General features: G+C 35.6%; 1 protein-coding gene across 2 annotated transcripts; it reads left to right on the forward strand.

The window, feature by feature from the left end:
• Nucleotides 1-50,141: 50,141 nt before the first annotated feature.
• On the forward strand, nt 50,142-116,116 carry LOC149078859 (adenylate cyclase type 5-like). 2 transcript variants are annotated; one of them, XM_089241026.1, is made up of 18 exons: nt 50,142-50,252; nt 100,240-101,057; nt 104,111-104,260; nt 104,440-104,561; nt 106,973-107,212; nt 107,740-107,898; nt 108,018-108,272; nt 108,508-108,649; nt 109,146-109,243; nt 109,508-109,592; nt 110,230-110,358; nt 110,512-110,625; nt 111,012-111,175; nt 111,426-111,678; nt 111,991-112,137; nt 112,520-112,724; nt 113,589-113,713; nt 114,188-116,116. In XM_089241026.1, exons 2-18 carry the CDS (start codon nt 100,455-100,457, stop codon nt 114,335-114,337), a joined length of 3,141 nt encoding a protein of 1,046 aa, XP_089097152.1. In that variant the 5' UTR covers nt 50,142-50,252; nt 100,240-100,454; the 3' UTR covers nt 114,338-116,116. The 2 variants fall into 2 exon arrangements, with proteins under 2 accessions (XP_089097152.1, XP_089097151.1); XM_089241025.1 differs by lacking the exon at nt 50,142-50,252 and adding an exon at nt 92,868-93,031.
• Nucleotides 116,117-127,991: the final 11,875 nt, after the last annotated feature.

Consider the following 127,991-nt stretch of genomic DNA (forward strand, 5'->3'; position numbering starts at 1 on the left):
AAATGTCCTGCGGCACATTTTCAAATCACCTGAGTGGCATCAGGCACATTTCCAGGTAACTCAAGTGACCCGCGGCACAATTTCAGACCACCTGAGTGAGTTGCAGCGCATTTCCAGATAACTCAAGTGCCCTACGGCACATTTTCAAATCACCAGAGTGGCATGAGGCACCTCTTCAGATCATCTGAGTTGGTGTGAGGCACATTTCCAGATAACTCGAGTGGCCCGCGACAGGTTTTCTACCAATGAAGCGACCCCCCCCCCCCCCAACTATCTAGAAGGTTCAGCATCCATTGAGCTTTAGCGCAATACATTCCTTGATATTACAGTATTTGCATTTCAAAGTCTATGACAAATTAACTAAAACACAGATGGCAATTAACATAATTTTTTTTTAAATATTTATTCCGAGATAATTGATACATTCATATTCCAAATATTTGCATAAATTATAGCGTTAACTTGAAATAAATCACACAAAAAATATCTCGATCAAGTACTGACTGCACTGAACAATTACTCATATAAGCTTTATCATATTTTACCTGCATTTATATATTTTTTTAGAATTTCTGAAGCTGTAATGAACATGAAGCGCAACAGCTGGGGAACAAATCAATTTTGATAAATGAATATTCATTAAAAACGCTCTTTTCGGAACAAAATTGTCTAATTTGTTTCAGGAAAATGGTGGATTAAGAAACAAAAAAATTGGCACGAATTTCTCTCTACAGCGATGCATTCAAATATTATCACGAATAAACAAGAAATGTTGAACAATGCATTAAAACCAATTAAAATATAGCAGATAAAATTTTGAAATCCCGACATACGTTTCGCCACACAATGTCGGCGTTGTTTTCAGAGGAACAAATAGATAACTAACGATCGATTATATGATCTTGGCAGAGCTGCCCTTATGTGTGGTCACACCGGGCCCTGCACTTACGGTAACAAAAATTTCTTTCATTTATTCTGAAACTGTTTCTTTCATTTATTCTGAGTTTTCATCGATTCTGAAATTCTATGAATTTTCATCGATTCTGAAATTCTATGAATTTTCACCAATTATAGAATTCTGAATTCTGTGAATTTTCATCAATTATAGAATTCTGAATTCTGTGAATTTTCATCAATTATAGAATTCTGAATTCTGTGAATTTTCATCAATTATAGAATTCTGAATTCTGTGAATTTTCATCAATTATAGAATTCTGCATTCTGTGAATTTTCATCAATTATAGAATTCTGAATTCTGTGAATTTTCATCAATTATAGAATTCTGAATTCTGTGAATTTTCATCAATTATAGAATTCTGAATTCTGTGAATTTTCATCAATTATAGAATTCTGAATTCTGTGAATTTTCATCAATTATAGAATTCTGAATTCTGTGAATTTTTATCAGTTCTGGAATTCTGTGAATTTATATTAATTCTAGAATTCTGAATTCTGTGAATTTATATCAATTCTGAAATTCTGAATTTTGTGCATTTTTATCAATTCTGGAATTCAAAATTCTGTGCATTTTTATCGATTCCGGAATTCTGAATTCTGTGAATTTATATCAATTCTGAAATTCTGAATTTTGTGCATTTTTATCAATTCTGGAATTCAAAATTCTGTGCATTTTTATCGATTCCGGAATTCTGAATTCTGTGAATTTATATCAATTCTGGAATTCTGTGAATTTTTATCTGGAATTCTGTGAATTTTTATCTGGAATTCTATGAATTTTTATCAATTCTGGAATTCTGAATTCTGCGAATTTATATCAATTCTGAAATTATTTCTATCATATATTCTGAATTTTCATGGGAACTGGAATTATTTCTTGCCATTATTCTGAATTCACATGATTTACGTTTTCTGAATTTTCGATTCCCCTCTGTCACAAAAGAAAAAGAATCAAGGCTAAGAGGCCGCGAAATATTATTTTATTTCAAAACGCTTGTGGCTCCGATATTACTTTCGCACCGGGCCCTGGAAATTGGTGAGTAGGGCGTTTCCTTCAGAACTAACCTCTGACCCTTTTCTTCAGGTTGGAATTCTCCAATGGAAAGAATGACATCACATCTGATCAAATCAGATGCTATCCCAATTAAACGAAGATTGACCTCAGGTGCATTCCACACTGGACCGATACTACAAGCAATGCAACCTGCGGATTGGTTAAAAATCTGAATTGCATGGCTTTTAACCAATCCGAGTCAAATACCACAGCACCCACCTTTTTAGTCATTTATAAATGTTTCGCGGATCCAATGATCTGGAAATGTGTCCGGGCCACTTAAGTGCTCTGGAACTAGACCACTTGTTATATGCCGCGGATCACTTAAATAATCTGAGAATGTGCCGTGGATCACTTAAATAATCTGAGAATGTGCCGCGGGTAACTTGAGTGATTTAGAACCGCACTGGGGGCCACTTAAGTGCTCTAAAACTACGTCACATGTCACTCAAGGGATCTCTAAATGTGTCACGGATCGCATAAGTGTTCTGGAACTGTGTCTCGGTTCATTTAAGTGATCTGAATATGTGCCATTGCCGCTTCAATGCTCTGGAATTGTACCACGGGACACTTAAGCGATGTGTAAATGTGCCGCTTAGTTCATGTTTACAAAATTAGGTTTGAAGAGGGCAGGTCGCATCAAATAATCCCTGGGGCCATATTTGATCCGCGGGCCAAGGGCGTTTATGCGATTTATCATTATATGGCTTAGAGGGTGGGTCGCAATGAATTTATTAAACATAAATTTTGAGTTCATAGCCTTCAAATAACATTGAAATTAACAGAAATAATAATTATTATAATAACATATATAGGTATTTTCTACCGAAATTTCAATTAAAATAAATGTTTTCTTGCATTAAAAAAATAAACTTGTAATCGTGGGGAGGGGGGCACGAGCCCCCCTATGCCCCCCCCCCATATACGTCTCTGATCCCACCAATATGCGTTAGGATTCAGAGGGGCGGAGCTGAAAAAGGGGGGGGGCGAGGGGAGGGTCAGAGTTTTGCTGACTTTTGCTGACAGGGGAGAAGGGGGTCAAAAATGGATAAAAATTTGCTTACGTTATACTTGAACGGCCCCTTACCATACACAGAAAAATAATCACAGGAAGAAGAAAAACACAAAAAAAAATGTTGCTCGAAATAAGAAAAGTTTTACTTCAGGGTATCTTCTGCCACCTATAGAAATAAAAGCGAAACTATCTGTTTCGAGATTCTTAAAATAAGATGATTGTTGGTTTTGAATCAACGTGCAGAATGAAAATGAACAACGTGTGGAAACAATTTATAAAGTTTACATTTTTACGCTACATATAGGTGTAAATTTTGTGTTCCAAAATACCGGTTACTGTGTGTTTTTTGGTAATTGCAGAATGTTGCTCAGCGAGAAACATATTAACCGATATTTTTGAGCGTAAAATTTATACCGATATGTAGCATAAAAAAATATATGTTTTATAATACAAGTAGTTCATTTTCATTCTGCACATCGATTTAAATCAAACAACTATTTAATTTTGAAAATTATGATCGATAGTTTTGTTTTTATTCAATAGCTGGTAAAAGGGGCTCCAGTTTAACGCAGTTTTTCGTATTTATAATAGCAAAATATAAACATGGGGGAAGTGTATTATCCGGTGGAACCCTGGGAGTGTGCACTTTTCCCAGGGGCTCGAGGAAAATAAAATGAATAAGTAAATTCGATAAATAAATTTTAAAATGACGGGGCCCCGCCACAGAAATTATCTGATTGGAAGGCTCCGCGAGTCAAAAAATATCGAGAACCGCTTGAGACTAGATCAGTAGTTCCCTAATGAGAGTGCTTGCGGCCCACTTGTAGAAACATAAAATAAATTAATGGTAAGTTGAAAACACAAATAAATAAATTGCTTAAAAAGAAAAGTTTTAATTAAATTTAAGCGCAAAAGCACTGCTACAGTGCTTTGTAGGAGTGCAGCGGTAACATATTTATGATTTAACAAAAATTTTTCTTACGGGGCAACTCTGGATAGGGTTTTATACGTTGTTTTAGTTCTTTTGCAGTCCAGTAGATTGCATTGCTATCGCATCATATTTACTAGTACTGGATAAAATGTCTTCCATTGTTCGAGAACATTCTCGCTGGTAGATGGCTGTAGTCTCTGCTGCTATAAATGGGATTCCGTGACAGGCACCAAGATTTCTGGGGATCCATGACTGAAAGTATTTAAGAACCGTTGGACTAGATATTCGCACCGCTTACCTTACCAAGCTTACTTAAAAAGTATCATGTGATACTCACTGAACGAAATTTGTTGATCTCGGAATTCATGAAAACTCGGATGATAATTACTGTAATTACCATCACTTGTTTACCCCATTTTCGGTTCTATATGTTTTCGTGGTAGGTACATATTGGATTACACGTGTCCTTAGAAAAGGCTAAAATGTTCATAATCATATAACTTCAATCCGAGTAATACGCATGATGGTAAACAATTTTCGGAAAACGTCTTCTTCATGTTCTAATTGCGCTACCATTCATAGCCAAGGGGTCGACATCCAGACAGGAAAAACATCTAACTCATTCCACAAATGATGTTTGTGGAATCCGATTCCTTGCGAGGAAAAGTAACAATTTTAACAACTTATCTCGCTGCGGGAAATTTCTTGGAAATCATAGAAACCATTCGAAGATTGCTTAAGCCTGAGTCAAGAAAAAAAAAAGAAAACTGTAACACAACCACAGTCGTTTGCTGTCGGTATAACAGGTATATAAAATTACACTAATTTCGGTATATGAGAATTACGTTATTGTACCCGAGAGACATAACGATTCGTATCAGAAAACCTAATTTCTATAAAAGCTTTGCATGGCCGTTGCCCCTTGAGAAAACGATTCTGTTTTGTGTCTCTCCCTCTCTCTCTATATATATAGCTTGTAAAACGATATCATTAAAGAAATCGAAGAATAAATAAGGAAAACAGAATTAGAATAAAAATACGCATTGTAGAATCCGATATAGCTACCATCGAACAATTCAATTACGTTTATGCGCATTTGGAAAGGAAATTGCGAAAAAATATAGTTCTTTTCCGGTTGCTTTGCCTCAAAAACAATCAATTCATTTAAAATTGATGATCAGTTGCTATCAAAAATTATGAATATATTTTGTCGTCCATAAAGACCTGAGCCTTTTTTTTGTAAAAAAATGCTCGGAAAAATTAACTTCAGGTGAATTTTGTGAATCTTTTCTACCTCCACGGTCATCGGACGCAACAGATCATATCCCCCCCCCCCTCCTCTTCCTCTAGATAATTTTTTTAAGATAGATATTTCCTTTATTTAAATTTTTTTAACACAGTTATAAAAAATTTAGGGGCTAAGCAAGCTTGTTAGCCCCTTCGGCTGTAAATGACAACCTTACTTGCATTTGACAATTTTTTCGATTGTGATTGGCAACTTTATGAGATTCGATACCTTTTTAGCTGTATCCCGTATTTTTATAAAAGAAAAATGGTCAGCGTAGGTATTTATCGTGTTATGTACAATGATACTTTCTACTGGAACAGCTTCCTCGAGTTGCATTTGGCCCGCGGGAAGGAGGTTGTGCATCCCTGCTGCACAGTATAAGTACGATAAAAAAAGACATTGGAACAGCTGAAATATGTACCCAACAAAAATGCTGAGAAACTTCTTGACCCCCTGATAATCATTACGGAAATAATTGGAAAATTGAATTATAATCAAAAATAAATGTGCAACATTGTGCGATATGACCAAAGAGGCCACTTACTTGTGTCTTCCCTCAGAAAGAAATGTGTGACTCTTCTTTAACAAAAAAAAAAAAATATATAAAAACTGTCAACGTAGCATATTCAAGACACTATTCAGAGGAATTCACCCGTTTTAATTACCTAAATATCAACGATTCGGTATTGTTACAACATGTCAACTAACCGCGAAACTTTGTCGCACGAGACACTAGAAGCGTTTTCCCTCAGCTACCGCGTCTCTCTGTCTTCTACCTTATACAGCGCCTGTTCTGGTAACGCATCGTAACGTCGACCCACTTCGGCTCCAGAACAATGTTTGCGAAGTTAGAATGACGTTACATGGTCGTTAAACAGGAGAAACGCCCTAATGTGAAGGCGGAAGAACATGGTGATGAGAAAATAGGAACCCGTAGTAATTATAATATACCTTTATGGCGATAGCCAACATTCTAATAGTGCGCTTGACTTGGAAATTCGAGTGACGCCTACGCTGTTTTCATGGAATGGGAAATTTCAAACAGAATCATGGTGTCGTTGATGGTGCCATGGTGCCCCCCCCCCCCACAAACGAAAAGCACTGTAATTAAGCGCTACCAAGCATTATTTGCGGGGGAAGGGGGTATAGAGCATAACTTTTATTAGCATCAAGTATATGAAAAGCTCATCATAAATTATTATTAGTCATACACTGCCTTACCAAGTGTCCATGTCCCGTATTTTGTCGTATATAAGAGCCGAATTTGTTTTTGTAAATAGAATATGGTCACTTTCTCATAATGAACATTTCCCTAATCCCGGTGCAATAGATTTTCGTTTGCTGTGATTTCTAGTGGGGTCAGGACTGGACAAATCTATTTACAAACATGCCCGTGGAATGTAAAAATTTTGATCAAGCATGTAAATTTTTTTTCAACCACGTGCCCGACGCGGGCATATAAAAAAAAGTAGGGCTGGGAATCGATTAAAATTTTTAACTAGTTCATCAAAAAAATTTAATCGATCAATCGAATTTTAATCGAATATTTTCAAATGCTGTTCATTCACAGCAAACGTAATGTTGGTAACTATATAATATCAACTGAAAAATATATTCTATTCATTTCACTCATCTATCCCCTAAATGGATGTAAACAAATACAGAAATAGATTGAAAAATGAACGCCGCTCCCGGTTGAAGCTATTTAATATCGTCTCCCTCTGCCAGAAACGTGACTGCGCAAATTTCTAGAACTTGGAAAACGACTTTTGAATGTTTACTCTACCCATGCTATTCTATGGAAGTTGTTCTCGTAAAATATTTTGTAAAATGTTTCAATGGGGGATGTACATTTGAGTTTCTGGAGAAACTTAGAAAAATAAGTGATATTTTATATCGCTTCTTTTGATAAGCCACAGCTGATAAGTGAAGATTCATGTCTCTCGCATAAGGCGGTACAATATGCTGAACATTGCTGTCATATCCTGGGATTTCTTATCTTGGATGTTGTCGTTTTTTTTTTTTATTTCTTAATCGGTAATTTTAGACGTCATCATTCGTTTTCGTTGAACCGGCCCTGTGTTTCCTCATGTCGAAAAATTTGAACAAAATATTGATTCAAATATTTTTAAATACTGGCACTTATATGAAATGTTATGTGGAGGAACGTAATTAAAGACATTTAATCGGTTTAGTCAAATAAATCAAGTTAAATTATAAACTTTTAATAAAAACTTTAATCGAATTTTTTTTGATCGAATTGATCGAGCCGATTAACTCAACTAAAATTTTTAACTGCGATTAACAATTGGTCGATTAACCGACTCGATTAATCGAACCAGCCCTAAAAAAAATGAAACAAAAAAAGAAATTAAACACTTTGTTTTCTTCTTTCATCGACGATTATGTAAGTTTTCCCACACACATGCGTACCATTCCACAGAAACATTTCCTTTAGTAGGCAACCCGTGATCTGTGGTCAGTGTATTTTGATCTATTTTTACGACCCTAATATTTAGCAGCCCGGTGTGGTCATGGTCCCTCATATACTGAAACTACGCACATAGGTTGGAATTTTTAATGGGTCCCCATTCAAGAGTTTTACGGGTCTTTCCATAACATTTCTCGGTTAATTTTAATTTTTAAATTTAATTCTTTCGGTGAAAATAATAATGAGATTCGTCCTAGGCTTTGTGGTCAGCTATCCAAGTTTCCATGGAGAATTTCACTGTCCCGAAATTAAATTTCAGGACAGCTGTTTGTTCCAGTTTTTTCTCACTAATCGAAGATTCAATAAAATCAAACTATTTTTAAGGAAAAAAAAGTGGAAATGGTGCTGAATATTGGGGAAAGGGGGTTACGCTTGTCCGTAACTATAATTTTTGTATAGAAAAGAAATGTACATAAATAATACTTGAATGCTGGGAGTTCTGCTGCCATCTATTGGATAAAGACAGAACTATATCTGTTATAATTCTTAAAATGAAATGGTTGTTGGTTTTAAACAAATGTACAGAATGAAGAATAAATGTGGTACAAACTATGAATTTTTTATTTTTATGCAGCATATTGGAGTAGATTTCATGCGCCAAAATATACTAATGTTCACCGCTCGAATTGCTTTTGTGGAAAACTTGAAAATATAGTGACCGATATTATGGCGCATAGAATTTATACCAGTACTGAGCATAAAAAATATAGTTTCTTAATGCATGTTGTTTATTTTTATGCTGCATATGAGTATTGGTTCAAAACCAACAACCATTTTATTTCGAAGATCAAAACAGATAGTTTAGTTTTCGTTCAATAGGTGATAGCAAATATCCTAACATAGCGCTGTTTCTCGTATTTATAATAGCAAAGTATAAATATGAAATATAATCAATCAGAAGGTTAGGAAATTTTCTTCCTAATGTTTTTTGCCGGGGAGGTTCGCCAATTATTTCTCTATTTATGCCGGTTTACGAAAATGTGTTCACTCAATTTCAGCATTCTGCAATGAGAAAAGTGTTGAAGAACACTGGACTAAACAGTACAAGGCTTTAGTACCAATAGGCAGCTTTGCCTTACAATTCGATACTGTAATACCCCCTCAGAAAGTTTATTTTTATTTTTTTCCCCCAAGATGTCCTGGTTTTGATCATTGGATTTGCGTTATGTCTCGGTCTTTATCAGAATTTGTCCCGGTTTCTCAGGGGGCCACCCTATCCTGAATCCACATTGCCTAATTCCGTTCTTGTACCGTAAATCCGCTGTTTCTATACCGAAGTGAATTGTAACTTGAATAGCGTTCTTTTACAACGCCAACAGCGAGGAATATTATAATTAGCACCTTGACTAATTTTAGATTTTTAATTGTTGACCACATTCCGTTCGAATTTTCGCAAATTTCGATTTAAAAAACATCATATCACTTTCGGGCATCAAGTTATATACCCGACCGGGCATGTGAATTTTCTGAGAATTGTCCATTTTTTCAAGTAGAAGATCTGTCGGAAATCGCATATTATAGCTGTATAATTAGCGTATTTTGATTTAAGATCTTCCGTAATTTTCTTCATGAGGTATGTCTACCCTGAGTATGAAGGTCGAATTTTTGATTTGAACTCATAGGGATATTACAAACATCAATTAATATACTAATTATACAGCAATACATCACTTCATTCTATCTCTCTCTCAATTATATAATCATTAAATCATTTGTGATTACGGACCACCTGTGCTATCGTCACAAAGCATAGATAGTCTTTGACCATAGGTGGAGAAACACTGAGCTACTGTCTATACAACGGTTACCAAATATTCTTTGTAATGAACCAGCCCAGAAATCTTGGTGTCTGCCATGGATTCCCCCCCCCCTCCCATTTACAGCAATAGAAACTACAGCCATCTATCAGCGAGAATTTTCTCGAACAATAGAGGGAAATCTATCTAGTACCAGTAAATGCGATGCAATAGCAATATTATCTAATGGACTGCAAAAAAAAACCTAAAACAACGTTTTATATACGCCAATCGTTAAATGTCGCCACAAGTATATTTTTTTGTCAAATCAGAACAATATTACCACTGCAATCTACCAACGTTGCAGCGGCGCTTTTGCGCTTTAATTCAATTACAACTTTTTTAAGTAATTTATTTAAATTATTATTTTTTCAACTTAGCATCAATCTTATTTTAATGATCCGACAATTGGGCCGTGGACTTCTGGGGATCCAGGCACCCTCAAATAGGAACCGCTGGTCTATACTTTCCAAATGATTAAATTTTTACTTTTCTGTAACTTTTGGATCACATCTCGAAATTCATTCCACTATAAAAATATTCCCTCAATGTTACACCCATTTTGACCATACAAAAAAGCTACATCGAAACGAATTTATTCTCTGAAAAATGTTCAGAAAACTGTAACTTAATTAGCATTAATTTGCATAAACTTCCAGAACTTTTTTTATATATATTATTCAGCAATATATATATATATTCATCTCTCCACAGAATCTTTTGGATCCACGAATATTATAAACCACGTGACTTTTGAGGGAGAAAGTATCGACGCGTTTATTAACAACATGCAATAGAAATATGGAAAAATCTTCAGTGAAACCTCATTTGAATAGTTCTTGTAGGATAGATACAAACTATTGTTATTTTTTTTCCGGCACACGTATGGAATATAAATCAATTAAGGTGCGTGAGACTGAAATGAACTGAATTCCTGGAAGAAAATATTTCTCTTCAAAGTTCTTTGTTATGAAAACTTAACAAGCTTTAAGAATATTTTTCCAACTTATAGCACATATGCCGTTATTTTTCTAATTCAAGATTCATCTTCAATACATAACTAATATAGTTTTATAGTTTCTTATATCTTCTGTATACATTTTACGATTGTTCCACCTTTCTAATGAAAAAAATCAAAAACAAAAATGCAGGATACATGTTTCTAGGGAAGTTGCTAGCTTCAAAGAATCACAAAATGGCAGTCCCAACTCACATGCATAATCACGCACATCAGTCATGAAAAAGTCACAAAATTCGCTCTCTCTCTAAAACACTCTGGCACTTCTTGGAAATACGGACGTCTGAGAACAAGGCAGCCTGAATGCACAGGACCCACTCGGGCCAGGCCATGGGGGCCTCACGAAATCTGGTACTATGGTTTTTCCGTATTTTCCAGTGTATAACGTATATATGTTACAGCCAAACAACGAAGTTGGCCACTTCGCGATCTGGCCGGCCCCTATATATTGATCCCTCTATATCCCTATATATCGATCCCTATGATTCGCTGTGGTGGTTGGGTGGTCATAGTGATGAACTCGCATCTCGTGAGCACCCGGGTTAAAATCCCATCGCCGCACAATGGTTCAAATCGGGAAATTAGGCAGAAAAAATTAAAAAAACGAAGTTCTTGCTTCGGTGAAAAAAACCATATGGGTGTATAGAGAAATGGCTGGTGCGCATCTTGGGGTGATATTTGTTTACATCGAGGGGGGGTCGCGGGGGTTTCAAAGGAGGGTAATGACTCACTCAGATGGAACTCTCGCCACAATGTGATGAAAAGCGTAACTTTCTTAGGTTGTTACTTGGTTGCGTTTGAATGGAACCACGAAATTCTTTTTGATATATTCATTTTTAGTTATCTGTCCTTTTCGGTTCGTTATTTTCCAAGTTCCGAGTAGAGGAAATAAATTTCGTAATTCGTCCTTAAGGTTTGGCTTATTTTTGAGTGATTTTGAGTACAGAAAGTGAGATATAAAAAAAGTTTAATTTTGTTCAATCGTGAAATGTTTTTCGGATGTTCTACACATTGTCGGTGAACGTTTTGCATTATGCGTAGCCACCCCCAGCTGCCCTTTATCAAAAAAGTGGAGATCTAATAACAAGACCCTGGCACGTTTCAGCATGGCGATTTTAAATGTTGAATCGGTAATCAAGCCCACAAATCATAGATTTTGTTTATTTGCACTGTTTATTTTTAATGTTTTGGGCTATAAGAGAATAATTTATTATTTTTTGAGTAAAAATCTTGATTTCTTACATATTAAACTTCAATTAAGTGTTCCCCCAAGTTTTCACGGCAATATTTTGTTTAGAATGTGCTTTGGTATTATTATAATTTTTTTAAACATTATTCGTAATAAATATGAAATATGAGTGACGCATTATTATTTTGCACACAGTCAATCAAAGCAGTAGGAAACATCAGTAAAAGCTGGAAAGATTAAGTAGAAATAAGTAATTATTTCATTGAAATGGAAAGAATTTCAAAAATGTAGAAAACGTAGTAATCATGCCAAAGTAGTTTTAAAATTACCAAACGTTATTATTATTCAATTGTACGTCTCAGCCTGTGTGGATGCCTTATTTTTGATGTGAAGCAAAAAGAATTTTTCAAAAATATTCATTAGTTTTCGAGAAAACATTTTTTTCCTCTTAAATTCGCTATATTGACCACTGTGTGCCGCCACAGTGGAGGTCGGCTGAAATTGGTTTTTTCTGGTTCTCAACTTTAAGGCGTGAATGCGAGTCGACCTTCCCACTGAAAAGTCTCGCCACGGAGAGTAACAGGTCTACAACGGCACGATCATTACACTTCATACACATTTGTAATATAGATATGGCAGCACTAAAAATTCACAAACAACACTACGTCCGCATTCAGTCTGTTAGGTACACACACACACACGCTCACATTTCCAGCACAACTCAACCGGTAGTAAAATGCCCGGTGGTGATAGACTGAAGTTGTAGAAAGATTCTGGGTCATCGCCCCATCGGCGTATTTTTTTGTGATAATTATGGCCATTTATAGTTAGCCATAGCTAACCATGATTATTATGATTAGCTATCTGAATATCGATATCTTAGTGTTCCATATATAGGGGACGGCAGAAGCCGAGCGAAAACCCGAAATTCGGACACTGGCCGGATCAACTGGGCCGGCCAGTTCGCAAAGTGGCCAATTTCAGGATTTGGCAGTAAAATTTATATAATCCACAGATTGTATGTTAAAAGCAAATGAATGTCTGTATGTTGTGTGACGTTCCCGTAGTTTGATCGCCTCAATTTGTTTTTAAAAATGTCTTTTTATTTTCAAAGAGGCTTATTTGAATTTTTAAAATCAAGAATAAAGATTATTTTCATAGCCTGTTAATTATATTATGATAATTATGGCTCAAATTATCATAATTGATTTTCATTAATTATGTTCAGAATTAATCATAGTTATAATAATTAATTAAATACTCATAATTAATTAAATACTCATAATTAATTAAAATTTATTATGGTTATTATTAATTTTATTCAATTATCATAATTACTTACATTCACTTTAATATATTCATCTCACATATTTATCAAACATATACATTTTTTTTTTGACGAATTGCATTTGCACTCGCAGTACCCTCTATTTTCCGCAACTGTCAATTTTGCAGGAATTTTAGCAATAGTTGGAACTTTACTTGCCTTCGGCAATTGCTATTGTTTGGAAATGACATTTCTGCTGTAAATGACAACTTCACTTGCCTTTGCAGTTTTTTTTTAGCTGCAACTGTCAACATTACTAGCCTTTGACAATTTTCCTGGCTTTAAATGACAACTTTACTTGCTTGGATAACTTTTTTGCAAAATCCCGTATTTGTATGAAAGAAATATGGCCAGCGTAGGTATTTATCGTGTTGTGTGTTCCAGTGCTTTTCGAACTGGGACAACTTTCGCGGGCCTGGATGGAATCCTTGTCACCCAAGTCCTCATTTCAACTAGTCACCTTAACTTCACCTACAGTCATCGGACATACTGCAAAAAGAAAAGGTAAAGATTTCGCACATACGTCGGCCTGCTTTAAACAATAGCTGCATTTGAAATGGACGACTTCAGTGACGTCAAAGCTTCGCGGGGAGGCTTTCTGACATGGAAGGTGTTTATTTGGCCAGCGGGTCAGAGGTTGTTCACCCTGATCTATGGCATTTGTACTGAAAGTTTGGAACGGAAATGAAACATTTTCAAAAATGAATTCGTAAAAAATAATTTTCTAACTGTTTCATAGATGGCGTATTCATGAGAGTAGAATTTTCTACAAAGCATGGCCACCGTTCCCATTTTTTTCCTTGAGATTTCATTTTCGATTAATGGAATTATACCTTGGTGTCATTTTCGACAAGCTTTTGGGGTGAGCGGGCAATCATCAAAGCTAAAAAAGTGGTACACAAATTGTACACAATGGCGATCCGACCCATTTTGCTTTATGCTGCTCTGGTCTGGATGTATTCGAGTAAAACCCACTCTTATCAAATTGGAAAGATTTCAAAATGTCGCACTCCGTCACTTTCCTCAGTGCTCCGAGGTTCATTAGAAATAAAGGTATAAGAAAAGATACTCCCGTATCAAAACAATCGCACGTTATGCTCAAAAACTTGCTAGAAATTTTTACCAATCATTGGATGTAACAAAGTATCAAAGTTTCAACATTTGAGGGGGAAAATCGCCCCATATCCATGTGCACAAAGACTCAGATTTGCTAGACCTAAACATTTTCTGACGGTCATTACAACTGACATAAAGGGATTATAATGTATAAATAATTCATATATTCATTTCATTTCACCATATTAGCATAATACCAGTGTTTCACATGCAAGTATTTATCATGATAATACGGTATGTTTCAAAAAAAATCATCTGATTTAAAAAGAAATCATAACTATTCAGCTTTTAATACGTTTTGATCGAATAATGTATAGGTAGAAAGAAGGAAATCTCGAGTTTCATGCAGTTGCCGACAGGTAGCGCTAACTCTTCCTTCGTTCACCACTTCAGTGTTTATCAAGATGGCGACTGCACCACAAAAATCGTTTTGTGTTCTAAGCTTCGCAAAGTGTAAATCCATAACAACTGTTCATCGTGATTTTCGACGGCAATGCCCTGGTGTTGAACTTCCTACCGCTCGGAGCATTAGGCAGTTAGGCGGGTTGTCTGTGTAAAGGGAAATATCTACTGGCCGTTCTCGCATGCCAGACGAAAATGTGCAGCGCATCCGACAGAGTTTCGCACGTAGTCCACAGAAATCCGCTCGCATTGGATGCAAACATGCTCGCAAAAGTTTGTGACGAATTTGACTACCGTATAGACATATACTGTGCATTCCAATATGGATATATTGAGCACCTTTAATTCGTTTTGGTTTGTAAAAAAACTATGATTAGCCATGTAATATAAAATTAATCCAAAGTGTGTCTATGTTCAATATTTCTCGTAATATACGCATTTCAAATCGGGTGATTCTTTTCGAAACACCCTGTGTTTTAGCCATCATCATCATCATCAACCATTTTCAATCCACTGCTGGATGAAGGTCTCCTCTAAATTTTTCCATTCCGCTCTGTCTGATGCTTCAGCCATTCAGTTGACTCCTGCCACTTTCCTGATCTCGTCAATCCATCTTGCGTGGGGACGCCTTCTCGGACGTTTAACACCACGGGGGTACCTACCAATCTAGAATACTTGTGGTCCATCTGTTGTCCTGTCTTCTTGCAATATGCCCAGCCTATTTCCATTCCAAACGTTTAATTCTTTCCATGATATCATACACCTTTGTGTGTTCCTATACTGACAATAGAGTCAACATACTGACAATGAGTGTGTATATATACTTATTTACTTATTTCAAATTCATACCTCATTTTCACAATATTTTTAAGATTATTCACCTTGATCATCATATATAATATCTTCACACTTCTTATTTTGTAAAACCTATGACAATATTATACCTTGTAGGGGCATGGTCCTCTCCCACCGTCTAACTTGATTTCGCTGGATTCATTGTATTTTTCTAGCTCAGAAATTGCCCCAGGAAATTTAAAGTATTTTCTATTATACCCTATTAAAGTCATTTACTTAGTGCACTAATGTTTTCGAATCGGCACAGATATGATAGAGAGGATATTAGCTGAGTCTACACTCAGCGAGGGGACTCTTGTTCCACCATTCAAGATAATTTTTCTCACGTATTTCTGGTCCCGTAAATGACTCCGGAGCGTCACTTTGCCCGAGGCTCCCTATGCTGTTAAAACTGTCCTGTCTGGGAACCATAATATTACAAAATGGAGAGATTTAATTCAATAAATGTGATAAGTTGTGAGAAATTGGTTATTTTTCTTGATATAACATATCTCTTTCTTATAACGATGAATCTTTTGAAAATATGGGAATGTTCATCAAGAACGCCGGAGCCAGGAAGGCAAAGGAGCAGCAACTGCCCTTCCCCTTTTGTCTTTTTACGACTAGTCAGCAAAAACGAGACAATATATAGAAGTGATCCCGAGAATCGCTATTTTCTGAATTTTCGCCGCACTTGCTATTTTTCGATTCTCGCGGCCCCCGACGTAAACTAATTAGTTTCGGTCCCGGTTTAATCAATCACAAAAATTGTTGATGACTGCGAAGCAATTAAAATGTCTCCAAACCGAGTCAAAAGAGGGTTGTAAATACGCAAAATATTAGAGAAATGTATATACACGGTATTTCATAAATTCTTAAATACACTCGTGTGCAAAATTAAGAGTATTAGCACATTATGCCGTATTTCTGAGAAACTAATGGACAGATTTTAATGAAATTTGGTACGAATACACAATTATAACAGAGAAAGAGATGTATTATACAAAAGTTATAGTACGCACGCATGATTGTAAGTAAAGTTCATCATCATTGCAGGAATGTCAAAAATCTACGTTGCGAGATCGAACGGAAAATGAGTCTAATATGGGGTATGGTTCCCTCTGTCAGACAGGTCGCACGCACATCGCGACGGCATACTAGACAAGAGTCAGTTGAGGAGTCCCTGAGGCAATCTGTCCCACTCCTGCAGCAATGCAGTTTTCAGCTCCGGGATAGTTCTCCGAGGAGGATGGCGAGATGCAATTGCCCTCCCTAGAGCACCCCAGACATGTTCTATAGGTTTAGGTCAGATCTGGCTGGCCTGCTCCTGTGATCATACGCTGAATATTATCCCTTCCCAGGTAATCGTTGACCAGGTGAGCCCGATGTTGACGAGCGTTGGCATCCATGAACAGGATCCGAAGGCCAACTGCGCCTCTGAAAAGTGGAACATAGGGCTCTAAGATCTCTCTATACCTCCTAGCAGTCAGGAACCCTGTCAAACACATGGAGGGGTGTGGTGTGCGGCCGTACAACATGTTGCCTCAAATAGACACAATAAGCAAATTCTCTTAACTTTGCACACGAGTGTAGTTTAAAAATCCATGAAAAATAGAAAGAATTCGTATATTCGAATACGGTTTGCGAAAAAGTTATTGTCGCGAAGGGAGATATGATTTGGGACAGAGGAAAAAAAAACAGTTCACGTTTTGGTCGATAGAGGGAGCTTCATGGAAGCAAATCACGGAATTTTTAACCTGAACATGTCTTCAATCTTTTACGTGCCCGAAACATTCGTAAAGCTTTAGCCAGCGGATCTGGGCTAAGGTAAAACAACTTTAGCAACTGTGCTTTATTAACCAATGTCAACATTACAGTGATTGACATCAAATATCAACTCACACATGTTCATGCCAGTGACAAAAAAAATAATACAGAAGTAAGCTGTTAATCACACACCCAGTATTTTATAAGACTATGATTTGCATATTTCTCGTGATTTGCTTTCACGCCCTCTATCGACAAAAAATCAACTTTTTGTTCTGTGGAGAAAAAAAAAAAAAACTCCCTCCGTGAGAACAACTTTTTCCTCAAACCGCACACACACACACATACACCAATTCCTTCATTCTTTATGAATTTTTCAACTATTTACGAATTTATGAGGACACCCTACATTTTCTGGAATAAATTATTCACACAAGTTCAAAAAGGGGGTTTCATCTCCTACGGGAGGGGCAGGGGGGAAAGCAATGAGGGGAAACTTCCATTATAGAATGATGGAGGCCATTTTCTCACTCACGCCACTGACTTCTCTCTACTGCCAGAGAAAATGTTTTTTTTTAATGGCACAAAACTAAAAAAGAATACTCAACAGCCAAACAGACATAAGCAACTTCAAGCATTTTTTTTTAAAAAAACATCTTCTCTGGTGTTTTTTTTAATATGAACGGACACGTGAGGAATAACTTCCACACGTCGTTTTTGTACCGTTGAAAATTCTTTTGATCTTTTCGAGCAAAAGTTATAAAAATTTCCGGAGCGGGAAAATAGGAGATAGATATATCATCATCCCTGGAGAGAGATGAGATTTCAACACCGACGTAACCATGACTAGGTACCTATACCTATCTTCTTGCCATTATTTCCTCACGGCCATAAAGTAAAAGTCGTATTATTATTTTATATAGAAATACCATTCGTATCTTTGCATCGGGTATGTTCGCCGATGCATCGCCGTTGGAAATATTTTCAAAGCGACTGACTTCACATTCCATCGCCATAATCAGTTTCTTGTTCTGTTCTGATAAACGTATAAAGACGGAAACTCATCCTGACAGAGAAGAACTCGTAAAATTCTTGGAATAGAAACCCGTCGGGTGAAAGAGTTTCTTTTTAATGGCATCACGTACTTGCGTTTTACAACAGGTACGTCGAATACAAATGAATGTTTCTGAGAGAGATGCACGCGCCGCAGGTTGATTTGAATGTGCTCGGGTATATCTACAGCTTCTGTGTGTCCCATTTTTCTTTCGTACTCTGATCTCGGCTTAGTAATTTAATACCGTATTTTTTTTCCTACGTACAATCCGCGGATTATACGTTTTTCGAAAAAAGTGTATGAATTTCTTGGTGTGGATTATACGGGGTGCTGCATAGCAAAGGGGGGGGGGTGTGTATGGCATTTTACTAGTGAACCGTTGATCTTAGAGGCGTACTTCCAATTAGGAAAAGTTACCAAATAACGTGTAGGACTCAAATATGTCATTCATGTTGCAAGGAATCGTATAGTTATTAAAATATTTAAAAAAGATTAACGTTTTATACCGTCCCCGTGTGCCTAAAAAGCCAGCCAGAAAGTTATTGCCCTGTCTCTCCTGATGCCAAATCCATATTTCTAAGTGCAATATTCACTGAGGTGGTATTCGAATTGAAGAAACGGAGGAAAGTTGGGGGAAAAACAGCTCTAAATGAGGAAAAAAACCGTTTTTACCCCACATTTAAAGTTTTTTTTTTTTTCTCCAAATTTCCTCCGTTTTTCGAATTCGAATGTCTCAATGAATATTGCGTTTAGAAAACATGGAGTTTTTTTTTTGTTGGCATCAGGAGAGACAAGGCAGCAACTTTTAATCGGATATAAAAGGTTAATTTTTTTTATTTTAATAACTATACGACCTCTTGCAGCATGAATGATATATTTGAGTTCTACACGTTATGTGGTAGCTTTTTCTAACTAGAAGTATGCCTCTAGGATTAACGGTTCGAGAGTAACGTGTATGTAGTGTTGTGCTTGATTTTTCAGTGCTGCCCTCTATATTTCAGAAGTGAAGTGAGTGATGTGTTACGATTGAATTACATTTGTATGGGGCCGTTCAAGTATTACGTAAGCAAATTTTTAGCCATTTTTGACCCCTCCCCCCCCCTTTGTCAGCAAAATTTCGTCATCAGCTCTGCCCCTCTGAATCCTAACTCATATTTTCATAAAGGGTGGTTGATGACGTAAGCATTATCCAAATCCCCCCCCTCCCCCTTGTCATCAAAAGTCAGTAAATCGGAAACCCCCTCCCCTCCCCATCGATGATGACGTAATACTTGAACGGCCCCTACTGTTTTTAGGTCTGTTGCTCTCTGTGGCGAGAGCACAGAGATTACACCCTATATACTGCTGCGTCTTATCTATTACTACTACTTGACCGTACATGCAAATCATACACGCATTCTTTACGGAATTTCTAATGAATTGGTAGATGCTGTTTGTGAGTGTTCTGAATGTTTGTATGGTTCTAACGTATTTATATGTTGTCAGAATCGCTCTTGTTTCGTGTTCTTGATGGTGCTGCCATATTTAAGTGAAGATAGTAACACTTGACTTTGCATGTTATGTTAGTACCGTGTTGTAGGTCTTCCTGCTCTTTCTCCGGAGAGACGTTTTCCAAATGGCAGACCATCTCGCATTCACGTCTCAAAGATGGTAAACCGCAGAGAACCACCTTCAGACGACCACCACAGTGCGTCAACGGGGCTCGAACCTTTATCCTCACGACGAAAGTCCAACGCGATGCCCACACGACCGCACGGCGGATCCATCTTATTTGAAAATTTTTCTTTCCCCGGAATAGAAATAAATATTTTCTTAAATATTTTCCCAAAGATATTTAATAGAGATTGTGAACAGATGAGAGTAGAAAATTAACTATTTTTCTCACATAACATTGTAAACAGTACCTTCCAATCGTTGAGGATCTCATTATTGAATGAATGCAATGTTAAGTAAAATAATTTATACATTTATGCGGACTACGCTACGGAATTTTTTTTCCTGAAAGTAATGAAATTTGCCTGTGTGGATTCCATAGATTTCAGAAGAGGAAACTATCTCACACATTATATTCAGATATTAGATGTTTTTCATTTGGATGTATGTTGAATCTCAAAGAAAAGATGACTTCTTTCTCCTAAAAATATGAGATTTTAACACATCATACTCTATAAACGAAAGAAATCTAGATATATTATATCTATTAACTGATTGGATATAGGCATATATAAATATAATTCCACAGCAGAAGCTATGGCTAATTCGTATTTAGAAGTGCTTTGTTTGCGACGACCCACGTAAATAAATGATATTTTTCTGAGATTGTCTTCAATTAACACACCCTCTTATCGAAACCTCGACATTTTGAAATGCGAGTAACTTTTATGGGAGAAAAAAAAAATTCTTGAAAAAGGTACACAGACCCAAATTAATTAATTTCCTCTCTTTCAAATGATGAAGTTTGCAAAAGTGTTGTTATACGGTATTTGCGTGACTGTTTTCTCTCAAGATAGAGTAATGATAATTATAATTGTTCAGATTAATCGCTGCCGGAAAAGCTCGAAATTTATCTCAAAGAAAGATACGGATGGAACAAATGACACTGATTGCAGAGAAAGAAATAGAGCAGAAAATTACAAAATATAATAAAGAAAGACTGTGCAACAGATTAAATGATTAAGATTGGAGAGTGTTTTACGAATCGAAGTCCAAATGAGGAAGATAATACAAGGTCTCAGTTTTTAAGGTATCTGATGCCTTACGGAGGATTCTTTCTGTGCTTTTTCGACTGCTTTTGAAAATGGCCAGCAAAGAAAATTTGCGGTAGAGACGCAGGGCCATATAACAAGGATTGTCTCATGAGGCGCTGTGGCAAAACCATCCATAGCAGAAGGCCTTACTTACCTAGTGAGTTGTGTCGAAAGTGTAACTGTGTGTGTGTGTGTGTCTAACAGTCTGAGTGCGTATGTAGTGTTGTGTTTGATTTTTCAGTGCTGCCATCTATATTTCAGAAGTGAAGTGAGTGATGTGTTATGATTGAATTTTTACTGTTTGTAGCTCTGCTGCTCACTGCGGCGAGACTTTTTGAAGGGGAGATCGGCTCGCATTCGCGCCTTGAAGTTGGGAACCACAGAAAACCAACTTCAGCCGACCACCACTGTGGTGAGGGCGGGGTTCGAACCTGGGACCTCGAGACGCAAGTCCGTCACTATGACCACTCGACCACCACAGAGGCCACCTATAGTCATTGGATATACTGCATGAAAAAGTAAAAAAGTGCATCAGCTCGCTGTATTTACTGGCTACCGGTGAAATAACTTCAATAGTTTTATTGGCTCTCGTTTTGGAGACATTACCATGTTAAGGATTTATGAGCGGTACCATTGAAAACCAATGAAACTGTGTTAGACAATGGAAATACACTCATGTCCATAAATTAAGGATAATGCCAGCTCCGGCAAATAAAGGTTCAGCAACAAAACAAACGTTACTTATTCATAAAGCCCATTTATTAAACAAAAGATAAAGAACAAAAACGATGGTGTATGTATGATACCATTCATAAAAACTACGATTTTTGCTCCCTGGAGCAATTGTAAAAAATATCTCCTTTACAAAAACTTACTATTACATGGTTGGTATGCTGGTTGTATGTCTCCCATGCGATGAAATACAGTCCGTACAACGCCTAGGCACGCTGAGTACCAAATTATCGATCTGATCTTGGGGAAGATCACTCCACTCAGCAAGCAATGCCCTCCGAAGTTCCGGTACACATGTAGGAGGTGGATGACGGGCTGCAACTCGTCGGCCAAGCATGTCCCACACATGCTCTATCGGATTCAAGTCAGGTGAGAATGCTGGCCATTCCATACGGGTTATATCCTCAGATTCAAGGCATTCGTTTACGAAGTTTGCTCGGTGAGGACGGGCGTTGTCATCCATAAATACAAATTCTGTGCCCATGGCACCCCTAAACAAACGTACATGTTGTTCCAGAATGATGTCCCGATAAATTTGGGCTTTCATGGTTCCGGTTTGAACATGCAGATCTGTTCTGGAACCCAGTATAATTCCACCCCAAACGAGCAATGCTGCACCACCGTAACGGTGTCGTTCAATGATGTTGTCTCGGTGGTAACGGGTACCTGGCGTTCTCCATATGAAAGTCCGACGTGAATCAGACTGCAAGCTAAACCTGGACTAGTCGGAAAACATCACACAAGCCCACTGTGACGATGTCCACATTGCATGTTCTCTACTCCAGGCTAATTGCTGCCGACAGTGAGTTGCCGTGAGCGGAACACATCTGACAGGCCTGCGAGCATATAGACCAATATCTCCTAAACGTTTGTACACGGTTTGCCTTGAAACTGTGGTACCCGTGGCTGCAGATAGCTGACGAGACAGGTCGGATGCTGTGCTCCGTCTGCTTCTTTTGGCAGTTACTGCCAAATACCGGTCTTCATTCGGCGTTGTAACTCGGGGGCGACCTGTACTCTAACGTCTACTGACATTTCCGTTATCTTGGAATCGTTGCCAAAGCCTAGAGATGACACTTTGGGCAATTTCAAGTTCCTCGTACGTTCCTGAGTACGTCCACATTCCAGGTGGCCGATAATTCTACCACGTAAAAAATCATCCACATGCGTCCTCTGTGTCATAACTATTCGCTTATGGCACTGAGCGCCTTACAGAACTCTTGTGAACAATTTTACTTCTTTGCCACCATTCCTTATATAATCCCCTCTTACACTCTCGCCATTGTGACGTACTATCGGCGTCATCTGGTGGCTTCCTGAAATTTGCATATCATTCTTGCAGATGTGTGTGATAATTCTACAGGTGAAATTTTTATTTTAGATTTCGATTTCCGTGTGATTCTGAATTATCCTTAATTTATGGACATGAGTGTATATGATCCCGAATTATTTTGCCCGGCAGAACGCGAATATCACTACGAAAAAGTTTTATTGGTTCTTGTTTTTTGGGATAACACAATGTTAACAGATAAAAAGTGCTTTGCGAGCGTTGCTATATGGTCAAAAAGTGAGAAGGACATTCCACATAGAAGAACGTTGCCGGGGAAAATGGAAAATATTCAACCTTGATGCTGAATGACTACTGCTGGACAATTGCAAGTAAAAGCTGCTCTGCGCAAGTACAAGCACAATGCAAAACGAAGTAGTCAGACACCGATAAATGAACTATATGCTGTATTATGCTATTATTACGCAGTATTATACTATTATTACGCAGTATTATACTATTATTATTACGCAGTATTATAATATTATTATGCAGTAATGCACTTATTTATGTATGTGCGTGGTGCTTTTATGTATATTAATGTTGTCTTTTATTATATTGGTGAAGTTTCTATGCATTTGTGTTGTTTTTTTCCTGAAAACTTATTTGTTTTCTATATAGCTTATGTTGTGTTTTAATGTATTGTATTGTGTTATTATTACGTATGTATACTAACCCTTAAGGCGCTCCCATGATCCATAGATGATGAGCGTAGTAGCATGCTAAATCATTCTATGATGATTTGAAATTCTTTTCTTTAAGGTTAAATTTTTAAAATAACATAGATGGCGTATGCATATATATGTTGTTGTTTTTTTCAAATTCAATTTATTTTATTTGTTTCCAAAGTTAAATAATGCATGAAACAGTCAAATCTCAATGTTTGTCGTCTAGAGGCCTGAGCCTGTGCAGATCAACTAATTAAATGTAGTTTACAAGCAAGGTAGTAAAAATGTTTGCGAAATATTTCTTTTCTAAATGAGGATATGCAGTAAATTTCGTTTGGTCTTCTCAGTGATATGGACTCTCTTTGATTGCATATTGATTTATTACGATGTATGTAGAGTATGATTCGGTAGATGGCGTTATGTCTTATGGGGAGTAGATTTAGATTTCTATAAATTAAGATTTGAGAACGAGCACTGTAAATAGTTTTGAAACATCTGTTTTGAATAGAACAAATAGGCTGTAGATTTGTCTTGTAATCACCACCCCAGATGATGATACCATAATTGACAATTAAATAAAACCATGTTCTAGTTTTATTATTATTATTTCTCTACTATAAAAGAAATTATAGCTATAATACCTGGCGCTGCCCGTGTTTTCTTCAAAAAGGCTATTTGGATCACATGATATCTCCCTCTCTCATTGAGGGGTATACAAACTGTGTCTAAGTTTTGCACTAAATTTGCAACGCCTGAGTTTGATTGTCATCTGTCTTTCACAAAATTGTCATCTATCTTTTTTTTTTTTTTTTTGCTCTCATGCAGAGGAAAGCCTTTCTCCGACACTATTCCCGCAGCCAAAGGAAAAATGTGCAATTCCAGAGAAAACCGTAACCAATACAGATTTTTTATGGTCACATTCGTGTTCAAGCAGTTCCAATTACATAAGGATTTACTATATTTTTTCGGACGCACAGAAACATTATCAAAATTTGTTGTGCGTTCAGTGTAATCTTTATTATACTTATTTGTGCATTGGTTTCAAGCACCATTGGCAAGAGTGACAACACAAAACAGACGTCGGTTGATAATATAGAGAAACAGTGATGACAAAACACAGAAAAGAAAAATTAATATAACGTTGATATATCCGATATAATTAATTATTCTTTTCTTCCCTTTATCCACGTATCTAAGAGTAAATGCTCTATCCTGAACAGATTTAAATACAAATACAACGCCACAACAGGCAAAATGCCCAACGAGGTGGCTGAGAAAAAGATGCCCATAAAAATATGGATGTCATATATTTCAAAAATACAGCAACCCAATTGAAATTCAATTAACAAAAATTATAAACAATATATATAAATCTGTAGAAGGAGTATAGTTCCGTGTAATCACGATATATATATAGGCAATAATTACATAATGAGTTATAATAGTTAATTGCACGATACGTTATATATGATACTATCAGAATACAGGTGCTCCTCGCTTTACGCGATTAACCGGTAAAGTAATCACTTAGGACGAAATCGCGTAAAGTGAGTTAAATTTAACGTGGGTATAAGATACGAGGGTGTCCTTCAGAAGGATAAGAAAAAATAATAATGAATCTTCAGCAATAGGAAGAAATTTTTTGAATGAAAAAAAAATTTCGGCAAACTCTCTACATATGTTGGCCATATGTCCCGGAAAACCGGCACATTCTGATTTTTTGCCTATAAATGCGTTGTCCCGAAAGTATTCTTCTGAATGCCTGTTTCGGCCGTAACTAAACGATATACTGGTGGGCAAAAAGTATTTTTGTAAAAAATTTCAAAAAAATTTCCGTAGAGAAAGAAACTTTAAAATTTCATAAAAAACAGGAAAAATAACCGAAATAAAAACGGTTTGCAGGGTTAGCATCGTTAGGTGTTTTTAAAACGGGGGTAAAAACTAACCGGTAGGTGCCGCTGACGTACACAAGTCAAAGAAAAGATACGCAAATAAGGAATAGAATGCCCCCAAATCGTTTATTACAGCAGTATGTGATCCACATGACTACCACCACCACAGTGGATAACGCATGGCAGGTGAGTCACAAATCCAGCAATCGCCCTCAGCATTCTTGTTCACATACGCGGTTTACAACGGTGAACTGATTGTGGATTAGGAGCGCAACCGTCTCATTTGCATATTTGCACTGAAGTCGTTCGTACTAGCGTCACCTGTCGAATATTTTTTTAATTATTTTTTCCTCTTCTTAAAAAAATTCCCGTGACTTCTAGCGATGCTAACCAGCAAACAGTTTTTTATTTCTGCTATTTTTCCCTGTTTTTATTTATTTTAAAGTTTTTACGGATTTTTGCCCACCCTGTATTGAGTTTTAACGTTTTTTTGAATTTTTTTTTAATATTATATATATAAACCTCGCTTGGTAGGCTAATGGTTTTTTTGAAATAGTGTTATTTCGAATCGTCAGTATAATGACGTGTGTTTTCGCCTAGGAGTTACGAGATTTTTCGCATCGACACGGATCGGTTGTTTTCCAAGTTTCCGAAACTTTTTCCCGTATCATTCTTTATGCAAAGTGGGAGTGTAGTGAGGTGTATGCTTTTCGATTTTCGTATTCAGGGTCGTTGAGAAAAAATCATCCGGTTTTAAAATGATTCTGTTCTTGAAGTCGACCATTAAAAAAATGTTCATAAAACGTGATATCATCTATAACCATTATATTCATTTTTTTTACTTACCATTCTGTGTTCTTAATTTTTGAGAAATATACAATTTTGAAATCGGGTGATTCTGTTTGAATCACCCTGTATAAGTATTAATTTGATATATTAATTATTGAACAAATAGAATTCCATAAAATAATATTGCATGGTACATGGTAATTAGCTCAGCTGTGTAAAGGCATTTTTAGTTTGCAGTCGAACCCCGTTGTAGCGCCAACCCCCGCTTACCGCCACAAATTTTCAGTGAACAAATCTTCCATATAGGGATTATAATGTAGAAAACTCGTTATAGCGCCAATCCGTTATAACGCCAACTGTTATTTGGATGTATATAAAGTCAATGGGCCGTATTCACCGACATGGTTTAAACTGTAGTTACAATTTTTGGATAAGAGATCAATATAGATTGGTTAAAAACGTGAATTTAACCAATCCGTGTCGATCTCTTATTCAACATTGTCGGTGAATACGACCCTAGTGTCATTTTCTAAGAGAATTTCCATACATTTTTCTTCTCCCATCAATTTTTTTTTTCTAAAAAGAAGTTGAAAATTCACCGTTTTTTCATAAGATGGAGGAAATTCTCCATCATAAAGAATTTTACAGTCAGGGGTTCTTGCATATTGAATACTCGAATGCGTGTAGGAACCAAAACAACCAACGTATTCAACGTTTCGTTGGTTGAACAGATTTATTGGTAGGGAAGTGAAAAAATTAGCATATTACACAAGTTTTTCCAAGGTAGCCAAAAGTTTTTCAACAAAGTGCATGTTTTTACTCGCTGGCAATTACATTTCGAGTATTATCACGATGTTCCCCGACGAGGGCTGGGCTGACAGGGCTGTAGCCCTGGGGCCCGGGACAAGTCTCAACTTTTTTTGCTTTTTCACGATATAAATTGACTATAGAAGGGTCCGTTGAAGTCTGACCGGGGGCCCCTGTAAAAGATCCCAGCCTAGAGGCGCTGCTGAAGGATGTGGGGGCCGGGACTATTATCTCCCTTGATTTGCTCCATTCAAATTATGTCGAAAGGTGTTCTTTCAATATCTGAGAAACTCAGTCAGCTGGGGAGGGGGCATGCATTCTGATACCCCCCCCCCGTAATGTTAAAAGTCAAGTTAAAGGGTGAAATTTGAGCTTCCCTCTGGTCCGGCGCCTGACCCACCTTGTTTCCCCCAGTTGCAGCCCTGGTCGCGGTATGTAAGTGGAGAAACCCAGGCTGTTAGGTTGATTTGAATATGTCGGAAGACCTTGCGAGTCAAGTTTGAATCGTGACCGGTAGCTCAAGAATCTTTGGCAGTAAGAGAATTTCTACGACCCATATGGAAGCCGCGCGACGACCCGAAGGTTGAGAAACCTTGGCGTAGGTATGTTGAAGCCCATCTCAGTTTTTTCCTGTGTTTAGAAATCAAACAACAAGCTATGAAGTTTCATTGTTAAAGCTTTTGGAACGAATTTCTTAAACAATGTAAAAATTCCACTGTTTTGATTGGAAACATGTTTTCAGATTGCTTCATTCTTATCCATCCCCTCTGAGGAGCGCTCCGCGGCTTTTGCCCGTCCCATCTTCGGAGACGACGAGTTTGGATGACCAATCCCCAGTTTACCCCGTGTGCAGCTGGTCGGTCGCCATTTCACTCGCGCGCGAGTTGGTCGACTGTCAAGGAAGCCGGGGCAGAGGAAGCAGCCCATGTCGAAAGGCTTCTTTCCATCGTTGGGCCGAGCCATACGATCTTAACCGGATCCGGGGCTCGGCCGAAACGTGGTGTACGGGCGAGGTCTCTACCAGGGCACCCAACCAACTTACGGTTGCTGCTCTGGGGCCCGTCGAGGGAAGATCTTCGATGGGTTGCGCAGGATGAAGACGGAAATATGCCTACGTGGGAACCCGCCGTACACAAAGGGGTAACGCGCCTGGCACCATACCTCTTGGGTGGTGTGGAAAATGGTGCATTTTTTTCCTATTCTCGCGACCTGGTGAGTATTCTTTTCATTTAACAACTTCGCGTACAAGGTTTTGGCAAGAAATTTGGATTACCTTTATTTGACGAATCGGTGATAAATATTTTTACCTTGGGCGAACCTAATCGCACGTTAGAAAAGGTGGAAAAACATATTATAAAAGAGAAAAAGTATTTTATAAGTAAACGTATACTATTGGTGTTCGAACGTAATATTAACGTCAGTGATCGCAAAGAGGTTAAAGGCACCCATACCTATGAATCCGACGTTGACTAGGTATCATGGAATGTCGACCCCTGATTGCTTGCACAACGGCTCTGGGCGTGAGCGGTGATCAATCAATCAATCAATAACTGAGGACAAAGTAAAACAGTGGTTCTCATTCTGGGGCCATATGGCACCCCTTGCAGTCCTTGCATAGTCTAAGAGGGCCACGAAAGAAAAATCAAATGAAAGAGTAGCCACGACAGGCATTTAAGCGCGGGGGGGAGGGGGCACAGATAACTGTGAAAAAAAAATTCGGCTGTGAGGTTTTCGGTGAAATGTGACTACTTGCAGACTCCGGCAAAGCCTGGACCCAGGAAGGTCTTAACAGCATCATGGGGGGGGGGGCATGGTTAAAATGATCTGAGGGACTGCCCGAGTAGAAATGCTTCTGCCAACCAATTTACGAGCTCAATCTGGGAAATCTTATAATCATAATTCATCGTTACGGGGCCTCCCTCTGCATTAGAGGCAACCGGGAGGACCCGGATTGGCACCATGCACTCAGATAGCACTGTTTGAACCATCTTAGTACTGGGCCCCATCTGTATATCATACTGAGGGCCTCATGTCCATAGAAGATGTCCATGATGAGACCACGGATTTTCGCGAGAAAGTATACAAATATGTAAACTGTTACTTCCTTCAGTATGGGATCCCACAAAATCACTTTGTTCTAGAACACATGATGTTGCGACGGCCCTGCATAGTCTGAATGCCTGCAATCTCTTCACGTAAGAGGGAAGCTCACTTAACTCCAGCCCATGGCTGGCGCCGATCAGGGTGGTATGTCAGGAGGGGAAGATTGAAAGTTCGTTGGTTCCGTATTTTATGAGACAGACAATTCTTTCCATATGATTGATTTACATGGGAGGGATGATTGCCCGCTCTTTCTGGATCCACGCCTGGCTCCAGGGGTCCAGATGTCAACCTTATTTATAAAATATGTATTTATTATGAATTTAGTGCTGGCTAAACTCAATTCAATTCAAAAAAGTCGCACTCCTGAATGAGATTGGGGCCTGGATAAGACAAAGAGGATCACGATAAGAAAATATTGTCCGGGGGGGCATGGGCTAAAAAAGGTTAGGAACACTTAACTAGAAGACACCAACTAGTCTACACAGTTGCCGAATCATCTCTCTCCTTCACTGGTGGAAGTTCCATATTTCCCATTTGAAGATGAAAGTGGATCCGACAATTGGATTTGTCGAGGATATGAGACTCGACAACCTCAGGGATAGGGTAGCAGCGTCATCTTAATGCATGGGCCCAATCGGGCACTGTCCGGGAGGGGGGGGGTCAAGGGCTCAAAATCTTGTTGAAATTTTTGGGAATCAGCTGTAAATTGGTAGTCCGGAAATTTTTAGTCAGATAGGCGGACAAATCGCTTTGCCCGAGGACCCACGATGCTCTTAAGACTGCCCTGTCTGGAAACTATTTACCAGAAAATTACCAATTATGCCCTATCCAAAATTTCATTTCGATTCCACCGGCCGAACACATAATGCAGCGGCGAGATGAGAGGTAGAGGCGAGCGGCAAAAACAGTTGTTTTGGTCGAACAGCGAGACAAAGAAGAGAAAGAGGCGACTCAACGAGGTAAGAGAGTCGAACAAAAAATCCTGTTTTTACCGCGAGGTAGGGCATTTCGCTCATTTGGTGATCGGAGGATCATCATCATCACACACTTCTATTTCAGAACGCCTCCGCTCACTTTTGCTCTCCCCCGGCTCCTCTAGTATGTGCGGGCACCTCTACCAACAGCCCCGATGCATTTTCTCGAAACTAGCCGGCCTCTTATCACGCCGCTTCACTATGTATTCGGCCTTAAGCCGGATTTTCCTAGGAAAAGGTTTTCTACGGTGCGTTCAGCGTGGAATCGCTGATTGGTTAAAAACCTGAAATTGACGTTTTTAACCAATCAGCGTTTTCACGCTGCACAAGGTGCAGCTAACCTGCTCCTAGGAAAACACGGCTTTAGAGAAAATTTGGCAGCATCCAATGCCACGACGCACACTCTGAGAAACAATTGCTTACAATCAGGACCGGAACTAGGGAGGGGACGCGAATGCCACGGGCGGCAAAATTTAAGGGGAAGACAGTTTTAGATGGGAACAAAGAACGACGTTCAAAAATTATCAAATTTTAAAGTTGTTGGGGGGGGGCGGCAAAAATCCTAGATACGGCCCTGTCTTATTTATCCACGACACGCATTTTTCCATAATCCATTTCGTAAATTGAATGACAATAATTTTTTCGTGAAAATAGAAACGAATTAATGTAATTATATTCACGTGATAGAAAACCATTCCTCAATGAATCAAACGCTGAATTCGAGTTGAAATTTAATAAAAATTATTAAAATCGTAACAGAATAATCAACTGAAAAAAATCTCCTCTAAATTATGTAAATCCTAAAATTTATGAGCGAGTATTTATTTGTCATTTTTTATAATGGTTTCATTTCCAGCCGAATTTATTTGTGCCGCTAATTGATCGACCCTAAATCGTGTGGAAAAAAAAAACAGATCTCGAAATGTTCGCAAGTCGTTGAGATTCAATACAAATGGTTAACATCGTGAGAGAAATCTAATTCTAAACGAAAATAAGAATTATTCCAATTCACGTTAGTCTTACTTCTTTCATTTCATTTGCTTTGTTGACTCAACAATTGGACAGATTTCCTATCAAGAGAAATTTCCGTTTGCGTGATTCTTTCCTCTCGTTGTTCAATGAGTGGATGAACTCTATCGAAAGAATCAATTCGTGCATAAATATTAACTCAATTAACATCGTTATGCTGAATCAGTTGAATTCATTCGAATGAAATGAAACTTTTGTGAGGAAAACTTGTTTACGTACTTGTCAAGAATATGATCAAAATGCCTGTTTTTTTTTTGTTTTGTTTTTTTTCGCATTTTCAACGTGGAATTCGATTCAACCTACGTAATACAAAAGAAGGATTACAAATTACGTTGATGTTGTTACACAACGAATACATTAATCAAGTTCTTCAACGCTCAAATCCTCGGTACAGATTAAAATTATAGTTATAAGATCGAAAAAATTGTGGACAATAGTTATTTTTCTAGAAGTATTCACAAATCAGTGTTGGATCCGATCGTAACAGAAAAAAAAAGGTTAAGCGCCAATTTTTTTTTTTTTTACTCTAATTGCAGCGGTTCTTAACCAGAGGTCCTTGGAGAGATTTCCAGGGGTTTTTTGTTGCTTAGATGAAAAACAATTAAGTCATTGAGAAATTGAATTTTCTGGATGTTATGCCGAAACGAATATTTGGAAAGAAAATTTATTTGTCCCCTTGCATACCGTGCAAGTGCGTTAACCAATACACCAGAGAGATACTTTTCAATTCCTTATAACACGCATTAGTAGCGTGAAGCGCTGAGTGGAGTCGTAGCGGCCTCCCTTAACTACAGCAATTTTCGCCCCAGTGGCGTTTTGTGTTAATAGAAGGTATTTTTCGGCTCGAAATATACTGAAAAATATATTCGTTTCGACATTAACATCCAGAAAATTCTCTTAATTAAGTCATTGTACGTTGCTACACCGGATGCTCAGGCAAGTACGTTTATCCTGGAATAACTCTCGAACCGTTGATCCCAACCACAAGTGGAAAAATGATCCAAATAACATGTAGGCTTCAGATACGTCATTCATGTTGCACAAAAGGGGTTGTTACTAGTTATTAAAACTGTTTAATTGACTTTTTATTTGATCGCTCTGATCCTATAAAACCCAATCAGAAAGTTTTTGCCCCGTCTTGAGCCCAACAAGAAGCATTCCATGTTTTTAAGTGCAATATTCGCATGGAAAGGAAAGAGTCGCATAAACTAACGGACAAACTCCTTCTACGTTTGATATTCTGTTCTTGCTCTCATTTCCAACGATTTTTGAATTCAAATATCTCAGCGAATATTGCTGTTAAAAACATTATAGTAATTACATTATATGGAATTGTGTTTTCAGTTGGAGTATGAATGACGTATCTTAGGTCTACACGTACTTGGATCCTTTTTTCAATCCGAAGTTTGCTTGTAGGATCAACAGTTCGCGAGATATTCCTGACACATATATAAAGGGACTTTCCTATGCTTCCTTTATACCGAGTATTACTTTGTTGAGGGGTACGTGGCCTTCATTCTATTGGCATAACGAGTCCACACAAACACAAATCCCATATCCTGTATGTATAGAAGGAAAGCCTGGAAATATGAAAGGAAAGGGTGGTAAAAAATGGTATATTACTGTGTATGCCATTGGTTAAAATTACTTCACGGAGTAACAGCTCACGAGGAGCATGTGCGAGGATGAGTGATAATAATCCTCTTTCAAGCATTGAAAAAAAACAAAGAAAAAGAAAGATTAGAACTTTTTTTGGAGAATTTTTTTAACGTCGTAGTGAAATTTTCATAAGTTTGAACACGTTATAACCGAACATCTTTGGTATCTTTAATTAGCTCTTTGACAATCACTCATTGTTGCGAGGTTCTCGTTACAAGCCGTACTCGTCATATCGAATTTTTACTGTATGTGCATTACATTGATTTATATTGAATTTCGTGTGTTTCCTCCATTACCATTATACTTATTTGAACATTATCTTCAATTCCGAGAGCTTTTTAAAATCAAATTTCACAATTAAGGAATTTTCTTTTATCGAATCTTCAATAAATTCGTTCAAATATCAGTGAATAAAGGAATCGCGTTGAATAAGAATGAGACTCGAGTTTTCAGCGAAATAAAACGCATTTTCCTTAATTGATCTTCTTGGAGGCATTGATCGATTTTTTTTAAGTAATTTCATTCATCGATCATCACGATTCGAAATAAAAATCGAATTTTTGTTTTAAAATAAGTCACTGTTGAATATTTCTGAATTCCTTTAAGAGAAACGCACTTTGTTAAAGACTCTATTAAGTTACAGCACATGTGGCTATAACTTTACAGTAACTCGTTAATCATCTCACGGTAGTTTGTTGTAATAGACAATCATGGCACTCTGAAGATTAATTTTCTCTCTTTTAAGATAGAAGAAACCCGGAAGAAAAGAAAAAGAGGCTGTTTCGGAGCTGTGTTATAGTGCGATGGAATAATTCATCCGACTGTAAAGTTCCAGTATAGTCTTGCGAGTACGTTTAAAGGAGCCATTCATTATAAAAGGGCTTCGCTGTGTTTGTGGTAGATCATCTCTCTCTCTCTCTCTCTCTAGAGACACCTTAGGTACGCATGTTGTTGTCGTCAAGGAGAAGACAAGCCCGACTGTTTGTGAATAATGATATGAAGCCGCAAACGATGTCATCGCGATTCTCACGGCGCTGTTGCTTGAATAATTGCATTCTTCCTTTCGTGCGCGTTGTCAAATATACCAGAGCTGTGTGTGTGTCGCATTCTACCGGTGTGTTATCGTGACTGAAATTATTGCCTTAATAGGCTTCCTGTTAGGAGTCTACTTTGCTGTTTGAGACATAATTTTTATTTCGCTATTAGGGTATTGACCTATGAAATTTTGCTCTTAAAAACTCGAGAAGAAATGTCTGTAATATTATAGAGCAGTGCTGCACAATCTTTTGAGTTCGAGGACTAAATATTTGGCGTTTCTGTCTGCAGCGGGCCAGAAACTGGATTGTGAAACAATGGTGACCCATGTGACCCGTATTTTACGATGCATTCCCGACTTTTCTATGAAATGCCACGATTTTTTCAGATTTATCTTCAGCGAATTTCATTCGAATTTCTAATCTTTACTGAGATCAAGGATTGAGATTATAAATTATATGATGGTAATCATCACTCTGATTACCATGATTATTTATGGTCAGATAAATATATTAAATTCACAGCACACACAACTTTGCTTTCCCCTTGATAATATATTTTACATAATTAGCACCTGTACTTCCCCTTCATAATTTTTTTTCTCTGAAATTAGCAAGCTGACCTCCATTTGACAATTTCTGTTACTATAATTGTCAACTTCACTCACCTTTGACAAATTTTTGACTGTAACTGGCAACTGTACTTATCTTTGACAACTTAATTTGGCTGTAATTGGCAACTTCACTTACCTTTGATAATGTTTTATCAGTAATTGGCAAGTTCACTTACCGGTGACAATTTTTTTGGCTGTAATTGGAAACTTCAGTTACCTTTGGCAATTTTTTGGTGATAATTGGCTATACCGATTCCTCGTATTTCCCACAAAGGAAATATGAACAGCCTTTCACTACTGGTAAGTTTTTACCAGAACATCTTTCTCGGGCCAGATGAAACCCCTTGCCGAGCCGCGTTTGGCCCGTGGGCAACAGGTTGTGCTTCTCTGTTATAGCGAGTGTCCTGGAAGTCCTGATTCGGCCTTTATCTCATCAACCGTTCGTCGTAGATGTACGGTTCTGATTTTTTTTTTAAAAATGCTTGAAATATGTTCATTAATCCCACTGTGACATTTTCGAAAGTGAAAATACAATGTGTCATAAAATAAAAAAAAATCTAAATTTTAAGACGCTTCCCTCCTCCCGTCCTCAAACTTCCAATTAGAAAGCTATTTCCCTGCCTCTCCTTAAACCAATAAAAGAAAATTTACTTTTCGAGATTAAGAGATTAAGTTCGAGAATCAGAGAGAAAACGTGGGAAAAGAACAGCATAATGAGCTTGCCCGTTAGTTTATGACGTTCTCTCATTTTTTCTCTTGGTTTTTGAATTCGAATATCTCAGTGAATATTACACTGAAAAACATGGGATTTTTATTCTTGGTCTCAGAAGAGACAGGACAATAACGCTTTGTAATTGGAATTTAGAAGACAGGGGAACACCGTATAAAAATTTGGATTTATTTTATTTTATTTTATGACACACTGTATTTTCGCTCCCGAAACTGGTACAGAGCGATTCCTGAAAATAGTTTGAGCATTTTTTCAAATTAGAACCATACCTCTACGACGAACGGTTGATGAAATAAAGGCCGAATCAGGACTTACAGGATATCGCACGACACAATCGAATTAAATAGTTTTCGAAATTTGATCATCCGAATGATAGAATTCCATTATTCTTGTTTTGCAGCAGTTTTCATCATATCACAGTTCCTTTACTATTTTTGAGGTAAACTGGAGTATTTATCAATCTTGCATTCTTCTCATCATTTTGATGATTGCTGGGGGAGAATGATGATGATGATGCCAATTTATACATACGCATAGAGTCTACTATCGACGCTGTGCCCCTCCCCCTCCGTATCTCCACCTATGTTCTTTAGAAAGGGACGATGGAGCAAAAAGTTTTGGGAAACTAAGGTACATACAATGAAATTTGTATTCCAATACATATACAGAGGTATGATTTAACTTCTAGAGAATCAACAGGTTTCATACACACCCAAAAATAACGAGTTTCCTCTCTTCCGGATGGTCGAGAGTTCGGAAGAGAAGCGTGTGTTTTTTGAATTTGTGTTTCCAATACAATATGAAATTAATATTTGTCTATAGTCCGTTTCAGGTTAACTTTGCAGTGCAGAGAAAGGTAGAGAGTGTATTCCTTCGCCGCAAAATATAGTTCCCATATATCGGAGGCTTACGATGATCATTTATGCAGAATATTTCAATTTTTTGAATGATTGAAAATGAATACTGAAAAAATAGTGTTCTGAATCGATCTTTATTCGTTTAAGAATTTTAAAATAGAAAAAAAAAAATGATCACCATTATGCGTAAAAAAAAGTGAGATTGGCGAGAATCAGCTATACCTTACCGCGACTGCGCATCGATACATTGGTTGAAAGGCTTTCGTTGTCATAGCAACGTGTGATGCGGTTCCCTCGTAGCTTCCCTTTCACTGCAAAGTTAACCTGAAACGAACTATAGTATACACTCGTCGCCAAAAGCCGAAATTTCTCTCAGAAAGATACGAACGGAATTACATTGGTTCGAGATACGGCAAAGTGTTTGGCATGACAGAAAAGTATAACAGAAAGACTTGACTATTCCAACGAATTACAAGGGATTAGAGTAGAAGTTCTGGAGGACTCTTCTTACGAGTGCTGCAAGTAGATGTCCCAGTTGGAAAAAATATAATGCTTCTCAAAGGCTTCTTTCTATTTCTTGGTTACGAGGGACTGAGAAAGCGCTCAATATTATCAAAATGAAAAGGACTTTCCCCCGTCGAGACAGTTGCCAAAGGTATTTATTGCCAATAAAAAAGCCAACCTGATTCTACCTCGACAGATATTGTGGTTCGGCTTCCTATTGATAAGAAACGCAAGATAGCAAGTAATAAGAAAATTCTTTTCTGCGAAGAATCACATCGAGATTGGATCACAATGGAAATTGGCTATCGAGTCAGAACATGACCCTGTAACGGAGGATCATTCTGAATTGAATCATAAAAGTAGGAAATTATTGGTTTGTAGAAATGAATAATGAATTGTCGTGAAAGCGTTTTCCCCCCCATATAAGTATTTTTAATTCCTTTTTTAATGAATCATACAATTGATCATTTCTTTTTTCTTTATTCTCTTTTGCTGAGGCCTGCCTTTACCTCTTCGGCGAAAGTCTTTAGAACAGTCTTTCCCAACAGGTGTGTCTCGGCACACTAGGGTGCCGTGAAATATTATGGAGAAAATGATGTCTTGAGAAATAATACATTGAATAAACAAAAAAATACTGCGGTCCACTCCAGGTGTTAAAATGAATCAAGTCGAATTACTTACTCTCGTGCATGACAGACTTTTCGGATAAGTCGCCATCTGGTGGCAGTGTCAGCAATGTGTCAGGGCTGACTGTCCACGTACGGCTCGGGGACATATACTAGGGTGCTCATTCGGCAAGTGAGAGGACATGGTTCAACCACGATAAGCGGAACGATCTCATTTTTCAAGATTGCAAGAAATAGATGGATATGAAAAAACAGGAACGCAACCGACGAATGAGGTGCGACCATGGCGCAAGAAGATGACGTCACAGGAGTTGATCACTTTTCCTCCGAAATATTAACAAGTAATATAACTAATAAGCTCGTTCCAGACATGTCTAATTTAAAAATTCCTGGTTAATTAAATGAAAACTTTAATTAACAGTGGGCTTCCCACTTAGACATTTTCTCCCTATTTCGGACCAACTTACATGCACTTTCACTGAAACACACAAACTAGCTCTCTTGCCCTTCTTCTTCACATTGGCCCCCCGCGGGCCTGTTTGGTGGGCAGCTTATGCTCTCAAACGAGTAGGCACTGCCAAAAATTGGGATACATGTTCTCATGTTCCCTAGTTCAAGTTCGAGATGGATATGTACTTTGAATCTATTTCCACAGAGAATCTCGATTGAGTTGCCTCACCATTTGATTTCGCAAACAGTGCGGTGAAAATATATTTCACTGCTTGCGAATGAGATGAATTTATTGATCTTTAATAAAATTCAAAGCACGAAATAGACTGCAAGACCTTGCGGACAATATGCGTGTTTTGTTGTCAACCGTAAGGACTGATATCAAGTGTAAGCATCAACCAAAAGTTTCACATTAATTGTTAATCGAACAAAACTCTATTGATGTATTTTCACTTAGTGCTTTTTGTTGTAGTAAACTTTATTCTGTATTCAAGGCAGGGTGCCCAAAATCGTTAATATAATTCTCAAGGATGCCACGGGCATCAAAAGTTTGGGAAACACTGCTTTCGAAATTCATATACTGTTGCATTTTTTGGCACTTGGTGACTGCCTTCACATTATAAACATTCTATGTTCTTTCTCGTTCCCTCGTTTTGATGAAATTCCAGAATTAACACATGAGCCCCCACTATTGACCAATCAGAAAGTAGTATCTGTGAGATTGCTCGAAATCTAGGTGTGTCCCACAATTCCTGTCGAAAACTTTTAATGTAGGGAGGTTCGGGCTTTTCCCCGGCCGGACCAACCTGGATTGCTTTGAAATTCAGTTTAAAAATGTAATAAGATAGAATGTAAGAGTTTTCCTGCCGCGGGGTACTTCCAAGAGCAGAGGATGATGGTGGGTGAGTGTTGCGCTCCCTTTTGTATTTTGAGTGGTTTGTGGTGAGATTTTCCCAGCTTTTATTGTAATTTCTATTTCAGCGGCTTCTAATCCGATTCTTTCCGTAATGCTTTTCATTTTAATTGAATTCTTATATAACGACCGAAGTCGCAAGTTAAGTGTTTAAAATGATATGTTTATATTTTGACTTGGATTAATTGTTTTTGAGAACTTAATAAATAATTAAATTTTAATTGCGGAACAACGGAACAACGAAATGCCGCCTCAGTTTCTGAATGAGCATATTTATGTTCATTTAGTTTAAAATATGTTCGTGTCTCGATGGCGCAACATTACCAGTGTTTATGGGATCTCCAACAATCCATAATCCCGACAAGTCAAAAATCCCCACACACAAAAATCTTGGCAATACCACAATTCCGGCGCGTTTCAAATTAGATTTTGCAAAAAAAAATTCAATTTACTCACTTCGTTAATTTATAATCAAGATATTTTGCGACGCAAACTGAAATACAAATACAACGCCACAACAGGCAAAATGCTCAACGAGGTGGCTGATGCATCTCTATCAAATAAATTTTGCAAATTTTGCTTTAAACAGATAATCTGTGCTCTCTCACCTCAGTATTATATGTTGCACACGAATTGTCCCACTTTTATTGTACATTTATGTCTTGTATGTCCTAACACAGCCTATATCTCATTAACAGTTCGTCGTAGAGGAATGGTTCCAATTTTTTTTAAAAATTCTCAAAATGTGTTCAAAAACCACCCCGTACCAGTTTTGAAAGTGAAAATGCAGAGTGTCATAAAATAAAATAATACAAACTTTTATATGGACACTCTGTCCTAAACACCCAATTAGAGAAAGTAGCCGACCTGTCTCTCCTGATGCCAACAAAAATAAATTAATGTTTTGAAATACAGTATTTGCTGAAATATTTGAACTCAAAAAAAGGGGGGGGGAAAGTTGGGGAAAAAAACAGCATAAAAACTAACTTACAACGCTTCTTTGCTTCGTTTATGCTGTTCTTTTGCAACTTTATAATCCGACTTTGAATTCAAATATCTTGAGACAGAACGACAACTTTCTACTTGGGTTTTTCAGGACAGGGTGTCCATATAAAAATTTAGATTTTTTTTCTTTTGTGACACACTGTATTTTCTCTCTCGATGATAAAGGGTAGATTTTGAACACATTTTGAACATTTTTCAAACTGGAACCATTTCTCTACGACGAACAGTTGGTGAGATAAAGATAGAGTTAGGACTTACAAGAACCCGATATAATTATTGAAGATCATCAATTTTACGGTTGAGAGGGTCAATGAATGGTTATCGGTGGAGTTGTTGAGAATGCATTTTAAACCTAGATTTTAGCGTTCGCCCAAAGAGCTTTCGGCCTCTTAGGTCTCATCACGTGTTTGGCGATGTTATAAAGTACCGACTTTCCCTCGAGATTTCGCCAAAGGAAGACTAAAATATGAGTTTCATTTAACATTAGCACAACTATCTTCAAAGGTAAATCACTCGTAGTGCCATTAGCAAGAGCTTCTATTGGGGGAAACTCAAAATCGTCTGAATCTTCATTTGAATTCGATTCTTGACTAGTGTTAGGTGCATAAGCGAATACAGGGTCCTCGAACGGTAGGGAGAATCACCGAAAAGGTGAAAAGTGAACGGGTAGGGAGAATATTTCCCCCTGCCACCTATGTCACTAATACCATTTTTTCACTGAACAGGGAAATCTGCAGTACGAGTATATTGATTAGTGCGTTTGCATAGTGCGCTATTGCCGCTGTGGTGGTCGAGTGGTCATAACGACGGACTTGCATCACGAAGTGCCGGGTTCAAACCCCACTGGTACAACAGTGGTAGACGGCTGAAGTTGGTTTTCTGGGGTTCCCAACTTCGAAGTGAGAATGCGAACCAATCTTCCCGTTACAAAGTCTCGCCACAGAGAGCAACAGGCCTACAAATACAAATACAACGCCACAACAGACAAAATGCCCAACGAGGTGGCTACAAAGTGTACAAATATCCAATCATTACACTTCCCTTCTGACATATAGATAGCAGCACTGAAAAATCAGACACAACACTAGATACGCACTCAGACTGCTAGGTACACTCACTTACACTTCCGGCTTAACTCTAGGTAGTAAATTGCCCTTGGTTTACAGAAAATTCACCGCCGGAAAATTAATCGGCGCGAGTCAGAAGGCGATGCGAGTCAGAAGGCGAGGGAGTGAGCGATTCAGTTACTGAGTCAGTGAGTGAGGGATTGGGTGAGCCAGCGAGCTACTGAGTCCATGAGCGAGCGAGTGAGGGAGTGAATCAATCATTTGTGACACTACTAGGTTAAAACTAACTAATTCACTCGCTCAATCACTTTATCACTCACTCATTCAATTACTAGGTCACATACTCAGTAGATCACTCACTCACATACTCAGTAGATCACTCACTGACTCAGTATCTCAATCGCTCACTCCCACGCTAACTGACTCGCATCGAACTATTGTCGGTGAATTTTCCAGACACGATTGCCCTTGACAATAGACCTGAGTGGCGCTCGATTTGGAAGAAAAGAAAAGAAAAGTGCGCTTGCGTGGATTACAAGAAGACCAAGGTCCGATTCCCGATGGAAACAACAAATTGTTCTTTCCAAAGTTATCTCGGCATAAATATCCAGAAAATCTGAGAGATAGACGGCTTTTTTCGCACGCCGTCTTAACATGCTTGCCCAGTTTGCCAAAGGGCCTGTGTTCGAGTCCCTGAGGAGACTAGATGACGTTTCTTTTCCGAGTTCACCTCGGCATAATATCTGTTTCCTTGATCCAGAAAGTCTCTTTCCTTGATGTGATGTAATGTAATTGTAAAATTTAGCCTCTTGTTCACTACGAGGAAACCTTTTGAAGTGGAAATCATCAGCTCGCAGAATCGAGATACGCTAAAGTACGCAAAAAAAAAAAGATTCGTTTCTAAAAAAAAGCTCCTTTTTTCCCGTATTTTTTCCTGAAATTAAGTTCGCGAATTATAATCCCAATATATCCTTATAAATTACGGCTAATCGAAGTGCTAATCCTTGAAACAGCTCAAAATCGGTATCCATATCAGCCGTATATCAAACAAACGTCAGTGTTCATTCGACTTGATCCTGAGATACGTATACGGGACCATCCTCATACATAAAATGCATGTTTAAAGCATGTTCTTTTCTTATTATACGTGATGCTTCTACAAAAAAAATGGATAAAGGTCTCTCCCGGTGGTTTCGGATTCAAAAATTTCAACTTTTTTTCCCCTCGTCTTTATACTTTTATCAGAAGAGAACAAAAAAACCGATTATGGCGATGTAATGTGAAAAGTCAATTTTGAAGATATTTCCAATGATGATGCATCAGCGAACTTACCTGATGAAATTTTTATATTTTATATGTACAGTTCTTTAATATGACTTTTACTTTCTTGGAATGAGAGTGATATCACGGTGGTGAAATCTCATCTCTAGGAATGATACGTCCCATTTTCTGCTCAGCAATTTAATAACCTTTGCTCCAAACCCATAAAAAGAATTCAACGCTGCAAAACGAAGTATGAAGGCATTCCTCGCGTGTGTTCATATTAAAAATACTTGAGGAAAAGAATTTTCTTTAAAAAATTCCTTGAAATTGCTCTTATGTCTGTTTACCGGCCGTGAATTTTTAGTTCAGATCTACGAAAACTAACGTCATCGGTAGAAAAATCAGTGGCGTGAGAAAATCGCCTCGTCTTGGTGGAAACAGTTTCCATTAAATTCTTCTTTCTTTCTTTCTTTCTCTTATAAGAAATGAAGCGGATCTTGTGGAATTCCTTTAGAAGTATGTCCGTGTCCCTTACATTGTAACGAGGAATCAAGACGTTTCAGTTGTTGAGCTTATAAAAAAGAAGTTTTTGTTCTCTCCCGCTTTATGTATCAGATTAGAGATAGTTGCCGCTGTGAGAGATGGTCGAGTGGCCATTAATGACGGACTCGCGTCGCGAGGTCCCGGGTTCGAACCCCACCGTCGCCACAGCAGTGGTCGGCTGAAGTTGGTTTTCTGTGGTTCCCAACTTCAAGGCGCTGATCTCCCCTTTAAAAAGTCTCGCCACAGAGAGCAACAGACCTACAAACAGTACAAATGTATTTCAATCATAACACATCACTCCCTTCACTTCTGAAACATAGATGACAGCAATGAAAAATAACACAACACTACATACGCACTCAAAAAGACTGTTTGGTACACACACACACAGTTACACTTCCGGCACAACTCACTAGGTAGTAAATCACCCATAGATGGTGATAAACCTGAGTTGTGTTCAGTTTGAAAGAAAGAAAGATAGTTACTCAATAACAACCGTATTCACCTACAGAGTTTAACTGCAACCGCAGGTTAAAGGGTTAGAGATCGACACGAACTGGTTAAAGTCCCGAAATTAACCAATCCGTTTCGATCTCTAGTCCTTTAACCTGCGATTGCAGTTAAGCTCTGTCGGTGAATACAGCCGTTAGTATTTCCGAAAATGAATGAAGTCATAAAAATATAAAAAAAGTTATTGCTAAATATCTAAATAAGTAAATTAATTTACACAATGGCCCCAGATACTACAGTGGTGAAAGAGATACAAAATATCGCGATAGCTTAAAGCAGTGTTTCTCAACCGCCGGGCCGCGGCCCAGTACCAGGCCCTGACATTCATACCGGGCCGAGAGTGATTAGCCGTTTCCTTCTCCTTCATTCATTTTGTGTTGGGCGTGTGTTTGATTGGGCTTTCAACTCACAAAAATGAATGAAACCGGGCCGCGGACTCGCAAAGGTTGAGAACCACTGGCTTAAAGCGCCGCTCAAAAAATGCGCAATTTTACTTTTCAGAATTTTTTTTTCACTCATCATTACAAATGATATCATGCAAATGAAAAACCATAAGATCACACTCCCCACCTTCTTCCCCCTTGTTCGCGTCACTTACCTTATTTGCATATCCTTATGGCTAGGCATCATTCTAGGCATCATACAACACTTGTGATGCATAATTATGCCTAGTTTAAAATTATTAGGTACTCTTCTAATAATCAATAAAAACTTTTTTAAACTTGCCTGAGCAAGTTTCTAGAAATGGTAAACCAAGTCTGATGGTGACAACCGAGATGCACTCATTGTGGAACATGATGAGCGCATTTCGAAGTTGTTTATCACTGTTCCACTCGATGTCCATACCTTGACGCTGCGCAAACCCAGTATTCCATATATTATCCGACAATTCCGTAATCCTCACATTTCCTATATATTCATATCTAATTCTATATCTATAGTATATAGGCTTAGAGATTTGTTGGAAATTTTTCCAAGACTGACGCTCTAAAACAGTGTTCCTCAAAGTGGGCAATATCGCCCTCTGGTGGGCGATGGGATGGTCAGGGGGCGATAGAAGCCACGGGTGTAACGTAGGATCTTATGGGTTTACTTGAGTTGGGGAAGATGAGAGAAAAAGGTTTGGGAAACTGTGCTCTAAAATATGATTAATTATTTATAAATGATCACATCTTCCGGAGGCAGTGTTTTTATATATTATCCAGACACAACAGAACATCTCGGAGCAAGCGGCAAAAGATACTCAACAGTGGATGCTTCCAATTGCATCTGTCAGTTTTCTGGATTTTTTGAATGTCTTGGATGATTCGGATGCATAGACTAAAGATATAAATCTTAGAAGATATGCATTAACTAATAACTTTGTTTCACTTCTAAGGCCTAATCGTGTGTTGTTTTAATGTGGTCACTCTAAAATACTCTGGGGTTGCGCGATTTTTGAACCATAGGAGGAGATGTCTTGGAAGTCTGGGGGGGGGGGCAAGGTCATTATTTCTGGGAGGGCACGATGATGATGATGTCAATTCATATGTGCATATATACATTAGATCAGTGAACTTCACTTTTGAAGGTGGGGGGCAATGCCCCCCACTGCCTCCCCCGTATCTCCGCCCATGTTTTGAATTCATTCTTGACCTGTATTACCGTTCAAAATATTACAACAATATACTTAAATTTTTTTAGTGCCCCGTATAATTTCGCCGGGTTTGATATATATATATTATATATATATATATATATATATATTATATATTATATATATATATATATATATATATATTATATATTATATATATATATATATATATATATATATTATATATATATTATATATACATATACAGTATATTGCGCGTATTTAAATATATATATGTAGAATCAGTGGTGATTTTTCCATAACTTTGTGGAGGCATCACCTTGAGACCCTTTTCCCGTTAGAAACATTTTTCTATATGACGCGACGTGAAAAGCCTTCAAGCTTTGTTCATAATGCGTCTAATTGAGAAAAATCATTTTCAGGACGAGAAGACACACACACACACACACAAATGTGGGGTGACGTAAATCGAGGGTACGTAAGTCGGGGTGTTAAAGTAAACAGCTACTTCAGACGGCAGTTTCTACCAAGGACGACCAAGTAGCGAACAAGACACATTCGGACGAATCCTCAAGTCTTTATATCCTCTATCCGTACTTCTTATAAACGATGTCCGTTCACTCGTTGTATTATTAACCGCTAGGTGGCATTACATACTGCGAACGTTTTGGGTGCAGCCGCTACCGCTATTTCGGAACGGAAAACATAATAGAGTAAATGCTGCTACTGTATTACTTGTCCTCGAGAAGAAAAACGGGATATTTGTAGGCGGGGAAAAAAAATAACCCACAGTTTTTTATTGTGTCTTTCTTCTTTTTTTTTATCGTTTTGCGATGCATAAAGTGCGCGAAAATAGTCGTCATCAGCATGAAAATAAGTTTACGACCTTCTCCGCCATCGAATTCTGGCGGCAGAATCCATGAAACACGTGGTAACGGGATAAAAATTCGCGATTGTCCGGAAATCATACCTCTGTATATGTATTTGGAATACAAATTTCATCTGTATGTACCTTATTTTTCCAAACTTTTTGCTCCATCGTCCCTTTCTACAGAACATAGGTGGAGATACGGAGTGGGGCACAGTGTCGATAGTAGACTGTTCTAATGTATATGCGTATTTTATAAATTGTCATATATCATCATCATCATCACGCTCCCCCAGCAATCATCATCGTGCCCAGCCCCCAGACTTTCAAGTCCATCTCCGCCTTATTCTAATAAGTTGGCTAGAGGCAGGAACGTGTTGTGTGAGTAATATATGCATGGTCGTAACGTCTTTATTATGTTGTCATCCTTATGATTGTTTCGTGTTATACTGGTGCTGCCACCTTTTCCCCATATTTTGAAGTTAAAATTACAAATATTGAATTTTACTTGAATTCCCATGTTATATACGTATCGTGTTGAAGTACTGCCTGCTCTCTTCTGGGAGACTTCTTCAAAAAGGAAACGAGCTCGCGTCCTCTTTTTTAAGTTGCAAAACCATAGAAAACTTCAATCAACTACCACCGTGCCTTCAACTGGGTTCGAACCTGGATCCTTATGATCCTTACGATAAGAGCATGAATCCTCGTTAACGGCTATCAATTTGCGTTCAAATCTCACGTGAAAGTACAGCCGTCACTAGCTATAACAGCGTCCCTTCGTTTCATGGAAAACGGACATTGTATTGGGAGGTCGTTACATTGAATGTTTGAAAAAAAATCATGAAGTTTAGCTTCTCCGGAAAATTGTATATTGTATTGACGGAATAAAAAATAATTCTTTCATCTTTTTTGTTATAATGTTGCAATGAAAATGTACCTGGTTGAGGTACATAATACTGTATGTACCTTTTACTTACGAAAATACTGTATTTGGCAAAAAGTTACATTTATTTTTATAATGCATGCAGCAAAAATGATAAGCTCACTTGCCTGTATGTTCTACCATCGAGAAATTAAGCGAAATTGCGTAATAAAATTTAGAATGGATAAAGGTAAAAAATCAACCACGTGGGAAGTGGGTGGGAGGTGCATGTGAGAAAATAAAACAGAATGGTAAGCAAAATGTTTTCAGTGATGGCACTAATTAACCACCGGTTTTTTTTTTTGTTAAAAGTGGCAACGCTTTATCATCACTCGTCACTCTTTTTTTTCTCCAAGCATCAAATGTCAATGTTAAATTCACTCAACCATGGATTTTGTTCATTTCTATTAAAACAAAAAAATGGGGGTGCTGAATTGACTTCGGCCTCTGTAATGGATTAAATGATATTTACTGGTCGTTACGTTGGATAAAATAACACTGCAGAAATAGCAAAATATTTGGGACCTGTCTTACCGGTCGTTGTAATGGAATTGTCGCTATAACTCGCGTCTCTCGACTATATAAAGAACTAACATTTAATCTCAAACTGTACTTATCTCAGGGTTTATAGGTCTTAAACATACGGGATATTTATTCAGCCTCGTCTCTCTATAGCCTTTCCGCTAAAAAAAAAAGAATTCCTTCACTGAAATATATGTGCTGAAATATGTAAAATTCTTGGATTTTAAATTGAAATATATCAGCGAATATTTCCCTTTGAAACAGTGGTACCCAACCGGGGGTGCGCACACCCCTAGGAGTGCGGGAGATAATTTTTGGGGGGGTGCGAGATGATGGAAAAATTATATGTTGATTGAGATTATTCCAGAAAATTAAACTGATCATTGAAATTGAATTTTTCAAATCCTAAAAAAATATGAATCATACCGATATTTTGACCCCTGCTCCTAGAAATGCATCCTACGAATTTTGCTTTGTAAAAGTTTCTTCTTCGATTAGCGATCGTACTTGTTTTCTATTTCGTTGAGAAATATCATTATTTACTTGAACTATTTCGTGGTTTATTTTACATCGGTACCTCGTGTTATTAGATTGTCGTGCTTAGATTTGAGACTGTCGTGAACACACGTAACTTAGGAAAAACGTCAATAAACGCAGTCAAGTGTCAAAAAACCATTATTTTTAGTTACTGAGGCTGGAATCGAAAAAAAGCGAAGAACTATTCAATGAATCTTTTTCTGTTCTTCTAAATCTCAAAAATATTGAAATGTTTTCTTTAGTTTCGTTTTTGAATTAATTTTAAAGCTAAAATTAAATATTAGTCATAGCCGAAAAGACATTTAAACAATAAGTAAAAGAATTCACTGAATTTAGTTATCGGGTAATTAATGTGATCAATTACCTGAAGAAAAACCTGAATTTTCTAACAGATAAAAAACGTATTGTACAAGGGGATGCGGGGAGGCAAGTCTGTGGGGGTGTGGGAAGGAAAAAAGGGTGGGAACCACTGCTATAAAACATGAAGATTTTTTATGTTTGAATAATCAAACACAGTGTAAAAATCTTCTAAACATAAGTTATAGGTAAAGTGTACGGTTTAAAAAAAAATTGTATGTATTTTTATAGGTATAGAGCCTCTTATAAAATAAATCACAGACCTATGTTAAACAAAATAATTGAAATTTTTTTCTAAATGGAAGCCTACTTGTATGTACAACATTTAAAACTTAAAAAAGTGTATGAGGACTTTGCATCGTGTATATTAATTTGAAAATCATATACTCTTATAATTAAAAATTTTCTCTTCAATCCACATTATATCACCGGGATTCTTTATATAAAACTTTATAGTTTAATTTTTTTTTAAATAAATGATGAAAATCTGGAAAATTCCCACGAATCGTACTCACTCCTTGGTTCCAAAATTAAAAACAAATGAAAAGAATCTACATGTATATTCCAGAGAAAATTATCATGACTATGTAAATATTTGAAGTGTTTAGCTATAAAAGAACTTTACTTTCCTGTTGATTCGGTTGTACGAATTGAAACATGTACACGGATTATTACACTATAATTGCTATACGAAGAACTGTATGTTCGGAATATTAATAAATTCTGATGTGTAATAAAATCCGATTTTAGATGATATGTTAGAAAAAAAAACTTTTAATTATAACTAACTACGTATGTCAATTATCACGTACGGAAAATTCATCGCAAACAACACAGCCGCGCAGTTTACCTAAAGAGAAATTTACTATCAATTTAAATTTACTAAAAATTTAAACAATTCATCGATAAAGTGACATAGCGAGTGAGTGTATGAGCAGGTGAGGAAGAAACAGAGAGTGATTGATCAAGTGTGAGCAAATGAGTGTGAGTCACTTATTACTCACTAACTCACTCACTCGGTAACTTACCCACTCCATCGCTCACTCACTTAGTCAGTCATCCCCTCACCCGGCTATTCATATTATCAGTCACCCACTCATTCGGTCACTCATACAATCACTGACTCGCTCAGTCATTCACCCATTCCCTGGTTCACTCGCACTATCACCCAATCATTCACTTTGTCACTCATTAACACCCAAATTTGTTTGCTAGCTCCTTCACCAACTCATTAGATAGCTTAATCGCTAACTCACTCTGTCGCTCATACGATCATTCATTCACACACTAGCTATTTGCTAGCTCATTCACTAACTTATACGATAAATAAATCGCTTATGCTCACTCGGTCACTCACTGAATCCCTCATTCATCCGGTCACTCACTGAATCCCTCATTCATCCGGTCACTCACTGAATCCCTCATTCATCCGGTCACTCACTGATTCCCTCACTTATCCGGTCGGTCACTCACTCGCTCACCAGTTTATTCACTAACTCATTCGCAAAATCATTCGGTCACTCACACATTCACTCACTTCCTCCATCATTCAGTCTCACTCACTTGTGCTGAACTGTTGCCGGAGAATTTTCCCAGCGATGAGTTTTCCCTCTATGAATTTTCCGTAAATCATCAATTACAGTGAATCCTCGTTACAACGATATTAAATATAACGATAAATCTCTCTACAACGATATTTTCTCCAAGTCTTGTTTGGAAATGTCCGTACTCTAATGTTAAGCTGATGCCTCTCAATATAAGGATAATCCCTCTACAACGATATTTTTTAAGTTATTTCGGGAACTTAGAAGATAATTCTTTCACTATCTCACAAAAGAAAATCATATTTTCAGGGATAAGAAAGATAAGTATCAAATTAAATTTCGAATGTTTTTCTATGGATATAAAGATGGTTATCTCTCTCAAATCAACTCACTTATTATAGAATGAAAAGTATCCACATTCATCATAAAATGGCGGGTACGTACAGAAAGAGCAATCTGTTGCTTTCTTCAACAACCCCCTAGAAAAAAAAAATATATATAAATAAATGAAATACAAGATAAATGTGCATACATACATTGTATAAATTTTCCTCTCGACTCCTCTCTTAACTTATTTTTTGGTATTTGGCGGCCCATTTTGGCGCCAGTATGAGGAATCACGCACAACACAAGCAAGTATCGTTACGAAATTCTTACCTTTTTCCCAGTGATAATAATTCTTTCATCTAAAACAGAAGTGGCCGCTGCCTCGGGTTCTCTTCGGTTCCAAATGTTGTTGGTGCCGGAATCTAATTTAAGTCTCTCATCCGGGTTATATTTAATTTCTAATTGAGTTTCCACTTACATGGAAAGATGTGAATACGTGAGTAATTATCAAATATTTTTTAGATAATGTTCCTTGATTATTTGCATTATATATTGAAATTTATTTTATCCAAAATTTGCCTAAGTTATATCTTTTATTTTGTTAGATAAATTATATCTTAATTTAACGGTATAAAATGCTGGAATTAAGATTTTATCGTATTTTTGATGGAGTTATAAATTGGGTTTTTTTTTTTTTATTTTGGGTCCTGTGTAAAATTGATGATAAGTAGAATGCGATATATTATGTGGAGTTGAAATCAGGAAAAATCTCATATCTTTAGATATTATTTGTTATTTATCCGATGGTTATGAGATAAAAGATAAGATGTATCACTTCATCAAAGATAATAAGATCTTAGTTATCTTTGATGAAGTGAAGAACTATGATCACGTCAGAAGTTATGGGCAGGATGTTATTATGAAAATACCTTCCGGGATTCATCGCAAAATACAGTGATTCTCTGCAGTATAATACGGTGATAAATAATTAAATGTGTGGTAAGTTTTTACAAGTAAAAAAATAATATAATTCCATAGTATTTTCCGTGAATATTGAATCCATAATATCGTGTTGATTAATATAATGATGGCGTATCTTTTCTATTGTCTCTCCGTAAATTTTTACAATTTTCGTAAATTTCCTAGTTTTTGTGAATTTTTTTTCTCGGCAATGTCTCTTGAAGAAATGTTTTATATACATGTTTGAGGAAAATATGATGAGACTCTCCATGGGAAGGGGGGGGGGGTCTTGAATTTATTTTATTTTTGTAATTATAAAATATTTTTTTAAGATAGAAATATCTATATCTTGGACACCTTTCCGCATTAGAAGTTTTGATTTTAAACTCAGAAACTCCTGTATCGCATGTCTTAATATCCTGCATATATTTAATACCTTTCTACTATGAACAATGTGGGGAACTTCTCTCAACCTGATTTCACAATCAACATAGCTATTATTTTAGAATGGAAATAATTAGCGATGGTCCGATTAATTAATTAATCAGGTCGGTTAATCGCAGTTAAAAATTTTAATTGACAACTCCATCGATCCGATTAAAATTTTCTTAAAAAGTTTGTAAGTTAACTTGATTTGTGTTTAACGAAATCGATTAGATGTCTTAAATTATGTATTTATATATAATATAAATGACCATGTTTAAAATTATTTGAATTAATACTTTGATCAAATTTTTCGGCACAGTGGAATGCAAGTCGACTCAGTCGAATTCAGCGAATTCTCTGATGACGAATCATCATTGATGACTGCAGGTTCAAATTAAGCTTGATGGGAGTCTTAGAAAACAAGACCAAAATTTATTGTCTCCACTATGAGCAGTATTTTTACGTTATTTTGGAAACACGAGCTCATCTCCCCATATGCACCATTTGGGAAGAGTTTCTAGGAAAACGAGCAAACCGTATGATCTAAAGTAGTTTCGAAATCAGTGACTATCCTAAAATAAACGATTTCAAAGGAAAAAAATGACAAGATCCAAGTGAAGAAATTCCAGGTTTTGACAAAATATATATATACGTGTGTGTGTTCGGCATATTAAATTACTTCAAGAGGAATTGGCGAACCCTTCCCCCCCCCCCGAGCCAAGATTATAGTGTTATTTTGAAAGAAAAAACGTAACCCCCCCCCCCAGAAGGAAAAAAAATCTGAAACCCCCCTCGAGAAAATTTTGCGTTCGCCTATGTCAAAGGCCAGGCTTAATTTCTCGATCTATTCTTATATTTCTTTATATCTAGAGAATAGGTGCGTGAAATGGATAAAAATATTTTTATAGTATTAATTAATATTAAAATAACATAAACCATATGGTAACAATTTAAAAAAATTGTGATTAAAGTTCGATTGATCGATTAAATTTTTTAATTAATCAGTGGAAAATTTTTATCGATTCCCAGTCCTAGAAATAATTTCACTATAATAATTACAGTGTACTAGCCCTACATATATTACTTAATACCCCAGCCCTAATAATGTTTCTTTTGTAATGGAGAACCATAGGTATTTAGTTTAACAAGCTTTTGCAGTGTAAAAAAAGCAGTTAAAATTTCATTCCCGTTAAATATGCAGACCTTTGATTTCATCAGCTACAAAAAAAAAAATTGTAAAAATATTATTAAAATGAGAAAGAATTGAATCGAACTCACGGAAATTGGTCCAACAAAGATAGACAGCATGATTATACTTGGAAAAACTTCAGCGACAATCAAAAATACAGCCATGGGGGATGCAGAATGGCACTGAAATTCTCAAGTGATGTATTTTTTTATAAAAAAAACATACCATACTTTTTATGAGGTGTGCGGTTAAAGCGTCGATGACTGTGATCATTCCCTCCTAAAATGAACCAAAATATGTAAAATAGATGCTCTCTACAACCGTGTTAATTTTTGAAATGGTTAGATCATGATTAGCTCATCAAACTTCAAAGAAAAATTATCTAGAACAGTTACCATTTTCAGCATATAGCTGTCCGAAATCGACTCGAAAGAATTTGGTGTCCGTCAAAGTAGCCGCCGAGTGCACGGCACTACGAAATAACTCATCCAAATACTGCACGTAATCACAAACGGAATAGGAGACGGCCTGTTGCTTAAACATTCAGAATGTCACACACGTTTCATCTGGCTCAAAATATTAAACCGTGAACGCGATAGAGTCTACACTCGTTACAGCGAACCCCATCGTTGTACGAAAAACGTACGTTATATTGGGAAGTCATTAAACCGAAAGTTAAAAGAAAATATTGGTTTCTTTGGAGAATTCCATACTTGGACGACAGAATAAAAAAGTTATTTAAATAATTTTCTTTATAATGTAGACAGCTGCCGTGAAAATGTATCAGGTTAGAAAATAACAATAATATTGTAATAATTGCAATCACCACTCAAGTACTTGAAATTTAACCCTTTGATTAGAGCAGGCATTGAAATATCCAGTGAAGAAAATTTTTCATGGGTTAAATAAAGAAAATGGGGTACCCTGAATGCTATCACATGACGAAAAATTAAAATTAAATGTCAATATTTAAAAAAAAAATATGGGATGTTGCACTTCAGGGAACACACTTTATCGATATGATACAGTGTGTTCCCTGAAGTGTACCATACTGTGTCAATATGATTTACATAGATGTGAATAGCATAAAAATGGAATTTATTGTTTGCCAAATTACTTCTACTTCATTGTTGAAGAATACACAGCAATATATGTCTCTTCCACACATGGTTGTTTCCCTCCAAAATTCAAGAGTTAGAAATCATTTTTGCTTGGCTTGATATGAAGTAGGAGAATCGCGCGTATATCTTTCAGCCATTTTCTGCTGGTAATTATAAAAACTTCATAAATATCTCAGAAGACTAGACCTTAACGGGAGAATATTGTTTTCACACGGAGAGACAATTTAGCGCGATTGTTGATTGGCACAATTGGAGATCAACTTGTCATTAATTTTTTTTTTCTTCTTACGTTATTGGATATATTGGCTTGGATTTTTCGATGTTGACACACAGTTCTAAAAACCCGTGTGCTAAACTAAAATTCTAATGCGCACCAGCGTAAATAATGGTATTGCCATGTAACAAATGCATCGGCTTACCGCCAAGAAAATGTTTCATTTCCTAGTGAATCTACTTTCATTATGAACTAAGAACCAAGAATGAGTCTCTTCCCTCAACACCCCCGTCTCGCCACATTCACAGATTGAGAACAAACCCCCCTTAACCCCTCGCTATTGGCGGTGAATATATAATGAAAAAATTTCATTATAAAAAAATTATGATAAAAAAACCGATAAAAGTTATCAACTGTGGTAAAATTTAAAAAGAAAAATAAAGTTCATGAAAGAAAAAAAACATCCCGCTACGCACGCAGGGTTCGAAGACCATTGATCTTCGGATTGCCACGCCAACATCCTAAGAATGCTGAGGGAAGGCCTAATTTAAAATTTTAATACTTTAACATCCACTTGCTGCTGATGCGCATTGGCTTTCAGAATGGACACGGGACAATCTAAGTAGTTAAGGTTCTAGAAGATTAACGTCTACTCTTACAAGTAAATATCAAATGTGTTTAGAATTTGCTTAGAAGCATCGATGCCGAAACTCGCTCAAAATATACAATGGCTTTATTTGACAAATGTAAGAAAATCATGTTGTGCGCTCGAGAGCAACAAATTGCCAAATAACGGGTTTAAGTTCAAAAGTATTGTGTTACGCACGTTTCAGCAGCTATGTTGAATGAATTAAAACTTAATATTTTGTTTACGCAAACGGATTTTGTCCATTCTTTTTCCAAAAAAAATTGGGGGGTGGGCAGAGCTGAGTTCGGACGTTGTATTGAATCGAATGGTTTTTGCAGGTCGTTGTATTGGATTTGAAATAACATTTGATGAATTGGAATACATTTGAGACTTATAGTATATGTCTTTAAAATGGAACGATCGAATAACTCGTGTTCGTTATAACGAGTGTCACCGTTCCTATACCGTTCTAGCAATCTTTCATAAATGTAGATCTTCGACAGATCATCATTAAAATTCAACGATCCTACTTTCTTCTTCAATTTCAGTGATGTATAATCACAATATTAATCATTTAAATGATACATAACTAAATAAATAACGCTTTTGTATTTAAAAATATTTTCAACCACGCGTATTTAAAATGATTCAATCTAACTCTTGTAGGTGTAAGGGGGGCAAGGAAAATGATAGATAGGCACACTCATAAGTTCATACTACACATCCTGAACAACAAAAGAACCCATTTCATTAAATTTATGGAATGTAAATTTCCGATTAGATGAGGAAAATGTTCAAATTTACATCCACGTGATATGTAAAGTGCCTAGCAGTTGAATTATGTCTCGGATATCTATCAGAAATGTTAACTCTCTCTCATTTTCAGATGCGGTATAGCGTTTCTCCGTTTCTGTATCTCAGAAGAGCTACTTTGTAATACGCAACTTTAATTATGAAAATTATCATCTTCAACGCATACCATTAACATGATACGGGTATGTAAATGGATGTTTGAAGCACCTGTCTCTACTTTCTCTACTTTTACAACTGGTACATTTAATGTGGTGAACTTTTCTCACCCTGATTCCCTTCACTATTTTAGATTGGAAATAATTTCATTCGCATTCAAATATGATTTTACACACGGAATACCATTAATTATATAATACATTATACTCTTAATATATGATAATATAATACGTTAATCTGATTCAGTATTCTTTTTATGTGAAATATTCGTATTTATCCGTTCATTTGAAAATTTTCTTTTTTTTGTTTCCAAATTACCGAAGTTCCCGTTACATTTTAGTTTTTATACTAATTTTTGTAATATTAATCTTGAAAAAATGTTTTCAGTTTTCTTATTATTTCTTGATAAAAATTAATTAATTTTTTTTTCGTCCAAAAAATAGTTATAATTACTAAAAACTGCATTAATTAACAGTTTCGCAATTCCATAAGCACGAAAAGCATCTATTAAAAGAACATGAAGCGGAAATTGTATTTTAATGATGTTTTTTTTTTTGTTGGGGCGTTCTTGATAATCTATAAATAAATGTGTGAAAGTTGTTTTTATTTCATTCGGGATGGAGTATTCTATAGTGTTAAGGGAATAAACTGTGAATGGGTGTGTTTTATTCGCGTTAAAAAAAATGGATTTTCTTAGAATACATTATGTGGTATATCTTCGAAATTCCATTATATGTATTCCATGAGTTAATTTACATAACGTCAACGAAAAATAATAATTCCAAAATATCCCAACTTGAGATAACATGAATTATATTGTATGCTCAAAATATATATGAACGAGACGGTGAAATATTCTTTTCTATATCACGAAACATTTATATGTATATCGAGATTTCGCTTTATTATAAAGGAACATAAAATTCAAATGAATAGAATAATGTTAAACGAAATACAGATTCATACAGCTATATTATTTAAAAAAAATTCACGAATAGATATATTATATTTTTTCACAAATAAATATCGTTCAACCCGAAATGCATATTACTACATGAAATAGAACGAACTTATGGAGCTTGGAATATGGATTTAAATAACACTGGATCTCATTCGCAAGGGTAATGAATTCTATACAAATATTTTCTATTCTATAGCCTTCTCTTTTATTAATCAATAATCTCGAGATTTGTATGAATTAAATTCAAATTAGAACTCGTAAATGGAAAAACATATATTTATGTTGGTTGGTATAAAAATTCATTTGAAAAATTAATGTAAAAAAATTGAAATAAAAATTTATTAAAAATTTAAATCGGAAAACTCAGATGGAAAGATTCATTTATCAAACAAATTGACACATAAACCTCTCACACACATTTATGAGAAAAAATTAGCACAAGAACTCATTTATGAAAAAAATCTATACAAGAAAATCTATTTATGAAAAAATATCAACATGAGAAACTCATTTTTATGAAAATATTTTTTATGAAGCTCATTTTTATTATTGTTTAGCATTTATTTATAAACTTCATTCACATAAAAATATTTTTTTATATTATAAAGTTAATTCATAAACATATTTATTTGTATTATTAAGTTCATTTATGAAAAAAAAAATTCCTATTGGAAAGTTCATTTACAAAATTCATGAACAAAATTTCATTTAGAACATTCATATAGAAAATTTCATTTAGAGCATTCATATAGAAAATTCATTAAAAAAATCCATATAGAAAAATTCATTAAAAAAATCCATATAGAAAAATTCATTCAGAAAACTTATGTAGAAAAGATCATTTATGGAAAAAAATTCATATATAAAAGATCATTTATGGAACAAAATTCATATATAAAAGATCATTTATGGAACAAAATTTCAAAAGAAAAATTCATTTATGAAAAAGATTGACAAAAAAAATAAATCTATGGAAAAAATTTCAGAAGAAAAATTCGTTTTGGAAAAAGATCAACGTAAAAAATTAATTTATGAAAAAAAATCATAGGAATCTCATCTTTCATCAAAAGTTTTATTTTATAACGAATTTAAACTGTAAGAGCACCAACAATTTTCATCACAATAAACAAAACCGTGAAATTCAACCACATAGTAGAAAACTATTAAAAACAATAAAAAATTGTCAATACATTACAAGTGTTTTAGTTGTATAAATATGTTTGTGAATGCAAAAAATGAGAGAATTTTCCCGAGGAAAATAAAACCAAGACTGTAAGGAATGATAAAGATGAGAGCCAAGAGACATCATCATATAAAGCTGCAAATCGTTATTCGAATGCTCGTTATCCGTGAGAATCCGTGGAATTCTTATTTATAGGGTCGTATCAAATGCCGTGCAAATTTGACTCGAGTGGGTGTTATTGCAAGCTAAATATTTATAGTGGCATTGGTTTAACTACCCACACGTGAAAACAGTGATTCCATTCAATAAATTCTTCGCTGCCTTTTCCCTTCGAGGCAAATTTCTTTTATCCTGTTTTACCTTTAGTTTAACATCGATTTAAATGCAGTTGTAGACGATTGTGGGCTGCGCGAATGTTTTGAGATTATTTTTAAAATGTATATATAATAAATTAATAGCAATAAATCTCTCACTCAATCTATTTTATTAAAATATTTTATTTGTTAGATTTAATAAATTAATGACGTATAATTTTAGGATTCATATTATAGAAGTAAAATTACAGTCAAACTCGGCTATTACGACTTAGAGAATATTACGAGACATACAGAGTATGTAAGCATAGGAGTGACCTAGAGAATATTTGAGCATGAGAGTGACCTATAGAGGGAGGAAGGGAAGATCCAATCAGTGGACAACTAAAAGAGTGACAAAAAATGGCCAAGAAAGTGTTCAAGCATGGGAGTGACCAAAAGAGTAACTTGGAGACAAATGCGTATTTACAGGGGCTGAAGTCAAGCGAGCTGTAGCCTGGGGTGGCAAATTTCAAGAATTTTTCAAGTATCGAGAAAATTCAAGTTTTACTGTATTTGAATTTTGTCACGCATAAAATTTTTTTCTCGAAGGAATGAGAAGTAATTTTCTTGAAGATTATCATGTGGAAAGACTATTTTAGTGTAAAACTATAAAGTTGATTTCTGTTGAAAGAAAACTTTTAATTAAATTAACACGCAAAAACACAGCTACAAATTTGGTAGACTTGCTTACTTTCAAACCGATTACAACTCCGGTCTATCGCTATTATCAATGCACTACCGAATGAGTCGCAAGTCGGAAGTGAGCATGAGTTCCTAACAGTCTGATTGCGTATATAGTGTTGTGCGTGCATGAATTTTTAGCGCTGTCATCTCTTTTTCAAACTATGAGTGAAGTGTAATGATTGACTATTTGTACCTAGATCTGTTGCTCTTTTTTGACGCTTTTGTGCTCACTTTTTTGACGGGGAGATAGTCTCGCATTCACGCCTCGAAATTGGAGAACCAACTTCAGCCGTCGACCACTGGGGGCGTCAGCGGGGCTCGAATCCGGGTCTCTGCAATGCACGTCCATCACTATGACTATACATCCACCCAGCGGCCACGTTGGTAGATTGTAGTAGTAATATTATTGCGATTTGACAAATAATTGTACTTGTGATGACATGTCTCGATTTGGATTTTTTGGCGCAAGGACCATCTAGTTCAAGCTGCGCCAAGACATCTCTCGATGGAAGCGTGAAACGTTGTTTTTGTTTATTTCAGTTTAGGCAGTCCAGCATTGCTATCGTATCACATTTACTAGTACTGGATAAAATTTCCTCCATTGCTCGATAATATTCTCGCTGTTAGCAGTTTCTACTGCTATAAATGGGGGTCCATGGCGGTCACCAAAATTTCCGAGAGTCCACGACCAGATGCGGGGGGATGCATGAAAGACAACAAGATTTCCGGGGGTCCCCAACTAAAAGTATTTGGGAACCGCTGCTGTAAGCGAACCTTGCTCGACATCAACAAAATGTTATAACCTCGGAATAACGAAATATTTTTCAGCGTTTTTTTACTGCGCTTTTTTTTCTGAGAAATTCTAAGAATTTAAGCATAATATACATTAATGAAATGCTTGTCGGTCTTTTCTATTGATAATTATGGCCAAGAATTAATGCTTGTTGCTCTCATTATTCAGTTTCCCGTCCATTTTTCTTCGGAGTATCAATCAGCAGATTTTCCAGCAGCCATGGGTCATTATTGATATGTTTTCGTCAGCATGAACAGCAAATTACAAGTATCGTTCTAGGAATTGGGATCAATGACTCTGTTTATAATCTATGCATTCGTTACATCTTTACGATTAGTCTTGTCTTTGAACGATCTCCTTCAGAGTCTACTTCAAGGGACAGGGTTACTCACATTTGCATTTTCGTCATTAATGCAGACTTCAAAGGTGTGCTTTGCGTCTCTGTATTCTCGAAGACCATCTACAGGGAAATGATCCTAACTTTGTTTATTTCGGCATTGTTTGTGTGAGGGTGAAATTGCCGCTTCATGACATCTGATAGAACACAGGCTGTCCCAAATTGTTTGCACAGCGGATATCTCTGTAACCATCGACTTTAGACACATACTTTCAATTATCAAAAGTTTTCTAATGGCGTGTGGTTACTCAAAATGTTTTAAATTTTCCAAGGGGTCGTATAGGTAAAGAAATAGAAAAATTAACTTTTTATGTAGACCTTTTGTGCTGAAACTTCCAATCAATGTAATGTAAATGCTGATCTGAGAAGCCATTTATGAAGAATTGCATAATTTTAAATTCTTCATTAACGGAATCATTTCACGAAGTTTTCATTTGTAAGTTTTCAGTATTTGTCACCAATAATTGAGGGTGTTATTCACAAATTGCGAAACGCAAATTAAATTAAAATGTGAGAAGACTGAGTATAACTTCAATAAAAGGTACCTCCTTCTGATTCCCATGTTGAATGATGTTAATGAATCTTGCTCAACGCCAACAAAATTCTATAACCTCGGATCTAACGAAATATTTTTCAGCGTTTTTTCACGCAATGGAAAAAAAACCTTTTCTCTAATAAGGTTGTTAATAATTGCAATAGCTTACCTCCGGGGGTAGCGAATTCTAAGAAAATTCACATGTTTAAGAAGACGAACAATAAACGTATTGGGATAAATCGAGAAGTCGATCCATACTCCACTTAGACAACCATAATCTTTTTCATGGGCGGTATTTTCTTTCGTGATACATACTTTTATTCGGGTTACTGTATTTTGGTTGTATTATATCAAATCCATAGTTTTTGTGGGTATCTTTTTTCAGCCACCTCGTTGGGCAATTTGCCTGTGTGGCCTTTGTGTTTGTATTTGTATTTGTAAATGTAATTGCTATTTATTTGTGAGTAAAAAATAAAATGGTTGAGTTCGTTGTATTTTTGTACAGTCCCTAAAAATGGCAATTTTTGAGGCAATGAAAACTTGCCAACACAAGTGACAAGGTGCAAAAAAATAACGATTTTATCTCGATAAATATTGCATTTGAACATATGGATTTTTTTGAAAATAACTTTTCAAGAGCGGGATCTATATATCAGTAATTTAAATTTCAGCAGTCGTTAAAAGTTATAACATTAATTTCTTTATTTTTTTATGTGTTGGACCAACTCAAGCAAATTTGCAAACTTTGAGATTTTAAGTAACTGCACGTCATTTAAAACCTTTTCGTATTCGAAAGTATGTTTCCCAAGTCAGCGATTGCAGTGACATCTGCTGTGCAAACAATTTGGGCAGCCTGAATTTAAAACCAGTATCATAAAAACCTCGAACTCGGTTTTAATGACACAATTTACATTAAAACCGAATTTCGGTCATTATAACCGAATCCACATTTATTCTTCTTGGAATTCATTATATACATGTATAACTACAATTGAACTATAAGTATTCAGGTCAATCTGCATACTGTTCCAGCTTTTCGACACCAAAAAATACTCTTACATCAAAAGCGTTAAATTACGTTCTAAAAACACATTAGAACGAGTGAAAGAAAAATATTTTTTAAAGTATTTTTGCGAGATGGGGAATACATAAATAATGTAAACGGGAGAGGAAAAAAATTCGAACTGTATAAAAAAACAGCGTTTAACGGTCGATGTTAAGAGCAGTTTTCAGACACAGCGCAGTACACTTCTGTATTTCAGACTTTGAAGAGCGTGACTTTGAAGTTACTTAATTGAATTAGCTCGAGTCAGCGTTCGTGCTTTGACTGTGAATACATGTGCTATGTACATTTGCTTCCCTTTCTCAAAAAGCATATGTAGCCTATACGATATATCTATATGTAAAGACGTGTAGTTCAACAAAACTTGCGTTTGTTAGAAACAAACGCAAAGCTGATAAAGTAACGACAGCTGTAGTCATTTTCTGCTACAACAACAAGAAAAACGTTCCGATATGTAAGATAGGCATAAAATAAGTTGACATGTTTCAATCATTCTGAGATCCATGTATGGGATGGAAATTAAAATTTTTACAAACACTATTCAAATCGTGATTGTTCTGCAATGAAAAACTTAGCTCATAAAAATTAGTCAAAATAAAGCAGTAAAAAATGAGTGAAAGAAGTCGATTCAAATGATTTAATGCTGCAATGAAAAAATTAGTTTAAAATATCTCGATGAAAAATGATCTTCTACAGCCACATGCATGGAAAAATCGAAATAGAATGATAAAAAGAATCATTATTTTACATTTTAGTACCATGCGTTTCAGTGAGTCATGTGAAATTATTGTTAACGTGAATTTGTGCTGTATGAATGTGATCAATTGAAGTCAATCCATATGAAGTGAGATAACGGAAATCACTGATAGCTGGTAGTGCATGTAGCTTGACATGGCCTTTCAGTTCAGCCGATGTGACAATGGTTCCACGACATGCAAATCATTGAGATATCCTAACGAATAAAAATAACATAGACCAGATCTGAAAAATATTACGAACATGCGACTCGATCATTGTTGAAATGTTGACAAGTGTAAAAAAATCCAATATATGAGAAAGGATGTCATCTTTTTTATGGAAACATTTTTGAAAAATATTTGAAACATGATGCAGCTGCGGGTAAGCACGTTCCGAAGCATGTCTTGATATTCACTTGCTGTCACAGAACATGTCTAACGACCACTGACAGAGATTTGTTCGAAGAAAAAAAAAATAGATTCCAGGTGAAACATCGATGTGAACTCATACGACACTAGCACAAAACGTCTTCTACCGGATGATTTACGAACTATTTTTCACCACAGAATCATGAAAGGCATGCTTTAGTCATCTTCAAATTTTAGTACTGATCCAACTATTGGTTGAAAATGCAGCAGGTTCTGACTTATTTTATGCCGACTTTTTACTGTATATTTCCACGTTATACAATATACTGGTTCCCAGACTGCATTCCACGGAGCACTAAATGCTCCGTCAAAGACGTTTTTGGTGCTCCGTGAAGATATTAGTGCTCCGTTAAGATATTAGTGCTCCGTGAAGATAGTGCTCCGTGAAGATATTAGTGCTCCGTGAAGATATTAGTGCTCCGTGAAGATATTAGTGCTTGAATGGCAGAACCTTTTTCAAACCTCAATGAAGCACAGGGCAAATACGAAATAGACTCATTCGCGTAAAACACTTGATGGTGCTTCTCCGAAAACACAGACAACTTTTGTTTTCTAATGTTTTTAATTTTTGTGTATGCATTCAGGAGAAGTTTCAAATTTTTTCAAAGTGCCCTTACTAGCATCAATGCAATTTTTGCAAACCGGGTACCTGGTATGTAATAGGACCTGGGTTCGAGTCCCGGTGGAGACATGATGCCTTTTCTTTGCCGAGTTCACCTCATCATAATATCCAGAAAATATGTTTCCTTGATTTTTATTCAAAGTTTGTGAATTAACTTGATTTGTTTGAAAATACCGATCAGACACATGTTCTATACAGAACATTTTTGATAAGTGGCTATATTAAAAAATATTTGAATCAATATCAAATTCGATTCAATGAGAACTGATGGTTTCGATATCAAATTAAGTTTGATTTCAGTTTTCGGAGACGAGACCAAAATTTATTGTCTTCAGTATGAACAGTAGTTTTTCGTATCCTTGGAAATATCAGTTCATCTCCTCACAAGCATCTCATTCGACAGAAGTTTCTAGGAAAACAAGCAAAACAGTATAATCAAAAGTAGTTTCGAAATCAGTGAATAATAACCAAAAACAACGACAAGATTCAAGGGGGGGGGGAATTACGAGTTTCGGCAATTACATATTATGTTCAGAATATTAAATAAAATGCCTGAAGCGGGCAACCTTAATTTCTCTGGTCTACTGAAATTTGTTTTTTGTGGTTCCCAACTTCCAAGCGCAAATGCGAGCCGATCTCCCCGTTAAAAAGTCTCGCCACAAAGAGCAACAGGCCTACAGCGGTACCGCAGCTGTGCTTCCGGTATCACTGCACTTCATTACACCTCATTCATAGTTAGAAAAATGGATGGCAGTACTATACATAACAAGCATTACACAGAAAAAAAACTTCACATTTGGTTCAAACACGTGTGTCCATATTCCGGCAAGCTACAATTTGTTAAAAATTCCGTAAAGGAATGTGTACGAGGTGCATGTACGGTCATGTTGTAGTAGTAGCCTTAATTTATTAACCAATTCTTATATTTGTTTACATCTACCAAATATGAGTGAAATGAATAAATTATATTTTATAATTATATATTATTAATATTTTATGGTCACAAAAAATATGCGATTAAAATTTGATTAATCGGTCAATTAATCGATAAAAAATAATTGATTAATCGGTAAATTAATCGGTAAATTAATCGATTAAAAATTGATTAATCGGTCAATTAATCGATTAAAAAAAATTTGATCAACCAGTTAAAAATTGCAATCGATTCACAGCCCTATTTATTTCCACGGAACCCCATCCCCCGCAAACAACAGGTAGACCTACAACGTGATACTTCATTTACATAACAACAACTTACAAAGGCTTAATAATTCATGAATAAGCATCAAAACAGTAAATAAAGATTTTACTAACTTGGGTACACTAATTTTTTCAATGTCTTCATATACACCATTCATAGTCAAGTATGTTTTTCATAAAAAAACCAAACTCGCTTCGTCCTGGTTCTTGAAATATTTTTTGTCCACCCCTTCGATAATATTTCAAGATAACACGGAAACTTCCTATATTTTCCACCAGGTTGCGTTCTAAACTTTATCATTTTGTGCGTACTCGTATATATACTACTGGGCTCGTATGTGATATACCACTAGGCTACTTTCGTGATTCCGTCTTTCATTTCGAAAGTTATTCAAGGTTATGTGGAATCCATTTCTGCTTGCTCTCTTGCTTCCCAAAATGACTCTTAGAGGTTGAACATGATTGTTAGAGGCTGCGCGTTTCATTTTATAGGAGATCTTCAAGTCGTCATAACGTTTGAATGGATGAAGATAGAAAGATGGAAGAAGTGTCCAGGTATACTAAATTGGACATGCGCTACACGATAGCAACAACCAAAACGCCACCCGGTGGAAAATTCTTGAATTTTTCTATCTTGTGTTGACAAATAAGCAGGATTTGAACAAAATTATTTATTATTAATCATTGTGAATTTTAGGGTGGCGCTTACATCACAAACGGGGGAAAAACACAAACAAATAGACATACAAAGGAATAAAATATAAAGTAAACAAGCAAGTAAAATAAAAGACAAAAATACAGGTGTATGTAAAATTACATAAAAGAATACAATGATAAGTTAAAACCACAACGACGTAACAGTAGCTGGCTCAGAAATGAAAAAACTGAAAGTTCTTCGAAAAATAATAAGAATAATAAATAAAAATTAAAAATAAATTAAAAAGCATGCTGTGGTGGTCGAGTGGTTATAGTGACGGACTCGCGATGCGAGGATCCGGGTTCGAACCCCACAGTCGTGGTCGGCTGAAGTTGGTTTTCTGTGGTTCCCAACTTCAAGGTGCAAATGCGAGCCGATCTCCCCGTTAAAAAGTCTCGCCACAGAGAGCAACAGTCCTACAACGATAAATCATTCAATCATAACACCTCACTCATAGTTAGAAAAAGAGTCGGCGCCATTCGAGTGAATGTTGATTATTCAGGTGTTCCAGTCTTTCTCTATAGGATTTTTCGCGGAGGTAAGGTAGGTTCTTTGTAAATCCTTTTTGTCTCTGTTTAATCGTCTTGATATATCCCACTCAGTAAGGAGACCATACAGGTGAAGCATACTCTATCATAAGTCTTACAAATGTGTTGAATGCCTGAATAAGTGTCAAGTTGCTGCATTCGCGATATGTATGAAAAATCAAATATGATAGTCTCTTGGCACGAGCTGAGATTTCACAGTAATGGCATGAAAAATTCGAGGAGATATTCAGGGGGATGTCAAGATCACGGTGTCCAAGTGACCGATGGAAGACAGACGTTACCAACTGACAGATGTTACCCAGGTTGTCAGTATTGACAACCTGGGTTGCTGTGCAAGAGATAAAAAACCACAGTTTTTGAGAGTGATATGGGAAGTCCGTTTAATTGACACCATCTGCGAAGCCCGTCACAAGCAGCCTGAAGGTTGAAGCATGAGTTCGTATAAAAATTCACATCATCTGCGTACATGAATGAACCTAGTGTAAGTGGGAGGTCGTGAACGAAAACCGAGAAGAGAACAGGCCCTAGAACGGATCCTTGAATTATTCCGCTTATAACTCGCATAGGTCTTGACAGACAGCTTCCGACACGGACCTGCTGAGTTCCTTCAGACAGTAAGCCTCTGATAGCTCTGACTACATGTGGGGGAAAACCAACATAGTTAAGTTTAATCGACAATACCAATCCTTTCACTTTGTTAAATGCCTTTTCGAAATCAATGTAGATTATGCCAGTAGGTACACTATTTTCCAAGGCCTTGCTCCAGTTATCAAAGCAAGGCATTGAAGCATCTGTACCCACTGATGATCTGCCAGGGATAAAAGCAAATTGATTATGTGTTAGTACGCGTCTCTCCAGTAAAAATGGCAATAATTCTTGTAGTAGACAAAGTTCAAAAATTTTTGCATCCACGTTAGTTAAAGGTATTGCACGATAATTTTCGCCAATTCGGATCTACCTTTCTTTTTGTGTATTGGAGTGATAATTGCATGGCGCCAGATACCTGATATACGATCGTCCTCGAAACAGGTAGAGAACACTCGTGACAAGATAGCACTTATCCTCGAGCAGAACCTCTTATAAAATTTAGCGTTAAAACTGTCAGGACCAGGAGCCGAGTTAGGTTCCATTTGAGTGATTATTCTAGAAATTTTGCTCTGAGTGAACATGGTATGAAACTGTGCTGGCAGAGGTTCTTCAATACTATCGTCAATATGTACTATTCCGTTATCACTCATAAATACCATAGAGAATGACTCCGACAGCAGATCAGCCTTTTCTTGGTCCGTAATGGCAAAGATTCCATCGAATTTTTTTCAGAGGGGATATATATGGGAACACTAATTGAACTTCTTAGAAATGTCCTTGTATAGTGCAGTTTTGCTCCTATATCGTTATAGATATTTTCCAATCGTCTGTCAGCCCAGCGCTGAACATATGTATCATACACATTGTAGGTTTATCGTATTTTAAGCGGAGCTCGTTGGAATGGCAGGCTGCTTGATAAGCTCTCCATGCTCTGAGTGTCTTACGTGCTGATAAATTGATACTTCCACAACGGCTCACCATATTACTCCTAATAGGCATAGAGGATATGAATTATAGGTTATTATAGGTGTGAATTATATCTTAAATTTTTGAACATCTCTTCAATGAGATGATGATATATAATTTCTACTCAGATGTGTACACTGATTGTCGAAATTTTTAACTTTCAATATCATCCAATTCTTTTCAGCTAGCGATGCCTCTTTCTTCAAATGTTATGGGAGGAATTTCTTTCGATATAGAATTGAGTTTCAAATTTAACCGATTATTTTTCACAATAAATAGCATTTAATCTTTGATTTTAAGGTCTGCACAAACTATTATTTTAAAAAAGAAAAGGCTATTAAAATTGAACTGAAGCTGATAATTATCAGCCATTTGTAATTTTCCATGTGTAACTCCAACTCCGAAATGCTCCGTAGAATTTCATTACTTTTGGACACTCTCTCTCTAAACCTCTTCAAATACAAGAGCGAGATATCTCAGCCTAGAATAGATGGCGGAGATACAATCGAGCTCCTTCTCTGTTCCATAAGTGGATATAGGCTCCTCAAGGATTCTCGATGCAGCACCAATGCGTTCTTTAAGTTCATTGTTTATAAACGCCATTGCTGAAAATACTCAATGAACGCATCAGAACCACTAATCCTTTAAGCGGTTTCTAAAATTTTCCTGCTCCGCATTATAACCGCCACAGTGGAAGTCACTGAACCTTCTAGAAATTACCACCTGTTTTCAAGAAGAATATTTTTTCTGATTGCGCGAGCTGACAAATGCTCTTTCCCCCTCCCTCAGTATCAAAAATAATAACAATAATGTAAACAAGGAAAAGTTCATATTATAATAACATAACAAGAAAAAAAAACTATAGTGTTCTGTGTTACTCATTCCATGCGCAATAATCTTATACTACCTCGAAGAAAAAGGAAAAGCATCGTTTTGCTCCTTCTGTTATCAGACATCGAACAAAAGCTGACTCTGCCCATTGGGGGCCGTTCAAGTATTACGTCATCATCAATGGGGGGGGGGGGTTTCCAATTTGCTGACTTTTGATGACAAGGGGGGGGGGTTAGGATAATGCTTACGTCATCAACCACCCTTTATGAAAATATGAGTTAGAATTCAGAGGGGCAGAGCTGATGACGAAATTTTGCTGACGGGGGGGGGGTCAAAAATGGCTAAAAATTTGCTTACGTAATACTTGAACGACCCCTTGGCAGTTGATTGACAGGTTGGAAAGAAGGGATGGAAAACCTTTTATCAGAGAAAGACTGCTTCTGTACAGAGCTAGTTGCGCTCGTTATTGTCGAAATGAGATGGTTTTAAGGACCCGAGATATTCCGAGATAACCAAGATAAAGCGGATCAAAATTAACGAGATATCTCGTCACTGCCGCTGTAAGGGTGCAGATTTGAGAAGCGAAAAAATGAAGAACCATTGACAGCGGAAAACTGCAAAATGTGTGGAATGAACTTAATTAATTACAGATTAGATGCTTGACGTGTTACGAAAGATTCACACATCGAACACATTTATAACTAGAAAAAAACCTGAAATGTTTTATTTTTATGTATCACTGATTATAATATGAGTAATAGTTTTGAAACATAAATTTTTAAAATCCGGTCATTCATTTATTGTCTCACCCTATATTGTCTTTTCCATAAAATCGTATATGAGTAGAAGAGTAATAGTTACTTGCTGTTACTATATATACTAAGCAATAATTTTTTGCGTGCCTACATGTTTTATGTAATTTCATGTACATCGTGACAACCTGTATTAATTCATTCGCTGCTATATCTATTTTCACTTTCGTTCGGGCACGAATGACAATTTGGACGATGTCCCCGGCTGTCTGGCGTTAATCCGAGCGAATTTCTGCAGCCACTCGCGCGTACTTCGGTCCCTATTACTTCTATGATGACCGTTGGTTAAGAGCAGCAGCAGCACCTCTCTTGCCTGCCGTATAGTGAATAATATCGTCTTTCACCGAATAGTATCGCATATATACGTCAAGAGGAAGCGAATGTTTCGTAACAGTATTCCGGAACGATATATTGGACTATATAATATTGATACATATTTAGCGATTGCTCTTTCCGTTAGAAATGGAACTTGTTGGACGAGTTTCTCTCTCTAAGCTTCGCATACATAAAATAACGTAGATATTCGTCATTCACATCCCGATTGCTCGTTAATTTCATCCTTAGCGAAAGCTATAAAATCTTAAAAGAAGATTTACAAACAACGTTTTTTCATGTGTGACTACGTGATTTAACAGTACACACAATTTTTTTCCGAGTATGCACCAATTTGTATATCTTTATAATTTCTTGTTTGGGTGGAAAATTTTTAAGTGCCAATTAAAAATTGGTTTCAAACTGTTGATTCAGTGGATAAGTTTGTGATAAGCTTCTTTGGCTATCTAATATTTAAGGAAAAGGTGGTCAACCCGCGGCATGCGCGCCACAAGTGGCATGGCATGACATCAGGAGTGGCACGTGAACGCTTTTCATAAATTAAAGAAAATTCATTTTTTCAATCAAAAAGAAATTCTCTCCAACTTTTAAAGAATCATTTTCTCATGAATGATGGGTCTTGTAGACTGCCGAATCTATATTTACTATGGTAGGCACTCTTAAAATAACAATTATGTGAGAGATGATTTTCTATTCAATGCGTTTCTGTTTCGTTTCTCATCTTTGGGCATTGTGGCTGGGCGTCCCATGTTTACAAGATTCAGGATCGTTCGTATGGGAAGCATGAAGATGCATTGCATAATGCAATTACATTATACAGTATATCCATGAAGTCTTTGTAAGAGGGCTTATCATCCTCCCCAAAGTTTATTGGGGGAGCAAGCGCCCTGAGTCCTCAGGTTCCGGCGTCCATGCCTAACATGGTGTAGGTAAGATGACCTACCGATACACGTGCGTACACAATCTGCATTGCGACAATCGAATTTATGACTCAAAATAAAAACAATTTAGAACTCAGAGTGACAAACTGAACATTTTTTTTACGAAATTAAGCGGACAGCCGAACAATATATAGCCGGAACAAAGAGAATGCTGGTATCCCATAAAAACGGGACGTATATGGTCTGCGTGTAAAAATTCGTAAATTACCAAGCGCATCGAAAGTAATCTTGATTATGGCACGGTTGGAGAAAGGTTTATTACTCTTGTTTCAGGTGTTATTAGCAAAAAAACCTGCTTGATCATTTCCCTCACACACGCACAAAAAGTTTTCTCTACTCTTCTCCTGACCTGAAGAAAGAAAAAATAAATATTTTTTAACTTTCTCGAGTTTCTGTTTTTACCCTTCACATAATTCTTCCCTTACCTTTGCCAAATAGTTTTCATTTTCTCCTGACCATTTTTCATTTCGCTGACTATAAAGGTCGCTCTGGGAATCTTCTATTTCCAACGCCAGGACAGTACCGCCGAGTTTTTCCTAGTGTTAGGATTTTGTCTAATCCAATGTTGCTAGCATTTACCTGGAGAGACGCATTTATACAGACTTGCATGTGTGAGATGTGTTTACTGTATGTTATCACACAAGAACGCCAGAAGCCGGAAAAGGTAGGGTGGAGAAGAAAGTATAAAAAAAGAGTGAGCTTTCTATTCAGAGATTGGTTTTCTAATCAAATACTCTGCCTACACTACTGTACATAAGCTTATGCTAATCACAATATTACCACGTAATAAACATTTTTGGGAATCCCTGAGTTTTGATTTGAATCGTAACATATGAAATTGGTTATTGAATTTGGGGGGGGGGGGGTTTATAGCACTATATTCTATAGCAAAATCAAAGAATATAAAAAATCGAATTTATCTAAAATATTGGACAGAAATTTGTAAAATATCGTGAGGGGGGGGGGGGTATACAGAGTACATAATTACAGGATGAGACAAATTTATGGTGAAGATACAACAGTGAAAATACTTACCCATTTCAGCAGAAATGTCTAAAACTGACGTTGTGAGATGGTACATAAAATTGGACTAATAGAATGTATGGTCGCCTACTATAACCCACACCCTGGTCACACGACAAGCCATCATATCTTTAACGAATTGTTTCTCGGGTAGTCTCATCCACTTCTGCAACCGAAGTAGTTTTTAACTCCAGGATGGGTTTTGAAGGGGATTTGGAGATTCGCCTCCCACCCCCTTCCCAAGTACATCCCACGTATGTATAATCGACTGGTCGATACTGCTTCGGATAATTGAAAAATCCGGCTCTTTGCACCCGGCTAATTGATAAAAATATCTAGCACATTTCTAATCAAGCTGATTTTTCCGACTTATTGTAGTGAGTCTAGACCAGAGCTGGGAAATTGCAAAAAAATCTAGGAACCAATCAAATGACTAAAATTGACTAAAATTTAAAAAAAAAAAATTTTAGTCAAAGAAAAAGGTACAAAATAGTGGTTTTTTTTTTGTGTTTTACTTTTCAGGGCACAGTGACCTTCTCTTATGTTGGCGAATATACTGCTATAAATTCCAAACATTTTATGCTGCTCTCAGCCTACAATTTAGCAACTACACAAAGAAAATTTTAGGCGCCAATACCAATTTTTTAGCCGCCATGGCAACCTGGCGACTGGGATTTGTTCAGCCCTGTTCTAGACACCTTTGAACTGACTGATTATAGAACGCAATTGTTTGCTCAAACAGCTTGGTTACATTCAAGCTTTAAGGTAATACCCGGATTTTTTTTTTTTTTTTCAATTAGCTTACGACGTATGTTATCAATCAGCTTGGTTTCTTCCAGGTTCTTGGCAATAAACCGCATTTTTCAATTCGGCTACGACAGTGTTTCTCAATGTGCGTCATGGCTCCTAGGGGCGTCGTGACGAGCTGGAGATATTGATTTGTGTGCCTATTTACGCCTCGAAGTGGTTCTTTTTTAAGTGAAAATGTCTACTAAACTAATTTGGGGAGCCGCAAATAAGCCATGAATTGGAAAAGGGAGCCACGGTTGAGAAAAGTTTCAGAAGCAAAGGTCTACGACATATCCACCGAATATCCTCACTTCGATGCTATTCGTCTATCCGTTTTAGTTGTATATGGACGAGCGTTGCCATGTATACAAATGAACTGTAAATCCTCCTCCCACCCCTGAAAAACCACTCATATGGCTCTAAGATTCTCTCTATACCTCTGACCATTCCGTGAGCCGTAGTAGTCAAACACATTGAATAGTGTGCGACCATCTGATATGATCCATCGTTAATAACACGCACATTCATTCAAAATTACAACTGTATTTCCAATATATATTTTGAATTTTTTTTCTATTTTTCTGTGATCTTTAAACTACTGTGCATTGTGTATTCAGAATTTTATAAAAGCGTATCTCCAGATGCTTGTACTTAACGTCTGAGGCGTAGGTGTTTCTCTTTCACATTTTTGCCGCAAGGGATATATATGCATCGACTAGAACGCGTGCAAATATTTGCATAAGTAATTGCAATGTACCAGACACGTATTACCTGAAATCGATTTTCACAGAGCCGAACTCTATTATCGAAACTGCAACATAAACCTGCCATATTTTTTTTTTATTTGACAATATCAGTTGAGCGAATCCTCCTTAAAAAGGTATGAATTTATATTGGGAATTTTTTGAATTAACTCTAGATATAAATACATGATATTATCGTCGTATGATATACGAGATCCTTCAATGATGAACTTCTTTTTAATTTTCTATAAAAACTCTTGAAAATCCATGTTCAAGGACAAAAATCGATCACTGAATTCCCTTTAAGATTCAACGTCGGAAAAGCAAATATACTACAAAAGTTGCGCAACCCTAGAAAGCATCGATAAAGTTCTTCGGTGATGTTTTGGATGAAGTTATTGCTAGACTTTGAAATTTCTCAAAATGCTAAGAGAGATCTTCGTAGAAGGGAGATGTCTCTAGTTGAAATTTCTTTATGAAAAGCAACATTTCTGTATCTCAAAGTTTGCACAGTTTGTTATTTCAAGTAATGTTTCAGAGTTTTTCTCATTGAGTGACACCGTTACGAGAATTCAACTGCGGTCAATGTTCTCTCTGAGTGTGTGCTCAACGCAAGCAAAATAATTTAATGTGTATGGTACATTGCCTTAGTATGTACAAGTTTGAGAAGATAAAACATTGAATATGCAGGTACAGTATTACTATGATTATCGAGCTAATGTGGATTTTGAACCAACGTCATATAATACTTCCTTTCAAAATTTTGAGGCTAAATGAAAAAAAAATTGTCATAAACAGTGGAAATCAAGTTTTTCTTAATTTTCGGTGAAATTAACCTATCAAATGAATACACAATCCACGACGCTTAATGTGATCACTTGGGTTTCTAATGGCAATAACAGAATGCTAACTATATCGGAAATGATTCCCGATTGAAAGTATGTCGACCATACATTCCATTTTTTTCAAATGGGACGTATGATAAACGAATATGTTGGTAAAACGGGACAACTGTTTTTCTTTATTATATAATTGGTTAATTGTTCAATTTCTATCGTTCCGTTTTCTTTAATTCTAAAACGGGGCACTCTTTCCCCCCCCCCCCCATAAGCTAAAATCTTGCATTTTTTTATTCAGCCATTGCGAGGCGTTGGAATGAAACTATCTAATGCAGTTGCTCTTAACCGGAGGTGCGAGAGAGCATTTTTGGAGGTGCGAGTTAGAAAAAAAAAATTACAACATATTGACTGATTATTCAGGAAAATTAAAATTATGATAAAAATTGAATTATTCGATTCTTATAAAAAACACGAGTCATACAAACATTTTGACATCTTTTAGCTTTCGCTTGTGCAAATGTATAACATGAAATTTGTTGACTTCGGTTGTCGTCGGTTTCGGTTTACGTCGATTTTTTTCCGTGATAAATTTGTCTCGGTTTTCGTTGGTTGCCTCGGATTTCGTCGATGCTCCCACTTCACCTCGCTGCTAATTTTCATCATCCTGCTCAGCGTGGTGTTTCTCGTTGTGTGAGCATCACCTTCGCATCTAGCCAAACAATTCCATGGAACCAAAGAAAATTTCCAGAACCAGCAGCCCTTCGAAGAAGGCCAAGAACACGATCGAGTTCAAGAAGGAAATCACTGAAAAATACAAAAGTGGCATAGAGATTGCTTCAATCAGAAGCTTGTATGCGATATCGCTGTCCACGATACGTTCCATTGTGGCTAAAAAGGAAGATATAAAAGAAATCTCATACAGCGAAAGGTCTGAATGTGCTAAGGGGCCATTCAAGTATTACGTAAGCAGATTTTCAGCCACTTTTGATCCCCCTCCCCCCCCTTGTCAGCAAAATTTCGTCAGCAGCTTAGAATATTTCATATCTTTAAAAAGGGGTGGTTGATGACGTAAGAAAACTTCGAACCCCCTCCCCCCACCCCTTGTCATCAAAAGTTAGCAAATCCGAAACCCCCTTCCCCTCGATGCTGACGTAATACTTGAATAACCCCCTAATGAAATAAAAATCGCAAGCAGTTGAAGATGTGGAACAGTTATTACTGTATCAATCAAAAACAGTTAGATGGCAATTCTGTTTCGGAGGCTATCATATGTAAAAGGGCCAAACTGTTGTATGGCGATCTCATTAAGAAAATGCCTAGGACGAATGCCAATGTACTAAAATACTCATTTTAAGGCCAGCAGAGGCTGATTCGAAAGGTGCACTGGCATATATAGTGTTACTAGGCACGGCGTAGATGCGAGTTCGGACAAGTCTAGGACCGAAAAATTTTTGATAACATTATCCATGATTTTAATAAGCCACATCGACTGTAGTGCAAAAGTTACATGAAATACTGTAAATGCCAATACACATGTTCCGATATACCTGACAGAAATTCCTGCGCACGCGTACATCGGATCGTGTGCCTCGGCCTTAATTCATTTACAATTTACAACCATTTCGAAGAAATATGTATAAATTGTGCACTGCCCATATTACATGCATTGTTTCGAAAAAATAGCCTTTTGATGTCTCCTATAATCGAGCACTCTTAAATGTTTCAGGGAGCAGCACTACTGTACTCGTGAGCAACATGCATAAGACCTGTGTCTCTCTCTCGGACAAAGTCTTCCAAACTCATTTTTCTCATTTACACTCGAATCAGAAAAAAAAAAAAATCCCTATCGCCTTTTTCTAATGACCCATAAACTCCCATGTTATACCTGGAACTTAACTCCACCCCCCCCCCTTGTTCATTCCATCACCCCTCCTCAACCAAGGGGGTGAACCAACCATGATATTACCCATGAAAAGAAACACTGGTCTGTCTCCACCTTCACGACCCGTAAAGCTGTCGTCAAACGCTATGGCATTCCATGAACCAGTTTGTCACGACGCAAAGCATTTTACTGCAACCTAATTTCTAGAACCAATTTATGAAAAGTACCTCTGATAACCCGAAACTCGGTTAATCGGGGGTCATACCGTACTTTATATTGCTTGGTCTTTAACTTTTTGTGCGCCACGAGCACCGTTTATCATTACAGGAATAATGCCAGTATGTAAACTCTAACATAAGCCGAAACTGGAATCAACATGATGCAGATGCTAATTTATTCTTGAATGCAACTTGAATGGGGTGATTAACTGAGGAGTCGATCAATGCATCGCCGAGTAAGAGGATGATTAAATAGTCTAAATGTGAATCTCCGATCAATCAGTTTAAATCAATATCTGTTGCTGAACACCGTGATGATAGTTATTTCAATTAAAGTTTCAATTAAATTGAAATTTGAATAGAAAAATCAATTTTTTCCCCTTATTTTGCTAGAAATAAGAACTTCATATATCCACTAAAAGTAAGAGCAGTTAAAAACACACAGCAAATTGCATATATTTATGGCAGTGTTTCTCAACCTTTCTGTGAAGACAAGGACCAGTAAAATGTCTGAAACAATTTGACGGACTATTTTTGTCCCGTATCACAGAATATTCCAGTAATTGTTTTCGTTGTTACGATTTTTTTTATACATTTGTCCCATTTTTTCAATGTTAGTTATTTCAATTTTCAATATTTATACTAAAGTCGCGAATATACACACATACGCACTACATTTTCGTAATATAAATTGTATTATGATAATACTATGTGGCGTAACTTGTAAACTTCAATCCCAAAAATTTGTCAGGTTTAACGTTTTGGACGCAATTTTTTTTTTGGAATTGTAATTACGATTGTGCCTACTTCTGATACTGTTTATGATGATAATTGGTGATGTCTTGTATTATAATGATTTTTACTGAACATCCCGGTTTACCGAATTTTTCTCAATGAAATATGGTTACCCGATCATTTTTGAATACTTTTTTACGTGAAACACATTTTTGTTTACTGCGATTTGTAGCAGCCCTTCGTTTGCACACCCTTCAGCAAATTTAAGTAGTTTTATTTTAGCAAATCGCAATTAAAACAACAAAATGGGATTTTTGGCAAAATGTTGTAACAACCCGTATTTAATATCGCAATTTCCTGCATTTTCCTTGATGATGTATGGGGAACTTAGGTATGAAGGTGTAATTTTATTTGCACTCAAATACATATATTACTAATAGCAATTACAACGGGTAAATAATAATAAATAAACGGGCAAGTCTGCCTGCGGACCACCTATGCCATAGTCGCGGATCATAAGTTGAAAACGCTGTTATATGGTACATAAAACTCCTAGAAAGACTTCGAAAAGGTCTCAGGTGTTCACCTGCAAGTTGTTCAGGTCTACGGGTTTGAATACGACCAAACATCAGAAACTAGTTCTTTACCGATCGAGCCTGGGGCGACCACCGGTAGATGGCGCCTTTAATTTTTCCACTCAACTCCACTGGTTGAAAATTGCCGCATGGTGATATATGACCGGAGTTGGTGTTCGGTAAAGTAGCAAGAACACGAAACAAGCACAACTCCCGACGACATAAATACATTTTGAAGGCCACACACACACACTCAGAACATACATTCCGGCATGTTCCGATTCGTTGAAAATCCCACAGAGGAATGTGTTCGAGGTGCATGTACGGTTAAGTAGTAGTAAAGTTTTAAATATTAGAAAAAAAAATTTCATGAAAAATCTCACATTCCATTTAACAAGCATTTCCAAGTTGCACAATATTCACCTCCACGTAGGGCCACTAGTGGTTCGGACAGTCGATGCCACTTATTAAAAAAAATTACGGATAATATTATCATCAGGTATAGTGATCATTTTTCCAGAGAACGGATGGACCAATATCATAACAGGAAAAATTCGTTTATACTTATCCGGACTTCAAATGATATTTTTTTTCCGTTGAATTTCTTTTTCCGCATTCTGAAGCTAAGGTTTATCCAAACTTATTTTATCCCTGCAAGTTATCGTCACCAGGCTGCAGGACTATATAGGAAGCTAGAAGGTGTTCTTCTTACTCCGTAATCGGTTCTTAGTATTCGCTGTGATCCTTGTAAGCATGGAGCTGCTTTTGCAATGGCCTTCCAGTAGTGAAAGCAAATGGATAACGAAAAATGAAGCTCTTTGCTTCAGTTCTGGATCAGTTTCTTTCTGTTAAAGATTCAAATTTCTTCTGAGCGGCTTTCTCAAGGAATCTGAGACTTAATTATACATTAAAGAAAAGTAATTCATGAAATACGTTACATAGTTTCATCTTTTTTGGCTGAATAAAAAAAAATGCAGGATTTTTGCTTAAAGGAAAAAAAAATTTAACTTTAAAAGCAAAATGATTAAAAATTTTGCAACAAATTATGTAGGAAAGAGAAACACACGTTTCACCAATACCCGTTTACCATACGTCCCATTTGACCAAATGGGATGTGTGGGTCTCCGTACTTACGAAAGAAATTTTTTCGTATATAGTTATCCTTCGGTTATTGTTATCGGAAACCCCCCCCCCCCGAGTCCCGATGAGATCACATTAAGCGGCGGGGACTGTATCTATTTTTTGGGAATATTTGTTACAAAGATGTATCTTTGAACCTGATCACGTGTAATTTTCAATCGCTCTGGTCTAAAAACTTATACTCAACCTTAACAAGGCCATCACAAATCTCAATTCCTATTTATTTTTGGTTCACTTTTTTTCCTCCGATCAGTAGAAAGCTCTAGTCACTATAGTGGAGAAAAACAAGAGAAAGGGCGTCCGAGAACCCCTCCCCATTCAACATTTCTCCTGAATTCAGCTTAATATAATGGAGCTTAACGGAGCATGCGGCAATGTACACTCAGCATGTACATTCAATTATCAGAAAGTGCTACCGTTTATAGGGCAGACTAGAGAAAAACTACCTAAGCACGAATTTGATGGATATACGGGAGAAAAAAAAATTATCCGTGTTTTTTGTCTCCGGGGATCAGTGTCTTTTAGACTTTCTTTTTTTCTCCTGACTATCTCCAAAACTGATGTCTCGTTTTCCTGGTGAGGTTTATGGTCTAAGCACCAACGCTTCGTTTCACCTCTTCTTTAAGAACAACCATATTTTTCTAGATGACCCTAATAAAGAAAGATCATCACGTGTTATACGTATTTCCCCCGAAAGAATCGTTAGAATTTTTGCTTCAAAAGATTGGCTTGGCCTCCATGTCCGTCCACGTGCTGTCATCATTCAGTTTCTCTCTCTTTTCCGGAAACTGGTTTGCACTGCCCACGTATAAAATGATGGGAGTTTCTTTTCTGAATACGATTTTTTTTTTACTTTTTTTTTTGTATATATATCTCTGATATTCCATAGATATACGTATTTATTTGTGTGCGTGTGTGTGTGTGTATTTGCATACATCTTTCTTTGTGTTCATATAATGAACTCATTCATGCCATGAATGCGATTTCTTTTCAGCCATAGACTTCTCTGACAGAGATGAATTAACGTAAGTTTCCGCGTTTTGACGGTGTTGTAGTACAAAAAAAAAGGACAAATTGCCCGATAAAATAGGAAAAGACCACCAGAATTGCATGTACCGTGTATTTGAATTCATGAGTGTTAATAATTTAGTTTCTCGATCCTAGTAAATTAAAAAAACCAAAAAAAAAATTGTTTTATTAGAATCGGATAATTAGGTTTATGAATTCACGGCGCAAACTCTTGAAAATGGTTACATGGCCTTTTCCTCTCTTCACTAGAAATCCCGTGGGGGGGGGGGGGGGGGTCTTCGATTGATATATTAAATAGAATGAAACATAACTAATTGAATTTCGGCGCTCCGATGCACTTAATTTTATTCAAGTGGAAAAATTCAATCTTGTGCGAACATCTCTTGAATATCTTGAAAATATTTTAATATGTATTTGTTCCTTTTCTTTGATATTATCTTCAATAACTTGTGAATATTTTGTTTTGAACATTAACCACTTTGCAACAAAGGACGTAATATTGCGTCCAAACGCCTGTGGAATAAATTTAAACAAGTTCTCTCTGTTTTCTTTCCTCTTTCCTCATCATCGCGAAGCTTTGTTGCAATCCTATAATTTTTTTTCCTCTTGTTTTTTTTGCATACCTTGACAGTTATTTTTTCCCCCCACATACGATGTATCTTTCTTATAAGAGTGAAAGAGAGCAGGTAGGGTGAGGTTGAAAAGAGAAATCTACTTTGTACCTACATTCTTATCAACTTTCTACGTATTAATAAATATTTCTAATTCTAGTAAATTTCTAATTCTATTATTAAATATTATACTGTTTTACTCTTTCATTTGTTTTTTTTTTTTCTTAATTTTCTCTTCTTTTTTTCTTCTTTTTTCTAACGTGATGTGAGGTTAGGACAAGGTTACCGTATTTATCGCCGATTCGTCAAAGATAGATCATCCAAATTTTTTTTCAAATAGCTCGTAAGCGAAGGAGCTAAACGTGAACATTTTTTATATTTGCATACATTTATGATATCATGTATCACTATCTTTCAGGTTAATTTGCAATTTCGATAAGCTTTTTGTCGGCATCGCCTGCAATACAAATAAAAAATCTGGGTCTTATATCTAGCTGTTTGTGTATGTGTGTGTGTGGAGACTTTTTTTTATATTTCTCATTAAAGATGGCTATCGACGGGGAATTCACGACAGCAGAAGATAAGCTATTCCATATATTTGCAATCCTGCTAGATATGCTTATTAGACGCTGTTCGCAGTCTTTATTATGATGAGCACGCTAACCACTGCATCACGAGAAGACTTGTTAGATATGCTGTAAGTCAGGGGTCTTCAAGCTTTTTCTAATCGCAAGCAATGCCTGTACCCATCATCAAAAGAAGAGAACACCCTTACCACAAGGTTGACATACCCATGTATGAAATCAGGAATTTCGGTCCTTCAATGCGATATATACTAGGTGTTTATTGGGATTGTTTGGTGTATATATTTGGTGTGTTTACTTGATCAAGTGCTCGCGAGCACGACATCGGATACGAGCTTCGAGCACTCTGGGTGCTTCAGAGAGCACCGTGGTGCTCACCAGCAACGGGTTGAAGATGCCTGCTGTAAGTCTTCAAATGCAGATCAGCCCTTATCTATCTACGTATGATATTGCTACACAAGAGATATTCCTATTTTTAAATCTCTCTCTTTTCGATTTAGAAAGATCTTTTTCTTATAAAAGTTAAAAATTTGAACAATTAAACAAAAATAATTTCTCACTGGAAAAAACAAATCAAAACAACTGAATATTTCAGTGATAGCTGCTGCTTCTCTCTCTCTCTTTCTCTTTTGTAATCTTTCTTTCTCACATTAATGACTTTCTCATTGAATATTCAAGAGCTGCAATGCATTCATCACCCTGAGATTTTTTTTTTTTTTTCAATCGTAAATTCTTTCTTCGGTTCCTTATACGTCTTTCTAATACAAATTCCTCAAAATAGGATTATAAAACAAACGAATAGGCCTGCGCATATTGTGAATTGCTTTCAAATTTCCAATGTTACTGCAGTATTTTCCTTCACACTCAAGGAATCGACATTCCTTTTTTTCCTGAAGTTTACTAAGAGATATTTTCTTCGAAATCTAACTTTGTATCGCATTTCTGCTGGATAAATTATAAAAAATATAAATATTTACTCACTCATTTATTTTATTTGAATTCGTACTGTTCAATTCACAGACAGCCGGGTTTTTGAAATCGTATATATTTTTCACAAATCACCAGATGAAAGTTTTTGCTTCAAACATCAAATTAATGTAAGATTAAAATTCGAAAATTATTATTTTTTTTTACCGACGTCATAAATTTTTTAAATTTTTATATCAATGTTTTGTTTATTAGAGTAGCTCGATGTTCAGAATTTTTCATTTAAATACGGTATCCTTGCACAGGGGTCTGGTCACATTATTTATTCCATTCGTATATTTCGTGGTGTTTTTTTTCTTCTTTAGCATAAAATTTCCGCTCCTCGATAGCACAAGAATTGAATCTAATCAAGGAATTCAAATAATTTCTGAATTTCCTAAAAAAAACTGGATTCAAAATTTTATCATGAATAAAAAAAATTGTTCCTCTCCTTTTTCCCATAGTACCCAATTATACATTGAACAGATCTGTGAATAAGGATTCTTGAATTCTTTCAGAAAAGCATACGCGAAAATAAGAGATTTAGAAATTGCTTTCGCACTCGTAAAAAATGAAGAAACCCGTGTTCCATAACGAGAAAATGCTAATAAAGTTTAAAAATAACGGAACTGGAAAGAAAAAAGGTAAAATCTTTCGGGAAGAAGAGTCGTAAACGAACACTTCAGCACGTATTGCAAGAAAAACAACCGAATATCTGGTAATTTACGGGGTAAAAAAAAAAATTGAAGTACAGACTAGAAATAGTTTTCTAAAAGAGAAGATATTCCAAACGCGAATGAAGAATAAAATTAACGTGTTCATCAGTCAAAATCTGGATTTTCACATTTGGAAGAAAAAAAAAAACTAATTTGCAAAAGAAGCTAAAAAAAAACCAGTTGTTTACAAGATGGTAGAAAAATCTTTCTCTTAATTTTTGCTGAAAGTGCCATAAATCCTACTGAGAAAATTGCTTTTCTACTGAGACCTAATGGAATTATGTACTTCTTTTTTCCCCTCTCCAGCTAGTCATAGTCGTTTGTTACGTCACTGCTTTACTGCTAAAGGGTGCTTAAATTTTCAAAAACGCATTCTTCAAAATCAGTACAGAAGCGTGATTCATCTCATACAATAAAATTTTACATGCACACCGCGTATCAGAAGTTATTTGCTTAGTTCTTAGTTGGTTGAGAAATAGTCACTTTGTCGAACTAGAGAGGCACATTCTAAATATGAAAACCTTGTAAAAGCTGTCAATCACAGAAGCAATTTTCGTAGCTTGACATTCTCGAAAAGATAAATACTAATTTAAAATCTTATTTTTGGATTTATTCCACATTCGAGATTTTAACGTATTTCTTGAATTCCCTCCTACTATATTATACCGCCAACTTCGAAATTTTGCTTTCAAGTCTCGTTCCGAGAGTTATCCGTCAACGTGAAAAGGTACACAAGCTCTCTCTCTGAGTTTTCCCTTCCTACCAGTGTATTTATTTATTGTATGGACTCTAGAAAATGGGTAATCTGAACAAAGCCTTGACTGAATTTGTTCTCGCTAGACTTTCCATATTGTGGCGTTGAGAGATAAAGACTTTTTCTTTTCACTACAAAGAAGACTTTCTAGGGAAAGCCTAGAAAGAATGCATATACACATTTCAGAGCTTCTTTATATTCAATCCACGGCTTTGAATGATGCGCCTTCACACATCAAGTCTATGTTTCTCTCAATGACAGCTTGGAGAAAAAAAATGTCCAATGTGAAGCAAAAAAAAAAAGAAAATGACACGACTGTCTTTGAAGGTGATGTCGCGTTACAAAAATAGGAGCAATGATTTCTGGAACTCAAAAGGAAATAATATTTTTTGGATCTCCATACGGTAATTTTTCGTCGTTGTGACGCATAGCGCATGGAAAGGTCCTGAACCGTGAACATGAATGAACCGTAATGAGTGCAGGAAATCTGTAACATTCGACATCACTGGTTAGTTCTGTAACTAAAAAAATCTAATGTGTTATACATTGAAGGCTTTGATTCCTTTTAATTACGATCTTCTGGGATCATTTTCGATAGTAGCTTGTAATAAAATGTAAAAATTGTAATTATGTATACACCGATTCCATTATGAACCCCGCGGCCCCAGCCCCATCACCGATTATTGCAATATTTTCACCTGGAGAGGGAACGGCGGTTCTTTGGAGTAATTTAGCTAATCATCATATGTACTCTCCCACCCCAATGAACCAGCTTTCCATAGCTATGATTTTCGTTAGCATTATGAGTAAAACCACTGGTTTAACACAATGTGATTAAAAAAAACAATTGTCATGATCTTAATGCTCTGCCTGGGGATTCCATCTACATGGAGGCCTCATTCTAATTAGAGTAAATAAAATTGGTATAATAAGCAAGATTCTAAGTTAGGTATGGCCGATCTTCAGAGCTATGAGGGTATTTTTTTCCTGGGGACCTGCATGGTGCAAAAACCATCTCAGTGGCATTTACGAGATATCTCGCCCAACTGGTTGCTTTGTATTTCGGCAATTACGGGATATCTTATTTTAGCAATGGATGCATTGTAAATTCCGCTTTTCCTAGGAACATGTTTTCCATTCCTTCTCTCCAACCTGTCAGATCAACTGCTGAAAAAGTGGAGAAATATTACTTTTTCCCCCCTTTGAGGCAGTATAAGAATATGCATGGAGTAGAAATAAAAGAAGATAGAGGTTTTTGCTTCCTCGGTTTTGTTGTTTTCGAAGTAGAAGGAGAGAGCACTATTACATGAATGAAAATCAGAAAAATCTTCTTTTCGAAAAAAGATGGGGCATTTTACAGGGGGCTCACTTATTTTCAATGTGGTAGTTATAATGCAGATCAATGAAATTCATAAAACAGCGGGAATGATTAAGCCAACCCTGCCTTCAACTTGCATTTTTTGGAAGCAACAACTATTAAACTATTACTACACATACAAGTAGTCCTCCTTCTCTGCGGAATTTCTAACGAATTGGTACGTGTAGTGAATGAAATTTGTTTCGGTGCAATGCTTGTTTTGTGTAGTGCCGCCACCTGCCATCAATTTTTCCAACTATCAGTCAAGTATATGATTGAATAGTTATTTCACTGTAGACCCGTTGCTATCTGTGGCGAGACTTTTTAACGGTCCATTTTGAACCATTTTGGAACAGGCGGGCCCGGTACCGTCCATGTGAAAACCTATCAATGGTGCTGTACATATGAAAAAAAAAAAAAAACGAACCGGCGTTAGGCTGCTGATGGTCACCAGACTGCACATAATAGTTCTAGAGGAGACAATACTAATATCCTACTATAATAGAACCTCTCCACAACGGACACAAATGATCATAATGTAAATGAAATCATAAGTAAATCATAAAATGTGCAATGTTGATATCAGGTACGTATTAAAAACCCTCTGTAACATGTGTATCTCGGGGCATCTTCTCTAGTAGTCTGGATATTTTACCATATTCCTATCAACCCTCATGAATTTTCAAGTTCTGGATTTTGCCCAAAAAAGGGAGATTCGCTTTCCAATAATATTATGGCTAATCTAGTTGTGTTTGTTTATTATAATTTGCTTCCGTTACTCAATAGATAAATTAGCCCAAAAACTTGAGAAAAATTACTGATAATACTCCAAATGAAATCATTATAAGATGAGGAAATATTTAAGGTGGAAATGCTAGTTGTCTTCTTATGGGAGCAACAGTCTTACAAAGGCACAAATATTCAATCATTGCACTTCATTCACAGTTTGAAATATAGATGGCAGCACTAAAAATCACACACAGCACTCGGACTGTTAGGTGCACGCACACTCGCACTTCCGGCACGACTCAATCGGTAGTAAATTGTCCACGGCGATAGACCGAAGGTGTGCTTGGTTTGAAAGAAAAAAAAATGTCTTCTCACGGAATTGTTGTTGTACATTATCTAGGAGAGACCAGGCCAAGTGCATCAACACGCTTTTATGATAACATTACGCAAGGATATTTAGGTTCGGCGTGAAGAGATTGGCCGTGATTGGCAGATCGAAACAGGGAGAAGGATTTGTTCATAATCCTATTGGAGCGTGGGAAAACACATCGATGAAACTTTCACTCGACGAAATTTTCTCAGGGACAACGACTTCCAGGAGCAGCAGCAACACAGAGACAATCTTCGGAATCGGATTTTCTTCACAGAAAATGGGGAAAGGAAATGTTTATTTTGGGCAAACGCATCACGTATTACTGTAAATGGAAGCGCAAGGGCGATGCTTTCTGCAGATATCCTGACGCGAATGAGGTTATCCCCGAAGAAAAAAAAGAACTAAACGACATATAAGCCATGGGTGGACTCTCGGTAGAAAACGAACGAAAGTTGAATCTGGAATCAAATATATATATAAAAAAATAAATTGGACTGAAATTTTTCTCATAAACAGATATAAAAATAAATAAATAAAACTGGACACTTGAAAGTGGACAAAAAAAATATATTGGCATCCGGTAAAAATATAGTCCAGTAGGTTTAATAAATATATCACTAAAGAAACTTTGCCTGTTTGTACTTGAAAAGATCAGTAAGACCCATTTTCGAGACATATACAGTCGGTCCCGCTTATAACGAAGAGCGGAAAAAACATCGAAACTATCTATACGTTATACGAGAACTTCGTTATATCCGTTCCGACTTGAAAAATGATGCGTTTAAGCAGAATAAAACATTTTACGTGCACGATGTGTTTTCTTAGAGCATTTATAACAGATTAAAATAATGCATTTTAATAAAGATCAAAAACTCAATTGGAATCTCGCGTACTTGAATAAATCATTAAAAGTCTGTGTCGATCATTGTTTTCTCGTGACGTACTCTGTGGTACACGAGGAGTTATTTCCGGGGACCCAATTGAAGAAAAAAATCCTTGTTCTTCTTTTTTTTGATATGATTGCAAATGTTCTTACAGTTTACGTTCAAATCATTTTTGCAAATAAGCAAACAGAATATAATGCTTTTCTTTTACTAAAGAGCACGAGCACTGAAAAACTTCTTTGTCTCTTTCTTTGGACCATTTAAAAAGGGAATAACGAACTTGAAGTAATCCAGAATTTATTTTGATACCTCACTTTTTTTTTGCATCTTTGGCTTTCAAACAACTGTATGACTATAATTTTTGAAGCATTGAGTAGCGTTTTGCACAAGGGCATTTTCAATCTAATGAGGTAGCCTGCACTCTCCAATAAGTCTAAACCAACAAAAAAATCTGTATGTTTGTCTCCAAAACGTGTCTTTCTATTGTTCGAAAACTATGTTTAATAACTGAAAAATATGAATGAAATAAGATTCATCCGTGACAAAGGAACGTGCGAAACTAGACAGATATAGAGTAACCTGATTTTACATAACAACGCAAAATAAAAGATTTTTTGTACTTTTTTGAGGGAAAAGGTAACTAACAATGTGCTCAAATAATTGAGAGAAAGTATTTGACCTGTGACCCGGATAAAATCTTATCGCGCTATCTATGGAGGGAGTCCTTTAAAACTTGGACTTGAAAATATGCTGAGGCAAGGGCGTAGCCGGGGGGGGGGGGGACTTGGGGGACGTATGATATTGCTACACAAGAGATATTCCTATTTTTAAATAAAATGCCTGAATTTCTCTCTCTTTTCGATTTAGAAAGATCTTTTTCTTATAAAAGTTAAAAATTTGAACAATTAAACAAAAATAATTTCTCACTGGAAAAAACAAATCAAAACAACTGAATATTTCAGTGATAGCTGCTGCTTCTTTCTCTCTCTTTCTCTTTTGTAATCTTTCTTTCTCACATTAATGACTTTCTCATTGAATATTCAAGAGCTGCAATATCACCATGCATTCATCACCCTGAGATTTTTTTTTTTTTTTTCAATCGTAAATTCTTTCTTCGGTTCCTTATACGTCTTTCTAATACAAATTTCTCAACATAGGATTACAAAACAAACGAATAGGCCTGCGCATATTGTGAATTGCTTTCAAATTTCCAATGTTACTGCAGTATTTTCCTTCACACTCAAGGAATCGACATTCCTTTTTTTCCTGAAGTTTACTAAGAGATATTTTCTTCGAAATCTAACTTTGTATCGCATTTCTGCTGGATAAATTATAAAAAATATAAATATTTACTCACTCATTTATTTTATTTGAATTCGTACTGTTCAATTCACAGACAGCCCTGTTTTTGAAATCGTATATATTTTTCACAAATCACTAGATGAAATTTTTTTCTTCAAACATCAAATTAATGTAAGATTAAAATTCGAAAGTTATTATTTTTTTTTACCGATGTCATAAATTTTTGAAATTTTTATATCAATGTTTTGTTTATTAGAGTAGCTCGATGTTCAGAATTTTCATTTAAATACGGTATCCTTGCACAGGGGTCTGGCCACATTATTTATTCCATTCGTATATTTCGTGGTGTTTTTTTTTTTTTTTCTTTAGCATAAAATTTCCACTCCTCGATAGGACAAGAATTGAATCTAATCAAGGAATTCAAATAATTTCTGAATTTCCTAAAAAAAAACTGGTTTCAAACTTTTATCATGAATAAAAAAAATTGTTCCTCTCTCCACTGGATATGCCAACAAATCGATAAGAAGATCATGTGTGGTTGGTAGTTTATGTGCATAAAAAGAATGCTCCAGTAAGTTCCTAACGGACCATTGGTAAGCTTGTTTTGGTTGTGAAAGTTTATCAAATACCATTAAACGTATAGAAATCTGCGATATTTTCGAAAACATTGTACACGGAGCTAAGCACAAATAAATAGGAGAGATTAGAAAGAAAAATAGAAAAAAAACCACCTAAATGGCTCATTAGTGATCTCTAAGTTACTACCTACTTAACTGTACTAAATCTCACACCTCATAAACATTCCTCTGAAGAACTTGCAACTAATTGATGCATGCGGGAATGTGCCATGTATGTGTACTTAATGTGAAATTTGTTTCTGCTGCCATCTGTCTTTCGAATTCGGGGAAAGCAATAAATTAGTAAATTTACATATAGAAAATTTCAAACCACAAATTTTCTGCAAATTTCTTCTTCTGCGTATTAGACACTTTTTTCCCCAAGCCAACTCAAAATATATTTCTTTTTTTTCCAACTTTTGCTTTGAGTCATCGTTATTTCAAATCAACCAAATTTATATCAGTTTAATTATACCATCTTTTTGCCATGGGTGTAACACCCTTATTTCATTTGAATCATTCACTGTTACGAAATAAACATTTCTTTTCCATCTTTTTTCCTCTCAAGTCTTTTGTTTCATACATACTTTTTCCAAGAGTTGTGTAAAAATGGTATGTACAAAACGCAATAAAAACTTGAGGCAAACCAACCTTTGATATCTGCTCAGATGAGGAGCTTCTGGTAGAAAGTAAAACTTCCGTTCAAGAGAACATCAATCGATATAAAATTCTATCATCAACTCATCTAAATATGGGCTAAACTCCAACCAATAAATACTTATCGTAAGGTTATATTTTTATAAATTTAAATATGAAGAAGATAACATAAAAAAAAGGAATCGCAACCCAAACTATTTACAGTTACCATCAGAATTTATTGCATACAGCGAGGAAAGAAAAACATTTATTTAGTACTTTCAGGGAATAACAGAAAAATATCATAATCATTAACGTTGTATAAATATATACTGTGTATCCGATTTGACCACTCTATTTGCTTCTTTCTTTGTGATGTTTCGCCTATTTTTCTGTTTTTGCAAAAAGAGAAAAATAGGGGGAACATTTCTAGACATGAAATTACTTCATCACTCAACTCAGCTTCCCTAGGCGAGCTCGGCGTTCCGTTCATTCCCGTGAGAGGGCTCAAACAGCCTTTTTTTCTCTCCCAGATAGAACATAATGATCATCTTTAAGGAGAAAGATGGTGTATAAATTTTATGAATGGGTTCAGAATGTTTGAGATTCAATTCTCAGATCATATCAACCTTTTTTGTAAGAGCATCTCTAACCACCAACGATTCCTTCAACTCAGAGGTTTTCCTAGTTGGGATGTTTCACCTTTTATGTAATAGATAGACGCGAGTGCGAAATAGATACAGTATCTGTTTTCATAATTTATTCTGGATGTTCTGAATGAGCGATTCCATTTTTAGACTTATTTCTGTATCACTATACTTGTTACTTCTTCTCTATGTACTATTCTTCTATTATTGAACGTGCATGCATCTCGCAAACATTCGCGTGGGAAAAATTTAATGGGAATCGGTGATTACCGGAAAGTGTCGTGCGTGCGTGCGTGCGTGCGTGGAGAACAGAGCTGCCCTTAGGGGTGTGTGACAGGTGCGGTCGCACAGGGCCCTGCTGTTTAGGAGTGCCCCGTTCCTACGGTAAAAACAATTTATTTTATGAACTCTGAATTTTCATCACATTTATGAATATTCATCAATTCTGGAATTTTCATCCATACGGGAAATCTGAAATTCAATACAAATTCAAACACAGAAGCCACAACAAGCAAATTGCCCAAAGAGGTGGCTGAAAAAAAGATGTCTGTATAAAATATGGATGTATCAAGTATTGCAAGTATTACCAAAATACAGCAACCCAATATAAAGCATATATCACGAAAGGAAAAACTAATAATAATATACTGCCCCTAAAAAAAAGATTACACATTGGTGTCTTATCTTAAGTATGGATAGCTTGCCCTTAATCTGGAAAAAATAATTATGAAATTATACATTTTAATCTAGATAGAAATAATTCTGGAATTTTAGTTCTTTCACGAATTTTTCCATCAATTCTAGAATTATTTTTGAAAACAAATCAGAATTTTCATCAATTCTAGAATTAATTCTCAATTTTCATTGAATTTCAGCACCAATCATTTTTATTATTTTTAATTCTAATATTCTGAATTTTCGAGGGTGCTCAGACAATTTCTTTCATTACATTCTCATCTTAATTGGTCTTGGAATCATTTCTTCAATCAAACTGGAAAAATTTATTCAGTTCAAAATTTTAATTATTTTTTTGGTAATTTACAAATTTAATTATGTCTATGTATAATTGTGTATATATATATTTTTATCTACAGCATACTCATTTCAGTATATTTCGTAATAATGTATGAATCTCTTTGGAAGCTGGTTCCCCCCCCCCCCACTGAATATATGAAATCAGAGCTAACGGGTGCCCGAAATTATTAAGACACCGCTGGCCCCGATATTATTTTTCCACCGGCCCCACGTAAATGGCGGGGGGGGGGGGGGGAGAAGTTCGGATTTTCATAAAACTATAAACACCACTGATTTTTGTGTAGACTAGATCAGTGCTTCTCAATTTTTTTTATCCATGGTCCCCTTCGAAGTATATTTTCTTTTTGTGCCCCCCCCCCTTCCCGTCTTATCCAGAGTCCCTACCATCTTGCAAGAATGAGAACTTTCGAATTAAATTTAGTCGAAAATAAATTAATAATGGACAATATTTTATGAATGAGATCAATCTCCGTAACCCTGGGCTAGAATCAAATCCAAAAGAGGGGAGGGAGGAAGGGGGTTGATCATCTCTTCTAAGAGCCGAATTATATGGAAAAATATTATGGGGAAAATAGGTTTGTGTAAAATACGAGACCTTGTACGAGAAACCTTGTATATATTCTAGAAACCTTGTACGAGACTGCATGTCCCACGAACGTTCGCAAATAATCGCCCCTCCCGACACACTACCCTGGGCTAGATATTCAACGAGCTTCTTCTTGTAGGGGTTGTATGCGAGGGCCGTCTCACCCACCATGGGTCCTCGGGCAATGTGATGTCCTGGGGCTCCTATACTTAGCTGGACGTAACCGCTTGCATATTCACACTCCGATAATCATAGAACCAGATCTCACTATGTGGGGCTCTCTATGGACCAGGGCCGCAACTAGATGCTTCGTCACCCGGGCCAATTGCGTATTTTGGCGCCCTCTTGTAATGTTGAAGGAGAGGGTTGAGAATAAAATTTGCGCCCCCTTGGTCCAGCGCCCGGGGCACGAGACTCGTCTTCTCCTCCCCCTCAGTTGCGGCCCTGCTATGGACATACGGAATCTAGTCTCTAAGCTATTGCCACATGGAGCCCATGGATATAAAGATGGCCTTTGTTCTATGCAGGGCTGTCTTTATCATGGACCAAAGCTGCATTAAGAGTCTGCATCTTTCAAGCGGCTGTGTCATGGACCCCCGACCAATTGATATTTCTGAGGCGCTACCAAACGAATTCTCGAAAATTTCAACCAGATCTCATTTTTGTGAGGCCCCTCTTCGCTTGAGGCCTCGGATGGGCCTATGCCTTAAGACGGCACTGCTCCTATGGACAAAGCTGTGTGCATAGAACCAAGGCTTCCGAAAATAGTCACATTTTTTTCCCACCATATTTCATTTGGACGCTTTATTTCTTCACAGTTGTCTGTGGTTCCCTTCTTCCCCTTGACTTGTCTTGGCTCCCCCTCCCCCCTTCCCCAGGACCACGAGGAGGAGGCATATGGCCCCTGTTTGAGAACTACCGGACTAGATTACCGATTACCGTCAAACTGTAGTTCGTGTATTTCATCCCAGCTGGCAGCACAAGCTCGAATATTTTAGGCCACTTTTGAGGATTGACTCTCGCTGGAAATTTTTCCAAAGATCTGGCAACACCTCAGTGGGCAATACTGACCACTATCTACCATCGAGCTTATATGACTATAATATAAATATATTATATATATATATATATATATACTTATAAATTAATATATATATATTAAAATATATATACGTATATTATTAATATAAGCTTAAAGTGACCATATTTCCTAGAGAGAAAAGTGACGGACTCGCGATGCGAGGATCCGGGTTCGAACCCCACAGTGGTGGTCGGCTGAAGTTGGTTTTCTGTGGTTCCCAACTTCAAGGCGCAAATGCAAGCCGATCTCCCCGTTAAAAAGTCTGGCTACAGAGAGCAACAGTCCTACAACGATAAATCATTCAATCATAACACTTCACTCTTAGTTAGAAAAACTGGTGGCAGATGGCAGCACTACACATAACAAGCATTACAGAGAGACAAAAAACTTCTCGTCAGGTTTCACTACACGTACACGCACATTCCCGCATGTACCGATTCGTTGGGGGTTCCGCGGGTGGGGGGGGTGTATGTGTGGTGTAGCAGTAGTAGGTAGGGCCTCCAAAAAATGGCTCGGGCATCCATGATGTCATTAAGTCAGTCACCTCGTTGGGCAATTTGCCTGTTGTGGCGTGGTATTTGTATTTGAAATACGGGAAATTGGGATTCCAAATACGGGAAAATACGGGACATCGCCAAAAATGACGCCAAAACCGAACAAAGTCCCCAAATATTGTCGAAATAGCGGAAAAATCACAATTGCGAGAAATGCAGCATCACTGCTAATTGCAGTGGAATAAAATGAGTTCCACGAAAAAAATTTCACCAAGACAAATGTGGGAGATTAATTAATATTCTCATTTATAGTTGTAATTGTCATAATATAATTTATAAGTTGAAAAATAATTTCAATCTTTGACTTAAACAATAAAAATTCAAGTAGGCTTCGTGAAAAATACGAGAAAAACCGGGACTATCCCGGGAAATACGGCACGTATAGTCACCATTTATAAACTCGATGCTATCTACCATATTTCTTCGCTCCCCCCTCTCCCGGATGAAATATGGTCATTCCCCAGGAAGAAGTCGGCTGATAAACCACGCAACTCGATCCTGCCAGACGCGTTGGGACCAATGATTTATATGTAAACACATACGTTATTTTGTTTACTAATAAAAAATTATTTTTTATAAATACTTTTCGTAGCGACGAGTAGTTTAGAGGAAGTCTATTTTCGTATATCACATATTTATTCAATTGGAGCATTTACCGTTCGAAGCGCGGAGCCATAAATTCAATTGGTGAGTAAAGTTTTTTGCGGTCACCAATCACGAGGGATTGATTGGTATGACCCCCCCTTGCGCCCACCCCGATTATCTCGAGATAATTATAACAATCAATCCCCCCCCCCAATTCCTTTATAAAAAATGATAATAGTAAAGGATGTCGCTCCGAATCTCTTTGTACATGAATGAATAATCTCGATGTCACATTTTATTTATCGATTGATAGTGTTATCAAAGAGGTCTTTTTTCCCTTAATTAGATCATCTCTAATTGTTTACGCGAATGGGGGACGGAGAAGATAAATACATTCCTGGATGTAGATCAGAGCCATGGCCTCATAAATGAGGGGAGAGTTGACGTGGCTCTGGCCATGGGGCACTCCGTATTGCCCTCCCCCACAAGGGTGGGGCTGACAGGGAGCTCAAGCCCAGGATGTGTCTTATCAATTTTTTTTTTAATCACACTATAAATTCCGTATAGAAAGGGCCTAGTTTTGTTAGAAATAAAGGTGTCACTTATCTGCAGTCTATTCAAGGGTGTTATGGAAAATATCTTGTTATCAATATTCTTCCAATGGGAAGAATATTGATAACAAATGATAACATTGATAAATATGATAACATTGATAAATATGATAACATTGATTCCCATTGAAACATGGGATGTAATGGCAACTTTTACTGTGGTAGAGGAGCATCTTACCACCAAGCCACTTGTGCTATATGGGAGGCCTGTAAAAACCCGGCTTGAGGCCCTGCTGCAGGATGTGGGGAGCTATGGGCCTCAGATAAATCATGCTCTTGGGCCTTGAGACCTCATCAATCCTGTCAGATTATATAGTCCAGGGCTTGACATATTGAGGAAAAAATTATAACAAAGAAAGCTTGGCTCCTAAAGCCAAGTGCATTTCTTTTTGCCCAAGCTGGTAATCACACGTAGAAAAATTCAGGTGCTAGTACCATTTTTTTCAGTCGTGGTGGTGACCTCGGATCTGGGCACGGTAGCCTAAATACTCACCTAAAGTACCAAAGGAGGTTTAGAGGTGTCGCGAGTTCTATCCCCCAGTTCGTCCTTGTCAGGAAAGGTACAACAGAAACAGCAACGCGACCATAGAAAAAATTGCTACCACAGGGCGTCCCCCATCGAGGGGTTAGTGAACCAACCTCTCGATGAGTATAAAACACAAGCCTGCCTTTCAGGATCGGCAATAAATTGTAGGTCCCAGTCTAATTATCCGCCCGAGTGGCATGGTGGTAAGATGTTCGTCTACCATCATGAAGGTTGTTGTCAGGGTCCCGGGTTCGAACCCAAGGGAGGATATAGATAAGATATTTTCCCTAACGAACTCGAGGCGACCACCGATAGACAGCGCCTTCACTTCCAACCCATCTCACTAATGGCAGTAAATTGCAATATAGCAATATGGCCAGAGTTGGTGTTTGGTGAAGTAGTAGTAGTCTAATTATCCCTTGTGTGCAGAAAATGACTGTGGTGTGACAAAAATGATCAAATGAGTACCTGCCTATCAATTTACACAAGTAAGCAAGGCCGTAACTAGGATTTTTTCAACCCGGGGAAAACATTATGCTTCCCCCCAACAACTTTGAAATTTTATAATTTTGTAATGTGTCCTTTGTTCCCACCTAAAACTTTCACCCGGAGCAGTTGCTACCCCCCCCCCTTCCCACTCTAGTTACTGCCCTGATTTAAGGCACATTTAATCAAATTTAGTGATCAACTACTTAACTGAATTTTAAGTCTTTAAATTCAATGATACCTTGGCTAACAAAAGTTTTCGTCATGATTTTTTAGACTCTGCTAATGAATACAGATTCAGCTAATGAACATTTCCATTGATATGGATGCATATTGTAACCTTACACAGCCATGTTATGTGCTGAATTTCGATGCATTTTTATCATCAGAATTACCCTCACTCGAGCCCGATTAACTCATTTCTATTTCAAAATGTTTTTCCCAGATGTACCTCCACTTCTCTTTCTGAAAGTTTTGAATCGTTTCATGTGAAATGAAAGATTCAGCCAATGGAAAATGCATTGAAAAAGAAGAAATGTGTTTCCAGATCAAGACTCTCGGCATCAAATTGCACAGTCTGGACATTCCAGGAGAATATCAAAGAGGGTGTTGGTTTCATACATAGTGTAAAATAAAAAGTCTTCAGTATCTCATCTTCCTTGAATTCTCATTTATCCAATTTTAGAGCTAAATTCAGCCTTCATTCAGTTTTTGTCTTTCTTATAGTGCTCTTTGGTGTTTTAAAAAAATTGTCTTTAAATTTTGGACATTACTTGGAAGGAATTAAAATATCTAAACCCATGGGAAATCACATTTCAGCTAACAAACTGGATTCCAGAATGAATTATCTTCATTAGCCATGGTATTCTTATATTTTAGAATGCATGCCAGTATTACTGGCATGCATTAAGGTTGCATTAAGGCATGCATTAAGGTTGCATGCATTAAGGTTAAGCATGCACTAAAGGTTGAGCCCAAGTGGCACAGTGGTAAGATGCTCGTCTTCCACTATGAAGGTGATCTTCCACAATCAAGGTCCGTGGGTTCGAATCTGGGCATTTAACATTAGAAGCAAGTTCTTTACCTACTGAGCCTGGGGCGACCACCGATGACTGCTTTCATTTCCCACCCAACTCCACTCATTGGAAATAGCTGTATGGCGATGTATGACCGGAGTTGGTGTGCTGTAAAGTAGTATTAAGGGTCGTTTACACAGGTTAGGATGGTAAGTGATTTGTGGTTAAAGTAGATAATTAGAATACAGTCTATCTATTTTTTCTACTGTGAGCATGCACGAGTGGGTGTGGGTCTCATATTATCCAATGAGTATTCAAATCTTGATCACTTACTTTCAGGCAGATTTTACGCCATACATGCTTTGTCTGACCTAGCCTAATTTTTTTTTCATCGCTTCCTATTTATATTTCTGTTTCTGACAAGTTGCCACTCTGTAATTTTTTCATCAATAGATTTTTTAAATTTGCTTGAACCAATTTTCATTTGTTGACGAAGTGTCCTTCTGACTGTCCCCTGCCCATTTCCCAAATTTTAAAATGATAACTTGCTATCTTAAAACAAAAATGTATTATTTTTATCAATAATATATACTTTTAGTATTGGTATATTTTTTCATATTTAACCTTTTTCATAATTTTAAATATTTTTTATCAATGCTTTATGGCCAAATGAAATTTTTCCCCAGCTTCCCCCCCCCCTTCTTAATATTTAGAAAATGTTGGTTAAAGCCCTATAACACCAGTTGCTGCCACCTATCAAATTTTGTGCTGAAAAGTTTAAGAGAGAGAGAAAGATGTAGTCATCATTTGAACTTCCTTTTAAATCAATCGGAATTATACATTACTTCACAAATTAGATTTTATTCAGGAAAAATAGGAAAGTGTCTTTATTAAATGTCCTTCTCCTGGCTACTTTTTTCTGTGAGAAATATATAATTCAAAATTATTTTAAATTTACCTCATGTTTCAGTGTTTAGACACTTCTATTATTTCTGAAAGTTTTTTCATCTCGTGCTCTAGCAAAACAAAGACTAATTAGAAATCTGTTGTCCCCGTAAAAGTGATGAAAAAAGGAGCGAGAAAGACAAAAAAAGAAATAAAAATTTACTTGCCCGAACTGGAAATAAACTATCAAAATATACAGAACATATGGTGAATGTCAAGCATAAATATCAAGTAATATGTGTAAATAGGCAAAATGCCACTTCAAATTTGCCTATCATGACATAAGCATAACATGGTTAAATTTAAATGAATTATTTTACTAAAATTTAATGAATTTTTTTCACCATTAATTTTGAACAAACTTCGCTGTTGACTATAGTTTATTTATCGGCAAATAAAGTAGTGTCCAAAATAATTTTTTTGGATTTTTTTATAATTTATTTTGGATGTTTTTTTCTTCCTTTTTTTTGTCTGATTTCGGGAGAATGACCCATATAGCATACTTTATTTGAATTTTACGTCTGTACAAATGTTACTCATGTATGAAAATCAAGCCCCAAACTAATGGATGGTTCACATTTCCTGCCTAGAATTTAAAAATTATAGAGGAAATTGAGATAAAAGAATAAAAAACTCTTTGCCTTTTTCTTATAATTATTTTTATTTTCATTGTTACAATTAATTAGTGTTCTTATTGGATCATGAGAGGTTTTGTAGATAAGAGCTTTTTGGTATGCAGCTTTTGTTGCTATTTGTGGTTATAGTCAGTCTAAAGAAGAAGAAGCAATAAACCAAACTCTGGAAGCTTTACTGATGGCATTTGGCATTCCTTTAGCAAACTCTTTTTGAAGAGCCCTTATCTTCCAGCTCTTCCTTTCTTCCCTGATAAGAAGATCAGAGTTCAGGATTTCTTATTCATATTTCCTTTCTCTCTTCTTTTTTTTCTCTCTCTGTCTCTAATTTTATTTTCTGGAGCTCTCTTCAACAGAGTGAGCCTACTTTTTTTCCTTCTTTCCTCTGCCTCATCGAAAATATTTCAAAAATGATAGAATTGTCTTACCCTCATGTGAGGAGTGATGTCTGTTAAATGGATTGTAGTGAGTGAACCTTTGAATTTTTGTGTTCGTGTAGCCATGAGAACTATCTCAATTATGAATGATGTCGTACACAACAAAATTTATGCATTAATGAAATTAATAAATTCACTATTCTTATTCTAGAATCTATTTTTGTCTATCTACCTGATGTTGTGTTGAGCTCATTTAATTATGGTTTAAGGCCAGGGTTTTCAACCAGAGATCCAGAGACTTAGTGGGGGTCCTTAGATAGATTTCAAGGGTTTGTGAGCTGGATGAGAAATTAACTCATTGTTTTACATTTGCTGTATATTGAATATTATTATGTAAAGGGAAACACACAAAATAGGTTAAGAATCCCTTGGTTTAATGAAACAAAAATAAAGATTGAAAATGTTTTTTCTCAGCTTACAGCACATCTAGGGCAGAGACTTTCTGACCAAGGGGCGAAAATTTACCAAGTAAGAAAAGTTAATTGTCTTCACCAGGAATCTAATCCGGGTTCTCTTGCAATATGGGCGAATGTGCTAACTAATACACATTGAATATTGAAAGATTGGACACATCCCACTTCAGAGAGATATTGAAGTATTTCTATAAAGGATAGGTGTATCCCGAATTCACTTATAGAGACTTTTATAGTGACCATTGCAAGTTGATTTGTAATTTATACTTATGTAAAGATGTGCTGCTGTTGTGTGTGTGACCATGTGTTGGTGAGTTTTTTTTAAATTAATAACTAATACACAAATGAAGACGCAACTTTTCTTTCCTCATGACATGTATAGTAGTGTAACGCTCCAAGTATATTTTGTTTGCTGTGTGTTATCACATTTTCTTACGTATCTTTATTTCATTAGAAAGGTACATCAGGGCTTGACAAATTCTTGGCACTAAATAGCCACGGAGAGTAAAAAATTGGTATCGGAACCTACCATTTATGATAACTGAATTGAAGTTTGAAGATAATGCAAAATTTTCCTACATTTATGTAGCTTGTCCATCACTTTCTACTTTTAATTTTAGTCTGTATGCTACCCAGGCTCTATCGTCAATCACCAATTTTAGCCATTGCCCCAGTTGAAGGACAGAGTTGTGCTGGGTGTTTCATTGCCCATGTATACAATAAAAAAATATCAAACAATGACACTTCATGCATAACATAAGATTTAAAAAAACATATAACATAAAAATAAAAATATAAGAAATAAAACAAAGAAACATGAAAGACATATATTGTGATTCTTGGTTGCCACATTGCAGTTGGTCATTCGTGACCCAGCTAGAAAGCTAGAATTTTTAACCACCTGGCAAGAAGGGGCTCTGATTGGTGCAATAAATTAGGTGCTGCCTTGTGAAATATGGCTATGTGGCACAGCATTTGCCCTCTCACAATGGAGGGTCCATTTGTTCGTTGTCAGTTTTGAATGCTGCTTCCCGACATTTGCTTATGTGGCACAGCATTTACCTCCTTGCAAGTCAGTTTCATCTTTTGCCAGCCAACCCTGAGGCCAGCCAATATGAAAAGTGGTAGCTAAGTCCTAAAACAAAATCGAGGAAAAAAACATTATACTTTTCTTCTGTGAAATTTGGCTTTTGCCTAATTTTTTTAGGATTTGGCAAGCCCTGAGGTACATCTAGAGATGGGACAAATATTCGGCTGCTATTCCATATTCGGTCCTTTTGTCTAATAATGTTCTGGTATTTGGTCAAATATCTGCATAAATCTAAGCACACAACAAGACAATTTGAAGAAATATTAATTGGACTTTTTTCCCAGAAATTAAAAATTTTACTGATTATATTTTACTGTGGTGTGTATATCCCTTTCTGTGAAAAAGGTTTGTCAGGATGAATTTCTAGGATAAGGGAAAACATGAAACTAAAAATAGAATCTTACTGTAATTAGGTGGAAGGGAGCATGAATTCTCTACACAAGTTCACTAATTGAAGACAATTACCTAGACCCGTATTGAGTTACTGAAAGAGGTGCAAAGCACATCTAAATAGGAAAAACAAGAAAATTAGTCTTAAGTTTTAAGATGCATTACTAGTTTACATTTTTTAAATCAGATGTAAAATTTTAACAAGTGTTGAAAAAAAATTGATTCTGTAAGTATAAGTAATATTAAAATAGAATATATCATCGTTAAATTTGATTGTCTCAGTATCATGGCAATAATAATCTCTCAATTATACAAGTTTTTTAACATTAATTTAAATAAAAATTAAATAATTAAATTTCCATATTAATCATTTGAAATTACCAATAACTTCATTTTCAATTAAAAACACCAATTTTATTCAGAATTTGAGGAATTTCAAGAAAATTTGTATTTGGTCAAAATATTAGTCGAATATTCTATATGCAGTTATTCGGCCAAAATCACTATTTGTCCCATTCTTAGGTGCATTTATATTGAAACTTCTTTCCTGTAGTTAGCTAAATTGTTCAAAACTTCCAATGGTGTTGTGATCACCATACAGTGATTGTATTTCCTTAAGGCTCCCTTCCTAGAAGTTGCTTGCTCAAATATCGGTATAATAGTGGGGGGGGGGGGGTATTTGCAATTTTTTTACCATATTATGATTGCATAAAATGTTTGTTATGTGAATTTGAATTTATTTTTTTTTCAATTTCTATTCCCAGCTAAAGATGTCAACTCTTAAACGAATATCCATTATTGATCCTGCCATAAAAGGTGCTGAATTTCATTGCTGGGTGGTCAGACATCCTACCAACGGTAGATTCTGCTGTCCTCCTTGAAGAAGCCAACAAGGAAGCCATGACCACACCGGTACCCAAACGAACTTCCATATGTTCCGTGGAGCAGGAGTTCCAGTCAATCACAACAGAGCTTCAGCATGCCATCAACTAATAGTTCGACCACTGATATGTCTGTCAAGGAAAACCACGTCTACTGTGAAACTAAACGCGTATCCTTATGGAATTGCCACCGGTTTTGTTACGATGCCCTCAAACAACACCGGTTTAAGAATGTTGAAGTTGAGGTGTTGTATCAGCGATATTTTCTCCACCTTAACCAGAGGAATTTGACTGCTCTCCTGGGCATCATTTCTGCAGTAGGCATTGTGATGTTGATATTTAATTACGCTCTCAGTGATCATAATTCATTAGCCCATGGAGTGACGTTTAGTATTCTGGTATCAATGTATGTCATTATGGGAATCTTAAGCACTCAGTCATTTTTCAACCAGATTTACCTGATTATTTTTTCATACAGCATCATGGTGTCATTTTTTGTGATCATCATTCTTGTTGTGGTTGACTCACCTGTGCCAGTGGCTACATCTAGCATATGGTGTACTGTTTTTTTCGTATATTTCGGATATACTCTGCTTCCTGTACGCATGCCTGAATGCATCATTTGTGGATTGCTGCTGTCCATTGTGCAAGTAGTGTCTTATACAGTTATTAATCATGCAGATCCATTCATTTGGAAACAGGTAGTTAGTTGGCAGTTAATAAATACTCTCATTAAAATAATGAAGTTTTATGCGTTAAAAAGCAGTCACATTAAAATATTTAACAATGAAGCTGTAGCAATTTTATATAATATCCTCTTTCTTACTATTTTATAATTCTTTTATGTGAGAAATAATTTATATATAATTAGTTAAATTTCTCATACGATAAGTGCTGTTCAATTCATTGTGTATCTAAGGCAGGGCAGGACGAATCATCGAAAAATCTCGGGAAATTTTTTTTACCCAAAGAAAAAGATCCGAAATAATGCTTCTTTTGGATTTTAATTTTTTATTTCTTATTCAGAGCATAGTGACCCTCTTTCATGCTGGCAGATATGCTGCTACAAATTTCAAGCATTTTGTGCTGCTTCAGTCTGATAGTAACTACACAAAGGGAATTTTTTTTACGTGCTGATACCAATTTTTTTAGTCGCCATGGCAACCTGGTGCCTGGGATTTGTCCAGCCCTGATGTAAGGAATAGGCTGGACTAGAGATGATTGATAAGAATCCTGTTCAAATTTTTAAGTAAAAACTTACTATGCTCGATAAAGTCACGGACACTTGCAACACTTGGAAGTTCTACAGCCCTAAAATCTGGGTGGTTTACGAGGCTGCTTTTCCAGTTTTCTTCTATAAATATAGAACATGAATATAGATTATGCATAAAAATATGCATAATCTATATTTAAAAAAAGCCGCAGTGCTTGGCAAATCAGAAAAACCTTCAGGTACCAGCAAAATTTATCTGGATAATAATAATCCCCAAAATAATTTTTCTGGGACTTTTTTATCCCTCTCCCGGTTAAAAGACATGCTGATGTAAATAGTAAAAAAAAATTATGCTCATATTTAAATCTGTTAATGGAATTTTATATGTCGGTATAAACTTTTGTGCCCAGGATTTGTAAAACTCTGTCGTACTGCGTAGTTGCTGTGGTGGTTGAGTGGTCGTACTGATGGACTTCATCATGCAAGGACCCAGGTTTGAATCTCACCAATGCCACAGTGGTGGTCGGGGTTCCCAACTTCAAGTCACAAATGCAAGCCAATCTTCACGTTAAAAAATCTTGGCACAAAGACGAACAGCAGGGCTCCCACTGTCCTACTTTACTTTCTTTTTTTGTAAAGTGACCTACTTTTTTCCTATTCTTTCTGGGTTTTGTCCTACTTTCCTCTACGTTTTTATAACTTTTTTTAAATGAAGAGGAAATCGTGAAAATATTGCTAAATAATACAAATGTAATAGATTGCAATTAATGATTCTGCTAAAGCTGAAGTTGTATTGTTTTTTCAAGTTATTTGGGGAGGTGTGTGTGCACATGTGTGTTACATGGTTTATTAATGGGTTTTTTTTTTTTTTTTTGCTTATTCTGAAGGTTCAAAAACTCATTTTGTGTGAATGTTTTGAGTTAGTCATTAAAAACTCCTGTATGGACAGAAAAAATAATTTTGTAGCCTATTTACTACTTCATGGTGTTGGACTATTCATTATATAGTAATTAACTTTCACCATTCAAAATTATGGTGCACATTTTTTGTGTATTGGTGAAACAACAGATTGCATAACAAAGCAGTTGGATACATAGGCCTATTCTAGGTTTTGTAACTCTGGTGCTACCCAATAGCATTCAATTTTCTTCTGTATGTTTAGGACATGTGCAGAGGCATAAATAATGTTTACAGAGCTCTGCAAAGAGCTGGGAATGAAAATGCTTTATTTGCAAAAAACAATCATGCTGGCATTGAACAGTAAAATGTTAATAAATCCGTTTAAAACTGAATGGACAGCACAGTAAAACTTTCTGGTTCTGTTATTTACATTGGACCTTGTAATTTACACATTTTGCACTGTGCTTTTAGAAGTTGTCTCGCAGGAGCATCATTCTTAAAAAAATTTCACATCTTCATAATTTGCTGCGTAATCAAGGAAGAGAGTTGACAGACTGGACTTTGGAAGACCCTTTGGGAAAAAATATGTATGGGGGGGGGGGGAACAAAAGTTGTGGTGTGAAAAAATCTAGAAATACAAAGATAGAGAATGAAGAAATAGCAAAAATAGCTTTTTAAATGACAAAAGCGCTAGTGCTGCTCACTTGTTCATTCAAAAAACATATATACACAATTGGTAAATATTTGAAGAAGAAAAGAATACAAGATGGAGTTTTTATGCAAGAGTGAAATAAAACCTATGCAATGCCTAAACGCCTCCTCTTTTCGAACCATGCATGGGGTCCCCTTGATGAATGACCCACTAAAAAAGGTTCTATTTCACTCTTGCATAAACTCCATCTTGTGTTCTTTTTTCTTCAAATAATTACCAATTATGTATATATATATATTGGGAGGAGAGACAAAATAATTATCTATGGTTGCTAGTAAGCTGTTTTGGCCAAAATTGTTTTTATTACCAAGTGATTTCTGTTATTTTGCTTTGTCTCGAGTCAGTTGTATAGGATACTGAAATAGTGTTGTGGAAAAAATAATAATTTTAAGATTTTTTTAAAAATAAATATGTATATTTTTTTCATAAGGCTATGATGATGTTTTCTTGGGGGGGTACCCTCCCCCTTGTCTTACTTTTTCTAATTTTTTGAGGGGAGCCCTGCAATAGGCCTACGGTGGTACAAATGTTCAATCACTTCACTTCAGAAATATAGGTGGCAACACTAGAAAAATCAGACACAACAGTGAATTCACACTCAGATTGTTAGGTACACACACTTTGTTCCAGACTCTGCCACGAATCTGGGCTGGAAGAGATCTTGGTAACGGGATAAGTCTGATGGCTGTCTTGGCATTCATTCATTAAAGTTGTACTGCTCATGTTTACCCCTGGGACTCTTTCAAAATCCTTGATGGTTCAATTTTTCCTCCTCAATAAATTAAAACAAAATGTATGAAGCCTGTATGCTTATGATGGGGCCCATAAATTAGTGCAATGAATGATTGGAAAAAATGTTCACATCTTTTCATATTCTGGAAATAACAATATAATTGAATGTGTGAATACAACTTTTTATCCCTTTGTAGTTGTTTTCAAGCTTGATTTTATTTGTTGGAGTGAACATCGCAGGAATTTTCTCACATTTCCCAAGCAAAGCATCTCAAAGACAAGCATTTTTAGAAACACGACAATGTGTGGAAGCTCGCCTTAGCATACAAAGAGAAAACCAACAACAGGTAAAATAATATCTAATTCAGTTCAGAGGGTGGGATAGGAAGTTATTTTGGTGTTTAATACTTTCAGCTTAGCGTATGATTTGATGATATTATAAGCTGTTTGTTATACCTCTGGTTTCATCTGAATGCTAGATTGTTATGCCAACATTATTAAAATAAGTTATAAAATTTTTCAATAGGAACGATTATTGTTATCAGTCTTACCTCGTCATGTTGCAATGGAAATGAAAGCAGATATTGCAAAGAAGCCGGAAAACACTATGTTCCATAAGATATATATTCAGAGGCATGAAAATGTCAGGTAAATTTCTAATCTTTGTTATATCAGTATTATTTCAAACCACGGGTTCATACACATTCCCCTACTTGAAGGGCCATAGTCTACCCAAATCTGTATAAGAGCCAAATTAATCAATCATTTCTTCAAGGACCAAATATGAATGTAAAAAAAGTGAAATCATTATATACATATTGAATAACCCTTAAGTATCTGGCACATATCAGACCAGGATTTCACCAGATTAATAGATATGTGGAAGTTGATAAAAACCCATTAAGCATTACAAACTCTTGCCACATACATGTTTTTATCTTCTACACTGGAAAGGACCCACCTAAGAAAACTCAGGATTACTGGACCAGCCAGACTAGTATACAACCACATTATGGACAGTCTAATACAATTGGTGCAGAAGTCTTTTCTGTATAATTATCATTAATTTATATGCATGTTGCACTCCACACATCCATATTTTAACTTAATGAAATATATTTGCAATCGCTTTGCTGGTCAAAGTTTATGCATCCATGTTTGTTTTACACCAATGTATATCTGAAGATGTGTCAGAATCACAAAGCAATGTATAAAGATGCCAATATGCACTTGTGTTTGTTAGAAAAAGTCACCATTGGCATTCACATAGGCATCCAAATTCTTGAGGAGAAGGTGGATACCGTCCATGAATAAGGACTTCAGTTTCCACAATTACACATTGGGCAAGCTACATAAAGCCACTGGCTGAGCAACCAAGCATGCTACAGTGTGGTTTTGGTGGATGAGAATGCTTGTTGTAAACATTGTGCAAAATGTTTAACTCAAAAAAAGAGGTTCTGCAACATTCATGTTATATTCTCAATCTTCCATCATGTGACTTTCATTTGTGCAGACTCCTGAAAAAAAATAAAATAATAATTAAAAATGCCTAACAAAGAAAAAACCTCAAATATTGCTTTCCAATATAAAAATTCCCATTGAAAATACACACATATTGATTGCATGTAATGTGTAAAGCCACTATGGTATACAAAAAATAAATACTTAATATTATTTTAAAATAGTTTTCTAATCTGTATAGAATTATTTTGCACAACATATATATACACACACACATATACTCTTGTAAAATATACAATTGGAATAGAGCATAGCATGAAAGCTGAAGAGAAAATTATGGAATGATTTGATATTTTTCAACTGAAAATGATTCTTGATCTTCCAAAACTTCTTCAATTGCTTATATGTGTATATTGATGTAAACCATCTGCTGTATTCTTTTCATAACAGATATGTGTTCACATACATGTATGGCTTAAAAAACTTTTTAATGTTGATTTCTGTTAATATTAAATTATCTAGATAATCACTGGCATACTTGAAACAATACTGTTATTGTACAAACATTAGAAGGTATCTAGCAATCAAAATACTAAATTTTATGACTAAAATGTCTTTTAATTTGTCAATGCTGATTATATGATGCTTAAGAACCTCCTATAACTTATTTTTGTGCAAAAGTTTGACTATGATATGGTATACTTACTACCATTTATAATGCAATGGTTTTCCCAATTGAAGCTGTATTTAAACATACAAAAAATGCTGTGGGTATTAAGTCCTGTTGGTTCTGCTTTGATTGTAATAAGTAATAATAATACTTTTTAAAACGCGAAATTTTCACAACCTAAGCCAAGAAACTTTTAGGTGAGAATAAAAGAGTTAAATTATAGTGTCACACATATTTTGACTAAGCAGCTCTATTTTGCCTAGTAAATTGAACACAGGTAATCAGTAGTTTAGATAAAATGAACCATGAAGTTATATATTATCTGTTCTAGACTCTTTGTCTGTAAAAAAAATTTAAAACTGCAAATTATAATTAATATTTTGTTTGAATTGTTGTAATAAATTAGTGTTTAAAAACAAAATGTATACAAAAAAGTAAGTTTCTCATCATGTAATTGGATAATATTTTGAACACAATAGGTATATTCAAAATATTATCCAAAATCATTCATTTAGGTTTTTGACAGTTTTTGATGGTTTAAACCAGTTTTTGGCATCGAACCTCAACCTTTGCTTTATGCAGCTTGCCTAATGTACCATTTTATTTGTTTTACTTTTTTTTTTTTTTTTTGCTTCCTTATTGATTGATTTGCCACATCATCAGACATAACTTTTCATCTGTTTTAATCTTATTTTAAATTCACCTGAGCTGGTTTCATCGGAATATACCTAAATAGAGGTTTTTTAAATGGAGACTTTACTGTGTATATATGTATTCATCTTGCTGCCTGTCTGAATTGAAGGAGTATTCACATTCAGACTTTATGTGACCCTAATTATGAGACTATTTTTTGCGCAATTTATTTTGTGAGCTTTTTTTAGATCCAATGCAAAACTGTATAATAAAATTTTTTTCTTACGTATTTCAGTATTCTATTTGCTGATATTTGTGGATTCACTAGTCTGTCTTCACAGTGTACTGCTGAGGAGGTTGTAAAGATTTTAAATGAGCTTTTTGCTCGTTTTGACAAGCTAGCAGCTGAAAATCATTGTTTACGCATTAAGCTTCTCGGAGACTGTTATTATTGTGTCAGTGGCCTTCCTGAGCCAAGACAAGATCATGCTCACTGCTGTGTTGAAATGGGCTTGGACATGATTGAAGCTATAGCGTAAGATAGTTTTGCCGATCTTAAATATGTACCATAATAAATTGCATACAATGTTATTATTTTATTTTCCCATTTGCTTGATTTTGAAAAATATAAATCATGCTTTTCTATACTTGTTCATATTAATCAATGACTTATTCTGTTCGTTTTTGTGCACTTCATTTTTAATGGTTTTTAATGTTTTTTTTCCCCACATAAAGACATGAGGTACATATATATGTATCAAACTCAAATGGTCCCAGTAAAGATATCAACCCAAATTAATTAATTAATTTTTTTTTCAAAGAGCATTTTGACATTCAATAAACACAAATCAATCAAAAAAAATTTTTAATAGTCAGTTTTGGCTCAGGTGTGAAGAGGTTATCTAAGAGACAACTCATAATGCTCTGAATTATTATTTTCTTCTAAGTATCAAAAAAGTTTAATTCTCTCGTGACAGTCTCTTTTTAATTTTAATAGTAAGGGAAGCAAATTTTCCCAACAAAAGTTTTCTTTCTTCTTATTATATATTTTTTCAACAATAGGCTAGTGCGAGAGGTGACAGGAATCGATGTGAACATGCGAGTAGGAATTCATACTGGTCGAGTTCATTGTGGTGTACTGGGTTTGAGAAAATGGCAATTTGATGTATGGTCCAATGATGTTACATTAGCCAATTACATGGAAGCTGGTGGCATACCTGGGTAAGTTTTCATTTAGAGGACAAAAGGTTTTTTTTTATTCAGTGTACATATAATTATTTGTGAAATTGCAAATTTTTTTCCTAAGTGTTTTTTTACTTATTCAACTTTGTTCTTATCAGACATGTTCACATCACTAAAGAAACTTTGAAATGTCTCAATGAGGAATATGAAGTGGAACCAGGCTGTGGAGGGGATCGTCACATCTATCTTCGAGACCATAACATTGAAACATTCCTCATTATCCCGGATGAAAAGAAACGCATCAGTTCGGCTAGACCACCTCAATATGCTGCTGCTACTGCTGCTTCAAACAATGTTTCTAAAGAAATGAGAATGATGGGTCATTCTGAAATGGCCAGGAATTTTGAAACTAGGTATTTCAATACGTAATTACTATAATCTTTTTTTTCAGCTAAAACCAAATCAGCTACTTTATTCAAACACTAATATTAAGCAACTACAGCTAATATGTTGTAAATGGCAATCATCCATAAGTTTCCTACTTATTTATATCTGCAAGTGGGAATGAACTTCTCATGTTCACGTAAGCAATTAAATGAATTCTTTTAATGTGTTAATTCTCAATTGCTGTTTTTCTTCTCTTTGCAGAAGAAGAGAATATAAAAATTCTCAGGATGAAGTCAATGACTACCTAGCACGAGCTATAGATGCACGAAGTATTGACAGACTCAGAGCTGAGCATTGTGCTTTCTTTACCAATGTCTTTCATAAACCTGAAGTAGAGAGCAAGGTAAGAACTTTAGAAATACCATGCATTTCAAGTGCAGGCACCCTTCTGATATTTAAAAAAAAGAATTTCAGTTTGCTATTATTATATTAATGTTTGTCAGAAAAATTTAAGATATAATTTCCAAATTTGCTTGTATGAAATTCTTTGAATAGATTTTTTTTTTTAAATAGTCATATTTTTAATTACTAAGGAGTTGAATATTGATATTTTTTTTATTCAATCATAAAAAAATAATCATATACAAAGAAGTGTGTGTCTTGAAATCTTTCACTTTATAATCCTGTTTTTTATGGAAAAAAAAATGCCTTTGTTGGGAAAAACACATACAAAATTATATTTCAGTGAAGCGTGTTACTGTCGTATTTCATATTTCTCTAGCTATTGATTATCAAAAATGATGATCATTGATGATGGCATTGATTTGTTAGAATTATTCTTCTTTCAATCAAAATATAGAAGGCATTTTTAACGTTTTATTTCTTCCTTTCTTATAAAGTATATGAGCGAAGGAGATAAGATGTTATCAACATATTTTAGCTGCTCAGGACTAATGATGACATTTGTGATAATTATTCATCTTGTCATTTTGCCATTGTAAGTATTCTTCTATTAATATATTCATTAATAAGTTATCCACTCCTGTTTGTAGTAACACTACAAATTAGTTACATCAAAAACTGTACTTGTGAGAAACTTTGAATTAAGATAATTTTTTAGAGATATAAATACAATATTTATTGTGATAAAGAAGAAAGTTAATCGGGACTTCTCTTTTTGTTTATCTAATCTAATTTATATTATTCATTAAATTCATCCAATAAAATTATGTGCATCTATATGATTTTAATTTCCTTTCAGGAATCTCCTTCAATTAGCCCTCCAAGTCACTGCTGGATTAGTTATACTATCTGTTGTATTCCTTGTCAGATCTCCTCAAAGCGTGGTAAGTGCCCTCAGCTTTAATATTTTTATGTAGTTCAGTCATAATTATGCGTAATAAGTATTCATTTACCTTATCTTTCCTTGTAGTAGCACAAGACAAATTTCCTTGATATCTTATCCATATGGTAAAATATCACTGAAAGATGCCTGTAATTTATCTGAATAAAGCAAACTATCAAACATTTTTATGTGTAAAAAAGAACAGGCAATTTTTCTTTGTGTTACAAAGAGGTACAGAATGTACATATATGTGCCCTATTTTTGGAAATCACCATGATCACTAGGTATGATCAGTACACAGACACTCCAAATTAAGCTATCCTGGCTATTCAATGGGAAAAAAAGAATTGAAAGAAAACAAGTATTCAAATGGCTATTTCAAGGCAATGTGAAGACATTTTTCTTTATTGTGAGACTATCCATCATAATCCTCTCCCCCCCCCCCTCCCCCTGAGAGAGCAAGACAAAGCATTAATACAGGTTTTAGATAAAATGTTGTATTAACATGAAATATTTTTGTTCGTTTAAAAAAAATGCATGTGATTCATGATTAAAGCTTTTCATTGATTTTTTTTCTCTCTTGTTTCCTGTTGAAACTCAGTAGGATATATAGCTTATATTGTACTTTTCTATTTCAGGTTGCAAAAGAATTTCTACCACTCTCATTTCTTCAGTTTGTTGAGAAGCTCATAAATAACAGAAGGCATAGTCAGCTTCTAGCAATGTTTGTGGTTTCAGTCACATTTGCCAGCACATTCCTCCCAATAGTGAGTAGAATGAATTTAGAGTGCAAAATAATGATTGTACATTGTTAAATTTTCAATCAGAAGTTTCTTTACATTTTCTTGTTTTGCACCTTCATTTTCTTTCTTTCATGCATGTATATATTTTCAGTCAGATTTTTTTTTTTTTTCCCCCAGGCAGCATTAGACACAACATCGGTTGTTGAATGTTGGGAGAGCAACCAGAACATATCTGCAAAAACCAATGCAACTATGTTATGCAGTGATACTCTTTTCCATAGCTTTCCATATGTAAGCTTTCTATACATTTGCGACACACGTTTTTTTGCAAACTCAAATATATACATATAACGTTTTGTATTTTTCTGCCTGGATCATTGAATTCAATAAAATTGTATACTGTTAAAAAGATTTATGTTAAAAAAAATTCTTTCAAAAATGTTTAGAATTACATAAATTTACGTTGTTCATTGCTAAAAATATGAAACATGTATCTAATAATTTGTGTTGATATTCAGTATTGCACAATTACACATTAGTTTTCAACAAAAATGTACACCTTTGCATCACTGAGTTTTTAAATGATTCTGGTATAATAAACTTTCTTTTTGCACTGATTAGTTTTTAATTGGAAGATAATCATTAATGATATTCTCTTCTTATTAATATCATTGTAGATTGTCACATATTCCATGATGCTTGTAATGATGTCATGTGCTGCATTCTTAGTTCTAACAACTCTTCAGAAAGTAGTTATTCTCCTGTTAACAGCATTTGTGTCATGCATGATAATCCTTTTGTTGCACGTTAATATGTTTGATTTGTTTGACATTATCCACAGGTGAGTTCTGTCATAAATTTAACTCAAACTTGTAGAATAACTGACATTGATCTAACGGTTGCACTAATTTTAGTCTGTGTAGTTTTTTTTGCCGTTATATTAAAGTTACCATAGTTTTTAATTTGGTAAATATAAAAAATATATTTAAGCTTTAATAAAATGTTCATGATATCAAATCCCTGTTTATGTTTTCATAAATTTTTTGATAATATCAGCTACTTTTAAAGTTACAAGTATGCTTTGTGTTTAGTCATGGTGCAAGTGGAAGCGGAGTGCCATCAAAGTATTCTCTCACAATTTTGTTGTTGCTGTTCATGATTGCATTGTTTGTTCATGGCCATGAAGCCGAGGCAACTTCAAGGTTAGATTTTTTATGGAAGCTTCAAGCTTTGGATGAAAAGGAAGACATGGAGCATCTTCAGGCTTATAACAGAAAGCTTCTTGCTAACATCCTGCCCTCATATGTTGCTGAATATTTTCTGACCACTGACAGGAAAAATGAGGTTTGTTGGCCTGAATTTTTCTTCAGATATTAGGCTGTTTTTTTTAATGCAATTGTATTTGAATTTATGCAATGTATATCTCCATCTACTAATAGCAAAGTATATATGTATAATAGATTTTCTGAGAAATTAGGCAGTTGAGAAACTGTCTATTTATGTAATTTAAACTGAAAATCAAGCATATTTAAGCTGTGCTTCAAGATTCATATTCATCTAGTGGTTCTTATTTTTTTATTAAAAGAAACATTCTATGTTTGCTTTTATTTCTGTACTTAAATTTAGTTTTATTAATCTTTTGTGTTTTCCTTCTAGGATTTGTATCATGAGCAATGTGACAGTGTTTGTATAATGTTTGCTTCCATTCCAAACTTCAGTGAATTTTACATGGAGCTGGAGGCGAATAATGAAGGTGTTGAGTGCCTTCGTCTACTTAATGAAATCATAGCTGATTTTGATGAGGCAAGCCTTTCATTTTTTCACTAATTATTTGTTTGAAAGCTAATTTAACTATTCCTTTATCAAAGTAGATAGTATACATAATTAAGCTGATGAAGCATGTGGCAATAATATTCTTTAATCATACCAAAAACGAAAAGTGACTTCACATTTTACATTTAAAAAAATTCTCTCGCCATAATTTGTAGGGAAAAATACATTCATTCCACAGACTCTAGAATGATTATTATTGTTTTCACAGTTTTGATTTTTGTTTGAATATGAAAGTACTATTTTGATGTGAAACTGAAATGTTTCTAGGATTTTAAACAGAAATACTTTTTTCTTGATTTCATGTAATGATGTGTTTCTTATACTGTATTTATATATTGTTTCATTCCATCAGATTTTAGAGGAAGAACAATTTGGTTGTATAGAAAAGATCAAAACAACTGGCTACACTTACATGGCTGCTTCTGGTTTAACTTCCGCTTCGGTCGATCTTGTTAATTACACGCATGTTAGTAGGATGGCAGATTTTGCCCTAAGGCTCAAAGACCAACTTGATTATGTCAATGTTCATTCTTTTAACAACTTCAAAATAAGAGTTGGTATGTATGTTGCTTAGTTTTTACTCCAAATATAACCCATATTTTTTTGTGTTAATAATAGCTTGTGGATGTTGATTGAACAGTTTTTTTAGAGTATGTTTTTTATTCTTTGTTTCACATTTATTTTGTATGCTATGTAAAAATGTTTTATATCCCTAATTGTTCATAAAATCCTTGAAGAGTTTTGAGTAACTTTTTAAGTTAAAGAAAAGACTAAAAATATACTGTATCCCTCCCTTGCATTAGCTGACTTTCCAGGAAACAGCAGAGATCAGCATGCCAGGAATACTTGTATTTTCCAACATGCTGAGAAATTTTAGTCACAGATTCTGGAAAATTTAAATATCTTTATTTTAAAAATCCATTGAATTGCCTAAATGCATTGTTGATTCAATTTTTCTTAAACCTCACTTTGTCCAACATTCAAAAAGCTACTTCACTGTACACCAACTCTGGTCATATATCACCATACCAAAATTTCCAACCAGTGGAGGTTGGGTGGGAAATAAAGTCGCCGTCTATCGGTGGTTGCCCCAGGCTCAGTTGGTAAAGAATTATTTCTGAGATGTTCTTTTGGCTGAATTTGAACCCATGGACCTTGATGGTAACCTTCATAGTGGAAGACAAGCATCTTACCACTGTGCCACCCGAGCACTACATTCAAAAAGCTGGTGTCCCTCAAGTTTCATGGCATGCTGGCTTAGCTAATGCGGGGAAATATGGTACATTAGTTCAAAGATTGCTATTAAGGCTTATGTTTCAAAAGTTGTTTAGGTAGAGCTGTGTGTGTGTGTGTGTGTTAATCTCGGATATTTCTAAGTGGTTTTTATTGATATTTATGGAATTTTATGTAATCTATATCAGGCCTAAATGTTGGTCCAGTTGTGGCTGGTGTCATAGGAGCCAAGAAACCTCAGTATGATATCTGGGGTAATGCAGTAAATGTGGCAAGCCGAATGGATTCTACTGGGGAACTGGGGAAAATTCAGGTATTCTTAATTATGTGTGTTGTATACAGAGGCGTATGCGGGGAGGCATTGGGAGCTCGTGCCCTACAACCCAACCAAAAAAAATTAGAAAAAAAATTAATATTTCTGTGGAAAAATTAAAATATTGAAAGAAAATGATTTTTTTATAGTGTTTTAACTAATTTCTGTTAATTTAAATGCTTTTTGAACAGTAGTTTCCAAATTTCTGGGGAAGGAAATTTTTGTGCACCCCTCACCCAAAGGTTGACCCTGTGTACGCCCCTGCTGATTCAAAATTGCAGAAAAAATATGTATCTCAGTACATTTGGAATCAGTAATTAAACTTTCTTTTAAATAAGAGTTATAGTTGTTTATCCATTTATTTTTCTTTATGTGTTAGCCCAATCGTATTTTGAAGAAATTGGGACAAAAACTTTTCATGATTAATAATCTAAGAAAAATAACCATAGGTATTGCTTATTTAAAATTTTGCAGGTGACGCAAGATGTGTATGAGGTACTTAAAGAACATGGCTACCCATTGGAATGCCGTGGTTATATCAAGGTCAAAGGTAAAGGTGAGATGCTGACTTATTTCTTAAATGGATATGCTGGGGAAGAGCTTCCGAAAATTACGACTATTTGATAGAGTGACATTTTTTTGACTCTTTGTAATATATATACATATATATATATATCATTAATTTTTTTTTTTTGCTGTGTTTGGGTCTCTGCAAAGAGATGAAGAAAAAAGTGCCATTGGATCAAAGCATGTAAAAGCTTCTGTAGTTAGAATTTCACTCTGACATGATTTTATACAAAAAGAAAAAAAAAATTCACACATTGGGGTTTTATATGTATGAATCCTGAATGTGTGTCTATTTTATGATCGTGCATCCCGAAGTGTTGCAACATTTTTACTCATAAAGCCAGATTTATTTGGGGAATTATTGAAAAGACATTGATTTGAATGTAAAAATGAACTTGCATTATACACTGGAAAAAAACTGAGCTTAAAATTCCTAGTTATTATTCCTAATGCATTGCTACATATACATATGGCTGATATAATGTAATTAGGTGTTATTTATTTATCTATTTCTCTACATTGGCTTCACAATGCACTCTTTTAACCAAAATTTACCCAGGTCTTTAGTAAAGTGCCTATGCCTCTCTTGCTTTATGATAACTTCAGGATAGGGAAAAATATATTAGCTTTGTAATTTGAAATTAATATCTCAATGTACTCATGATTGAAGTAATTATTTGAGCAATTAATACGCAAGACCTCATTAAACAAATATACTTACAGAATTCTATATTGAAGACTTTACAGATGTAATTAGACATCATGGGTCATTGAAATGTCAACTCGCAAACCATGTGCATCTTTTTTGCTTACATGAACCTGAGTACTCCCCTAAATCATTTTTTCACAGTTTATGTAGATGGCATTTAGGAAAAAAAACTGTGCTCTGTGAATACAAAACTAATTTGAAAGTCTGTACTGTAAATATTTTAATGAGAGAAACATAAATTATGGCTGTATAAAATTATTCAAAACATTCTATGACAAAGGTCAAATTTATTTTAAGCATTTTGAAAATGTCTGTTGAAATGTGTGTGCACTTCAACCAGAGCTGACTTTCTTTATTTTTTTTTAAATTAATAGTTATGAGAGAAAATCTATTTCTCTTTGCTTTTGCTGATTCTTCACTTTTTCATCACTGATATTTCATGTTCCAAACTATTTTTGAATTTTTAAGTGTGGTTATAAAATGATGCAAATAAAATTCATACCACAATTCTGCCTGATTTCATAAAAGATATCAAAGACAGTTTTAACATTTCACCCTGCTTATAGACAAAAAAATATATCAGCAAATTTTCTATTGTATAACTGCTGGTCATATAGTGTAGTTCAATTTCGATTGAACAGTTTGATTCAAACTTCTCTGTATGGTGCTATAGTTTTTCAATGTATCAATTATTTTACTATGGGATATGAAATCGTTATTTCAAAAAACATTTATGAAAATATGCTTTATTGGCCATCCCATTTCATTTTCACTTGGAATTCTGGCACTGATTATTATTTTTTGGTTAGTGTTTTATATAGTTGCATATTATGAAGTATTTCAGCAAATGTTATTACTGGTGATGGCATATTTTAAAAGAAATGTTAAATTTTTCCTTATTGCAATTATTATATTGTTATAATACAAATTGAAACTGTGGGGGGCTAAATTGCTAGGGATCTTGTTAAACTTATATTTCTGTTTTGAGTGTGTTTAACTTAATTAAGTGTGCTAGCGTTTCTCCTTTTTTTACATTATAATATTGTTTTCTAATATTTATTATGCAATCATGTTGTTGAACTTTATACTGTTTTATCGTGAATACAAATAGTGTTAATTTTGCCTAATTCCTGCATATTACTTTTTTATATTAATTTTTTTTTTGTTATTTCGTTGTTCAGATTTTTTTATCTTAAGGTTTTGTTTTGTAATAATTACATTTATAATGCTTTATTTATACATCTATGTTAGATATTATGCACACATGCAAATATGTGACATATATTTTTTGATATTTTCACATTGTTTTGATTTTTCTGTTGAACAGTGTAAATACTTATATTTTTTTCATTTGTTTGTTCAGATTTTATCACAAGGTTTTGCTAACGGTACCTACCCTATTTATGTTATCCATATTATTTATGCTATACCATGACCTGGTATTTTCACAGTGTGACCTCACATGTTCTTTTTGCCATGAAACATCAATTCTCCTTAAATTAAACAAAAATTATTTCTCTTATAAATACAAATACAAAGGCCACAGACAAAATGCCCAACAAGGTGGCTTCTTTGAAGGGGATTAAAAAAAAAGAGAATCATTGTTTTCTTGGTTTCTACTGGTATTGACTATGTGCCATCTTTATTTCTTATTTTTGGTGTTTTATTTATTGAGTTGTAATATCAAAATGAAAGTTACTTTGTTTTTGTATAATTTCTATTGCTATGTTTTATTGAATTTCATGATAATTTTAAGTATTGATAGATGTCTAAAAATAGTGTCTGGTTCTGATCTTTTTTTACTTTTGTGAATGCAAACTTAACGAATGTCAGTGGTTATATGTTTACTCAATGGCATTGTGGGAAAATTCTCAGAAAACAAAATATGCAAATGGTGTTGTCAAAAACTCATGGATCAAGTACAAAACATTTTTTAATTTTTTTTATTCTATATTTTTAAGAGAATTTTTGTTGGTGTAAGTGTTAAAATGTGTATAAGCTATTTTTTTTTTTTTGTTAAATAATTTTAATCCCTACTTTTTTAATTCATTTTTTTAAATTACAGTCAAGTACACTTATAGCATACCCTGTATATAACATAAACCATGGACATAACATACGATTTTATAATACCCCGATTTTTTTGCCCATTTACTTCCATGTATTTTTACCTCTGTTATTACATACTCTGCTTAAAACATACACTCTGAGTATGACATACCAAAAACTCGTGGATCAAGTACAAAACATTTTTAACTCTTAACCTAGAAAACGATTCGAATGTAACATACCGCAAAAAACCTGGAAAAATGAAGGCAAAAAGTGACTTGTGCAACACTATTCATTGTATTCGGGTGATATCTTGATGTATTCTTTCAAGAATATGTGAATTTCTTTAATAACGAAAACTTTAGTCAAAATAATCACATATTTTCTATTGATAGATGGCTCTATGATGAAACAGTGGTGGGTGCCCGCCCGCCCCCCCCCCCCCCCCCGGATTCATAATAGATAGATTCTAAGAGCCAGAAACGAAATATTGAAAATACAAATTCCCCCCCCCCCTTCTCCTCAAAATACGGGATGTATATACCCTGTATGTCCTTTGCTCCCACTATTTGTTTTCCCCAATATATTAATCTGGATTCATGCCTGTGGGTGGATGGCTAGAAATCACTGCCCGTTAGTGCGTACTTATACTGTATTTTGAGCGAAATTTCTTGTTACTAAAAACTTTCTTTCCTCTATTTCTGTGAAACTATCGTTGATGCTTTTCAAATCATGGAATTTTTGCTTTTTTTAATACTTTTGGATCACCTGGTAGATGGCAGTGATAAAAGAACAACTGTTGTGATCAGGTAAAGTAGAAATATGTACTATTTTAAAAGCATCAGATCTCTACCTGTGGAAAAAATATGCAAAAGCATGTTGATTAATGACAAAATTTTTGAACATTAGTTGCTTCTTTAAGTTCTTGCTGCTTTATAAGTTAATATAATAATAAATAGAATGAAAATTATTAGCATAAACCCAAATAATGTCTGTGAAATCAATTAAATTAAGCAAAAATTTATGTTCAGTGTATCATGTACTCTAATAAATTTTAAAAATTACTCAGGACATATTTCAAGAAAAAAAAATATTCAATCTGTATTAAATATAATTACTTCTTTATGCATGCATACAACTGCTACATAAGCTAATTTCAAGACATTGCTTGTACCATACACGTCGGTTTTAACATACACTTTTCAAATCACAAAGTGGGTATGATATGAGCAAACTCGACTGTGTATTGCATTCACTGTGTTAGCTAAATGGCACTTTTCTATTCACATTGAGCTACAAGTTCAATATTTTTGCATCAAAATACCTATTTTAATTTTTATTTAATCATTGAGTTTTGATTTGTAAAATAGGAATGGCCTGCATATGATCACATCAATAATATGTTCGTGCCAAGATCTGAAAGGGAAAAAAAGACACATAAACTTTCATTCCTAGTGACGCTATTGCTTATATGTGATAAGTTCCATTTTTTTGTATTTGTTTGATTCCAACCATAAATGAATTTTTGAAAATATTTAAGCATTTATACTGTATAAAATTTTTTGTTGTATGATATTAAAATATAAAGCCGTTTTATATCATAGTGAAGCCATACACTGCCTACTAGTGCTTTAGTCTTTTTTTTATGAGCCATCGAAAAGTACTTATTTGATGTACTTAATTTTAATTGCACATGAATTCTTAAAATTTAATTACTTAAAATGTGGAATTGGTAATGAGAGAAATTTGCTTTGATATTCATTCTATGAAATTAATGATGATGGTGATGTTTTAAGTCAGCGTTTCTTAACCTTTTTTGACCTGCTAAGCTCTTTTTCAGCCTACAATTTCTGTAGTGGAGCCCCAGAATTCTGACCAATCATTGTTAACAGGCAACTTCCTGTGTAATCAAAAATTTGGATAACTTTTGCTTTCGGGATTTTCTTGAGGATTTCAGTGAAGCATTATCTGTATAATAATTTGGAACTGTCATGAAATATGAAATGTAATCTTGAGAATTTGTTGTAAATTTTGCAGATAAAATACACTCCTTAATGATAAAAATCCAATGGCCATCTTACTTGAAATTAATCATTCTCTTTTTTTGAAAGCCTATGATGGAAAAATCGTGGACTCAGTGATTTTCAAAGTAAATGAAAGAAGAAGAAAAAATTTTCAGAACAAAATGCTATAAGTGATACATACATATTATACCTTCATTTCTCATATCCTCATTTATCTCATTAAAATTATTTTTTTACAAACTATAACTTAAAATAGGGATTGTCAACCTGTGCTCTGTGGCTACTCCAGGACAATAAAATAAATGAATAGAAAAAGAAAAGGCCTTTGGGGCTCCACCACAGAAATTGTAGGCTGAAAATGGCTTAGCAGGTCAAAAAAGGTTGATAAACGCTGACTTAAAACATTACCATCATCATTAATCAAGAATATATTAAGGACATACTGTAGTTATATTGTTCTTTTACTTTAAATTGCTTAAGTCACTATTTTCAGAGCAATTATGAAACACAATCATGTCCTCTTTTTTTCATATCAATGATTCATGGATTAAAAAAGACTGATGCAGTTTTTCAACTCCATATTTTTTGATCAATGTTATTGTTTCGTATGCAGGGGTATGATATTCTCACTTTTAGGGTTATTTTGAGAAACAACTGATGTAAGAAATCCTATTTGTCATGTATCTATTATTTGTTAGTGGCTATTCTTACATTGAGTAAGTAATAAAAAAATTCATCTAACCTGTAAAAATTTATTATCTAGCTCACTTAATCAGTACTATGAATGGAAGACTCTATTAAAATCATCGCAATGCATTATTTACGAAAAAGTCTAATTAGCAATATTTTCCTTTCATAATTTTTCATGAAGATTAATAGGAATGATTTTTTCGCTTTCTATAATTTTTGGTTTCCATGAAGAATGTACCAATGCTGTTTTTTCGTTAAAAAGTGCAATGTGTTAGATGCTTCTATCCTACCACAGAATGTATTTTTGAGAAAAAATTATTTGTGATGATAGACTTGAGAAATATATATAAGGAAATGGTAGAAAGAGCTGTACAAAAATTTTAAAATATGAGTTGCTTATGGCTCTACTTTCATTGGTGCTCTATCGAAGCTGAAACAAATACTCATATAATGTTTGACTAAAGAGTAACTTGTAGAATTATTGTACATAACGTGCATGTCATTGTAAAAACTTGTTACTAAAGTGATGTTGATTTGTCTTTTTTTTCATGTGTGTGGTAGTGATATTGTTTGGTCTATCAGCATGTATTTCCGCAGTTTACCCAATTGGACTATTTCTATGGTAAATTCTTGAATTGATGAACACGAGCTTTAATATAGCCTTCTGTTCTATCTTTCCGTCCACGATAATAAATGCTGTCAGAGACTGAGTAATTATATTCAATGTAACCCATCACAGATCCAAATATATATATTAACAGGTCAATTTTTGGTATAAATAAATTACTTTATTACAAGTAAACATATCGGCCAGGAACAATCCCATACAGAACCATAAAGTTTTTATATAATCAATACTGTATGCGAAATAGAAATATTTATAAAATCATGTAAAATATTGCATGTTATAACATTGTGATTTATTGTTGAAATGTTAATATAGTCACATTGATATATGGATCAAGGACTCGTCAAAATATTCATTGTTCAAATATTTAAAATATGGTGAGTTCTTCTTTATGTATGCTTCGAAATTTATAATGATGTGCTGCCCATTTTGCTAGTCAGTTTTTTGCTAACTAGATTTTTTTATTTTCATTGTAAGTGTTATTCTTTAAACATCATGCAATATGTAAATCATATTCAACATAATGTGTTTTGCTCATTTTATTATTTTGCTTTTTTTATGTACATAATATCAGCAAAGCATTTATCGCACTTTCTTTTAAACGACGATTGCAATTCATACACCCTATGTACTAACTAGTCCTATTACTGTCGTATCTTAAAATCAAGTGCATATACGCATAATTTAATGCACTTTTTCTTGTCAAATGTGAAACAATTTTGTTTTTCTGATTTATATATAAGGGCTAGTCGAATACTAAGAATATATATATAGAGAAATTTTTGATCAATTCCAAATCTTTCAAATTGCTCCCATAATTTAAAAAGGAAAATTTTAATGCATATGAGGTCATTTTTTTACTTCTTAAATAATGAGCTTGGGTCATTAAGCTGTCTCATCTTGCTCATTAGAATCTTTTTGTTACACCAGAACATATGTAACTGCTGTTTTGCATTCAATACAAATTGAAATCTTTCCTGCTGCTTTTGTGATTTGATGAAATTATGAAAGGCAAGATTTATATCCCAATGAGCTTTCTTCAGTGAAGATTTTCTGTCTTGTGTAGAGTGACTCTTCGCTCTTCTATATTTCCAAGAACTACCATATTTTTGCTAATTTTTTTTCTTATCTTTATACTATTAAATAAATTAGGTACAGTATTTTTATGCACTAAATCCAAAAAAATTGATATTTGTATATTTTAAATAAAAACCATTTCATCTCTCTCAATTAATGTCAAATTTATGTGTTGAGAATTTCACTAAAATGATTCTGATCCAATCTTTCATGTTCAAAAGTTCATCACCTTCAGGTATGTGTAGACTAGCTACTTATACTTAAAAGAAATGCAAAGAAATATTTTGATAAAATTTTGAAGCTTGCTCTGAGTCTGTTCAACTGTTTCAAGCATAGAATTAAGTTTACGTCTCGATATTCTGTGTTGTAAGTAATAGTACTGTTGTTATAAATTGGGGAACTGTTTTTTAGAAAAGGGAGGAATTTTCTTTCAATCTGTATACTGTCTCTCCCCCCCCCCCCCCCCCCATGCTAGAAGCATGAATTTGCAATGCCCTTAGGAGAAAAAAAAATGCTAGAAACAATATTTGAATGTTTGCTCTACCCATGCTACTCTATGGAAGTTATTTTCTTAAAATATTTTGTAACAAGTGTTACAAAAGGGATACACATTCACACTTCAAGCTAAACTTAGATAGCAAAATAAGGTATCCAACCAGCTGGAAAAAAAGTGAAAATTGGCACATTTATGCTTCTAGTATGAGGGTGGAGGGAACAATAGATTATTTGGATTTAACGTTAATAGATTTCTGAAATGAATGAAATGAGAACGAAATGTGTTCATTTCGTTTACATTGATTCTGTGTTTTCATACATAGTATAATAGCCAGAACCCAGTGTTATCCGAAAAAATAATTTGTAGGATTAATTTTCCTCCTCTCCAAAATTTTAAGGAGGTGGTTTTGTGAAGGGAGGGGTATTTTTTTAATGAAAAAACAGGGAAATAACTATTTAAAAAAATTACCTAAAAATTTAAGTAGCATTTTCACTCTTCGACAAAATTTAGAGAAGTAAAATTGAATTTTTTGATGCATGAATCACAAATCTTTATACGTATTGGCAAACACTGACCAGAACTCTGCCACCAAACTTATTGCTGAGATCTGGCAACAGAGCCTGGAGTAATTCTGTGTTTATTAAATTTTTAAAAAAGTCTTTCTTTTTACACACAATTTTTACAATATACAGAGTGTTTGTAAACTTTTTTGGAAAAAATTAAAGAGTTGATAATACCCATTAAAACAAACGATGTTCACAATAGAACCTATGGTCACATCCACTCAGAGTGTCAGAAATGCATAAGGTAAAAAAAGTCCACCTTCAAGTTTCAACAGTGGAAAAAAAAGACATAACAAAATCGTAAGTTGCACCGACCACTTGCCGATCAATGAAACATTCAAAGGAGATTCTCAAAGTTGACGTCCAATGTTGTTGTCGTACAGTTCACATCGAAAGACTAGTGCACACTCTCATAGACTTCTAATCTTGTATTGATTTTGTCCACTACAGACACACAACAAGGATTCCTGCAACAAAATTTTCAGCAGAGTGCAGGGGTGTCTTGTACACTAATGCTTTCATGTGTGGCCATAAAAAGTCCAATAGATTTTGTTTTGGTTATCCATGCTGCTGGTCTACCACATATTTCTGTTTCGATTTTCTGACACTCTGAGTCAATTGCGACCATAGTTCCATCGTAAATATTTTTAGTTTTGAAGTGGGTGCAATTATCCCTCCAATTTTTTGTAAACAGTTTACGAACACCCTGTATTTTCCCAGACACTTGAATATGGTCACGATTTACATATATTGTGGTGATAACAAACAAAATTGGGTTAGGAATTGGAGGATTTTAGGATTTCGAACTTCACAAGAAGCGATTAAAGTACAGAATAATAATGAAAGTAGTCATAATATGTGTAAGAATACATTAGAATGTGTTTTATGAAGCTGTTTTTCAAATTAAAAATTACCTATTTGAATAAATCTATTGTAATGTCTTTATTTCTCTAAAATTCTTAATCATCCTCTTGGTTGATAGAATAAATGAACATTTTCATCAATTGAATATTCAAAAATTGCAATTAATAAACACTCACAAAATAAGTATTATGAGAATCCTGTATAATTTTTTAGGGCACAGTAGCCCAGATCGATGATATGTTCGCTTAAAGTACCAAAGGGTTTTTAGAGGTGTCGCGAGTTTGATACCCGGTTTGTCCTTGTCCGAAACTTTCCTGACTCAGGGGTACAACAGAAACGACGACATGGGCGCAGAAGAAGATTGCTACCATATGGAGTCCCACGCCGAGGGGTTAGAGCACCAACCTCTCGGTAGGTATGAAAAAAAAAGTTAGACATTCAGAATCGGCAATGCATTGTATGTCTCGGGGTCTAGTTAACCCCTTCGTGTGTACAAAATGACCGTCGTACATACAAAAATGATCAATTATAATTTTTTAATATGTTTATTTTTCAGTTATGAATGATTTTACGTATAAGTGGAAGAAAAAAGTTACCTTCCGTTTGATTCATCTGAACTAGTCAGATTTTTGATATTTTCCCTTTGAGCGGTTTTTAAATTCTCATGTTCCGCATTATATAACTGCCACACCACAGTGGAAATCATAAAACCTAGGAAAATTGTCATTTATTTTCAAGAATATTTTTTCAATTGTGAGCTAATAAATGCTTCCCCTCCCTCAACAAAAAATAATATACAAGGAAATGAAAACAGCGATCATTTTCTGTTATTTATGCTGTAAGCATAAACCTATACTCTTGCAGCCGACAGCCCTGCATAATTCAATCGGAATCAGAAACGTATACTCCCTCAAAGGGAAAAGAAAAACATCCTTCCTCTCCCTCTTCTGTTATCAGACTTTAAACAAAAGCTGACCACACCCCCCCCCCTCCCCTGGTAGCTGATTGGCAGTACGGGGGAGAGGAGGAAGGAAAACATATTATCGGGCAAAGCTGTCTTGCCCATAATAACGGCGCTGAACGGGCGCTATCTGGGCTTGAGGTTTCCGATATGAGAGGGCTTTAAGAAAACGAGATAGCTCGGGATTGCCGCTGTAAGGGTCAAATAGGAATGAGTAGTGCCTGTATTTACAAAAAATAGCTTTCGAGAACAAATATTATTTGAACAAAATATGGGTTTAAGAATTTCATCATCAGCTTATGTGCAGTAGAAGCAGTTACACATGTTCTCATGAAATAACTAATATTATTTTACAAATTCTGCATTGTGTGTGGTGACTGAGATGGTCGAATGCAATATGCCCACTGAAGAATTTTTTATGCCAAAAAAATAAATAAATGTAGAGAATTATAACTCAAGTTATATAATTTGAATGGCTCTTATATGTTTGTGAGTTGCTTTAACGAATCCACCAATTATTACCATGTGATACTTCAGTTCCATCATTGACTGTATAAATTAAAAATTTCTTCATTATATCACTGAGAATTTGATTATTTATGTGGTATTTTTTCATCACTGACAAATTTGTCAGTCTAGGTAAAAGGTATTTATTAAAAGCTATCATGTTCGAATGAATGAAGTTTTGTTTTCTTTTTCAGCAATTAAATTTAAAAACCATCGTTAAATAATAAATTTATTCGTGAGTTGATTTTTTTAATCACATTTTGCTACGCCAATCTAAACCTGTCCTGCATTTTCACATATATGTACTTAATGCAATTAATGTCTCGCGATATATTGTACGTTGCTCGACAGTGAAAGCTTGCTATTATGCTTTGAGAAATGATATTTCAATGAGAAAAAAAAAACATCCTTTCTGAGAAATATCACTAATGTGACTGAATGATGTTCTTTACCAAGAAATTATATATACATATATGTATACACGTTTCATGTTGTCCAATAAAATATGTTCTGTGACTTATTGTGTCATTCAAACTTATTCTAATTCAAATAGAATTATTATGATGCTCATTAATTAGTGTGTTTTTTCAGAGCCACGCTGATAAGGAGGTCGTACTGGGCTCCTACTCACGGTAACAGAAGCGAAAAAATGCACACAATATTTAAAAAAATCGCTGAATTGACTTTCCATTTTTTTCATCCAAAATCATAGACAACAATAGATATTTGCTCCAGGTGACTAAAACCATTTTTGTTTCTAATTGCGGGACAAAATGAACCAGAGCCGACATTTGGGAAGCGGGAGCCCCCCCCCCCTTCCTCCCAAACGTATGTCTCTGATCCCACCAATATATGATAGGAAGTGGGGGGGGGGGCAGAGATGACGAATTTTGCCAGGTGGGGGGTCAGAGTTTTTTTTACTTTTGCTGACACAGGGTGGGGGTCAGAAGAAATGGCTGAAAAATTGCTCACGTAATACTTGAACGGCCCCCTAATACTAAGCTATCTAGGAGGTATTAGCGTAGCCCAGCTGTTGGGGGGGGGGGGTGTCTGGTCTTCTTCGCCTACCTGCTTTATTATGGAGGTTCTGTTTGATTTTTCCCGTTGCAGTGGAGGCACTGTATATATATAGGAGGCATTGTATACACAATGTATTTTGTATACATTGTGTATTTAGACCATTCTCAAATCTCTCCCAATTCAACCTGCCAACTACTTCTTACTTGCGCACATGTTTTTTCCACATTTGCTTTTTTAAATCCCAGGCTGCGGTCTCTGGCCCTTATGTGCCACTCTGGGCGCACATGAAAATTTTCTCCCTAGTCATTGGGGTCAGCTAACAATTTTAGTCAAATGTCTTGTATGTTGCATCGAGTTGATGGCTGTCTTCATGGGGAGAACGGCGCAAGTGATTCGATACTTGCAAGCACTGGGCAAGGGGAGCCACCACTCAGGGGCGTGGCCAGAAATTTCGTTCGGGGGGGGGGGGAACCAAAGTGATAGAACAATAGATTTGGCCATCTTTTTCCCTTTTTTTGGTTATTTTCTCACGTTCCGGGGGAGACCAGACCCCCAAGTCTCCCCTCCCCCCTCGCTACGCCCTTGCCACCATCATAAATCTTTGCTAACTTTTCCGATACAACTCTGCCTCTTTTGAGGTAACGGAAGTAAGGTGCTTTGGATCAATCCGAGGTTGTGAGAGGTTCTATCTATCTCTACCTACTCATATCTCTTCCTTGAGACAGAGCGACGTTTTTTATATAATCTTGTTGGGAGGAGGAGGTCATTCATATGGTCACTACCTGCAAGGAAGGTCTTCAACCCTTCCATACATTACAAGCAAAAAAAACATTTGCATGAAAGCCTGGGAAGCAACAAGTCACACTGTGGTATTTAAATGGACACAGTTGCGTTCCAATGTGTGTGTGTGCCCACCAATGGGGCCCACGATTCCTAGTCAAACTGGAGGGGGGCAATATTATTATACAAAAAAGTTTTATTCATTAGAGAGTTTATTTTTTAATCAAAAGTGAATTTTCAGTAATGCTGAAATCATTTTTTATTGAGTACGAATTTCATTAATGCCGAAGTTATTTTTCCCTGAATAAGAGAATTTCTTCAATTCTGAAATTATTTTGTCATTAGGTAAATGAACTTTTTCAGTAATTTTGAAATTATTTTTTTCATTACATATGCACCTTCACATTATATATATATAGCTCTGAGAATATTTATATCTTTCTATTAACCTTTTTTTTCAAAATCATCTCTCTATCAACGGCGATTTCCATATCGACACTTCCCATTATTCTCAGGGGTGGCATTTTTTATAACAGATTTATTATGACGTGTATTCGGAAGCATTCTCAGTCGTACTTAGTCTCTAAACGTCCATACTTTGTAAACTTATTCACCATTAAAAAATGGTGCCTTCCTCAGTTACTTTTGTCCATAACCAGTAAATGGGTAAAAATGAAATTTTATCAGCAAAATTATTCCTTCTGGAAAATATTGAAAACAATTATGTATATACACAGTGCAGTATTATATTACATATATAAATATGGGGAAACTCGTCAATGAACTGGAATCCGTTCTGTCACCTATCAAATGCAACTGTTATAATTATTCGATTCTAATTGATGACTGGTTTTTAACTAATGCGTCAAATTAAAAAAAAATTGATATAATACCAGCAGATATTTTATAAGTAATAATATTAATTAAATTGTCACTAAAAAGCGCTGTATCACATGTGAGAAACATCAATGAACTGGAACTTCAGTCTGTTGACGTTCCGTTTCGTACAGGTTTCACTGTATCATATTTTCCGGAAGGATTGCTGCGATATGTGCTATGAACCATTTGAGGGTGTATATGCACCTTCGGATTGGATTGGTGTGAGCCTGTAAGGACGATCAAGGTTATGCTACGCCAAACAATGATTAAGCGGTAGTGTGCAATGATTTGTGGTAGAATTTGCATTACCCATGAGTTGCACCATGAGAAGGCCTGCCACACTGCACCCTGGTCACGAGCACTGGTCACGTAAGCAAAATTGACTTTTAGGGGCACATTGGGTTTGGGGAGCACAAAGAATCTCTTTCAGAGAAATATTGAACTACTCACCTTCAAAAAGCATT

This window comes from Pholcus phalangioides, unplaced genomic scaffold (genome assembly GCF_987345545.1).
Source record: "Pholcus phalangioides strain wild (caught in Gottingen) unplaced genomic scaffold, Ppha-v1.0 ptg000013l_1, whole genome shotgun sequence".
In the NCBI taxonomy this organism is placed as follows: Eukaryota; Metazoa; Arthropoda; class Arachnida; order Araneae; family Pholcidae; genus Pholcus; species Pholcus phalangioides.

Excerpts from the sequence above, each read along its gene's own strand:
- LOC149078859 (XM_089241026.1), top strand. The coding sequence starts at position 100,455 with ATGCCATCAACTAATAGTTCGACCACTGATATGTCTGTCAAGGAAAAC. Across the intron at positions 108,273-108,507 it reads GCCAGGAATTTTGAAACTAG|AAGAAGAGAATATAAAAATT; the intron begins GTATTTCAATAC and ends TTCTCTTTGCAG. Across the intron at positions 113,714-114,187 it reads GGGAACTGGGGAAAATTCAG|GTGACGCAAGATGTGTATGA; the intron begins GTATTCTTAATT and ends AAAATTTTGCAG.